This window comes from Podarcis liolepis, assembly GCF_965112155.1.
Source record: "Podarcis liolepis genome assembly, chromosome: 4".
NCBI classification, from domain to species: Eukaryota; Metazoa; Chordata; class Lepidosauria; order Squamata; family Lacertidae; genus Podarcis; species Podarcis liolepis.
In genome coordinates, this window is record NC_139558.1 from 32,246,890 (window position 1) to 32,347,858 (window position 100,969).

The following is a 100,969-nucleotide window of genomic DNA, read 5'->3' on the forward strand; positions in this document are numbered from 1 at the left end:
CAAGAGCAAACGCACATCTAGAATGCTGTGAGGGCAAGGCGGAAAAGTAGTTGGGAGTGTCAACAGCAGCCAATGGGAAAGTAATGGAGCACTCCCTTCTCTGCTCAAACCCCTCCTTTCCCAAAGCTGGATTTCTTTAGAAAAAACATCCAGGTTATAGTTGGTCCCATGTGCCTGGATCTAGTTGCCATGCCACCTGATTAGAAAGCCAACCTTTTACGTGTGTATGTACTGTATATATATAACATTTTATTTTTCAATGCACATCTGAAATTGTGTTTATTTATGCCTGGATACATACAAAAACTCTTTACGCCACTAACACACCGGCTTCTTTGATCTTCTCTTCTGCTTTTCTGCTGAAAAATTCTGCTTTCACTATTACAGGCTGTCTGGGCAGTTTCCTCATGCCAGGACTTGGTAGTAACCCGAGCATACAACATCAATAACTGGAACTAATCCCGCCTGATTTTTTGGCATAGTTGAGCCTCGTCTGCTCACTAACAGGTTTCCAGAGCTTATTCAGATTCACCGTAGGACAGAGGTGCTGGTTTTTCTTCAAGTGCTAATGTCTTATACCAACTTTTTCGAAATAACCAGGATGATATAGTTTGTCAAAATTGATTATGTGGTGGTACATTCCCCCAGCATCACCACAGCCTCCAGGATACTCTGTTTCCTGGTGTGTTGCAGTCAGCTTTGAAAGTGCACATAATGCCTCGGGTCATATGGCAGGAACGGAATCCAGAGTCCATCTTCTGCCCAAATAGGTGATCATTGCTGTCAGACAACTGCCACCTGTTCAGAGGGTGCATATGAGGAAATCTTAGCACGTAACAACAAGGAGAAATTAGCAGATGAAGAAACAAGTAGATTCAAAACTCTTTAACAATTCCGTCTGCAGCATGCAAGTGGATGTGAACTCAACTAGAAAAGGGAATTCAATCAAGTGCAGCCATCTCATTTTTAGAAGCTATTGGAATTTTAACTCAGAGCTTTGAAGTGTGGTGTGTGTGTAAGAAAGAGAAAGCTCTTTATCACAAAAGCTGCAGCAGCAAGGAAGTTAACAGTGCCCGGAAGCATAAAGCCAAAGATCAAGAGAAGCTTTTCAGATTATGAATTTTGCTTTCAAGTGAGATTTAGTTTGATGTCCATACCACACAGATTAGTAAAGCTAATACATGCTTACTAGCTCATATCCTTTAAGGGTGTGTTACGATTTATGGGCCACAGAGGATGCATGTAAGGTATGCATTTGTGCTTTTCAAAACATAAAATGAATGTGATGTGGGTTTCTGATAAATTAGCTGCAGTATTTATCTGTTAATATAGCTTTGCCTTCTGTACTGCTGTGGTGGTGGTGGAGGGGATTCAAAATATTTATCTGTTAATATAGCTTTGCCTTCTGTACTGCTGTGGTGGTGGTGGAGGGGATTCAAAATATTTGGGAACGTGGTTTGCATCAAGCTGAGTCATGTTTCAAGACACCCATATCATGCCAGCCATTGTTTGTCCACATATGCGGAACTATTTCGGAGTGAAGATTGCTTAGCACTGGGTCTAAACCCATAAGAGGCTAAATGGGAAAAGAAAAATTGTAGGACAAAAAATTCCACAGGAGTGTTTCAAAAGGCTCAAACTAGGAGCTAACTTCCTGCTCCCTATGCTATCAGCATACCTTCCAACATTTCTCTGATGAAAATAAGGACGTCCTATTCAATAACAGGGATTAAACCACAGAGCCTAGGACTTGCCGATCAGAAGGTCGGCGGTTCGAATTCCCATGACGGGGTGAGCTCCCGTTGCTTGGTCCCTGCTCCAGCCAACTTAGCAGTTTGAAAACACGTCAAAGTGCAAGTAGATAAATAGGTACCGCTCCTGCGGGAAGGTAAACAGCGTTTCTGTGTGCTGCTCTGGTTCGCCAGAAGCAGCTTAGTCATGCTGGCCACATGACCCGGAAGCTGTACACCAGCTCCCTTGGCCAATAAAGCAAGATGAGCGCCACAACCCCAGAGTCGGCCATGACTGGACCTAATGGTCAGGAGTCCCTTTACCTTTATTCAACAACAAGAGGAATATTTTTACTATTTCTACCCTGCCCATCTGACTGGCTTGCCCCAGCCACTCTAGGCAGCTTCCAACATATATAAAAACATCATAAAACATTAAAAAACCTCCCCATACAGGGCTGCCATCAGATGGCTTGGGAGTTGGTCTGCTGACTAGAGGGAAATTTGAACTAGGATACTAAACTAATACACCATTCTTTAGCCCTACTCTCTTGGGGACTCGTATATAATTATTTGATATAACACTCCAATATCTGATCCTTTTCCTAATCTCTCTGACTGAGCCATTTGTTGGTTGGAGCTACCACCATGTTTTCCTTTTGCATTGCCACACTGCTGGTTTTCGGCCTGCCTCAAGTGTATGCAAAAGTTGTGTAAAAGAAGGAATTTCAGGTAGTAGCTTGCATGACAATCCATGCCCGTCCATTTGCTTGCCTTGTATTTTCCGGGACATCAGTGCAAATTTTGAAACTGAGCTATCATGGCTTCTCCCCAAAAATTCTGGGAATGTCAACCTTGAGAGGGACCTAGTTGTGGGGAGTAGAAGAACATGGCCTAGAAAGGAATGCAGAGATTCATGGACCACTTTTATTGGTGCAGCCCTCCATGCTGAGGTCTGTTATAGTACACCAGCATAAATAATCTCCGAACTGTTTCATGACAGCTATGAATGATCAGGTGAAACATTCAGTGAAACTCCAGCAGACACTAATAAATTTGATGTTGACAGGACTCTCGTGTAGGCACAGACTTTAATAAGCAGGTTGACCTGCTCCTTTCCTGAGTCATTCTCAAACTGGGAATTCACATGTGTGAAAGAAGAGGAACAAGTAGGTGGAAAAGAAACAATGGTTTTCAACACATCCTCCACCTAGAATTGCACAACTGTTTTGTTTGCGTTTCTTCACAATCTGGAATTTATCCAGATGTTTAGGCTGCCATTTTGTAACCTGAGAGTAAGCCCCACTGAACTGAGCAGGTCTTACTTCTGAGAAGATACATCTAGGATTATGCTTTAAAACTGGGGGCACTTCCAGACTGTTGCCTTTTCAGGTGCAGATTCACAATAGCATCCCAGCCGCATTCAGGTTGGCAACTAAAGCTGATTTGAAGGGTGTGCACAACAAACCGGTTCCCTCCCTGCCACTGCCCCCCCCCCATGTGATAAGGACAGAGTTGGGGAAAGGCATTGCAAAATGTGGGATAACACTTGTTTGAAGCAATGTTGCGTAACTCCCCCCATCCACCACCTCTGCAAATTCAGAATGCATGCTCAATAATTGGCTAATGTAATCTAACCTCCCTGCAATCAAACTGGGATGAATGCCCAATAACAGGTTACCTGTTATTACCGGAAGCACTCTAGTTTAAGCATAAGGACTATTGTTGTTGTTGTTACTATTATTAATTAAATTTCTATACCGCCCTTCATCCGACGACCACAGGGCGGTTTACAATATAAAAGCACAAAAATACATAAGGTAAAGGTAAAGGGACCCCTGACCATTTGGTCCAGTCATGGCCTGGAGTTTGCGGCGCTCATCTCGCATTACTGGCCGAGGGAGCCGGCGTACAGCTTCTGGGTCATGTGGCCAGCATGACTAAGCCGCTTCTGGCAAACCAGAGCAGTGCACGGAAATGCCGTTTACCTTCCCGCCAGAGCGATACCTATTTATCTACTTGCACTTTGACATGCTTTTGAACTGCTAGGTTGGCAGGAGCAGGGACCGAGCAACGCGAGCTCACCCCGTCGCGGGGATTCGAACCGCTGACCTTCTGATCGGCAAGTCCTAGGCTCTGTGGTTTAACCCACAGCATCACCCGCGTCCCTAATACATAACATAGTAAGAAGCAAAAACAATGTCCCCCCGCCCTTCATCATTCAAAAGACCACAGACTGTTGAATTAGCCAAAGACCTGGATAATACTGAAACACCTCTTACATTGCCCTGTGGCAGTAGTATCCAACCTGTTGACTCCAGATGCTTTTGGACTACAACTCCCATCAACCTAAGCCATCAAGGTGATGGAAGATCGAACATCTTTTCAAGGGCACCACAATGGGTTCTAGCGGTCTATGAAAATTTAGTACAAGCTTATTTCTCTCTACTGCACTAAACTAAATGCTGTTCATAAAACAGACACATTACAGCTGCCTAAAGAGGCAGAACATAGGAGAAAAACAAGCTAGTCTAGACAGACGGAAGCAGTACGCTATTATTCTTTCTTGTAGGTATGCTAATAGTGAAGTGCTGCGAGAGGTTGGACCTACAGTTTTGGGATGCACTGCAAAAAGCATTTAATCTGGAGAACTCGCATAAATTTCAGCTGGATGGTACAATAGAGAAACTACTCCAGAATATATGGTTTGTGAATGACAGCTTTTATTGCACACAGGCTGCAGCTCCCTAAATCAGATTTGCTAGAGTCATCATCTTATATGATATAGTGAATACAGTGCAACATGCATTCAGCTGCACTTACTCGCAAGAAAGTGTGCCTAGTATGGCAGCCTGAACCAAGCATAGTTCAAGTGAGGGGAAATTAATTCCATTTTCTTATTACTCAGAAATATATTGCTGCGAGCAGCTTTTCAAATCTGCAAAGTTAAGGATGCGGTCCTATGCAAGTTTATTCATGTGTATTATTATTTACTGAATTTATATACCGCCTTATAACCGGAGGTCTCAGGGCGGGTTGCAGAATAAAAGCAAAATATAAAACAACAAAATACATACTCAAAATAAAAACAACAATCTAATAACACCCCTCCCCAATAAACACAATGTGATTTTGATTTATGCCTGCATAATAGGTAATAACCTTCCAAAGCATGTGGGATAAAAGTAGAAACGAACAATAAGTAGAAACTGGTATTAGTTCTACTGAACCTGTTGTGACTTCCTTTGCTGGTATTGCTATATGTTACCCAATCGTTGATGTTGTTCTTACATAAAGAGCAGCAAAGAGTTTAGTATAAATTTGTTATAGTAGGACAGATAACCTGAATCTTTAGGGGATCAGCATAGCAATGCCTCTTTGTACCAAACATTAATAAAACTACTTTATTTCAGCAAAGGTTGTGATAGTGTTAAAAACAAATGGTTTGTATCCATACCTTCTTTTTGAGAATACAATGCTGGTTAATATTTGACGTGGGCATCTGTTTGTGTGTCTCAATGGTTCCCTATTTTTTTTTTATAACAGATAATGGAATTTTGTTGAGAATCATTGCCTTCTGTGAGACAGGATATAGACGTCTTCATTCGCCCTTATATTATTGCCTCTGACACCCATACCTATATCACTCATAACAGAAATGTGTAATATCTCACCTTCACAATAAACTGGTACGGTCTGGTCCATATTTTGAAGACTGCTTAAGTTTACATATGAAGTTAACACATGTAGATCTGCAGGTACAAGTTCTGAAGTGCAGTAACACAACTTTTGAACAAATGGCCTGTAGTCCACTAAAGCTTCACCAACCAGAGTGCCCTCCAGAATTTGTGGACTACAACTCCCATCAGCTCTAGCCAGTACAAGCTACTCCTGGCTGGGATTGATGGGAATTGTAGTCCACATGGAAGGTGCCATGTTAGCAAAGACTGGTTTACGCCATAATAAATTAGTTAATCTTTAAGCTGCCATATAGCATAAACACTTTTCTTTGCTTACAGAAAAACAATCGTTGACCCTGATGATCCACGGTGTGTCAGACTTATTCTTACAGGGCAGATGGTGACGGTGCCTCTGGAAGAAATGGAATTTGCCAAGCAAGCATTGTTTTCTAGGTCTGTATGAATCTAATGTTACTGTGCTAACAGGAGGGGTGGGGGTGAAATAAAATAAGGCATTTGGACCAAGAACTGAAGGAATAATACATGAGCATTGTCTCCCACCCCCAGAACGGAACTTCTCCCAAACGCATCTGCTAGCAAGAGCCAAATGTTAATTGAAAACCTGGGTTCCTCCCAGGCACTTTTTAAGTACTTGTAAATCCTTATGGTCAGTGCTTAACTCTCGTATTTGGAATCCATGGGTTTTAAAGATGCTTTAGCATTGATTGAATAATGTCCAAGGTTAATGTGAGGGAATGCTCGACAGTACACTAGCTGGCACAACATCACAATCCTACTACACATGTCAGGACGCAGAACTAAGTCCTATTGAATTTAGTGGCACTTACTCCCGGGTAAGCGTAGCTAGTATTGCAGCCCAACAGAGCAATCCAAACAACAGAAAGCAAGGGTAATTTGTGTCGTGTGTAATTTACCCCTATGGCATACTCAGTTCAAGAGTGGGGCTACCGCTAGCTTGAGCCGGTCTGAGCCTGTAAGGAAAAACAATAGTTTTAAATAGTTTTAAAGCAGAGTTTTACTTACACCAACCTTTTTTACCACTGTAGTTTCCGTTGGGTTGCTGGGTCCCACGGCTGAACTGAAAGAGTTTGGAACAGGAGTAAGTCTCCTCTTGCCTCCCCATGACCCATAACACCCCTTTTTCAGGACGCATCCTGGCCTTGGTTTAGCTGAGCCAGAATGGAGGACTTACAATGGCGTATCTACAGCTGATTAGGGGCATTAGCTAGAGAGCCACCTCTTCCAAAAGCCACTCATCCTGGCAAACCTTGGGTTTGGATTGCTCCCTTAGTAATACATAGTGCTTCCACCTGTCCTGTGCTTAAAAAGAATGGGTCTGTGAGGTTTTCCCTTGTCCCACTGCTTTCCCCAGGCAAACCCACTGTTTGCCGCTGAATTGGAACAAACGCCAGTCCACAGAAAACCTGATTGACATTTGCTCCAATTCAGCAGTAAACAGCAGGTTTTCCCCAGGGCAAAGCAGCAGGAAGGACAAGCGGAAATGTCGAAGATAAACACACTCCTACGTCTCACAGTTTTCAGCGGGACTACTCTTTAAGTATTACAAAATCTGGATTCATCCTTGAACGTTTTGGGTTTCTTGTTGTTTGTGCCATGCACATATTTGGGCTTAAATATTTGCTGTCCTAAAGGATAGTAATTACTGCTAGTGTTGAAACACATTATTTCCAAAGAATTCTAGGAACCATTGGCTGGAAGAAGCCTTCTGGACCTGCCTTATTCTAACCTGTTTGGCTACCTTTTGTTCTTCCAGGCACCCAGCAATGAGAAAATGGCCTCCCAATTATGAATGGTTCTTTATGAAAATGAACATTGAACATGTCTGGCTTCAGAATTGGTATGGAGGAATTGCCGCCATTGCAGTGGAGGAGTATTTCAAAGCAGTTCCCAGTAAAGCTTGATCAAAATTCCAAATAAGAGGAATCAGTGTTTCATATTTACTTTGGGGGGTGGGTGGGAGGTGCAACTGTTTTATATTCTATGGTACCGACTATTTATTTAACAGTATTTTTGTGCAAAGTACTTAAAATGGCTCCATTTCTCTTAAATGGAGTAGGTTGACACAGTAAGGGCCTCTGAAATGAAAATGAATGTTAAGGCTGGAGACAGATGATACTGAACTCTTCTTTAAGGTGTTTAAATATTCCTGGATTTTTATGAACATGTATACCACAGGATGTGCTCATTATAATTTTTGAAACTGGACAAGAATCTCAACCCAAAATGAAATGGCTGGTATATACAGTGGTGCCCCGCAAGACGAATGCCTCGCAAGACGAAAAACCCGCTAGACGAAAGGGTTTTCCGTTTTTGCGTTGCTTCGCTAGACGAATTTCCCTATGGGCTTGCTTCGCAAGACGAAAAAGTCTTGCGAGTCTTGCCATTTTTTTCCGCTCCCCCCCTTTTCTAAGCCGCTAAGCCGCTAATAGCCTTTTAGCCGCTAAGCCTTTAATAGCCGCTAAACCGCTAATAGCGCTAAGCCGCTAATAGGGTTGCTTTGCAAGACGAAAAAACCGCTAGACGAAGAGACTCGCGGAACGGATTATTTTCGTCTTGCGAGGCACCACTGTATATATGGTGGTTATGTTACTGCACCTAGTTGTTCACATGAAACTCTAAAGAGCTGCTTAAAGTATGTACAGAATTTTAATTAAGTTGGCATTATAGATTCCACCTTTCCTTAGGCACACATTTGTCTTTAATTATCTTACAAAATGCTATACTCTTAAGATGCTTTCAATATGGTTTTGGGACAACTCTGCATCCTAACATGCTTTTCTGGAAGACTAAAGAAGAAGTCAAGTCTTTAACTTTGCTTTAACCATTCAGAATGTGGCTGCATTCACATTTAACTGTTGCCTGGTATTGTGAGCGTTAGTGTTGGGCTCATGGACACCCAACTCTCTTCTCTTTCTGCAGTATGAGATTATTAGAAGCTTTTGCTTTGATTTTCAGTGGACAATGATTTGTTATGTCTGGACCTGGACGTGCTGTGTGCTTAGTGCAGCCATGGTCTATTGAACCAAGCCAACTGCAAACCATGGTTAATGAACTTGGGTTCAGTACATCATAGCTAACGTTAACCATGGCTCATAGTTCAGTGGACAGTGCACTGTTTTATTGTTTGGCAGGGACCAGGCACTGCTGGTCTTCCAGCCTCCAGGTTGCTTGACATAATAGGATTTTCAAAATGTCTTAAGGGCCATCCATGTGTTGGGATAAAGGCAAAATGTACTCGTAATTGTAACTTTTCCCCAATAGTTGAAGGGGGAGGATATAGATTTTGTTCTTCTCAAGGTGCCATAGAAATGTGGTCAAGCAGTTGCCCACAGGAAGTCCACAAGCACAACAGCAGTCTCCTGACTTACGCTTCCCAGCAACTGTCTACATTGTGAAGAAGATGGAGTGAACTAGCTGCAACAGCTGAAGTTTTTGAACATTTTAAGAGGCAGGCCATGCCTAACACATTGCCATAATCTAACCTAGAGATACTCATTTCTAGCATATCCCCCCCTCCCCAATTAAATGTTACGGATACGTCCACACCATACATTTAAAGTACATGACGTCGCCAAGAGTCCTGGAAAACAGAGTTATTGCCTCACAGTTACAATTGCCAGCACCCTTAAAGGACAGTCGCCAGGAATCAAGCGCCACATAACTAAATACAATCTCCCCCACCACACACACAAAGAATAATAATCTTGGGAACTGTAGTTTGGAAAGGTTGTTGGGAGTTGTAGCTCTGATGGATAAACTACAGTTCCCAACATACTGTACTTGGGAAAGGGAAAATTGATTTATTATTTAAACATACATCATGTGTACAGCCCAAGGGACAACTTGATAAGTATTTAATGTTTGATTTTTTTGTTTTTAATACTTTGCTGGGAGCCACCCAGCGTGGCTGGGAAAACCCAGCCAGATGGGTGGGGTATAAATCCTAAATAATAATTCTTCTTCTGGGGACTGCAGTTTTAGGCTGCGAGCCTACACACTTGGGCGCGAGCCGGACTGAATTCATGCACGACTCCTGAGTAGACAGGGCTGGGGTTGCCTGGTCGTGCGCGTGCGCGCGCAGCCCTTTGATTTCTCCCCTGGGGAAGAAAAGGGGCAGGGGGCGGTTCCCGAACGAGCGCGCGCGCCAGGCTGCCTTTATGAGGGAAGGAAAGGGCGGCTTTGCTTGGGCGCAGGAAGGAGGCCTGGCCATCGAGTCCCCGCCTCCTTGCCTTTCTCCTGGCCGGGGCGGGCGTGCGGACGAGCCGGGCCGCCTCCCAGGGAAGGAAGGAAGGGGCGGGAACGCGGAGGTTGCCGCTTGCGCCGGCGCTGCCGCCTTTCGGTGCAGGCGGTCTGGGCGCTCCATTCGCCAAGCGCGCGCGCGTGTGGGGGTTTGCCATGGTGCTGTTGCGCCGCGTGGCGCTGCCTCTGCTGCTGGCGCTGGCGGCGGTGGGGTGCCCGCGGGTGGCCTGGTCGCTGGTGTGGTACACGGCCTGGGTGACCACCATGTACACCGAGCCCGGCACCAACCGCACGGTGCAGGAGAGCACCGAGAGCGGCCGCTACGGCGACGGCTCGCCCAAAGACAACGCGCAAGGCCTGGTGGGCATCCCCCGCGGCGGCGGCGGTGGAACGGGGAGCGGCCGCCACATGGAAGGCTGCGCGCCGGGTATCGACTACGAGATCCCCAGGCCGCCCGGAGCGCAATTCGCGGGGACGCCTCCGTCGTGGATCGCTCTGGTGGCGCACGGGGGCTGCAGCTTGAAGGACAAAATCGCCAACGCCGTGAGGAAGCGGGCGGCTGCCGTGGTGATCTACAACGAGCCCAGGTTCGGCAACTCCACCCTGACCATGTCCTATAATTACGGTGAGTGATGCTGAAAGGGAAGAAGAGTTTGGAAAGTGGCAACTCGGGTAAGCTTGGAGTGGGGGGAGCTTTGGGGTTTGGCGCATCGTGTATTCAAATCAAAAGTGGGGAACAAGGCTGCAGAAAACTTCCCTGAGAGCAAGTGCCGTATGAATTTAGGGCTGGTGTGGTGTGCCATGTGGCAGGCAGTGCCACAGGCTGCGCACAGGTGGCGGATGCTACTTTTGAGTCCTATGTGAGAGCACACACTCCTCTGGCCCAGTCTGCGCTGTTTGTATTGTGCTTTTTTTCAGAGAACATCTTCAAGAAGTTCTCTCCCCCACCTGTCGGGATGGTCTGTTTTACTACCTCCTTTGTGTAGGCAAGGCCTTAGTTTGGACCAAGCATCCCTCACATCTATGGCTGCACATGTGGAGCAGCAGAAGTTGGCTTGAGTAAGAACAAATTAGCCCTGTTGCATCAAACCAAAGGCAGCCCAGCAGCTTGGTTTGTGTTCTATCCTTTTCTATCCTTTTCTTTCCTCCAAGAAGCTCAAGGTGCATTGATTGGCCCCCCTCCCTTTATTTTGTCTTTATCATTTCCCTTTGAAGTAGGTTTTGGTGATACAGTGACTGGCCCAAGATCTACCAGTGAGGTTTAAAGGGTAATGGACCTGGTCCTCTTATTATGCTCCTCACAGTGCCACACAATTGTCAACTGAATGACTCCCAAGAAGTTCACAAATAGAGATGAAGCCTTTGCTGCTTGCTGATCTTAGCAACTGGTTTTCAGTGGCACACTCCTGTGGACGTACTATATCTTTAAAGCACTCTTGAGGCACATCTCCAAAAGAATTCTGGGCACAATAGTTTTTCCTTCATAAAGTTACAATTCCCAGCAAACCTTAACCAACTACAGTGCCCAGAATTCTTTGTGGGAGGAAATGTGCTTCAAATGTGCTTTAAAGGCTGTGCGTACACAGTATTGCCTTTGAATATGGAAGTTCTGTGTAGCCATCATTTCTTACAGCCATTATTCGACTTATACACCAATAATTTGCTTAGCATTCTTTTAAAACCACCTAAACGTGAGTGTTCCTGCCATCCTAGCAGTTTGAAAGCACGTCAAAGTGCAAGTAGATAAATAGGTACTGCTGCAGTGGGAAGGTAAATGGCGTTTCCATGTGCTGCTCCGGTTTGCCAGAAGCGGCTTAGTCATGCTGGCCACATGACCTGGAAGCTGTACACCGGCTCCCTTGGCCAATATAGTGAGATGAGCACTGCAACCCCAAGAGTCGTCCACGACTGGACCTAATGGTCAGGGGTCCCTTTACCCTTTACCTTTAAAAGTGAGTGTAGGCTGTTGCTGCATCTTGTGACAATTAATCCTATAAATTAATTATGCACTGTGTGAAGAAATGCTTCCTTTTGTCTGTCCTAGGTCCTAGTTATTGTGCAAGAATAAAAAATTATTTCTGTATACTGTGCATAATTTTATTTCCCGCCCACCCCCCATTAACTTAGCATGGAAATGGAAGCCTAAAAAGCCTCAAACTAGAAAGTACTTTACTACTGAGCTACATAATCAGGAGTGCATACTGTAAACCGCCCTAGGACCTCCGGGTATAGGATGGTATTGAAGTAGTAATAATAATAATAATAATACTGCTTAGCAGTGAACCAAGAGGAGCAACGGAAGCTGTGCAAAAGTTACGCCAGGTTTATGGGAAGGTAAACTCCTTACTCAGGGATCATTTGCCAAGTCTCTGGAAATAGGAACGGGGCTGAGCTTGTACAGCAGGTTTGTTTGGAGATGTGATTTGGTTTAGCAGGTTTGACACAGAAACAAGAGCAGCTGTGGGGAGGAGCAAGGAAATGAAGATGCTGAACGGGAGGCCTACAAAGTTGTATCGTTCCCTTTTATGAAAATGTGATATAGGACTTTTCAGATGCGGTGGTACCTCGGTTTACGAACTTAATCCGTTCCGGAAGTCAGTTCTTAAACTGAAACCGTTCTTAAACTGTGGCAGTCTTTCCCTAATAAGGCCTCCTGCCGCTAGTGCCATTATACCGTTCGGCTTCCGTTCTTAGACAGAGGTAAAGTTTGCAAACCGGGACATTACTTCCGGTTTTGCAGAGTTCACAAACCAAATCGTTCTTAAAGCGGACTGTTCTTAAACCGAGGTACCACTGTAGCTGAAAGAGAAAATGGTCAGTGCTTCTGTATGAAACACCGAATAAACAGAAAAGCAAGTTGTTTGGATCTAGTTATTTCAAAACACAGTAGCTTCCTGGATCCACATCCTGTATGCCTGCTACCTGTTTGCAAGTTCCTCTAAATATTTTTTTGGCTTTGTAGCTTGTGCAATTATACAAGAGGTGCAGGAAAGAAGCCTCAACAGGCAGATACTATGTGCGCTTTTATAGGACACAGCATTCCATCAGTATTCAGAAATAAATGTGCTGTACTCAAAATGACCTGCATAAAGATGCTGAGCATGATTTTATAACTAACATATTTTTTTGTGTGAGGACAAGTATAAAGCCTCTTCTTGGGTGCATTTTGGTATAATGGAGTGGAAAGCAGCATATGAAGTGATTGCAAGAATCGTTTGGGGAAAACAGCCTCAAGGAGACTGCATATGTATGATTCATCGCAGCAATATTTCAGGTTTCCTAAGTATTTAAAAAACTCTGTGGCTTGTTGAAAGCAAGACATAATGGAGCCAGATTGCATGAGCAGATGGGGGCATCATGTACAATAGAAGCCTGGTAACATACAGGTGCACTTTTGATGCATATTGGGTTGAAGGGAGGACACAGGAAAACCAGCTTGGGTGCCATTCAGAAAAGAAAGAAAACTACACAGCAATAATAGAATAAAAGCACAACATCCAAAGCCAAGGACAGCAGAGTTAAAACATTAAATATAAGATCAAACACCAAGAGAAATAAGAAAATGTTTTCGCTTCCAGTCTATAAAAGTTACAGGGCAGCATAGCATTCCTAGTGGGGATTTCGATGGTAGGCTGACATATAACAGGGCTTTCAAAGATTATCTGCCATGGGCAGATCTCCATGGGAGGAGGTGGTCCTTCAGATTCTGGTAATGTGGCTCTAAGGGACACGGGTGGCGCTGTAGTCTAAACCACTGAGCCTCTTGGGCTTGCCAATCGGAAGGTCGGCGGTTCGAATCCCTGTGACGGGGTGAGCTCCCATTGCTCGGTCCCAGCTCCTGCCAACCTAGCAGTTCGAAAGCACACTGGTGCAAGTAGATAAATAGGTACCTCTGCGGCAGGAAGGTAAACAGAGTTTCAGTGCGCTCTGGCACTCATCATTGTCCTCCATATGCCAGTAGTGGTTTAGTCATGCTGCCCACATGACCCGGAAAACTGTCTGTGGACAAATGCCAGCTCCCTCGTCCTATAGAGCGAGATGAGCGCTGCAACCCCATAGGCGCCTTTGGCTGGACTTAACCATCCAGGTGTCCTTTACCTTTACCAATGTGGCTCTAAGCAGTTTGTGTACTAGTCACCAGCACTTTGAATTGGACCCAGAAGCAAAACTGGAGTCTATGTCTACACACGGATTGTTTCCCATGGCCTTTTTGTGTGGGACCTCTTCTTCTGTCCTGACTTTTGTGGGGTGGGGGAATTGCACGTGGTTGGGTGATGCCTAGCTTGTAGCCCTGAGGCCAGAGTTTCATGAGTAGAGAAGTATTAAGTTCTCTTCCCCAAGCCCCGAATACTACATATATGGAAATTGGAGATGAGGAAGGCTGATAAATGGAGGAACTGGTTGAGGGAAGCGTGGTTGAATCATGAATGGCCTGTTTCTTCTTTGATTAAAAACAAACATGTAGCATCTCTGGATTGCAACATTTGAGCATCCTGATTGACATCCTGATAACTTAAGAGGCCAAGATACGAAACTGCTTCTTAAAAGTAGGTCACTGGAACTGTTTATATGCACTATATATTTTTCTTTTCTCGAACGCAGCCCTTCTCTGTGTTGTGAAATTAGTTATTGCAGTTGCAGTGTCTGCAATCACTTTAGTCAGTGTTGAAGCATTTGCAAAATCAGAATATTGTCAGTTACAAACTTAATGTGGAGGAGGGATGTTTTTCTTATTGGCTTACTTATAGCAAAACAATGCTGTTGATCTTATATTCCGCCTCTTCTGGGTTTTAAGCATACATATAGGAAGCACAGTAAAAGTTGAGCCCAAGTGCATGCTATTTAAAGTTTGGGAACAGGTGGGTGGCAAGTAAACAGTTACATCACAGGTCTATTCACCATCATTCATTGTATTTATATTTTCAAAACGAATCTTAATCTCAAGCTAAATTTATGCATGATACGGCCTCTCATCCTTATGTGTAATCTTGCTTGGGCTGTCGGGTATGGCAATCTCAAGGAGCCAATAATCCAAAAACAACAAGGGTTTAGTAGAGAGGAAAACTCAAATATCAAGACACTCTTACGGTCCACTTGTCTCTTGATTGCAGATTTATAAACCATTTCACAACAAGAATTTACCAAAGTGGCATAGAATGAAATAAGATGAAATACAAAATATTACAAACAGAAGACAGTGCCCTCCCCCCGCCAAAAAAACCAACAACCACAAATTGGCATGTGGGAATCTTGATAACCCTCAAATAGAAGGAGGACATGTCAGGAGATGAACGCCACAGAATGTCTAGAGTGAAAAGATTCCTGGATTCTAAGATTTTATTATAATTTAAGACTTTGTTTTCTCTATTATAAGGGGGAGAGCATGGCAGTTGTAGGACTTATTCTTGCATCATATCCAACAACATGCTGGGTTGAAGGAAAAACTACAGCAAAATTACTTCTTGTGTACTTTATGTAAGGTTGCCTGGATTTCATACAGAGAATAAAAAAGTTGTGCAAGAGCCCACATGACTCCTGTTTTTCTTTCCCTTGACAGGTACTGGCAATGCAGTTGTAATTATGGTTGGGTATCCCAAAGGCATGGAGATCTTGGAACTGGTGCGAAGAGGGATACCAGTGAGGATGTCTATTGGTGTGGGCAAGCAACACATGCAAGAATATATCAGTGGACAGTCCGTTGTATTTGTATCGATTGCATTTATCACCATGATGATCATATCGTTGGCATGGCTTATATTTTTTTATATACAGCGCTTCCTCTATAGCGGATCGCATTTTAGAAACCAGGTAATTACATGGGTGATTTTTCTTCTTCAATTTCTGTAGTGAAAAATGTTTGCTTGTAATTAGGGCTGCGAATCCTGTACTTAGTATAGAGAGAAGCACTGTTGCAATGGTTTTGATGAGTCTTACCTTCATGTGCATCTTGCACGTTTACCAATATCCTGTGCTGTGGTGCTCACACAGGGTCCCCGGACGTTTGACGGTCTATTGATCCCTGTGCCGCCACTGTGATTGCCTCTTCGCTGCCACCAACTCGTTTCCCTCGGGTACACATGGAGTCCAGACAGTTGTTAGCAGTAACTAATAATCAAGTTTATTGTTATAAACATGAACAAGTTTATGGTTTCAGTTAGTTTTTCTTGTCAGTTTCTTAATCTTAATTACTTAACTGTCGTATACATTCCTAACAACTTCAAACTGATTATCCCAACTATCTGACTCCACCTAACAGTTCCTCTCACTCTCTCACAACACAACTCGACCAACCCACAGACTTATCCTCTCTTCCTTCTCCAACTCCCAACTCTCAAATGAACCACACAACTCCGACTCTAGCTCTAACCCCTCCCCTCGGGTTCCCACTGGCCAATCACTTCACACTCATTTAACCCTTTCCTTATGACCCACCTAGGAGGCAAACGCCACATGTGCACATTCCCATTTCATGTGTTAACACTTGGCCAACATAGGAAACAGGATTTCTTTTGTGCCTTTCAGTTAAAGGGAACCCTTAGATCTTGGATAAGTGGAGTTGTTAGATTACTCAGCGTCTCAGGTGGTTTCTCATAGAATCTCATTTAAATATGCACTACTGATTGAATTGGTTGTGTTGTTGTTTTTTAGGGCCATAGAGAAGAAACCATAAAAGCAATTGGCCAGCTTCCACTGCATATTGTAAAGCATGAAGATAAGGTAATGTCAATCAGGCTAATGTAGATGGAAACGTCTTCCATTAGCACAGTTTCTTTAAAATGAAATGAGAGATAGCTTGGTCAGAAGAGCATGAGACTCTTATTCTTAGGGTCATGGGTCTGAGCCCCACATTGGCCAGAATATTCCTGCTTTACAGGGGATTGAACTAAATTGGGCTTAGGGCTCTCGTATTTACGGGACCGCCTCTCCTGGTATGCCCCGCAGAGGACCTTAAGGTCCATGAATAATCACAGTTTAGAGGTCCCAGGCCCTAAGGAAGTCAGATTATCCTCCATCAGGGCCAGGGCGTTCTCAGTGATGGCTCCGACCTGGTGGATGCTCTGTCCCATGAGACCAGGGCCCTGCAGGATTTAACTTCCTTCCGCAGGGCATGTAGGACAGAGCTTTTCCGCCTGGCTTTCAATTTGAACTTAGCCTGATCTTTCCTTCCCCTTCCTTCCCTCCCCCTCCCCTTTTTATGAAGATTACCCGCTCTGGGATCCCACAGCTAATTCTCCCCTGGTCTCCTCGCTGGCCCAAATAGGACTAATTTAGACAGCTAGCCCTGGTGATCATCTAATGTTTATTTGATGGATTTTCCCCCTAAATTGATTTTTGAATTCTGAATTTATTGTTATTCACGTTTTATACTGTATTTTATGCTTTTTTTGTTGCATCAATTAAGTGTTTTAAATTTGTTATTAGCAGCCCTGAGCCCGGTTTTCTGAACCGGGAAGGGCGGGTATAAATAAAAAAAAATATTATTTATTTATTTATTTATTTATTTATTTATTTATTTATTTATTTATTTTATTAAATGACCCTCACAGTCCCTTCCAACTCCTCAGTTCTGTGATTCTGTGAACTTCCTTTGCCTGGTTACATACATAGGTAGGTATATGTAGAATCCATTGGTTGCTCCATGCACCCAAGAGAACATCATCAATAGCAGCTTGTGATGACACATTGTAAGCTGTTTCTGAAACCAATGAGCTTTTTTAAAAAAGTCTGTGATATGGCAAAAACAGAACAATACTAATAGAACAAGCATTCCAGAATGCAAACCCAAGGTCTTAGGCATGCCAAAAGTATCTTTAAAAAAAAACCAACCAAAAAACCACGCTGTTTCTGAGAAAGGGAGTCTCATGTTCTTGTTTTCTCTAAAACCCTAGGTCATGAGTCTATAATTTGTTCAGTGCACCACATAATTGTACAAGAAGACACAAAGTACAAAATTGTACATAATTGTTCTTAGTTATGGGAACTGCTCTGAATTTCTGGCGCTAACACAGTAATATAATAATATCAGTTGGACTTGGCAATAATTTGTGAAGATGATCTAACTGATACCAAATGCTAATATGACTGAGCCACGCCTGGATACTTACAGCAGGGTGTTCATAATTGCCCAAACAGATTTAATAGGTTTCTCTGGGCAGAGCCAATAGCAGCAAAAGTCTTGCTGTTGCTACTTGGCCAAGTTAAGCCATTTTATAGCTATGTATTTTAGCATCAAGTGTCCTGATCATCACGTGAACCGTATAGGAGTGGCTTAAGAGATTGCATAAAATAAATGCAGATATATATAGCTAGGTAGGCCAAATCTGCTGATGCCAAGCAACATATATTGGTTGTGGCTGAACTTTATAGTCCAGCGTCCTGAATAATTTGGTTTACTTGATTTCTGCTCCTGACTTAGAAACTACAAATATTCTAACATAAGTCTCACCCTATTTGAGTATCAATGGGAATTTCAGGTAAGACCTGTATGGAATACCTGTATTCCATACATGTAGCTTGCTGTATTTTCACTTGGCTTGAAATTGATCAGCTCACTATTTTCCAGCCAATTTTTGTAATCTGTTATGGTATTTCAACATTTAGAATTTGAGGTGGCCGCTTTGCAGATACAAAGATACTTGCTGTATATTCTTAACTTGGTATTTCAGATTGAGTTAGTCTTTTTGTATCATTTGTGTGCTCTGTAACGTTGCATTTCTTTAGAAATTTTTGTCCTGGTATCTGAATTGCTTCCCTGCTCATTTTCCCCTGTTTATTTGTTCTTCTACAGGGCTTGAATGTCAATGCTGAAAATTGCGCTGTATGCATTGAAAACTACAAACCAAAGGATATCGTTCGAATCCTGCCTTGCAAGTAAGCTTATTAAAATTTGCTTCAGTGGGGTATCATTACTTGGGAACTATTTAACAAAACTCATTAAAAAAAAATCGAGTCCCCAGTGTTTTTAAGATTGGAGAAAGATAAGTGCACAGTAGCTTTTTGATTTATTTTTCATTCAAGCCTATAAACTCGCAGGTAAAGCATCCTTGTTTTGTACAGTGCTGGCGACAGGGAGGCGTTCGTTCAGTTCTTCCAACTTCTGTGCCCTAAAAACAAGGATGAGGAACTTGTGGCTGCTGGACAGCGTTTCCTGACAAGTTGTCCAGAGTGGGTTCCATGAAGTGGGTGCCATCACATTGAAATGCCCTCTTATGAGTACATTGTCAAAACCAACCTCAGTGGCATGTACTGCCAGCAGAAGGATTTTCCCAGTTTGGGGACTGAATAGGGCACTATGGGAGATGGCAGCTTCTCAAATTACCAGGTCCTAAGTTTTTTAGGGATATATCTCTCTATCAATATCTATCTTGGCTTGCTAGCAAATTAGCAGCCAGGGCAGATCCTTCAAAGGGGGGGCATTATATGATGATGATACGGGGCCTCATTCAGCTGCCGAGCCACAGCATTCTGCACTAGCTGAAATTTCCAGACCATCCCCCAGGCGCAACCCCATTCAGTGGTCCGTGTGCCACTGTTAACTACAGATTTAATTTCTGTGGGAGTTTGAATTGCATAGTTACCCTGGATCTTGTCAAGGTGGGGATTGTTTTCGGCCTGCTCAGCAAACGCTACAATGCTGCCTTATCGAAGTTTTGCTTTAGATAAGCTTTTTTTGTTCCTTTAATTTTGCCAAATTTCATTGCATGAAAGAACAGCCCTTATATTTGATTTCAAAACTATGATGTCTCTTCAGGCACGTCTTTCACAGGCATTGCCTCGATCCCTGGCTGCTGGAACACAGAACGTGTCCAATGTGCAAACTAGATGTCATCAAAGCTCTCGGATATTGGGTAGGTTGGAAATGTGTAACTAAATCTGTGATAAGGCTCTAGGCATCCTGTTTGGGGCCAGGTAATACCTGCGCCAGCCAAGCATCCAGCCAGCCACGGCATATTACTTTCTGCAGGGAGGAGCCCAAGCTGGTTTGATCTAGAGAAGGTGCCTGTTGTTATGGTCAATTCAATTCTGCACAATCAGAAGCCGGAAATCTGACGAAACAATCTGGCAAGAGCAACCAAACCAAGATCAAAACTCAATACTGCTGACTGCAAAGTACCAGCTTGCCTCTCCCTCCCGCCCCATCATATGTTCTCCTTGTGTAGGACCCAAACCTTTTTAGAAAGGCTCAGGCTCCTTGTCCCAGTGGCTCATTTCCTAAATCACTGTAATTGGGCAGACATTCAGCTCCTCAGTGAGAAGACTCATTGAGTTAGGTCCGCTGCGCTACCATCTCTTCCAGCCATCCAGGATGTGAGCCTGAACCAGTACGTTTCTGAGCACAATTCAAAGTGTTTGTCCTGACCTTTAAAGCCCTAAACGGCCTCGGTCCAGTATATCTGAAGGAGCGTCTCCACCCCCATCATTCTACCCAGACACTGAGGTCCAGCGCCAAGGGCCTTCTGGCAGTTCCCTCACTGTGAGAAGCCAAGTTACAGGGAACCAGGCAGAGGGCCTTCTCGGTAGTGGCGCCCTCTCTGTGGAACGCCCTCCCACCAGATGTCAAAGAGAACAACAACTACCAGACTTTTAGAAGACATTTGAAGACAGCCCTATATTAGGAGGTCTTCAGGCTCAGTCCATAGCATCTCATTTAGCAGGCTGGGGAAGTTATTTTCTCCCTGACTGACAACCCTGGGAAGTTTCACCAGTCTGGGTATCTGAGATGGAATGTGTGTGTTGTGATTGCTGAGCTACCACAGGCGGTTGTCTAAAAGCAGCTTGGCTCGGCTCAGTTGCTAATTTCATATATGTCCCCTGAAAACGGATGTGCTTCTATAAATGAGTGGCTGCCACTGTTGAGATGTGTATCAAGCTGCCCCTGCTGGTGCATTTATTTGGCAAAGCAGTTTTGCTGATTTCAGAATTAAGTGTGGGGGCGGTCAAAGCTGCTGTGTGCCAACATGTGGGCTTGGGAAAGCAGTTTGACCTCACCCCCAAAGGCACACGCCCCGATTTTCTCCCGAGACAGGCAAATACCAACCAAAATACCTGTGTTGTGCTCCATCCAGCCTCCTGGCCATGTTACAGTGTGAAAGGAGTTAGGAAATTGGCTTATGAGTTTTGGTTTTAAAGTGTGTGTGTGTGTGTGTGTGTGTGTGTGTGTGTTTTTTCCCGGTACATTAGCTTGACCTCTCTTCCCTTCTCCCCCACCCCTTTTCAATAACAGTCTTGCTCAGGGGTCAGCAAACATTTTCACACTGTCCCTCAGACCTTGTGGGGGGCCAGACTATATTTTTTGGGGGTGGGAGGAATTCCTATGCCCCACAAATAACCCAGAGATGCATTTTGAATAAAAGCACACATTCTACTCACGTAAAAACACCCTGATTCCCAGACCATCCGCGTGCCAGATTTAGAAGGCGATTGGGCCAGATCCGGCCCCCAGGCCTTAGTTTGCCTACCCATGGTCTTGCTGGTTAACACTTCTTCCCCCCCCTTCAACTTCAAAGGGAGGGCCTGCAGATGAACAAGAAGTTGCAGTGCCTGAATCAACAAGTGGCAGCATGTTGGCCGAGAGCTGGAGTATTGCTGTGCCAGAAGAGAACAGAAATGAAACAAGTGACTTATCAGCATCTTCTGCTAACGGATCTGCGTCAAGTAGTAACGGTTTAAAAGAGGATGCAGGTGAAAGAACAGCCTTACTTGGTATGTAACCTTATGCCATGTTTCTTTTTTGTAGGAACTGATATCCTAGAAACTAGATGTCAGATTCAGCATCTCAGTTGAACTGTGGATATACTTTAAAACCTTGATTATCTCACTCAGCTGGACAAATGTTTTTTGTAGATCAGAGCACTAATCCCAAACTCCTTTGCATACTTTATGAAGGTCTTTGCTGTGGTCATGCTGCAGGAAGAGCATAACACAATTGTAAACATGGATCAACAGAAATGATACTAAAGGGGGGATATATGTTTCACTCTTTGAGGATAGAAACTCAAGCTGAACTTAGATGAGGAGAGGCTGACTTGAAAGAACAATATTTTATTCTAGGAAATTGCCCATAACCCTGAATAGCGTTTGTTCATTGTGAGGATAAATGTTTTGTGAATTCAGAATTCATTTGCCTTCAAGACTAAACCATGATGCTTTTGTTAATGCAAATTGTTTTTAGCTTAGATGACTTGGTTCCCAGTTAAATGATGCACTTTAGGCATGTGTTATAATTTCTATACTATACAGTGGAACTCAAAGAGTATTAAACATGTTATGTCTTTTCTAGAAACAGATGGCAGAGATAATCGACTTGAAGAACACCTGTCTAATGGAAACACTGTATGAAAGCTTGACAGCTTGAACTGGGAGCGAAATGTCTATTTTGTTTTGTTTAAATGCTGTGGACTTGTGTCTAGCTTAAATGTGTTACTTTTCTAATTCACGTTTCAAAAGGGCTAATAACTAGAGGCTTTGCTTTGTAAGAAGAGTAATACCTGATACAAAAGGCAATAACTCTAGTATGAGTTCCTTCTTTTGACCAAAAATGAGAGTTGAGAAATGAGACAAATTTATGAGCTTGGGAGGGTTGGTGAGAACCAGAAGGAAAAATATCTGTTGCTACTTAGAAAACTGGCCTATTTTTTTTTGGCACTTGTTGAGATTGCTGCTCTTTTTCCATGGAGATTTCCCTTTGCAACTTCTTTTGTAAGAAACAGGTTCTCTTTCTTTGCTTGGTTTCCTTGTCCCTTGGTTTGTAGGGACACAAATTGAGTTAAGGAAGGGAGCTCCCAAGTGAAAACTCCCCCTGGAAAAAGAGTAAAAAGTTCAGAAGTAATCTCTGTGCCAGAACAGCTATTACAAGATCAATACTAGGAGTACAAATTGCACAGGTTAACAGATAAATGTGGGTGATTTATGATAAATGTACATATAGCACATATGCAACACTGAGGTTTACTTTTTAAAAATTGTGTTTTGAGTGCATAGTTTGGACCTGCAAAGTATTCCAATAGTTGTGAGAATTTCTGCCACGTGCTTGCCGGAAAACCTGATGACTTTTTCATTTGCCTGTTAGGTCAATAACTTTAAGTTGTGCCACACAGTTATTGTAGCTGGCAGGCAATCTATTAGTGCCTTGGGCAATGCAAACGAGCTACGACTGTGAAACACAGTGGTGCAGCAGTTGTTCATGTTGCACATGGAGAGTAATTTAACTTAAACTCTTCTCCACTCTTTCCCTTCACTGTTGTTTTTTTGTATGCTGTTTTTGGATTTTTCTCTACCTTAATTCATTCCTGAGATGTTTGTAAAGTTATTGTTTCTGTTATGCAAAGGATTGTTAGATGCTTCCAAGTAGAGGTTTGCACAATATAGTTACTGGGGTTTTTTTACTGTGCTAGATTAGCAGTATTGTGCCTTAGAGTAGTTGAAAAGCACTAAGCCTGAAGTGTATAAAATAGATACCACTGCACTGTTTAATTTTTACCTCTGCTTCAGGTAAATCTATATACAATAAGCTCTAGAGGAAAATGGTGAATTTGTGTATTTATAGTTCTCTTAAGCGTTGGATGAACATTTTAGAACTCTAATAGTTATAAATGAATGTACAGAATCATACCGCCAAGTCTGTAAGAAACGTTTTGCACCGTGTTTAAACTTAGATATTTGGTAAGGTGCTTTTTTAAATGTCAGAGAAAATATGCAACCTAGTACTTAAATTGGATCAGTATTTAATTTCAGTATTTTCAAGTTTGGGGAAGAGAAATTCAAACATGGGTGGGGGCAGATGCAGGAAGAAACAGGGTGAAGATTCTGATAGAAATCCTACCAAAATATTCTGGGGGGACCTCGCCACCTTCTCTGAGGAGAGTAACCCAGCCACATGTCATGCATTAAAATTGGTCTCTGCAAGACCTGCCTGCATCTTACAGCCAGCACTTAATGGAGTGGACCATGCCATGACTACTCCCTGCGTCTTCAAACAATATGGATGCTGCTTTCAAAAAGGAACTGCCTTTGAACTATTCAGTCACTCATCTTTCCCTACATCCTTAGCACAAAGCGGAAGTGTTACTTGGTTAGTTGTTTTCAGCACATCACAACTCCGGCTTAGCATCACGGAAAAAGCAGGACGTCGTTTTTTGTGTGCCTTGAAAGTCTCCAGATCCTTCCTAACATTTGCAATGTAGCACCTGCCTTGGAGAAAGCAGTACGGTGAGTACCAACTACATTTCCCCCCTGTAAAAAGAGTTGGGTTTATGATTGCATTTCTTCCTGGGCTTATTTCTTAAAGGTCTGGGAAAGCAGCCAATAACAGTCATGTTAAAACTTAACAGAGTATGTGAACCAGAATTTTTGAATACGGAGTCCACATCTAGCTGCTAGACACTAAATGTGCTTTACCTGTCCCTCTCTGAATATAGCATCTTGGAAACTTGGCTGTAGATAGATGTATAGAAACATGCAGGTGGTGTCTGGTGGGAAGGGAAGAGTTTCCCATGGCAACAGGGTATGATTTCTGTGTTATGTGCAATTTAGTTCCTATCCTAGAGCTGTTCTGTAAGCCTTTTTGCTTTCCATGTCTTTATCCATCCCCACCCCAAAGCCCAATATTGGAGGGAAGGAAATAGGCATCTTGGAAGCAGACGCAGTTATGCAAATTATATAGGTAAATTATCTAAAGTAAATTATAAGTAAGCAAATTATATAATCTGAACACGGCATCTGACCTTGGACAATTAGAATTGTTTGTTTTTTCTGAGATGGGCTGCTAATCGTTCGATTTCTGTATGGCTTTGTGTGCTGCTGAGGAGTGATGACAAAAAAGGCCGAATTGCAGTGCTTGCTAACAGTTTTCTCTCTAAAAGGCACGATGACAAAACCTCCTGAAGCGACCTTTTCCTCTGACCTCAGTAACGTCACACAAAGTAAAATGACAGAGCTATGTTAACTTTAAAATTAGACTATATCTAGCCTGCAAATGGTCAAAATCGCCTAAGTACAGTTACAGTGGTGCCTCGCAAGACGAAATTAATTCGTTCTGCAAGTTTTTTCGTCTAGCGAATTTTTTGTCTTGCGAAGCACGGTGTCGGAAAAGTTTTGGAAAAGCTTCAAAAATCACCAAAAACCTCAAAAAAGGCTACCACACCGCGTTCTATGAGTTGCTCCTCGAAGTCAAGTCGCACATGTATTAACGGTGTTAAGAAAAAGGAAACAAACTTGCAAGACGTTTTCGTCTTGCGAAGCAAGCCCATAGGGAAATTCGTCTTGTGAAGCAGCTCAAAAACCGCAAAACCCTTTCGTCTAGCGAGTTTTTCGTCTTGCGAGGCATTCGTCTTGCGGGGCACCACTGTAGATGCTGCATTCAGATGTATCCGCAACTGACCTTGTGCTTCTCATTCCCTCCTTCCCTTTCGCTAAATGGGAGAAGTCTGAAGTCAGCAAGCCAACAATGAAACATGGTTTGGTGGTTTTAGTTTGGGGAAACCCAATAATGGAAACGTACAAACCTTCCCTCCTTGCATGTGGGACGGTGCCATTATGTTTGAGCAGTATCTTTAGGCCCACAACTGATTCAAGCCAAGGATTAGCCTGCCTTGACTAATGTTCTAAAATACCCTTGCCTAGGCACTGTTTGTAGGCATCTCTTCCTAGAGCAATTCCTTCATTGTCGCTGGCCATATACTACTTTAAGACAAGGGTGGCGGGAACCTGTGGCCTTCCAAAAGGTGCTGGATTCCAACTCCCATCAGTCCCTGCTTGCATAGCAGAAGGCCAGAGATTAGAACAGTGGACTTAGCTGTGCTAAATTCCTTTCTTGCAGTGTATTGGGGGGGTGGGCATCCTCGAATAGGATGAGCTTCCAACTTGCTCCTAAAGGCCCGGCTATGCAAACCAGGCTTGCAGCTGCCATCTTGTGTGAGAGAGTCTCCACAGGTTCCTGTCAGAAGCAAGCAGGGCCTGAATGCCATTGATTCCCAGCAAAAAGGGCGTTCAGAGGCACCCTATCTCCATTGGTGGAGTTGTAGTCCTGGAACATTTTGCTGGGCAACAGGTTTCCCTGTCCCCTTCTTCAGGTACCAAATTGAAAAACCTTGTAGCTAGTTCTGTGAATGGAAGAGGTCTGTGATCTAGCAGAGGTTCCTACCTGCAGAAGTTGAGGAAGTGATTTCCCCCCCCCTTCCTTGCAAAATTTTCAGGGAGCTGTGTGGGGGACGGTGAAAATCACTTATTCTCCTTTCTGTGTGTTGAGCACAGCTCCCTGGATCACCGTTCAACCCTGACTGTGGACAAACTATGTGCTTGAACATGTGCTAACTTGTGGTACAGAAATTGTTTCGACAACTCATTTCTTTTCTCATCTAGGTGTTTTCCCCCCCGAACAAACTCTTCTGGAACTTGCCCACACGGACTCGGCGCTTACTGCTGCTACATTCTTAATTTTTATCTGTGAGACACCCCTTCTTTCAACTATTTTAGGGCAGAAAGATTCCGTGTGTTGTCTGAAAAAGATTGACTTGCCTGCAGGTGTTGTCTCATATGACAGACATGGACATTTTGTATATAGGGCACTGGGTTTAATTTAAAACGTGTGTGTGAAAATGCACCTTAAAAAAAGGCTTGAAGAACAGTAGTAGGTAAACTGCCTTAAACCAAAATAAGCCAGTTGGAAATAGCAAAAGTTGACTTTGCTCCTTTTGAATGTCCAGTTTTTTAAGACAGTTGGCAGCAAAACAAACTAAAAGTGTTTCTGACTGGCCTTGTTTCAAGTGGGCCCTTCTGCTATAGTGCTGTCCTGTCAGCTGAAAAGGCCTATGTGTCCATTTATTGGAATGTAGTTTAATATTATTCTGGAACAGAAAGCTACTGATAACAGTTTGACTTGTTGCTGTACAAAACTGAGGTTATTGAGGGTTTTGTGCTTGAGCCTGGTTTTAATTTTACAAGGCCGTTACTGGGGCTCAAGTTTCATGTATAAAACAATCTCTACACACTCTTAAAAGCAAAATTCAAGTTTGCTTTTTAAAAAAGCAAGCTGCCTACATCGTCTCTGCACAAACGGTGTAACTGTTTAGAATACTTCTATTGTGGAGGGTTGCTGTTACAGACTAAAATTGAACATGGCACCCTTCGTTACCAAAAATCTTGCCAGGGTACAATGTGCTTAATCCTTTTTTGAGCTGAACGTTCTAGTGGTGGGGTGAGGGGCACATTGAAGCTTTTGCTTGAGCTGAAATAAAAATGGTAGTTCCTTCAGCTGACGACAAGGGGAGGACAGGAGCAGGACAACTCAGTGAAGGAGACAGCCTCCTTTCTTGTCAGCTGCTACCTGGTAAGCATTCAGTCCATCAGTTCTCCTTGAAATTTCCAATGAACAACTGGTTACCATTGTTTATTACCTCTACCACCCTAGTCAACTTTCTTGTTTTTTGTTTGGTCATGTCTTTTAAGATTGTATGCCTGAGGGCAGGGACTGTCTTCATCGATCTTTAAGCTTTGTGGGGAGCCATTTTTGGCTAAAGAGCAGGATAAAACATTCTATAAATAAATAAAAATGTGGAAAGTACTTAGCTCATTCTGTATTTCTATCATTAGCCTGTTCCCCTTCCTGATTTTTAAGCTTGCATCTAAAAGCCACTTGTAGATCAACATTTGCCTGGTAAGTGAAATGAGAATTATCCCAAACATAGATGTTCAGCATCCTCACTTCTAAATCCTTCCCTTAGCATAATTTCAGCTATTAAGTGTTGCAACTGGATTTTTCTAGATGAGACTGCTCAAGTTTTCCCTATGGTCAGGAAAAATGAACTAGAATGGTAAAGCAGACATAGGAATCCTCTGGCTCATGAATCAAACTAGGCCTTATTTTACCTAAAAGGCTTTTCCCCAAGCTGTGCCTACCTGACACCAGGTGTTAAGATAGATAATGGTGGTGCTGCAAAGGAACACATAAATGTGCTCTCGTTTTGTCCTGGGCCAAGGAGCTTGCATGCTATTATACCTTTAAATTTGACACCCAATGTAAGCCTTGCTGGGATTAGTTAGAGGTGGGAACTGCCAACGCAAATGTAGACTTTGAAGTTGGAAAACTCCTTTCCTTGGGGATCTTGAGTTCAAACTCAAATTTGACAATAGGCAGATGACAGGTGGGGCCCCCTGCCCATCTCTCAAGGCAGTCCATGGATGCTTGTGGGAGTTGAGGGTCTGCTGCGAGCCATCAGTTCAGACGCTGGATGCAACTGTAAAGTCAACTTCTGAATGCTTATAATGTGACTTGTCTTGTTATTTATTAAGGTGAAGGTAATGGGACCTTTCACTTCATTGTGCTTTGGAAATGTTTGCTTCTACGTATAGATTTAAGGAGAACAAGGTACCTGGCTCAGTGGGGCACTTTGTTGCCTTGGTGGGGCTACAACGAAAGTAGCCCTCATGCCCTATTTGAATTTACCAGATCCTGTACCCAACTGCAAAGGTAAATTTTACGCGCTCTCTGCAAAGGGTACCTTTGGACTCAAGGGCTGGGCTGAAACCATTAGAAAAAGAACTTAGGCTTTGGACCCCCACTAAACAGACCATTAATTCACCCAGCCCACTCTTTGTCTCCTGTCTAGAAGTAGCTCTGAATCTGCTGAGCAAGGTCATTCTTGATGGAATGTAGGTGATATATAGGACCTTTTGAATTCAAAGCATTTACAGAGCTACATTTCTCCCCCTCTGCAGAACCCTCAGAGTTGAGCCCTTTTTAACTCTTAAAATGAGCTGAACAGAAATAATTTGGAAGGGTTTCTGTGTAATGCAGTTGAGGAACTTTTAACCTTCAGTTTTTTGGAGGCACGGGATGCTGCAGCCTATGGAAACTGTTGGAGCAGTAAGCCATGGGGAAAGCGGCTCCTTGATAGCAGCCAGTTAGGGAGTGGCCTACCTCAGATATTGTTCTTGGGAAGATGAAGTTAGCAGCATCCCAAAAATATTTCTCACCGTTGCTTCTTAGGTAAAAATCTGCAGCTTTTTCAACATGGTTTGGCCTTGTAAGACAAACAATACCCTTCACTTGTGTTGTGATAGGTTTGATTATTTTTCTTTAACTCCGATAAGCAAGTAAATTAAGATGCTAACACAACACTTGCTTACTGGAATCGAGTATCTTAGCAGTCAAACTGAGCAATACAGTACTTATTATCCCACATGGCTGGCCTGCTATGGAGCAGTGGAATTTTTAAGAAGGTCCATGGAGGCTAGTGAAATCTCTTTGCACCTCTTCTCTGTTCAGAATCCTGGCGTCCAATCAAAGAGGCATCTCTGAGGAGTGCTCAATGTTGAGGCCAAGTCAGTGGAAACAGGAACTAAGTAAGGAGAGCAAACAGTTTCCTGCATTGTGAGTTTGTGACAGATTATTTATTGAAGCCTTTCATGGGTCCCTGCATCAGGGAGCTCTCCAATGAAGACTTCAGGCCACACTAATGGTAGGTTTTGTTCACCATCATCGACTCATCAACATCATTCAAACTTCTCCAGCAGAAAAAGCAATATTTAATACAGCACAAATAGCATCTTAATTGCAAGCAAATAGTGAACTATACAAAAATCATACAGAATCCTAATCCGATATAAAGCATTCTTCCAAATGAAGTATTATTTTGAAGTCTTCGTCTCTGAAGGATTTTCACCAGTGTCAAGTGTCTTCAGCAATCGAAAAAGGCCAGCTGCTTCTCTTATCCGGCTGAATTCAATACAAAAGGCTTGCACTTCTATAAATAAGTCCTGTACATTAATTATTTTGTTCCGAATCAAGGATTGTAGAAAGACGCACACAAGTCGTACTAGCCGGTTCTGAAACATAGATGACACATGGGTTATATCTAATGTTAGTTCTACTCAAAGTAGGCTCACTGAAAGTAATGGAGATGACAAACTTAGGGTAACACTAGATATATTGACTGCTGACCCAACAAAGCAGCAGCTCACAAAGTAGCTTCGGGGAAATAAAATCTCTTTTAAGAAGATCAAAACTGTTCATTTTATAAGCTAGTTAAAATTTACAGGATTCACTTTTTTAATTCTGCAATAAGTATCCTGCTTAAAAATCCCCCAGCCCAGGTGTCAATTTCAATCATCCAATGGTTTTCTTATTACTAAAAGCCACAATTCAGAAACACAGATTGAATTAAGAGTATTTCATTTAAATTGCTTGGAAAATAACCCTAAAGAATAGATTGTGCTCTCCTCCTCCTGTTCTTTTGGTTCCTTTTATATACCTTTAATAAGTGTGGGGACCTTTTGGTCTTCCAGGTGTTGCTCATCCTTGGACCCTGGCCAAGATGGCTGGAGGTCATGCAAACGAGTCTAGCAATATCTGGAAGGCCATAGATTAGCCACCCCTACTTTAAAAGTATGGAATAGTAAGAACTGTAAGACACCAAAATACTGTGTTCCATTTAGAGCAAGGCAAATATTTCAAATTCCCAGGTACAAATTCTGTACAGTTTCATAAGGATTTCCATTCCCCCCGCCGCCCCAAGCCTGGGTGAACCAGTCCCGGGATTTCAATAGTTTCTCATTTTGAAATGCTTCCAAAAACCTACCTGCATATACTTGTCCTTAATTTGCTCACAAGTAGAAATACAGTTGGAAATATAAAGGTGAATAAATTCGGGAGGAAGATCAACTGCTGTGGTAAGGCTGTTGGAAACAGAAAATAATTGATTAACTATGAGCAGATCGCCCATAAATTCTATGCTGGGGGGGGGGGAGTTGACCCCACACCTCCTTAGCAACTACTATTTAGTTACAATGAATTTTAGCAAATGTTCACACAGCCTCCTACATTTATGGTGTGATATTAACATCATGAGTGTGAAAAGGAAATTACAACTGCAGGTGTGAAAAGATCAGGAAGAGAATTATCCTTTCAAAATGTAGGGCTGTTGCTTCATTTGGGCTGCTCTGTGCACAAGTCAGCTTAAAATTTCAACTCCCCCCCCCCCACACCTGGTCTTATGGTTTATTTTTTAATGGTACAGTATGATTATTCATTTCATTTATATCCCTCTTCTACAGTTGCATATATTCTGAGCTGATCTCTCTGCCTGAGTCTTTAGAATGAAGTCAGTGGGAGGGAAAGAATGAGCCGATTTTGAATTAATGGATTTGTCAATTGCCGTGCTACACATTTATAAAACCTTTTATCCTTGTTTGTTTTAAGAAATGTCCATAGTAGCTAACAATGCATCACTAAAGTACATTAAAATAGTACATTGTACTGAAGTTGGGGAGGAATTATTGTTTAAGAGATTATTACCAAGAACTAGTCAATCACAACTAATGGGATAACGACCCTCTTTCACTGTGGATGGTTATACATTTGTTGAACATGAAGTGGCTGTACATGTTTCCTTTCCCACTACACCACCCCAATTTAAAATGCCATCTGTCCCTTCATAGGAATGGACACAGAGGCTCAATAACATTTACAACCAGCCAGCTGTTTGGTATCTACCATCCTGAAAGTGCATAGATGGGTATCTTCCTGAGCTTGCACTGGCTCTTTCCAATGACTGTGGCTGTCAAAGAAGACAAAAAGGAAAAAGAATCCAAGGATATGGAATACTCCTAAAGCTGCTCCCCACTGAACTATCCACAGGTCCACTGTCGTGACATTCTCTCCAATTTCATGAGCTTAATTAAAAACTAGCAAAATTAGGACAGGAATGGGAAGGGGGCTCATGTATATGGAGAGCCCAAATGCTGTAGGGATTCCTGTTTATGTGCACACATGCAATTCATCCACATGCTCTGTACATAGGAACACAATATACCTCCCTGCCCCTATGTAGTCCCTGAATCTGGAGGCCAAAACACTAAATTTGGGAGATGAAGAAAAATTAACGCTGCCAATTCACCCCACTGCAGCCATTCTCTTATACTGGAAAGGAAAAGGGCGGGCTGGAATTAAATCTACCCTTAATGACAGCATTGTAAAGGATTAGGTCCAAATCCTTTGGACCAATCCGGCAATTCTGTTTCTGATTGTATCTCATGTACTTTGTCCGTAGAACTGAGTGCAAAACACTGAACTACACCAACATTCAGATACAGGCACCCAGGATACTGTTCCTTGATGGGACCAAACTGGCTGCATGGATACTAGAAATCAAGCTCATTCAAAAATGCCAACAAAGCAATCTAAAGTAGACAAATAGTTACCGATTGACAACTTCCATTGAATGCAGAGACATGTCCATGTTGACCAAGACTGAAAAATACTCCGTTATCTGACTTGACTGCATAAGTTTAAGCAGCATTTCTATAGCAACCAAAGGATTATTTTCCACTAAATCAGGCAATTTGGCAGGAGTGAGGCCAATGTGGTAAACAAGCTTGGGGTCTTTCTCCAATTCTCCAAGGAGCTGCAGAGGGAAAATAAATAAATGGACACCTTAAGACTTAACAAGGCACAACAAAATATAGGTGACAATACTATATACAACTTTCAAGTTTAAGGATACTTTAAGCTCACATTAGAAAATGCACAGTAATAGAAGTGGGACTATGTACCACCTGACTACTACACACACCTGCGTTTGCTGTGCTGATGACAAAGGACTTTTGAAAGCCTTGGCCATGATTCGTTTGATTTCCACTCCGGCACTGTTTTTCACACACATTGACTTGTCCCACTGAATGGCATGATCTGGCTCTATTGGGTTCAACCAAGCGAGCTCATCCTCACAAATGTGAAGTGGAGGCGGGGGTCGTATAAATTCTGGGCGAAAATGGCCTGGAAAAATAATTTGCATTCATATCAATCTGAAAGCACCTGGTACAGAAAGCCTACTAAATATTATGCTCACTTCTCCCTAAGCATTACATTCTGAACACATAATGAAATACACTATGCATACTGTCAGGCTCCATGAAACAATCGTGATAGTTCAGATATGATAGTGGTACAATGTTTGCAGCTGAGAACTTTCCTAAAACCTCTGATTTCAAAACAGGGTAATAGATAAAACACCATAAAAACCTGTGGGCAATCTGTCGCATGGTGATCCTATGGCGACACTTAGTGCGTGATGAAAAATTACAAATCCATTCAGAAATCTGATAGTATAAACTAGAGTATAAGGCCCCCATCTTCACTATTCATTCAAAGCAGTCTCCTACCACTCTTAAACAGTCTTGGCTTCCCCCAAAGAATTATGGGGACTATAAAGGGGTACTAAGAGTTGTTAAGAGAACCCTATTCCCCTGAAAGAGCAACAGTTCCCAATAGCGTTTTGTCAATCAATTCCTCTTCCCAGGGAACTCTGCCTCTGTGAAGGGAATAAGGGTCTCCTAACAATTCTCAGCACCCTCAACAAACTACAGTTCCCATGATTCTTTGAGGGAAGTTGTGACTTTTTTACAGAGATGATATGGCTTTATGTGCAGTGCAGATGAGTCCTAAGTATATTCTAGTTCTTCGTTCATAGCTAGAATAATGGTAGAATATAGCACAGGACTGAACCATAGTACTACTTATTAGAACTAAGGTTACAAACCTATGTTAGTTTATAGTTAGTGTGGAGAGACTAACCATAAACAAACCTGGATTTGGACAACATACTAAGTCAAACCATAGTTTAGCTCAGTGCAGTGCAGCTGCAAAATGACCAGGGAGGAGCCAAGCAGCCACAATCTTCCTGGGAGCTAAAACATGGTTTTGCTTAGCATGACCTGCAAACCAGGCCAATGTGCAGAAACTATTTTCATTTAGGGTATGTTCGCAATATAACAGGACTCTATGACCCTCAACCTGCAGAAGGTAAAAGCATCAGACCAACTCAGCTATTCTAATAAACTGAAAGTGCAGGAGAAATCAATCTAAACTATTTTGTGGCACATCCTATTGGTCATTGCTTTGGAGAAAAGCATTCATTCTTTCATTTGCAATCAAGCAGGGTTTTTTTTTACAAGTTTTAAAGCTTGCTACAATCAGTACAATCACATACAGAAATGAAGTGGTGGGATTATAACTAATATTATAGCTATCTTATGCTGTAAGTGGGTGCAAGATTATAGAAAGTAATGCATACTTTCAATAGGTGGTTTTGGTCCACTCACTAGAGCTTCAGTGATCTGGGAGGCAACGGAGCTGTCAAAACCAGAATTTGAAGAATCCGGGTCAGGGTCACTGAGAATGCTGGGGAAACTCGCTTTACTCTGTGTCGGCAGTTCAGACTGACGTTCTAGAAGAGAAAATGGTTAACACAATGTTCAGTGCATGTGATCTTGAGTAAAACAAACAGAATTGTCAACAGAGCAACACCATTGGATGAAACCCATACTCAACATAAGTAACCACAAGAATCAGGATTCAGAAGTTTGAACAGACATCATGAACTATAAATCTGATCAGAGGCTGCTTTTACTTTTTTATGCACCCATCTCATAATAAGGTAACAAGGCTTACTGTAATTCAAGGGCACTGTTTGGAAGAGTCTGAGAACTTAAGAGTCTAAGTCTCGAGTCTAAGATTGAGAACTCACAAAAGCATTTGTGAGCTCAACACTGGTTGAGATGAGCTAAGCACAAGTTCTGAGAGAATTATAATTCTTCTCTAGGCATGGAAGAGGCTCTCTCTAATTCTGTAGTGCTTTCCAATTGCTTCCAGAGCTCAGCACAGTATCAAGGATAGGACCACACACAAACACAATATGAGGGCGGAGGCAGGGTTGGTGCTAAGTATGAATCTGTGGTCCCTTGACTGTAATTTTAGGTAGCAATTTGTGTGCACAGCTGTGAACCACAAGCCGTATTTTAATATACTTTTCAGAATTGGAAACTGACACAGCAAAGGCTTTTTGTAAAAAAGAGCTCTGGGTGTATTTTATAGTTCTTACTCAGGCTTCCTCAGCCTCGTCCCTCCAGCTGTTTTTGGCCTACAAGTCCCATGATCCCTAGCTAACAGGACCAGTGGTCAGGGATTCTGGGAATTGTAGTCTCAAAACATCTGGAGGGCCGAGGTTAAGGAAGCCTGTTCTTACTCATGTGCACATACATCAGCTTTTTATATCATATTCTAAACAAGTATGTAAAATAATGCCTGAAAATATTTCTAGAAATAGCAAAATATGACCTCAGAAACATCTTCAAGTTAAGAGGGGAAAGCACTACGCACTATTCAAACTGAAAACAAATTGAGATATTTTAGTGCAGTATTTTCCCCTTGTTCGTCAATTCCAGGAAATCTCCTTTGATTTGAAAGGGAGTGTGCTGGAAAAAATCTGATTTCAATAGAGGTCACTGATCCTTAATCAACTAAGTCTTCCATCAAATAAACAGTTTGTACTTAATACAGTACATTGCCAGAATACTTTTCCTTTTCCAAAGCAACATATGACACGTAATTGGCAAGAAGCTTAGTGACAAAACTAGCTATAAAAAGCACAAAATGAGAATTTATTTGAAAAATTATCCCAGCAGCATGAAGAGCAAAATGCAATCAAGATATACTGTTAGCTCAACTTCTCTCTGTAAAAGTTAGGAAGTTTGTTTTAACATGAACTATCCAAGTGTAAATCAAGTTTGAATCATTTTTTCTGTTTTTCTTTGTTTAGCAACATGGAAGTTCCATTCTGATTCCTGCAGAGTGCCTTGCCTTTTCACCTTAGTAGTGTTCTAGGGGGAACAATTAAATTAACTGTTTTCTCTCCTTGTTCTTTCTGGCAATAGCTTTTCTTGCCCACATCTTAGAGGCAGAACAGCCAGAATACACAACCGCTGACCAGAAAGAATCATTGTTCCACCTTTCAGCATGCCAATAATTGCTTCTTAAAAGCCACACACTGACAAATTCAGTGTGACGAATTCATGTTCAAATTCAGCAAAGTGCTGTAAACTTGTACTATAAAAATACAAACTTTAGCTTGCAAGCACAAGAACACAGCCACTCTCTTACGACTCTTCTACGCACACTTAGCACAAGAACAAAGGTAGTGCAAATGTCATTCATTCTAGAGCAGGATCAGATCTCAGCAAGAACAATAATTTTTTACCTGCCAAAGCCAGCTGAAGGCCGCTGATATCCACAGATTGGCCCATATTTCCTACATCCATTGATGCAATCTGTCTTGGGGTCTTTTTGAAGAGCTCTCTAGGTGGGGCCAACATCAGCTGGGAAAGAAAGAATTTCTCTGGTGGGGTTATAGGAGGCAGAAAACCTGGAAAGGCAACATCATTTCAGGATTTCATGTGCTAAAAATAGTACTTTATACATACTGAAATACAAATATTAACTTGATGTAACAAATGGGTAGAAATGTTTTGCACTCTTCTCTAACAACTGGGTTTACGTGAAATGCAAGTGATTTATGTATAAACATACAACCAAAAACAGAAAGTTTTGTTTGGCTGTAAATTAAACTAGCTAAAACAGCATCTGTTTGTAACTGAATACTCAGAATTAGTACAGTATTTTTAAAATGAATTTTCCTCACCTCAACTTACATATTCTGAAAGACTTTTAAAATAACCTTTTAGACTGGTACTTTTGCTACACTGTCCTCACATTTTACACGTTTCTTTGGCATCAACAAACACATCCTCCTATTTTGCAATTACAATTAGGATCACAAACATTATTCCCCCCAACTTATATATAGGAATTCATACTTTCTTACTCATCTAACCAACTCATGACATGTTTTACAGGTTTCTGTTGTTGTTGCTAATAATAACAGTAACATATTTATTTATATCCCAACCTTTCTTTCAAAGGAGCCCAGAGCAGCAGTGATAAAACAGTTTTTAGAAATTGTTTTTAAAATAACATTCTCAGCTAAGGATCTCAAGGTTATCAGGAACAGTGTCTTTTAGCCATCAAATACCTAAGTAAACATGAATGTTTTAAAATTTGTCCTGAAAGTCAATGAGCCAGGCGCACTTCACTTGGAGGAAGGAGAATTAGGTTATCAATGGCTACTAGTTATGACAGCCACGTACTACTTCCACTTTCAGAAGCAGCAAGTCTCTAACCTACTGAAGAGCACGAGCAGAAGTGGATTACTGTGTGCACATCTTGCATGTGAGCTTCCCACAGACATCTGACTAGCAACTGTGGGAACAGAATGCTGGACTAGATGAATCATTCATCTAATCCAGCAGGGCTCTTATATTTTTAATAAGAGACTTAATTATGACAGAAGGCACTATTGCCAAAGTCAGGCCCTGGCTTCTTAAACACAATTCAAAGTTCTGGCTTCAATAAACCACTGAAACTGGTTGATTTTCATACATATATAATTCTTGTTTACAAAAAAGGATCTATTATTATCACACAAATATCTACAGTGGTACCTTGGTTCTCAAACGCCATGGTACTCTAACAACTTGGAACCCAAACGCTGCAAACCCGGAAGTAAGTGTTCCGGTTTGTGAACCTTTTTCGGAAGCCATACGTGCTCCATTTTGAGTGCCACACTTCCGTTTTGAGTGTTACGCTGAGGTCTGTCTGTTTTTGCTATTTATTTTGCATTTTTGTTTTTGCGGCTCTTTCGTTTTTGTTTATGTGACAGTGTGGAACCCAGTTCAGCTACTGATTGATTGTGTGACTGCAGTACATTGATTATTGCTTTCATTTTATTGCTCAATGGTCTCGTTAGATAGTAAAATTCATGTTAAACTGCTGTTTTAGGGGGTTTTTAAAGTCTGGAATGGATTAATCCACTTTGCATTACTTTCAATGGGAAAGCATGCCTTGGTTTTGGAACACTTTGGTTTTGGAACGGACTTCCGGAACAGATTAAGTTTGAGAACCAAGATACCACTGTATTTTGTTGCATGTGAATTTAGTGAGAAGGCATGACTGGCTATCACTGTCATCATGTGTGAATGCATAGACACTTTTCCTTACAAAGCCATAATATTAAACTAGGTAAAAATATTTATTTAATCCATCTTTACCCTGCCTTTCAAATATTTTTTTCAAGGTAGGTTACATTAATTACATTTTTTAAAAAGTGTTCCTCGTTTCCAATCTGTGTAAGCATCCCAAGTTTTCACCTAAATTTAGATGAGCCTATGCACTGTAACCAGGGAGGGGTCACTTTGCAAGATGGGTACCTATTACCCAATGGGTTCATGATCACCTAACACAAAAGTGTCATACCCCTCTAAAACCCTTCCCTACTCACAGCCAGCATGCTAGAAACATGAACGTTTCATACTATTTCACAAGGACGTTTTCCCCCAGGGGCTCTGGCCTACTTATGTGTGATGATATGTGACTGTCTGAATAGGGAAGTGATGGATGCTGTTTACTTGAGAATAAACAATGATGATTAGGAAGGCAGTATGACAGCCATTAAATGAGGGCCACCCCAAAAAAGCATGTCACACACATCCAAAGGCAATACCAAAGTTAGGACAACAAGAGAGTAAAGCTGCAGTCCTATACAGGTACATTCATGGGAGCAAGTCTGATTGAACTCAGTGGGACATGCTTCTGAATCAACAAGCAGTACCTTAAATGAAAATGCTGTGGGTGGAGGGAACACAGGTAAGAAAGGAGTTCAAAAAAACCACCTTAAAATCCTGACATACTTGTGGTGGTGGGGAGGAAAAATGCATCTATTCCTTTTAAGTCATTGGTGAGGAACCTGTGGCACTCCAGATGTGGGAGCTCTAAGTATTATTATTATTATTATTATTAATCACCGGGGCTAAAGCTGCAATCCTATACTGTACATTCACGGGCTGGGGGGAGCAAGCCTGATTGAACTCAACGGGACATGCTTTTGAATCAACATGCACAGGACAAGTAGTAACTTAAATGAAAATGGTAAGAAAGGAGTTCAAAAAGAGCACCGTAAATCCTGACATACTTGTGGTGGATGGGGGAGAAGGAAACATGCATTTATTCCGCTTTAAGCCAGGGGTGAGGAACCTGCGGCCCTCCAGATGTGGGAGCTAGTAGTAGTAATTAGTATTATGTTATGATGATGATGATGATCACCGGGACTGGAGCCCAGCACCATCCGGACGGCCACGGGTTTCCCCCAACCCCGATTCAAACGTACAACTAAAGTGTCGGAAAGGAAGTGCTGCTGCTGAGGAGAAACCGCTCTTCTCCCCCCACGGGGAGAATCGTTCGGCCGGCGGTACCTGAGAGTGGAGGCCTCTCGCCGTCGTCGCCGCCGCCCCCACCCCCGGCCGGGCCTGTGGCGGCGCTGGCGGCGGCGGCGGCGGCGCTGCTGGCGGTGGTTCTCTCGGGCGGCGCGGGGTTGAGGAGGTGCGCGAAGATGGCGGCGAAAGGGTTGGCGGCGAGCGGCTCGGTGCGGTACATCTCCCACAGCAGGTAGAGGGCGGTGAGGCGCTGCGGCGGCGTGGGCAGCAGGTCGGGCTGCTGCAGGAGCAGCACCAGCACGGAGCCCACGCGGAAGTGCTCGGCCTTGCCGAAGTAGTGGTGGAAGGCGGTGGAGAGGCCTTCGAAGGTGCCGCCGCCGGCCTCCTCCGACACGATGCTCAGCAGGCTCGACAGCTCCTTCGGGGAAAGGCTCATCTCTCCACGAGGCGGCGGAGGAGGAGAGAACTCCGCCTCGGTGCTGCTGTTATTACTATTGCTATTATTATCACTACTATTGTTACTACTACTACAACCCCCACCGGGTATCGAACCCGCGGCCTCCGTAGCGCAACCGGGCTGGGGGACTAACGCTGGCCCCACCCGCCGGCATCCAGCTCCGCCCCCTTCCTTCTGTCTCGCCTCGCCTGCGCGCGCTACCTCGCCCGCCTACCTACCTACCAGCTACTCCTCTCATTATTCATTCCCCCCCCCCCGTGCGCGCGCATGTTTCCCGCAACGTTCTGCCGCCCACGCTCTACCTAGACATCGCGGCTATCGCTCCGCACGAGCGGGCTCTACCGTAAAGTCGCTCGCCGCCGGATAGCGGGCCCCGCTTTCCAACATTGTCGCAAAGCTTATATAGGGGGGAGGAGCGGTGAAACCCGGGCAACCAAAGGGAGGCGGCGCGGGGGGGGGCAGCGGAAGCGAGCGGCGATCCTCCAGTGGTTGGGAACTGAGCTCCGTGGCTCCCCCTCGGCGAAAGGGATTGGGCTCTTCCGAACCCAGATACAGGAATGAGAAGCGGGATTGGCCGCTCGGAGACCTAAAACTTCAAGGGAGAGGAACGGGATTGGCTGTTTCCTCCTTGAGGTGGAGCGCTTTGCCGGGACTGTTGAGTAATGTGTTGCTTCGATGTTTGTAGTCTGATTTCCAAGCAGGATTTTTGTTTTTTTTTTAAGAAGAAAGGTAACTGAACCAATGCAACTTTAATGTACAGAGCTGAGGCCTTGAGAGTGTCTTTGCGCGTGAGAAGTGCAGCCCATTCCGATTTCAGTGGGTTATGCAGTGATTCTTGACTCGCAGCTTTACTCCGAAATAAGGTGCACTGCCGGCTTAAGATGCAGCGAGGTCTTGAGGGATAGCTCGTTGGAGACCCTTAATCTCAAGGTTGTGGGTTTGAGTCCCACTAGATGACCCTGGGGGTCCCTTCCAACTTTGATCCTTCTGTGTTTCAAATCACATTTGCGCCTGCAGTTGGATGTGTTTCCAAGTTGCCCGTTGTCAGTCCACACTGGTGGGTGGAGAGAGGGTGGAGATTCTGGCTTCATATGGCTTATGTTTCAAAGCTGCTTTGGGAGGAAATGCATCAAAACACAGGGTTTAGATGTGGATTGTGACTAGCATCCTATATAGAGGGCTTCACAAAGCAGCCGAGGGAGTGCACATGATATAGAAGACAGGAGTGTGTACGCAAGCCCATGAGGCGAGGTGAAGCAGACATCCACTAACCTCATGGGATATGCAGCCCCTGTGTGTACACAACCTAAGTTCAACAGGTCTTACCCCCCAGATGAGTTTGCTAGAATTTGAGCCTCTCAGTTAATCTTATAGTCAAACTTCAGTTTTCGAACCAAAGGTTTCAGAAGCCGAAGCCGAAACCTGGAAGTGAATGCTTCTGTTTTCGAATGCGCATTGGAAGTCGAACGGCTTCCGAGACAGATTTTCAATTTTCCCCATTGACATTGCTGACAGCCCTTTGATCCTCGGTTTTTGAACGTTTTGGAAGTCAACTGGACTTCCGGAACGGATTGCATTTGAAAACTGAGGTTCCACTATAATGCATACTTCAAAGTGAGTCTCTTCAAGTTCCAGTGGCTTACTCTGGGGTAAATAGTTATAGGATTGCAGCATCAGTTTTGCAGCATGATTATTTTTGATTAAACATGGTTTAGGATCAGGCTGTGGTCATAGCTTCCATGCATGTCAAATCTGAATATGTCACCTACATCTGTCCTCAGTTTAAACCAATTTATTTGTTTTTTATTCTGCATTAAATTACATACAAATAGTTCAATAACAGTTCAGATGGGCCTAAGTCAGAGGTTTTCAACCTTTTTGAGTCCATGGCTCCCTTGACCAACAGCATTCTTTCTGTGGCACCCCTGTGGGGCTCAGGAGCCCAGTTATGTCACCCCTTGCCTGCAGAGCTGGCAGTCCCTCACCCTTTTTTCAAACACCCTCCCTTGTGGACTCTTCCCTCAGCCTCCTCTCCTCTCTCTCCTTGGGAGTCCTCTGGACAGCCACAGCTGCCACCCCTGGTCTCTGAGCTACCACCCCCTACCCCAAAGAGAGATGCCTCCTCACACTGCCTCACAGAGGCCTGGGAAGCACTTTCTGGCCAGCCCCAACAAACAGCTGTGCAAACCTTTGGGAGGCAGAGATACAAGAGGCCATCAGAGGAGGGAGGGAAGGAAAGAGGGACAGAGGCCAGTGTTGCCCACAGCACCCCTGACTGTCATTCAAGGCACCCCAGAGTGCCACGACACCCTGTTTGAAAACCACTGTCCCAAGTTAATCATAAACCATTAAGTTCAATGGATCTACTTTGAGTAAGACTAACATAGGAAACATGCCATATTTCCACAGTCAGTTCTTTGGTGTTTTTGAAGTGTGATGTAGTTTTAGTGTATCTATGCTTTTTCCATCTTACCTTAATGCTGAAAGCCATTACACATATTTGTACGATATATTGCAGTGGTATAATGCATGTAATAGAAAACTATTGATTTTCTTCATCAGCCCGGCTATTTGAACACTGCAGTGAGTGTTCATATTTAAAACAGAGCGGAAAGTTAGTAGAACAAAGTATTTTTACTTGTGGGAAGGGGACTAATTTAAGTGAGCCATTAAAAAGGGTGTGTTTTGGTATCTTCATTATAGCAACATTGACTGTTATTTCTGAGCAGTGAGCAGCCCCTTATAAAAAGCCAATGAAGAAACAGTGGCATGAAGAGTGTGGCAATGGCAAGTGTGGGAAGGGTTCAGCAGCCTTCCTGCCTACTGTTACTTCTCCCAATAAGTGTCCCTCTGTGTCCCCATTATGTCACCAAATATGCGTTTAGGAGGACATGTTGGCCCAAATTATACTTAGCTCTTTCCTCTGTATCAAGTGACCATTCTCAGGTACTGAATGAGTCCTCCTAATAAACAGAAGTCACATTTAGTAGTCCTTACATAAGGGATGTGGGTGGTGCTGTGGTCTAAACCACAGAGCCTAGGGCTTGCCGATTTGGCAGTTCGAATCCCCGTGATGGGGTGAGCTCCCGTTGTTCGGTCCCAGCTCCTGCCCACCTAGCAGTTCGAAAGCATGCCAGTGCAAGTAGATAAATAGGTACCACTCCAGCAGGAAGGTAAATGGCGTTTCCATGCACTGCTCTGGTTTCGCCAGAAGCGGCTTAGTCATGCTGGCCACATGACCCAGAAGCTGTAGGCCGGCTCCCTCGGCCAATAAAGCAAGATGAGCGCCGCAACCCCAGAGTCGTCCACAACTGGACCTAATGGTCAGCGGTCCTTTACGTTTACCTTTACTTTTTTTACTTTTAAAAAGTCAAAATGTAGAAGTGTGATAAGCAAGCAAGGCTAAGAGCTATGTAGATAGCTAATGGTAGATATGGGACCAATTGCAGGCTGATGACTTGAGGAAGGATAATGTTGGAAGGTGTGTATACAGTGGTTACTGCATTTGAATGAAGCCCCCTCCTGGCCTCCTGCGGTCGCTTCCTCCTCCCATCTAGCCAGGACAAGGAGGTAGTAAAAGGTTTTGCTAACTGCTGTTAGTCATCCTGTCTGAATCAATAAACTGCCTAACATTAACTATGGTTAGTTTAAAACAAGCCAACCTAAGTGGCTTATTTTTTATATTTATACTTGCAGTACAATTCTCCCCCCCCCCCCCAACATATAGCTCAAAATAAGAGGAAAGAAGGAAAGGAGAAAGTAACGGGTTGGTATTAGAAAAAATTGCAGATAAATACTTGTTGGTAACAACTATATAAAAAAATAAGAGTGCTTCATAAAAGTCCATTAACAGACTGTCTAAGCATTAATATCATTATCTGCCATCCAAATGCCCCCTTGGAGTCTGAAATCTGTTGTCTGTTAAAAACTGCATGTCCAAATGCAGAAAGTACATTAATGTCCTCTGTCCATTGTACAATTGCAGGTGGGGATTTATCTTTCCAGTGCTGGAGAATACATCTTTTTGTTGCCACGAAAGCCCTTGGGACCTATTTATGTTGTCCATCTGATAGTTCCCGCAGTGCCGGGATGTAATTCAAAACTGAATATATATCAGTGAATTTCAAAGAAGATTCTAAAACTAGATTAATATGTATAAGGATCTCAGTCCGGAAGGAAGTCACCATGGAACAAACCCACATGGTAATAATGCTTTTGGTACAGTGTGACAACACCAGGATCAACAGTCAGAGAGGGTTATCCACTTGGAAATGCTTTTTTATTATTAATTTAAACTACAAATCTAAGAAAACACAACTTACTGAGGCAATGACATCTTTTCATTGGCACTTGTGAAGAAATCCTATCTATTTTAATTGTGTTTTAATGGATATTATGTAATATATTCTGCCATTTGTATTGTAATGTGTTTGATGGGGGAATCCTCCGGTTATGTGGAAGTTGGTTTAACTGTCACTGGGAGATCTCAACTGACAGCAAGGAGGAAATAGAACTCTCAGTATGCAAAAAAAGAATAGAAGACTTGTATATTCAGATTGGTTATTGCAGATTTAGAATTCTTAATCGGTGCAGTTGACTGGTAGTAATGTATATATGAACATGTGGTGGTCAGCAGGAGGGTTAGTTGGTTAGTCCATGCTGATTGGTGCTTGGTGTTCATGGTGTTCAACCAGAAGATGAAGACAGCAGAGGAAGAAGATTGCAGAAGAAAAAAGAACATCTGAAAGGAAGGCAGAGTGTATTGGTGACCGATGACTTGCCTGGGGTAGCTGAATCACTTGGCTCAGACTGAAGAGATGAGAAGAGCACCTGTCTACGGCACTGAGGGAGAAGGGAGGGACACTTTGGAGTGCTAGGCTATAGTGTCTGTCTGGTAGGAAAACCAGAGGAAGATTCCAGGACAGGACAGCAGAAACAGACCTACACTTTACTAGGGGCTGAATCATGGGAATTCAACAAAAGACCTCAGTTATAGTCAGCTGGTGAGGCTTCACTGAAGTGGACCAATGGGAGTCTGGAAAAAGTGTTTGAATAAAGTGTTTTAATATAGTTACTAATGGGTAACTACGTATAGTGTGGTTATTAAAAGGGTAGCTACACTTGCTGTGTAGTAGATGTGCAGAAACTAATGTATAGGGAGTACTTGGTTTTGGTTGAATCCTCTACAGGAAAGATATACTGGTTGCAAGAAAGGAAGGAAATGCAAACGAGATTCCAAGGACTAGAAAATGAGACTGAAGCAAGACATAAAGTGCACTAAAAGGGAGGAGGTGCCCAGTGAGTGATTCCTATAGCTTGGTGTTCAAGCAACTTACTTGTCAAAACTCTGACTTCACTGAAGTCTGGCTAAAAATACTGACATGCAGGAGCTGGCTCATCTAACAGAATTGGTTGCCTGCACATTTTGCTTTTTAACTTTTCTTCTATGATGGCTACATACTTACCTTGTTTTTAAATGAAAGGTCAGTGTCTGGGAGCCCTTGCAGTAAAGGACCCTGGTGCAATTACTCCAATTGCACCATTATAATCCAGCCATGCAGCCATTGTCTGCATATTTTTTCTAATGTTTGTAAACAAAGGAACTAAAAGTGTGTATGTATCTTAATGAATGATGGAAATTTAGGGAAGGAATGTGGTGTTCCTCTGCATCTCTTGGTTATGGGCATTTTCCATTTGGTGATATTCTCATTGGCCAATAATATTAAAGAAAACCAATGGATAAAGTCACTGAGACACACAATGCATCTGGCAAGATAACAGAATATGTTTATTCCATGTTTCTGCCCTGTGCAGCTGCTTTCTACTGTTGCAATTTTGAAATCCCCAGGTGGCATGTTAGAAATGTAATAGGAAATGTATTGGTGTAGCAGGATTGCAGGGCAAGGCATACATTTTCCATATTGCTGTGGTCAGTAATAACATTGATACAAGCCAGATGAATTCTGACATTGTTCAGATTTTGAGCACGGCCTTGAAACTTGATGTGTGCTCTTATTGTGTAAGTGCCGTTTAGAGACTGTTTGCTGCACAGCTGCCCAATAGTCATAATGGGATATAAAGTAAAGAAAATGTGTTATTGTGAGGATACATGAGCACCATATCCATGCCTATTTTTTTCCATCATGCTAAAAAAGAGGAAAGGGAAATCAGCTATATTTCAGTGCAAGAATTATGAAGGATATTGTAGATTAGAACATTCTCACAGATCTGCATGAGAAGATATATAATATATTGAGCAGGGTAACATTGTACCTATTTAATCTCTGAGGCAACAAGTTCCTTTTTAATTTCAAAATCCTGTTGAGTGATCTTAGCCAAATAAGCAACATTTTGGCAGGATAATGGTCTCACAGAAATAATACATGGCCTTAGGAGAAAAATAAGTCAACTAAAACCACTGATGTTATGAAACAGTTCAGTTTGCTTCCCACTTGCGTTAAGATTCAGAGAGCAATAATTTTTCAGCCTGATCCTACAATGGCCCCCACTCTGACTGAGACTCATCACTATTATATGTGGCACCAGCTTAGCAGCATAACACAAATAAAGCAACAGCCACTCATAAATCCTCTTCAAGCATTCACACACGTTAAATAAACAAGTGAGAGGAGGCATGTGGATGAATGTTCTAGCACCACCCCTGGACACCCTCCACAAGTTGGAGGGCGAACTTCTGAACTGGAGAGGCTTTTGCTCATGGAGATTCCTTGCACATTGCTTCCATGAGGAGAGGCTACCCACTTCAAAAGTTCACTCTCCAAGTCATGGAGGGTGACAAGTGGTGGTGAAACTACTGTAGTGTGCTGAAATCCATTACCCCTCCTTTCATGTTTACACAGGAAAATAACACTAGAGGGAAGGATAACAGGACTTTGGCTTCTGCTTGTTCTGTTACTATGGATACCTTTTAGATGTGCAACCTAAGGCTTGCTCCTTGCTCCTTTTGCTAATTAGCTGCCAGAATCAGACTGACTGGTTGGGTTGCAAAGAGAATGCTTCCTTGAAAGAAGGTGCAGTAATCAATCTGTTCAGATGATGCCCTTCTGTCTGTGGCACGTCCATCTCGCAGTAGCCCTCCATGGTAAAGGCCTATTTTGTTGTGGCACTCAGAATAAGTTCCCCTCTACAATAAAAGCCAGTTGTTATGCATTTTTGGTGCTCTCTTAAATACAGCTGTGTGCCCAAGCATTTGCTGTGGCCATTACCAACCTAGCTTATTGTGATTTTTCTGGCAGTTGCTTGTTGTATTTATTGCTTAATGTGCTTAATTGAGTTTGTTCAATACTGTATTGTTGTAAACCGCAATGGGATGTTTAATGAAAGACAGAACAGAAAAGTTTAGATGATGACTATGAGACTTGCTACCTTAAAGGAAGGCATGTATGGCAAGAGCTTTGTCAAATAAGCCTCCTTTAGATCCTGGAGTTCTGGATTGTTACCATGTCATTTCATGTGGTTTCGGGGCAAGATGCTCAAGTGTGTGGTGGTCCAGTGCCAGGTATTTTTGGATAATACTGATTATCTAGATCCATTTTCAACTCAGTTTTAGGACAAAGGCAACCTTGGTCACTCTAGGGTAGGGGGCAAATGTCAGCTTCTTCTGGCTTGTGGGTGCATTGCAGGGGATTGGACAAATGATCCTTGGGGTCTATTCCAACTTCAGAACTCTCTGTGCAAACCTGAGAAATACAATAAATCAAATCACAGACACACTACAACCAAGCAGACACCACATCCAATTTTAATGGTTGCAGTAGAATGCATCTTTCAAACTAGATTTCAGCAGGGGAAGGGGACCCTGTGAGTGCCAGGGAAGTATTCTGTGGGCAAAGTAGTACCACACACCCTGCACTGGCAACCCTTGTCCTGGACAGTTTTGCTTGACTTCTCAACAGCTTTCAAAATGATCAAACTATGAAGTCCTTCTGAGCCACCCGGATGAGATAGGATGGGGGCATATTGCTCTGTTGTGATTCTGGTTCTTCCTAATGAACAAGTCTCAGAAAGAGGTCCTGATGGAACATTGCTGAACCCCATGGGCACTGGACATGTTTCGCACCATGCAGTTCTTCCCTTTCCCATGGTTGTGATGGATCATCACCTTTCTCTTTTCATCAGTGTGGTGGAAGGGTGATATAATGTGCATCTTTGGACATTAAAGTAAAACCATACCGGAGCCTCCCTCTAGCTATTTGGTAATGTTAGAAAACGGAAGAGAGCCATTTAAAACGTCAAATAAACATTCTGGCTGGCAGAAAGAAGCTTTACATTCAGAACAGTTTACATTCACAAAAAGTGCGTTTACAGTAACTTCTCAAAATTCCCTCGACGGATTTGTCGTCTCAGCATTCTCGCAGAAGTCCCATTCCCACGGGCTCTTTTCCAAAGGAAAAAAAAAAGAGAGAGAGAGAGGTGTGCCAAGGTTTGAAAGCCACCTACCCTCTTCTCTCTCTGCCTTGGAAGCAGTGCCCTAGTTACACGCACGCACAACATCACCCACCCAGTAACCGCGCATTTTGCACGTGCTCTTGCCCCGTGGGCGTTTCAACCTCCGCGCCTCTGGGATTTAAGGAGGCAATTAGTCCTATACGCCAGGAACACGTCCCCGCCATCGGCGGCGGCGTTGCCTCCTCCTTCCCTCAGCTACTGCAGGGCGGGCCTGCTCTAGGTCGGCCGGGACGAAGAAGCCAAGGCCGGGCGGTGTGTGGAAACGAGGCAGGGGATTTCCTCTTTCGGCTCCTCCCGCTCCCATTCCCCCCCCCCCCCCGTCCTGGAAAGGCCAGGCCAGGTTTCTTCTCCCTCTCTCGTTTCTGAGGAGAAACTCCTCTGAGGCGGCAGGAGGAGGACGAGGGCGCCCTTCGCTTCAGGCAACCGCAGCAGCAGCAGCCGCTCCCCCGGGAGGAGGAGCAGGCTCTCGGGCCCAGCGGCGAGCTCCTCCCCGCGGGGCGGGCGTTGGCGGAGGGCGCCCCCTTCGCCTTGCCGCCGGCGAGTGGACGGGCGGCGGGGTCCCGCGGCGGCGGCGGAGCGGGCGATGTGACCCCTGGCGGCGGAGGGGCTTGGCCGGCGTCAAGATGTGGCTGAAGCCCGAGGAGGTGCTGCTGAAAAACGCCCTGAAGCTGTGGGTCACGCAGAAGAGCAGCGGCTACTTCGTGCTGCAGCGGCGGCGGGGCCACGGAGGCGGCGGCGGGCGCTTCACCGGTAAACGGCGGGAGAGGGGCTTGGCCGGGGCGACCCCATAATCAGAAGCGGGCCGCCACCCCCCCCCCCCGGGAAAGCTCGTCTACAGGTCGGCAGGCGTGGAAGTGCGAGCCGCCCTTCGCCTTCCCAACCCCTCCGGAGGGAAAGGAGTGGGTCTGTCGTGGCCGCGATATTATTATTAGCCTCGAGGAGGATTCCTCTCCAGACGCGAAACTGGGGACACTCTCTCTCTCTCTCTCTCTCTCTCTCTCTCTCTCTCTTTGTTGCTTTTCTTTTATACTTCTGCCGTCTTTTGACTCCTTGGTCGGGACTGAGGAAGAGGAGGAAGTAACTCCCATAGTGTGAGGAGGCACCCCCTGCCTTGATGGACTGGGTGGAGGGGATTTTGCTGCTGCCCTGCACCCTGAGGTGGGGGAAAGGAAATGGACGCGGGGGGAGAAACCAGGCTCTTTGTTCAGGGACAACCTGAATTCTTACCTCTGCTCCCCCCCCCCCCGGTTGTGCATTGCAAGTAGTCACTTTTCCCCACACCTTATAGTTGGAAAAAGTCACTGTGGAGTAAAGGAAGGAGCTGTAACCTGCGTGCAGATAGAAGCTCCCCTTGCCCATATTTTGTTTTTTTTTTACTAAGTCTCTTGGCGTTTGATAAAAGGTTTCTGTCCTCTGAACAACTCCATTGTTTTCAGAGTGGGATTTAACTCGAGTTTTTTGTTCAGGTGCCTGCAGCAGCTGTTGCTAATGGGGGAGAAAGGAGGAAATCCGACAGAGAGGGAAAACGTGGAAGAGCTTAGCCAGAGCCCATGAGATGCTGGATTTTACCAGTTTGCCAAGATAAGACATGTAGAATAAGAAGGCAATGGAAGGCTATATTTAAGATAGACTGCGGATTGAAACAAAAATATGTGAGATTTTGAAAAGAGCTCTGCATTTAGGACTCTCCATATGGAACAGCATGGGCAGGGCTGTATAGTGTATAAGGTTTTAAAGCAGTGCTTAATTTGGTATTTAGAATGCAATGATGCCCATAAATAAGCTAATAAGCATTGTTTTATTGGAGCTAATTTAATGGTGGCATAATAGAAAAGGCGAATACTGTAGTAAAAACAAAATATGAAGGACATTTTCCCATATGGAACAGATTATTTGGGAAAAGGAGGGGAGGACTTGTAAGTTGGAGTGTGAAATGAGTGCCCCAAAAGTCCTAATTATTGCTTAGAATAAGCACCTTGAGTGTGTAAATCAGGGATGGGGAAGCCATGACCCTCTAGACTCAAGTAGACATTGTGGGTCTACAGCTCCTGTCATACCTGACCTAGGCAGAGTTGCAAGTCCAACAAAATTTGGAGGGCCACAGGTGTTGATAAACAGTAAGGCTGCAGTCCTGCCCATTTTCAAGTGAATAAGTTCCCTTTATCCCAGCGGAACTTACTTCTGAGCAGACAAACATTGGATTGCACTGTAAGACACTCATAAAACTTCTGGTGAATTCATTCAGCGGTACATTTCTGCTGTACAATTATGTAGGCTAATAATATAAACTCTGCTGGCATGTTTAATTATGTTGACGTTTCTGTTAATATATTGGTGCTTTGGAAGATAATGGCCTACTGGCTTTCCTTCTGAAAGTCCCTTAGATTTTCCACTATTGGGTAACCACAGGCACAATTCCAGTACAGAATGCCTGTGTAGCAATCAGGCTAGATAAGTATTTCTAACCTTGAAGTGCAAGTACAACTTTTTCAGGAGACCAAGCAATTACACTTCTGGGACTTTCTTCACATTTGAATACAGTGGTACCTCGGTTTACGAACTTAATCCGTTCCGGAAGTCCGTTCTTAAACCGAAACCGTTCTTAAACCAAGGTGCACTTTCTTTAACGAGACCTCCCACTGCCAGTGCCCTTCCACTGTTCAGATTCAGTTCTTAGACCGAGGTAAAGTTCACAAACCGGGACACTACTTCCAGTTTTGCAGAGTTTGTAAACCAAATAGTTCGTAAACAGGGTTGTTCTTAAACTGAGGTACCACTGTACTTGTAATAATAAGCAGTGCAGATCGTTTTGTTATTTTTTTTAAGCAACAGTTGTTAATAACTTTTATGGCCCTGTGCAGGTCCAGCCTGTAATGCAATTAAATCACACTGAACATGCAGCAGGGTAAGCTAGGGCTTTCAAAATGTGGGAATGCTAGAAGTCCAATCTGTCCTACAACGTCTGGGCCTATATAGCTCAGTGGTAGACTATCTGCTTTGCATGCAGAAAGTTGCAGCTTCAATCCCCAGCATCTGCACGGTAGAATTGGGGAATGAGCCCTATCTGAACCCCAGAGAGCCTCTGCCAGTCAGACTATTGGTGTCCACTTGGTGGGTTAGGGTGCACTACTGGCTTGCAGTCTGATCTCAGATGGGCTGCAATACAGCACTTCCAGCATACAGATACATGGTAAAAAAATTGAGAAATGGGTTCCAAATGCATGTTTGGGTTAAAGGTGAGTGCCACGTCTGAAATATTGAAGACTACTGGCATAGACTAGTGGTTTCCACACTTTTCCAACTCTACAATTCTAGGATTTTATTATTTTCCTCCCAGAGACCTCTTGAAAATTACTGATGGTCTCAGTGGACCACTTGATGATTTTTCTGTCTTTTGCAGCAGTTGTAATGTGCTGCACTAGATGATTTTAAATAGTATTTTTATTGCTGCTTTTATATCTTATATATTGTAATTTATTGCATTGGCATTGGCATTCCATAGAACTCAAATTGTAATGCGATAAAACGCAATATTTAAAAAGAAACAATAAAAATGTAGAAATCAATATGGATATGCTGCAGACCAGTGGTGGTCCACGAATCACAGTCTGGGAGGTAGATAATACCAAAACAGATGCCCCAGTGGTCTGAGTCAGTCTAGAATGTTGAACAAGATGAAGGCAAGTGCCTTACCTAAGGCTACAAAATAGAATAGAACATACTGTCTGGGCCCTAAATGCCTAAATGACCTCACATTTGCTGTTCAGACTAACAAAACAACACACTTACAGAAGGCAAGCAGTCAAGCCTGAGATACAAGCCTTTTAAGCATAAACTGACTACAGAAGATAGGGTGACATTCAACTAATTTTTACTCGGAGTGGACCCATTGAAATAAATGAACCTGACTCAATTAAGTCCATTGATTTCAATATATCTATTCTGAATGAAACTTAGTTAAATACCGCCCATAGTTGGGGTCTGAGTACCAAACCCCTAAACATAATGTTACACTCCCAACCCAACATTTACTGCAGTGCCATGCTCTGAATTGCTCCTGGACCACAATCTGCTCCATCAGATACATGAAATTAAGCTGCACTCCACACATAATTGAACTGATGGAATTCACTGCCTCAGGGTATGGTAATGTCCACAACCTAAGAAGGCTTTACAAAATGAATGCGATGTTATTGGAAAATAAGTTATCAATGCTTATTACCTGTGATAGCTAAATGGAATCTCTCTCCAAAGGCAGTATACATCTGAATACTAGAGACAGTCAAAAGGGAAGTTCCTTTGCCTGCTCTTACTTGTGAGCTTCCAGAGACATCTGGTTGGCCAGATTCCACTCTAAATCTGTTTCCTTCCCAGAGCTAAATACTGTATTTCCTTTTCCAGCAAATCTTCTCATTACTCTTTTCCCCCTCCCCTAAAGAAAAGCCCAAAAGACCATCCCTACCACCACTAACCACTATTTTCTCCCAATGGTGTTATAAGGAGGCAACCTAGGAGCTCCAGATCTCCTACTCCTTTTCCTTGCTTTTTTATACCGTAAAAAAACAACAAGAATAGTGTGCATATTAGGATGGTTGGGTGTACTTAAATTGGGGTTGGGGAAGCTTTAGCCCTTTCAGGTGTTTTTGGGCCCCAGCTTTTATCAGCATCAGCTGGCTTGGCTAATGTTCAGGGATGATGAGAGTCTCCAATCTGTTACTTAGGTGTGGTCTGAACTGTGTTGTGCTTAACAGTTTTTATCTTTGACTCGAGCCCTTAATTTTGAGTTGTTAGAATTTAAGCATCAAAACTGGTTTTCCAGAGGCACTCAACATGATGTGTATGTGTTTCATAATAAAAAGTATACGGCACTCTGGTTTTGATACCATTATATTGGGTTTACTTGCTGTGTTAGAGAAAAAATGAAACGTAGAAACAAAGGAAACGTAATGTGGAAACAAGAAACAACAGTCCACATGCATTGAAATGGGTAAAGCATAACACATTTGTAGAATTTTGAGACACATTTTTGATGAAATGGTGTTTGACATTAGAAGTCTCATAAGGCATGCATGAGTCAGACTTGATGTGGACCTTTTTGACTTGTTGAACTTTACTATTGAACTTTTAACTACCAGTGCTCCCAGTATGTCACTTTCAAAGCTATGCCTTTGCTTAACCTGTCTGGGATGTTTCTACTGGTCTCCGTATTTCACCATGTTCTTTTGCTCTCCCATGGAATATACATGGAATTGGTTGTTTGTTCTCTCTTTTCCATTTGCCCCTTTTAATTGCTGTGTTAAGAGAGATTAATTTTCAGATCTAAAAATAGTCTCTCAGCTGCTAGAGTTAGGCCCGGACCAATGCCTGAAGTATCTTAACAGCTGACAAACATTATGACTGTGCCACTGAGCCTAAGGGTGTGAAGTTGAAAAATAAAGTTGCTTTGGTAGATCATACTTTTGGGGGTTTTTATGGAAGCTACTATATGGTTTGCCTTGGGCAGTCCAAGTGGGTTTTAGCTTTGTCTTATCAAATTGCCCTTTTATTCTCCGTTTGTTTTCTGTCCCAGAAAGAAAACACTCTCAAAATAAGAGTCAAATGAACAAAACAATGGTAGTGTTCTAGAACAAAAATACTTTCCATCTTTGGCGTTCACTGTGGAAAAGAGTACATAATATTAATTTAATGCCATTTTTTTAAATACAGAAGTTTGAGTAATTAGCAGCACAGTTATGTGTATTTACTCAGAAGTACGTCCCACTTGTGCTGCTTAAATCTAAATTTGACTGTGAGGATATAGATAAATAGAACAAAAACAGTATTTTTAATCATCAATACTAGAAATCAATAAAAGGTTAACATGAATCCCAGCTATAAATAAATAATGAAAGTCCCCCCCACTGTTTTAAATTTTGTTTATGAACTCATTAGTTTTGCAGTCTCAGGGGGGATCTTGTCACCTGATCTCTCCATAAGTTGGTGATTTAGTAATTCAGCCCAAATCTTTTGATAGTCTTCTTATACTTCCTTAATGGCTAATGTTTCTAGTTTTGTTTAGGTTTATAAACTTTTCTTGTGCAAAAATGTCTATTTATAGCATGTGCCTTTTATTTCAACTGATCCTTTAGGGAATTTATTTCCTTTTTTATTATCATAGACATGTCCTTAGCAATGGAAACAGTTCCACAGATAACATCTAATACTGATCATATCACAATGTCAAGATTCTCCACACCCAAACTGTTGATTATAAATAGTAATTTAGCCTTATAGACTTCAACTTCTCAGATCCAAGACCCACATTTAATTCCACTTCACTTTTTTACCATATGCCTGGTTTTCACCTCTCTTTAGGGTGACAGTATGTAAAAGAAGATGGGGCTTCTATGGTTTTAATAGTAGCACAACAGGAGGGGTTTTTGCTGGATTAGCCTGCTATGCAGTTGTAAAAAGCCACACCTACCAAAATACCTTCTGCAAAGGTATTAAAGGTCAAAGAACTTTGTCCTTTGCATCTCTCTCTCTCTCTCTCTGTCTGTCTGAAGAAGTATCTGAAGAAGTGTGCATGTACACGAAAACTCATACCAATAACAAACTTAGTTGGTCTCTAAGGTGCTACTGGAACGAATTTTTAAATTTCATTTTAAAGAGAAGAATTTGACAAATGGTCTATAGTCCACTCCCAAACAATTGTTCTGTCTAATTAAATCTCAAGTCTAGATAAGAAGCATAAGAAGTCACCCCCCCCCAGCAGAAATAAGATCCTTAGGGACATTTCTCTGCATCCAGAACAGTTAGGCTGCAATTTTATAATATGATATAAACTCCATTGAACCCAATGGTGCACATTTCCAAGTAGACATGTGTAGGATTGTGCTATTAGAAGCAATATTGCTGCCAGCAAAGGAAATTTATTTTGATACCAAACACATTAAAAGCTGTTGTGAGATGAGAATATGCAAAATTGGAAAATTCCAGACAGAGATACTGCTTTCAGGGGAACCCATGGGAGGAAAGATGAGAAGTTCATAACCATTATGGTGGTATGTACCTTTCTTTCATAAAATGAAATAGGCATAAAAGTATTTTAGGTCTAATTAAAATACTGATTTAAAAATTGGGGTGATGTACCTGTCACAGGGGTTAGGTGTGATGCCAGCTTGGAAAGTAAACTGCACTTCCACTTGCAGCTTACAGTGGAAGAGCAATAATTTGGTAGTGAGTAGAGCTAGGAGCCACCAGTCAAGAAGCAGCCTTGATTCTGTGATGCTGATCAACATGTTAGTTAGTCCATGTGAAGTTAGTGGATATAAATTGACTTAAATCCTAGTTCTTAACTTTCAGGTTTGTGCACCTAGTTATCACAAAAAATAAACAAGCCTCAAATAAGCTGCAGCTAGATAGGAAATGTTATTCTACCAGAATCAACATTATTTTAAAAATCCAATATATTTCAATAAAATCTTCCTTGGGAGTAGAGGTATCTTATATCTTTCCTTCAAAGAAGGTTATTTGGGAGGCATTGCTTTTAGAAAGGATTTTATCCTTATTTTGGAATGTCAGATCTTGTTGCTCCCAGGTAACATTATATTGAAAAGTATTGGGCTTTTTTATTATCTTGCTTTTGATAGCCATTTTGTTCTTCCTTGAGAGTTGCCTTCCATGGTGGTTTCCTTTTCTTAGTGCTTGTGCTTTATTTTTTCCTCTCCTTACCCTTTCCCAAATTATATTCTGTAATTATGTCCTTTCCAAGTTGGTGCTGCAGTGATTTGTAGCTATCAAAAATAAAGTAGCATTATTACAGACTATTGTTCTGTTTTCTTTGTGTTTCAAAATAAAAAAAACTTAGTTACAACTTATTACTATTTTTATGAAGTTATTATACAAGGGAGGACAATGTGATACTATTGGTAGAAATTGATTAAAATATTTCAATATGGTCCTAATTTTCTTATCAATGACCCTTTCCAAAAGCTTTATAATATTTTCCTTTCATCGCAGAAAACTATGCTTACAAATAACTTTGGAGCATTCATGGCTTTTCAAAATGTTAATTCTAAACCTGTCTGTTACTGGAATTCAGAGATGAGAAAAATTTCCTTAATCACTCTTTGATTTGTATCTTTAACTGTAACATCTTAAGAGTTAATACTTACGGTAATAGGATCGCCTGTTTTCCTTCAGACCTCCACCTGAAGTTGATAACTTACAAAGTATAGCTGGGGTGCCAATTATAATACTTTGTCATCAGTCAAGGCAGCAGTAAGAAACACAGATAACGATTCGGAAGGATACCAAAATTTCTCATGTAATTTTTATTGGTTTTAGTTTACATGAAGTGAGACTAGTAGAAAAAGCCTCTACTATATATACTCTACTATACTCTACTATAACTCTACTCTACTATATTATACTCTACTCTATTATACTCTACTGTAAATATTTTCTCAGCAATGCTTCCCATGAACCACCTCCTTTATGGGTTCCTCTTTTTCCCTTTCTCAACCCAGTCACTTCTCTACCACAGGTCTTGCACTGAAGGAAGTATTGGCGAAATGTCTATACTATATTTATTGTACATGGTGAATTACTGAAACTAAATTCAGAAGCAATATAGGCCTGTTTTTAATTTTATTTCCGCCTTATCGTTTCTCTCACACTTTATCTTGACGCTAACAAAATACTTAAATTAAAACTTTGGAAGTTACTAAGTGTTTTGAAAAATCAGGGTAGTTTCCATTGCAGGTTTATCCAACTTGGGAATAGATGATGAGTTGTTGGGAGAGACCAGCAGATTTGGAGTGATGCTTTGCTACTCTAAAGAAATTCTGTAACTATGACTTTGGTTTCAAAGCCAGGGAGATCACCAAGGTAGTGACTCTTATTTCTTTTTTATGAAAGAGGTGCATCTCCCTTGGGAGTGCCTGGTTGTTGTCATGTAGGTGCTCAGAGATGCTTAGTTACACCATAGTGACAACGCTAGTCTTCCTCTGCCTTGGAATGGGGATCTTCTCTACAGTTGTGCTGGGCTCTCAGGTTGCCTTGCATAGCTTCTTCCACGGAATACATTGAACAAGCAATTTGTGGCTCACCTAATTTGGACCTAAGTTGTTTTCTAAATGTGGAAGTCTTACCCTAATGCTTCTTATCATATACACTTGTAAAAAGCTAACATGCCTAAAAAGTGAGGTATGCTTTGAAAAAAAAATCCTGGCATTTGGGTTCTTTTCACTCCCTCCCTCCTTTTCTCCACGGAAAGGCCTTCTCGGTAGTGGAGCCCGCCTACCCTCCCATCAGATGTCAAGGAAATAAACAACTATCTGACTTTTAGAAGACATCTAAAGGCAGCCCTGTTTAGGGAAGTTTTTAATGTTTGATGTTTTTTCTGTTTTTAGTCCTGTTGGGAGCCACCCAGAGTGGCTGGGGAAACCCAGCCAGATGGGTGGGATAAGAATACAATATTATTATTATTATTATTATTATTATTATTAGCTGTGATTCTCTACATATGAGCCCTTTTTCACATTTAGCCTGGAAATATTGGGGCTATAACTTCTGTCTTCAGCTTTTTACCTTAGGAGGTCCAAGTATGACAGCATAAACTTAAATTGAAAACAGTGCTATTATTGGTTCTTAGAAAAAGTGTTGTGAGGACTTAAAAAATATCTGTAAGTCCTAGATCCTATTAAAACTTTTGTCATAGTTGCTCCCCACCCCCCAACACACACCCCTTGGTCCAGGCTGTTCAGGGTATTGTCTTTTGTAAGGTAAAGACTAAGGAAACTGGTTAAACAGGTTTTCTGAATTCACTGTGTGGCATTGGAAAGATGGGGCCCCGAAGACTGCAAGATTTTGTAACCCTGAAACCTCTTTAGTTGCTCTCATTTTTCTCTCTCAGTTATGACTTTCATATAGTTGCTTATCTTTAATATCATTTAAAAAATGAACTTGCTTTCAAAATGCATGGATATGCCAAGGTAAGGGGAGTAAGGCACAAATACAGTTATTACGAAACCAATAGCAGGATATTGGTTTAGCCTGGAAAAGAGGAGACCGATAGGAGATATGATAGCCATCTTCAAATATCTCAAGGGCTGTCATATGGGAGAGGGAACAAGCTTGTTTTCTCTTGGTCTGGAGGGTAGGATTCGGAACAATGACTTCAAGTTACAAGAAAAGGAGATTCTGACTAAACATCAGGAAGAGTTTTCTGACAGTAAAAGCTGTTTGATAGTGGAATGGAGGGTTTTAAGTAGAGGTTGGATGGCCATCTGTCATGGATGCTTTAGCCAAAATTCCTGCATTGCAGGGGGTGACTAGATGACCCCTGAGGTCCCTTCCAACTCTACAGTTCTTTGATTTTGTGATATCTTTTGTGTAAACTATTCAGATGTCTTCTAGTTGAAACTGAGATCAGAGTTGGACTGCCTTTCATGTTACTTATTTTAATTATTTTTTGCATTTATATCCTCCCCTTTTCTCCATGGAGCTCAAGGTGTTTTCACTGTTCCCTCACTCCTCATTTAATCTTCACAACAGTCCTGTGAGGTAGGTTCGCCTGAGAGGCAATGACTGGCCCAAGTTCACCCAGTGAGCTTCATGGCCGAGTGGGGAATTGAACGCTGGTCTCCCAAGTCCTAATCTGACACTGTTAACTACAGTACCACCACTGGTTTTCACCACTGCTTGGGGTGAGACTGCTTGCTATTGGATTGAACATGCAATTTGCTTATGGTGAGCAATAATATAATCAGGGGAAAGGACCAATTCAGATGCTGAAGGAAATTAGACAGAGGCTAACAACAACGTGGGAATAGAAGGGAAGGATAGAAGAAAGAAAGCTGTTATGGTGGAGTAAAGGGACCCCTGATAATTAAGTCCAGTCATGAATGATTCTGGGGTTGCGGCACTCATCTCGCTTTACAGGCCGAGGGAGCTGGCGTTTGTCCACTTCCGCAGACAGTTTTTCCGGGTCATGTGGTCAGCATGACTAAGCCGCTTCTGGCGAAACCAGAGCAGTTCACGGAAACGCCATTTACCTTCCCACCAGAGTGGTACCTATTTATCTACTTGCACTGCGTGCTTTTGAACTGCTGGGTTGGCAGGAGCTGGGACCGAACAACAGGAGCTCACCCCGTTGCGGGGATTTGAACCGCCAACCTTTCGATTGGCAAGCCCAAGCGACACAGTGGTTTAACCCACAGCGCCACCCGTGTCCCCTGCCACAAAAGTTACTATCCTCCAAAAGAAATTTGATAGCATGCTAAGAGGCTCTCAGCCCATTTCCATACTGGCTGCAGAGGAGGAAAAGTCCTCTTAGCCGCAGCTGATTGGTGGGCTGATTTTTTTCCCCCATTGCCTTTTCCCAAGAGGACTGGGATGAGAGATCCATTCTCCTCCACCAGCTCACTGCATTTCTGTGTTGGTTACAAAGGGAAAGGGCTTTTCTTCCTCTGCCATTTCCAAAGAAGCCAACTGAACTGGCAGATGAAATGAAGTGATCTGTTTCTCTTTCACCAGCTCACCCATTTACCTGCATTGGATTCTTGATCCCCTTTGGCTAACAGGTGGGTGTTTAATTTGTTGTCTTTAACTGCTATTTTCAAAAGGCTATTGGGTGGATGTTTTAGTTTTTAACCACTGCGAGCCAGAGGGAGGTTTGTGAGATTTATTAACGATTCCCCTAACTTGCCCCCTATAATCCAAGCACTAAATTGTTCTTTTTCAAAACAACAAGTACCTTGCTAAAGTGAGTTGAATGCCAATGTTGAAATACCTCTCTGCTACTCAAGATAAAATATCCCCATGACTGCTTTATCATGAATATGTTGAAACCCTGGCTAAAGTGAGCACCATGTCAAAATTTAAGAATATGTGAGTGGTGCAGCTACCTTGACCATGGTTCAAAGGTAGGTAGTTGTTGTCCGCAGCGGAAGAAAGAAAGTTTGTTAATGATCTCCTGTATATAGAGAAATCACACAATTTGAGCTGCTTTTCCTTTGAAATAATTCTGGCATTAAAATAGTAAAGCATACTTGATACTGCCTATGGAGAATTTGACAAAGTAAGGTTTTGTGGATTAAATGTGGTTAGCTAATATGAGGTGGGGTAGCTGTTTGAAGAGGACAATTTAATTACTGGAGGACTGGAAGCTTCGTTTGGGTTTGGGAACTTTAAAATCTCAAGTATATTTTATACTGATGCTCATGTATGCAATTATACAAAAATGTGTGATTGTCATATTTATGAATATAATGGTCTTATGATACTTTCTAACTACATAGGATAATATGAGTAAAGATACTTTTCAGACTGCAGAATCTAGTATTTTGAAAGCTGAATAAAAAAAACAACGACATCTTTTCCAACTAATACGATTATCACAATCTGTATCCCTTCACTGGAGTGCGTGTTTATGTAACTGAATGTAAAGTAGTTAATGTTGCAGGCTGGGAAGTTTTTTGTTATTTGAAATAGACAAATAACAAAATAATAAAATAATTCTGGCATTAAAATAGTAAAGCATACTTGATACTGCCTATGGAGAATTTGACAAAGTAAGGTTTTGTGGATTAAATGTGGTTAGCTAATATGAGGTGGGGTAGTTGTTTGAAGAGGCCAATTTAATTACTGGAGGACTGGAAGCTGCCAGAATTTTTTCAAATAAAATGTCAAGTGTTCTCATCGCTTTTTTTCCTCGGAAGAGATATGTTAAAGCCATATTTTCCACCAGAACTTTAATGGCTGAATTCTTAGAAGATCGTGTTTATGGGAATAAGTGCACATGGTATTTCAATGTCTTTGAAGTCCCTGCTGCTTCACATAGCTGAAGAATCATGTTACTAAAACAGACACACATAAGACCTTTGCCTGTTCAGCAGAGTGTGTGGCTGAAGTAGAAATAATAATAATAAAGCTTGGCAATTTGGTTATTTGAAAACTACATTATCTATCTGCAACCCTTGCCTTGCAATAACCCTGGAAGTCTAATAAGTATTATTATCCCCCATAAGGCAAATGGGGGGCAGAGGGTGTGAGAGACTAACCTGCCCAATGCCACCTAAGGAAACAGAAGCATAAATTGAACTTGGGACTTCCTTATTGGTAGCTCAGTCTCTTTATTGCATCAGCTCAAACTTCAAAGATTTCTTCAGCTGTTCTTTAGTCTCTTAAAACAAAAAAGCAAAAAATTAAAGATTTTCTTGGTTTACAAAAGTACACGCATTGTCTCCTTTTTCCAGGTTGTAAAGTCTTTTCTGTAGTCCCTTTGGCTTCATGTCTGCTCCCCACCCTCTGCTTTCAGCCACAGCTTCCTAGCACAGAAGCTATAAAAAAATGTAAGCAGACCTAATCAGGCAGTTATGTAGCATATCAGATTACATGCAGCTCCTTGTAAAGCAGGGACTGTCTGTGCGGTTGAAGGTCTGTAAATAGCCTTCTCTTGCCTGCAGGTTTATGTATAGATACTTAATGTGCACACACAGTATGGTTTGCAGGATTTTGATAATGCAAAATGTGTACCAATGTTGCTGCTTCAAATATTAGTTTTTTTAATGTTTGGAAATACAGGATATCTAAGGAGAAAAACTTGTGTCAGTCTTGCTTTAGAGGTTTTCTTGTATTTTCAATTGCCATTAATATTCCAGATGTAAATGAGGACAATGAAGTAGATCAAGTCTTTTCAACAGGTGCATGTGAAGTCCCAGAACTGGAGCTGCTGAGTAACTGGAAAGACATTACTGGAATTGTGCGGATGGAGTAACCAAATAGATATTTCCCAACATTGTTACTAAGGTGTCCAAATCCTTGGTGGTTTGGCAATACTTTAAACATCACAATACATCGACCAGGTGTCTTGTGTAAAATGGTGTGAGACTGAGATTTCTAGATTTTCTGTTGCCTTTAGACTCCAAGCCAGTACGAACTTTAAAGTTCAGTTTAATGAAACAAGACAAATCCTATGTGCAGTTAGTTGTGAATATGTCTCATTGTACTTGAGGTCTCCTGAGTAAGCTTTAGCAGGCGTGGGAAAAGGGGAGAGGTCCTCTTGTGGATTAGTAACTGGTTAAGCAAAAAGAAAACGTGGGTGGCTCTGTGGGTTAAACCAGAGAGCTTAGGGCTTGCCGATCAGAAGGGGTGAGCTCCCGTTGCTCGGTCCCAGCTCCTGCCAATGTAGCAGTTTGAAAGCACGCAGTGCAAGTAGATAAATAGGTACCACTCCAGCGGGAAGGTAAACAGTGTTTCTGTGCACTGCTCTGGTTTGCCAGAAGCAGCTTAGTCATGCTGGTCACATGCCCCAGAAACGCCGGCTCCCTCAGCCAATAAGGCGAGATGAGTGCCGCAACCCCAGAGTCGTCCGCGACTGGACCTAATGTTCAGCGGTCCCTTTACTTTTAAGAAAAAAGGAAGCAGAGAGCCAGAATAAATGGCCAGTTCTCCAAATGGAGGAATGTTGAAGGTGGAGTCCCCAAGGATAGGTATTGGGACCTTTGCTTTTTAACTTGTTCCTAAATGGTTTAGACTGTAAAGGGGTGAGCAGTGAGGTAGCCAAGTTTGCTGATGTGATCAAAATGTTATGGGTGATTTTTAAAAAGGGACTGTGAATGGGCATTAAAATGGCAAATGCAACTCAGTGTAAACAAGTATAAAATATTGCAGTTGGGGGGCAAAAATATATATCTAAATTTCGCATATATGCTCATGCTCATATATGAACTGGTGGTGACTGACCAGGAACAAGACTTTAACACAGCACACAGTTTAAGTATGTAATTCTCTTACACAAGAAGTAGTGATGGCCACCAACTTAGATGGCTTTAAAAAAAAGGATTAGACAAATTCATGAAGTAGAAGGCTGGGGTGGTGCCAATAACAAAATGGTGGTGGATGGAAGCTGAGTTTTTCCTGATCAGCTGGTAATTGCTGGCATCACTGATATCTAATCTCTCCTTAACAATTGCGATTTCCTTGTGGCAAGGGGATAGAATTTCATAGTTCAGTTTTCTTCAGGCAAGGCACAGACATTGGTTGTGTAGGTATCATGATTCAACCTCTCCATTTTAGGCAGAATTTGAAAATCCAGAGACTTTAAGTGAAAAAGGCGTTTAATTTTATATTTTCCCTCTGCCCACATGCCTCTTAAAGTAGTTTTACTTCTTCTCCCCTTAACCTTTCATACTTAATTTGTTTCATATACGTACCTCAAAACAAAATCATTCTTTTTACAGTCTCTTACTCCACCATAGGGACATGGGTGGCGCTGCGGGTTAAACCACAGAGCCTAGGACTTGCCGATCAGAAGGTCGGCGGTTCGAATCCCCATGACGGGATGAGCTCCCGTTGCTCGGTCCCTGCTCCTGCCAACCTAGCAGTTTGAAAGCACATCAAAGTGCAAGTAGATAAATAGGTACCGCTCTGGTGGGAAGGTAAATGGTGTTTCCGTGCGCTGCTCTGGTTCACCAGAAGCGGCTTAGTCATGCTGGCCATATGACCCGGAAGTTGTACGCCGGCTCCCTCGGGCAACCCCACAACTGGACCTAATGGTCAGGGGTCCCTTTACCTTTACTCCACCATAACAGCTTTCTTTCTTCTGTCCTTCCTTTCTATTCCCACATTGTTGTTGTTAGCCTCTATCTAATTTCCTTCAGCATCTGATTTGGCTCTTTTCCCTCCAACCGAGCTTCTCTTGTCTTTCGGCCACTTTTATTCAGCATGTGGGCAGTCAATCCAACCAGAAGACTATGGCATGGCCAGCAAATGGGGTGAGGAAATGAGCAGGCAGTGGGTGGTTTGTGGCACTGGTGCCCGCCTGAAAGTGGCCCACTGCTGGTCCCAAGCCCAGTCTTTGAGAAACACTCCCGTAGGGCTTCTAAGTAAATGTGTATTGTGTAGGATTGGTCTGTAAATGTATGAAGTGCATTATCCATTGTAGTGCCTCTGCAGTGATGATCGTGCAAGGGAAATTATCCAGCCCTTCTTTCTGTCTCACTTTACAGGCCCCTTCTGAGGGCTACAGTAGGGAGGAAGTTGTCCTTCTGTGAATGCTTCATTAGTTGCAACCATAAGACTGCAATCGTGCGCATACATATTTGGGAGTATGCCTCACTGGACTCTGACTTACCTCTGAGTACACATGTATATGATTGTGCTGCATGTCCTACAAAAACAAGCACAATTTTTTGGGTAAAGGGACAATTGAAAAATATTTTTTTCTGACATCATCATCATCATCATTATTATTATTATTATACCCTGCCCATCTCTGGGCAGCTTCCAGCAAAATATATTATTACTGTCCTGTCCACACGATTCTTTACACCTTAGATTTAATGTGGTGGAAGGTTTTGGGGAAGTGCCACCATGTCAAAATCATTCTCAATTTGTACAATGGGAAATGGAAAAAATAAAACAAGTATGCAGAAACACAGATTCTGTTGACTGTAGAATTCATTTTACACAGAAGGTTTCATGTGTTTTAACCAGAGATGGAAAGGTTAGTTTGAAGTAAAATAAAACGAGGAACTGGTTGCTGAGTCCAGTCATTCAGTAGGAGGAAGAGGAATTAAATGCAATAAAAAAAGAGAAGTGTAGGTAGATGTGTGACTTTCCATGATGAATTCAGTTTTGATACTTGCCAAGCCTGCATCCTTGTGTCTGAGTTTTAAGATCATGTAGGATGAGGTACTGATACAACTTGTGCCTGTGCTGCATGTCGATTGACAGTGGCTGCCTGCCTGGCATTTGAATTCCAACAACAGGATGCTATAATGCTTTGAGGGGTGCAAAGAATACTACTTTTGACAATTAAGTGGTTTCTAATTATTGTAATAAAAAAATAAAACCACAGTTCATCCTTTTAGCTGAGTTTAAGTATACAGTGGTACCTCGGGTTACATACGCTTCAGGTTACAGACTCCCCTAACCCAGAAATATTACCTCAGGTAATATTTGCTTTGCTTCAGGATGAGAACAGAAATCGTGCTGCGGCGGCAGCAGCAGGAGGCCCCATTAGCTAAAGTGGTGCTTCAGGTTAAGAACAGTTTCAGGTTAAGAACAGACCTCCAGAATAAATTAGGTTCTTAACCCGAGGTACCACTCTGTGCGCATTCTGCAGTGAGGTAGGTTTTAGTTCCCCATCCCATGCTAGTACAGGTGTTTTGATATGATTTGTCATTTTTGTCCCATCTCTGGTTGTAGTCTTCCAGACATTTGCTTGAAAGTAATTCCCACTGAAAGACCTGTCTGGTGGTTTACTATCAAACCAGAAGCATAAGGCATAGTCTCAGTGGGTGGACTAGGGGGCAGAGGCAACATGTCACATGAGAGTTTGAAACATTCCTCTGTTCTGCTCATGATGAGATACTTTGGTTTGCTGTGTGAGCCAGTGGGGATCAGTACAATGGCTTGTATTGACTAGCACGTCTGAATCCCAACAAAAATACCTAGTGTGCGCATATGGCAATGAGACTCAGTCCTGGACATATAGAGAGAATTGGAGTTTCGGACTTGACAGTAGTAGTGATGTCTTGGAACTAATGCATCTCAAGAGCCAATTGTTATCTTCAATGAGAACTTTAAAAAAAATAATAATCAAGGTTTAAGTGTTCTGACTAAGAGTACTGTGAATTTCAGAATTTATCAAACTTTGATCAAATTTTTAAATCAGATGTTAGCTTGTAAACTTAGTACACCTGGTTTTTGTTTGTTTGTTTGTTTTGCTTTCTTTTATTACTCTTTCTGCCCATATTTCTCTTAGGTCAGTCAATTTTGAAGGAGCAGTATGCAATTTTCATTTTAAAAGGTTAGACTGATAATGAATATTCTGTTTTTAAAACATGTTTTCCTCTCCTCTGTGTATTTGTTTAGGTCGTCTGGTAGGTGCTTTGGATGCTGTGCTTGATTCTAATGCCCGTGTCGCTCCATTTCGAATTTTGCTTCAAGTTCCAGGATCACCTATTTACTCTGCCATAGCTTGTGGTGAGTTATTGAATGGATCAGAAGTTTACTGGGCCATAGCCATTGGTGAGTTGCATACCAGACAAAAACTAAAGTCTGAGCATGCTGTGGTTTGCATGTCAAAGAAGCTGAAGGTAACTCAAATTAATAACACAGCAGTGTGCATAAGTGCTTATTTAACAACCAACATATAATTTGTAACTTCCATGTACAGGTAATATAAATGCTTGTTGACACAACATTAGAAGTGCCCAAAGCTTTCAGTTGTAGGAAGCGGTGTGGCTTTTCATACTGGAGCACACACATTTCTGTATCCTGGGAACTGCTGAAACAGTTAAAGGGGTGGGGGGAAGCTTTATAATCTTCTCCCTGATATGGTAAGTTTCTGTACATGGGCAGGGAATAGTTTATGTTGATAGTATTTAAACATTCAGACCCTCCCTACAATCTGAAATGGTACAGCCTAGCAACAGATGCATTACATGGGGCTTCTATAGTAAATTGGCTGCTTTAGTGTATCGTGCTTTATATATTTTCTGAATGAGTGTTATTATTGTAAAATAGATTATCTCTGGCCTTGAAAGTATTCTGGAAATCCCTTTATGTCCATAAGTCATTGGTACTTCTTGAAGGCTAATCAGATCCAAGCAGAAAGGGCTACATCAGGCATAGGCAAACTCAGCCCTCCAGGTGTTTTGGGACTACAACTCCCATGATCCCTAGCTAACAGGACTAGTGGTCAGGGATGATAGGAATTGTAGTCCCAAAAGATCTGGAGGGCAAATTTTGCCTAAGCCTGGGCTACATATTGGATTTTGGTAGAACCCACATCACCTTTCACACAGAGCCTATTCTTAGGATTCTTTTGGAAGTGGTGCAAATGTTCTTGGTTTTCAGAGTAGCAGTTTTAAGTTTGACATAAGTAACATACGCTCAGAAGGCATTGGGTTGCATCTTACACTGCACACATGGAGTTAGTTCCATTTGCACCACAGGACTTCCTCTCCCTATTCTTTCCCTATGCACCCACAGAAGCTACTCTGTAGGGTCCCCCAACGCTCTGGAGCAGATTTTGAGGGTGTGTAGGGGGCTGCAGGGGAAAGTTCATTGTACAAATGAAAATCTGTCGTGCAAGTGAATCAACAGTATGGAATACAACCCATTCTTGTTATTTGTTATTACAGTGGTACCTCTGGATGCGAACGGGATCCGTTCTGGAGCCCGTTCACATCCTGAAGCGAACGCACCCCACATCTGCACGTGCGTGGGTCGCAAAGTGTGTAGCTTCCTATGCTGCACCCTCTTTGAATCGGTCTCCTGTCCTTTCTTTCTCTTCACTAGAGCTTGAAAATCAAGGCCTTTTCACTGCAGAAGATTATGATAAGTTAATTTATATAGCTAGTGGGATACCAATTTATAGTTATAGGATCAATGTTGTATCGATCATAAGTGTGCAGCTGAAGCAATTTTATGGCCACATAGAGGTTCGTGAGATAGTGTGGAGTTGGATCATAAATTATTTAAATTTGCTTGCCATTGCATGCTGCCACCAGCAGCATCGAAACGGCGTTTCTAGGCTTGACAATAGCAGTCAGGAAAACAACAGGTGGACTCTTTCTCTCTCAGCCAGGAGGATCGATTTTTGCATACTGCTTCTTTGACCTTCTTGCAGAAAGTGAAGGGCAAAAGCACCGAGATTGTCTCTTGCGTTCACTGCAAGTGACTAGATTTTTGTGTGCTTGGTTTAGATATGTCACTGTGTTGGTAATGAAGGGTACACATGTGCAGAAAGCGCTTTTCCTTTAAAATATAAGTGGTAAGCCAGAAATAATCCATGCCTCTTATTTCAAGTATTTTTAAGGGTTACATGATGAGTTAGTTACACGTGATGTTTTTATACCTGACATAATACATGTGTATCTTGCATTCTGGTATCTTTGCTTTACTTTTGAATGTACTGTAAGAGGCAAGATGAGGTCAGCCCTGTAAATAATTATGTAGATGTCAGTTGCCCCCCACCCCCTGCTTACTTGTACTTCTCCTTCATCCTTTCCTCCTCCTTGGACCAATGTAATGATGCTAGATACAGTTATGTATCTTCCTTTTTTGCCCTCTCATAGTTCTTGTTTCTAACAACGCTGCTATTGTTAGTGTAATGAGATTTGCCACACAACTTTAGATACAGCCGAAATAGAAAAGTCTGAATTTTGTACATCCTGGAACTGTTTAATGATTCTCAACCTCTGTTTCTGCAAACCTACTCTGTGGAATGCCACAATGATTGTAATGCCAAAATAATTGCAATTTCCAGCTTGTGATCTTGAATGCTATGTTGCAGGTAGAAATGAATCTTTTTCCCCCTCTCCTTATCTTGTATAGTGAGATAGGAGGGTGGGGGAATCCAAAATGATTAATTCAGCTGTTTGATTTAATAACTACATATGGAATTGAAAGAGGAACAGAGTGAAAATCTGGACAAAGAGAAGTGGTTGAAATTTAGCTCATAATGAAAGCGAAAAGAGACTTGACTCTGGCAGTGGTAGCATGCAGATGTTGTTTATTTATAAAATTAATGTCCCTCCTTTCATCATAAATCAATCTTGGGGCAAGTTACAACATACAGAAACATGAAACCAACAAACGAAACAATTCCAAACCAATTGGTTGTAAAATTAAGCATATAACAATAATCTATCAGTCAATTTACACAACTTAGCCCATATGTTACTATTGTTTGCTCGAAAGTCACTTAAAGCAGATTGCAGTCATAAAGCAAAAGATCAACAGAATTTAGAGCTGCTAGTAATACAAAACATATTAGTTGCTAAAATATCAACCATCCATTAGCATTAAACATTTGCCCTGCTGTGTATTGAGTTTAAGGATGATCAAGAAACAAACCCTTCTTGCCTGTTCCCCATTTTGTATAAGGGCCTTACTACCTTCCCCTTATTCTTCCCCATACTAAGGAATAAAAGCATAATCAATACATGTATAAATACTTCTGTGGGAAAGCTTTCTGCTTCCATCTCTTCTCTTTCATATAAAGGTGTTGTAAGAGGCAGCAGTTCTGTTTGTTTTGTTACTGAGTTCAACATTGGTCAGATATAGCTCCACAGCTTCTAACAATGCGATGCAAGCTTTTGTAAAAAACAAACAGAAAAAATCAAGCTATCAAATGCCATTTTTAATACTAATGTTTTTGTGTGTGTGTGCATGTGTTTGAGCAGGAGTTATCTTGATTAATAGTGTTTATCAAGAGCCATCACGAGGTCTTCCTGTTGAGGAAGTTAACTCTTGGAAAGTTTCCCTTGCAATTGGCATTCTCTGTGGGAAACCTACCAGAGGAAAGTGGAAAAATATTTAACTATATTTATCATCTCTGCTATGTGCGGCAACGTGCAGTATCTTTAATGGTTGCAGTACTTGGGTCTGATTATGTTTACCTGTCCCCCTACCATCCTCAGATGTTCTCTTTTTCCTCTGTCACTTGGGGTAATGGTCTGGAAAGGGTGACTGTTACTTCCTCTTCTTCCTGTAATCCAGCTAATTCACAACACAGTACTTTAGGTGTTTGTATTTAGTGGGATCTATTGCCATGTCTACAGGATTGTAGCCTTACTTATTCTCTGCAAGTAGGTGGATGGTTGTTTGCTTTGTAGCAATCTTGCTCTTGCATTCATTTTCTATTGCTCCCTGTCTCTGTCTGGGTCACTTCATGTTGTGCTCATCTTTTACTTGCCGTATTGAGTAGGAAGGCTTTCCTACCCATATAGCAGAATGTGGTGGTAGAGTGGACTGTACCATTGCAGAATGCTCCCCTACGTGAAAATATCCTTGCAAGTAGAAAATGAGCACAACACAAAGTGACCCAGGCTATAACATTGCTTCCTAACGTGTTAGTTTTGTTTACTTGTGGGGAGGCTTCATGTGGCGTTCCAGTTATCATGTGGCAAGCACTCAAAATGGTATTCAGTGCCCGTTCCTTTTTGCAGCATAATATTATATGTCTGTTCTTCCCTTTAGTCTGCCATAGCCAGAGACCAGACTTCAGTAAATAAGAGTCTGGAGTCAACTCAGAAGATAGTGCCCCAGCAATACCTCAAGTGTTTTGCTCTGACGGTTGCTGGGGAGCAGCACCAGGAAAGGGCTGTTGCCTTCATGTCTTGCTTGTGAGATTCCCAGAGGCATCTGGCTGGACACAGTGGGGAACAGGATGCTGGAGTAGGATAGGCCTTTGGTCTGATTTGGCAGGTGTCAGATAACCCAAGTTGCTTCATCTTCAAAATGTGCTTATGAGGAAGCCATCCCTTAATTATGTCTACCTGATGGATTGGGTAGTCAGGTAAATATTTCAGTGCTTTAATATTGCTGCTTAAAAAATACCGCAGTAATGAAAGGTCACAATAACCGAAGAAATCCCACAGTAATTCACCATAACAGAGACTACCTTCAAAAGTGAAATAACAGGTTCTGCTGCCCCAATTGCATTAAATAGTGGTATGCATCTACAAAGGGCTATTGAAGCAGGCATTAAACTAGAGATACTAAAACAGAGAAAGTCATGGCCAGTTTGTTACTGAAGTTTGTATGTTACTGCAGATTCTTGGATTGGTCTGAATTTATTTGTACAACACTCACTTTTAATATACTTTTGTGTTATTTTTTCTCTTCAATTTGAAAACTTTCCTCGCCACATTTGGTGTCTTGCTCAGTTCTCCCCTCTCTTCCTTTCTTATGTCAGGTGCCACAACTGAGGAAATAAATCATCACTGGGAGTGGCTGGAACAAAACCTACTCCACACCTTGTCTGTATTTGATAATAAAGAAGATATTGTTAGCTTTGTCAGAGGTAAAATAAAGGTAGGCCTTCATTCTTTCCACTTGTTTTATAAGGGGCAAAACAGTATTGAGGAGCAGAGACATCTATTCCCATAGGGCAGGGGTTGGCAAGGTTTACTTTGCCTGGGCTGGTTCACTCCAGCAGAGATCCCTCCTTGGGACGGATCATGAGTGCACGTGGCCACGATTTCCAGCATCTGCACCTGCAATTTTCAGCATCTGAGCATGCACAGATGTGATTTCCGACACCGCGGAAGCAAGTCCCTGTGCCACACTGCACTGGTTTAGTTGCGGCTCGTGGGCTGGTTAAATTACCCCCGTGGGCTGCTTGTGGCCCATGGGCCTTAGGCTGTCTACCCCTGCCCTAGGGTATTTCTTGGAGCAGAAGCATATTAGCCATTTGGTATATGATCAGACTCTACGCTTAAGGAATTGTGGCTTTGCAGTCTTGATTATTATGATAATAATACCAACTTAATTTCAGGATGGTTGAAATTGCACCTTGAAAGTTTCCCAAACAGGGTTTCCCAAACTTGGGTCTCCAGCTGTTTTGGTACTACAATTCCCATCATCCCTGACCATTGGTACTAGTAGATGGGGGTGATGAGAGTTGTAGTCCCAAAACAGCTGGAGACCCAAGTTTGGGAAACCCTCTTCTAAAGGATGGGGAACTTGTCATTGCATGTTGTTGTACTCCTTCTCCCATCATGCCCAGCCAGTACTCAGGGATGATGGGAGTTGAAGTCCACCAACAGTGGGGTGGCCAAAAATTAACCACCCCTGCTTTAAAGCACTATACAAATACCAAGTTTTAATTTATTAGTTGCTATTAAATATGTAATGTAAGCTATTAAGTTGAACAGCAAATCTTGTAAATCATTTGGTTGCTTGTAAGTATTAAGTTGCATGTGGTCACTTCATTTTCTCCTCTAATGCATTAATTTGCCATTGACTTAGGCATTAATAGCAGAAGAAACCAGCAGTAAGCTAGCTGAGCAGGAAGAGGAGCCTGAGAAGTTCAGAGAAGCACTAGTGAAATTTGAGACCAGATTTAACTTCCCCGAGGCAGAGAAACTGATAACCTTTTACTCATGCTGCTGCTGGAAGGGCAAAGTTCCTCGGCAGGGATGGCTTTATCTCAGCATCAATCACCTCTGTTTCTATTCCTTCTTTCTTGGCAAGGAACGTAAGTATGAGCCTGCAATAACGTATCTCACTGATTTGTACGCTTGCTTTTCAAACTGCCGAATTGGTTTCCCTAAGGAAGAAGTTAAAAGTGTAGTTATTTCATCCTTTGGCTAAATCAGAGATGACCGGCTTTATTTTAAGTAGGCACATTTTCATAAGAGACCATATATTTGGATTTGTAACCTGCTCTAACTTTGGGAGTTCAGGACAAGAATATAACAGTCGCTGTGCAGGATCAGACCAAAGGCCCATCCAGTCCAGCATTGTGTTCTCACGCTGGTTAACCAGATGCTTATGGGAACCCACATAACCCACTCGCAATTCCTAGCAACTGGTATTCAAAAGTATACTGCCTCTGACAGTGAAGATAGAAAATATCTGTCACGGCTAGTAGCCTCCATGCATTTTTCTGATCCTGTTTTTAGAAATGTCAAGCAAACATATTTGTAAAGTCATTATAACATGATTAAAGCAAAAAAGAATGCTTGTGAATCAAAGAGGAGCATTTCTTTGTACTGGGATGTACACACACTTGGGCACGTGTTTCTGTCTACATGCACTCATGTATACACACACAGCAAACCACCAGGGAACTTTCTGCTCATCCTTGTAAATTAAGGCTCAGGTTGCATGTATCACTAGACCAAACTATGGCTTCTCATGAAGACACGAGTTGTGGGTTCCTGGGAAGGAAATTGTGGCTGTTTTGCTCTTCTGGTCCTGCTGCTACACTGCTGTGAGCCAGGGCTTAGTGTGTTGTCTGAATATGGGTTTGTGGTTTGTTTGAATCCAGACAAACCACAAGCTGTGTAAACCAAGAAGAAACCTTGGTTACAGTTCATGGTTAGAAACATTCTATTCTTAATTTCCAGTTGTTGTTGTTTTGTAGACTTTAAAGTCTTTAAAGACTTAAAGGGGGTAAACTAAAAATATGTGAATACATTTTGTATCTGTTACCAGTGCTTTTTTCTAAAAAATATATTTAGGGATATTCTCATTTTCCTACTCATATTGAAATACTGCCCCTCAATGAGGCCAAACTTAAATGTTATGGCGTATGTGTGCCCCTGTGTGTCCCCCCCCCCCCGAAAAAAGCAGTGTCTGTTATTATCAAAATAAATTAAAAGAATTACCCCAGAAGTCAATATTATATATGATCAGCTGTAATTTCTCCTCCTCAAGAAAGTATAGATAAGGGGGGAAACTCACTCTAAATTTGGTGTCTAAAATCAGTATGTTGATTTTAGGACAAGGAGTAGGACTGGTGGTAAGGGGATGGGATCATCTTCCAAGCCTGAGACATAGAATTTCTGGGTTTATATGAGGTGACCTGGGGCTTGCTCATTCTTTTCTAGTTCAAAGCTGTTTGTAAAACTCATTTAACTGCATCTCCTAAGTTTTAAGGTAAGAAACATTACTGCATACATTAAAAAAGCTGATGGTGATTGTAGCCAAATTTGTATGATAGACGTCCCTTGTTTTATCTTACGGCAGCTTTGCCCAGACTTGCCACAAAGCATTCATTCTCCTTATTAGGCTGAAGAATATAACTTTGTATCATACGGAAGCCTTGTGTCTATAAGGAGTCATGCAATTTGCATTACTGCTCATTAAATCTCCTGAAAGATAAATCAGTGCATTCATGGTTTTTGACAGAAGTACAGTTATTCCTTGCAGATGTTTATGTTATTTTATCATTTCTCCTCATTTACCAAAGCAGCCTTTCATATTCTAAGCCTACTCTTAACATGGGTTCACCAGAAACAGAATGGATTTTTGTGCATTGCAACATCCTTCTGTCCGCACCCATGGCCCATTTTAGCTTTTTAACTACATTGTATAAAGTTACCTAAAATTCTGCCTACAGGGGCTGCAGATTTAATTGCCATGGAGCAGGGCTAGCTCAGGACATCTTGCCGCTTGAAGCAAAAGCCCCTGGTGCGTTGTCAGCAGCTTCATCAGCTCCCCACCACCTGCGGCCTCCTCCTTTTCCACTGTTGCTGCTTGGAGGCAGCCCAGGGAAGCCCTGGCATGGTGGAGTGGCACACAGTGGTTGGGGGAGATTGTGGCACGGCTGCAGAGCGGCATACTAGTCAGGCCTTGATCTGGTGCCTGAGGTGACTGCCACATCGTAAGTGTGCCAGTCCTCGCATGGAGTTATCTGCATATGGCCTGCTTGGGTTAATACTGTTTTACTGACTGTTTAGAATAAAAGAAAGTGAGGAGAAAATACCCAACATGAATTTTTACTTCCTTTAGGTTTAGGGATGTTTTTAAGGATTGATGTTTTTATTATGTTTTTAGATATGTTGTAAGCCACCCAGAGTGGCTGGGGAAACCCAGCCAGATGGCCAGGGTATGAATAATAAAATTCTTGTTATTATTGCTGCAATCGTATATATACTTACTTGGAACGAAGTATCACTGAATCTAGCATGAATTTACTTCAAAGAAGATTTGTGGAGAAACTGTGTGTGTATATGTATGTGTGGGAGACATAGATTGCTGGATTCTGATGTTTACTTCAATAGATATTTTTGTGTTTCCATGGTGGCAGTAAAACTTATCATTCCCTGGGTTGATGTCCAGAAGTTGGAAAGAACCTCCAATATCTTGATGACTGACATTATCCGCATCACCACTCAAAGTAAAGAACGCGATTTCTCTATGTTCCTTAATATTGATGAAGCATTCAGGATAATGGAACAGTTGGCAGATGTAACTCTCCGCAGGCTACTGGATAATGAGGTCTTTGAACTGGATCCAGGTTTGCAAGATCCTACTCTGATCACCAAGAGGTAAATAGTGACATCGTTTTGTTGAAGGGGTCTCATATTTTAAGTAATATCCCGCCCCTGCCCCCCCCCCACTACTACCTTTGTGTCATGAAGTCTAAATAAAGAGCTAATCTATCTGGGAAAGGGCGGGGAACAAAATACAAAAATAGCTTCAATCAAGTAAGTCCTGTGACCCTTGTGGTATTATTCAGAACCAGTCACATCTTTAGCATTTCTCTGTAATGCAGGAAGACACACAAGCTTTTTCAGCCCAATGGTCACATTCTGTTGTGGGCAATCTCCTGGAGGCCACATGCCAGCATTATTGGATTAAAAGGGAGTCTTAATTTGTACAAGATCTGCGCTGAATAATGCCTTGTTGTACAACTTCACACTGCATTTTTTTAAACAATAATAATAGTAATAATTTTTTTATATTCTGCCCATCTCACTGGGTTGCCCCAGGCACTCTGGGCAGTTTCCAACACATTAAAACACAGCAAAACATCAACCATTAAAAAAAGTTCTGTACAGGGCTGCCTTCAGATGTCTTCTAAAAGTCAGATAGTTTTTTAATTCCTTGATATCTGATGGGAGGGCGTTCCACAGGGCAGATGCCACTACCGAGAAGGCCTTCTGCCTGGTTCCCTGTAACCTCACTTCTCGCAGTGAGGGAACCAGCAGAAGACCCTCGGAGCTGGACCTCAGTGTCTGGGATGAATGATGGGAGTGGAGACGCTCCTTCAGGTATGCAGGACCAAAGCTGTTAAGGGCTTTAAGGGTCACCCACACTTTGAATTGTGCTTGTAAATGTTCTGGGAGCCAGTGTAGATCCTTTAGGCCTTGTGTTATATGGTCCCTGCAGCCACTCCCAGCTGTATTCTGCATTAGTTGTATTTTCCGAGTCACCTTCCGCCAAAGCAAACACATTTTCCCCATTATGTAGTATAATATCTTGCCTTGCCGGTACATTTTCCTTTAAAAAGAAAGAAAGCAATATATTGAGTTGAATCCAGGCTTGATTTGGCAGAACTCTGCTGATTCCATGCACCCTGGGACAGAAGAGTGGGGAGACAATTTTCAGCAGCTCTTCCTTCCCCCAACCCCAGATGCCTCCCCAGATCTGCTTTGGATGGTTGGAAGACCCTTCAGAACAAAGTGGATAAATGGCACATGGATTTGGAGGGGAAAGGAGGGTGCTAGAAAATGCCTCCTCCCACTTCCATCTGCAACAACCTCCACTGAATCAGGGTCCCATCCACGAATGGAAACAGCGGTTCCATTTGCAGTGGGATATGTCTGGATCTATTCCAGTTGTGTTTTTCCCTGTAGTTCATCATTTGGGAAGAGATGGGATTTCCAGCCAACTTTCGCTAAAGCAGAGATGGAGAACCTGCAACCCTCCAGAGATCGCTGAACTCCAAATGCCCATCACCTGCAGCCAGCATGACCAATGGGCCACAGGTTCCCCACCCCTAGGTTAATAAAGGATAATGCTCAGGCAGTGAATTACAGAAGAATTAACCAGCATTTGCTCCCAAAAGCAAAGAGAGATTGAAGTATTACATAACCACAAAAGCTCTTTATTTTAAATGCCCCGAAATGCTTTCAGCGGTACCCAGACATAAGATCTTCTTAATATGAGTGTTTTAAAACCTCCTCTTATTAATGGACTCTGTGTGACTGTTTGCCAAGAATGTGGAAAGCACAAAAACGTTGTGTATTATATTTTGCTACATACGTGATATTGCTTGTGCATTTTATTTTGCTACATTATGTGATATTGCAACTTATAATGAACATTTTCTGGTTTGAATAGCATGATTGAGCAGCTGCTTTCTTATAATCTTGCCTGGATTTTCTTAGTGTGTATAATTAGTGCAGTAGGCAACCACACTCTAAGGAGTCCTGTATTAAAAGCAGCAGTTTGGGGGCACAGTTGGACTTTCTCCAAGGTCTACCTTTCCCCTTTGAAATTCTGTGTTCAGAATAAGTTGGAATTGTTTTGCAAATCTGCAGCATGAATTCCTTTGTTTATATGGTATGAAACAAAGTGCCATCTTAAACTTCAGAATTCTTTATATGTTACGCTATTTATGTCACATACCTGTGGTTCTTAAATATTTTAGTACTGAGGATTATTATTCTGTTTTGTTTGCTCTTTGCAGTCCAACACATTTTCTTTCTTTATAGCTATTGTGTGGGACCATACTTAAAGCTTTCAAATTGATTTTTTGCTTAGAAGGAAATTTCAAGCAAAGGTTTACAGAGTGGACGAAGAATTATGGAATTAAGTAAAGTTGCTATAAAGGATTACTTCATTTCCAGCTGCTGCAGCTTTTTCAAAGAGTACAAAAATAAGCACATCCCTTATAATAGAGCAGGTCTCTCTCATACTGAACCACGTGAAGTCTTTTTAAAAGGAATGCCTTAAATACAGAGATGTTCACTCCTTGTGTGTGTTGAAGGCACTTCCGCTTATGCAAGAAGAAGTCTGATTTTTGCTGATTTCCCCTTCCCACCAAAGCCCCTTACACCTCATTCCAAGGCGCACTGCAATTTCCATCACCATCGTTTGACTTGAAGAGCAAGAGAGAGAGAATCACTGCAGCCATGCTGCACTTCAGAAGTGCTATGCACACCTACACAGCTCAGCGCAAATGGAGGGATGGCCCTCCCAACAGATGTAGGGCCCCTGTGTTTCTGAAATACTGAGAGCCCTTTGGAAATGCCGCCCCAGTGCAAGGCTCTAGTTTGTGTTGTGCTACACTTTAGTTTGTGCTACACTTTAGAAACTCAGCAGTCAATGGTATTAAATGTTTTAGTCAACTATTCTCTGTATTTCCCCTTTATTCAATGCGTACTGCTAATGCTGTATTTCAATGCACGGAATAGAATTTAAAAAATGGGAAGTCATCACAACTCTCCCATAAAGTGTAACAAAATCTCTTCATTTACACTGAGCATGAGTGGTATCTAACAGCTCAACTCTGCTAAAAAGCCCTAAATTTAAGAAATACTATATAGGTGTATTTTATACACATATTTAAAGCTTAATATATGCAGTGATTGTACAAAGTATACTGTGATATCTGTTGTCTTTCCAAGAACAAGCGTTTTAGAAACTATTTTCGTGGGAGAGTAGTTCACCCACCCTTCATATAGATACTGGCAAAGAGGCTTCTACAAAATGAACTGGAGATGTTGTCACTGATTCAACTCTGTTTTGGTCAGAATGGAAAAATATTTTTGTGCTGAGCCAATGCAACACTTAGTCATACTAGCAGATTGTTAGTTGACTTTGTCAGGTGATTATTATTTTTTCTTGTGAGGAAACTTTGACTGTAAACACAATCTTTTCTTCCTTTGAGTACAGTTTTCTGTTGTTTGTCTTTAAACAAAATAAAAACTTTCTGACGTGCTTCAGAAGCCCAGCTAGTCTGTTCTAGGGTTGCCATACATCCAAATTTTCCCAGACATATCTGGAATACCGCAGTTGGCAGCAGTGTCCAGGCAGAAATTGGGGAAATGTCTGGGAAAATCCGGACATACCGCAGCCCATGTCGGCAGTGCCGTTTTTGCTGTTTTTCCATAAAGGTAGCTAAAAACAGCATTTTTTTTTTTTTTTGCTTTTGCCCCCAAAACTAAACAACTTTGGCAAATCAATTAATCAATCAATCTGTGGATTTTCACTGTTTAAAATATGGCAACCCTATCTGTTCTGGATTTTGAAATGGTTGCAAAACTGTCCTCTGTACTAAGCAAAATGGCCCTCCAAGCTGTTTTATTACACTGCTGTAACAAATGAAAAAGGCATTCTAAATTCTTAAAACTACTTGAGCAGGGGGAGTTGATGGATTTCTGTTGTCAAATGAAGCACAGATGCCAGAAGGCACTCCTTAGATTCTTTAGCCCACACTTTGCATTCTTTTACTGAAACAGAGAGGGAAACTATTTCTTCCTTAAAGCGAACTGTTTTGAGGGGGAAAGTAATGTGCTATGAAGAGAACTGTAGAACTTAAGTGATAAACTGGTATATTCATAGGCACCCATACCATACTTGTGTTGCTTATATAGGGTAAGGGGTTTGTGTGCATACGCATATGTGCCTGCTTAATCACTTGGGAACCCTTGAGGCAGATTTTGCAGGTGCATGGGGAGAGGAGGTGAAGGGGAACTCTAGTTTCGTGAGTGGAACGCCCCACTTGCAGCGTTGAATACAACCTGAGGTTATTCAAATCCTGGCTAATCGAAATGGATCTCATTTGCCACTGCAGTAAATATGCCAGTGAGAATCTTCCAAAGGCGGGCAAAATGCCATTAGCCTGCTGAAGCTGGAGCTTAATGGAAACGATTTTTTAAAAAACGCTTTTACTCAGGACCTAAGACTCAACAAACAACAGCTTGCAGTGAATGAGCAAGTGTGCTAATACATGCTGCTGAAAGTGTGCTTCATCTCTCCTCCCAGAACACTAGGGTGGTGTTAAGTGCCAGCCAGTGCTCTTGGTTTATCTCTCGCCAAACCAACCACGAAAGGAAGCAAAGATTCATTCTTTGGTAGGAACAAACCATGAGTGCTGGTTCATATGTAGCGTTAAGCCTCTGGTTTGCTTCCTCTGGGTACATCGCGGGGAGAAGGGCGGGGGGAGTGAGATTTGAGCCATGGTTACCGGCCTGCTTTCTTGCTCATGGTGAGGAATCTGTTGTTGAGCCTATGGCTTACCATGACATGTGAATTGGCCTACTGCAGTTTTATTTTGTTAAATAAGAAAGCAAATCAAGTTGCTTTAAGTTTCAGCCTTTGAAAAACCTTTTGTTCTGTTGCTTCTTTCAAAAGAGATCTTGAGTTCAGAGCACGGAATGAGTACTTCAGAGCTTTCTTCCGGTTACCAAAGAAGGAAAAGCTGCACGAAGTTGCAGATTGTTCCCTGTGGACTCCCTTTAGCCGCTGTCACACAGTTGGAAAGATGTTTGCCTCCGATAGCTATATCTGTTTTGCTAGCAAAGAAGATGGCTGCTGTAATGTTCTAATTCCACTTGTAGAGGTTAGTCTTTTGCCACTTTGAAAATCCATAATTCTTCTAATGAACCACCTTTCTGCTTAAAAAGATACTTAAATGTGAGAACAGTTCTATCTATTTGTTTATCCTAAGCTGTATAACAACTCATTGCCCGTATGCTTCAGGTAATGTTGAGCAGTTATGTGGTACTTAACAATCAGTCCAGGGTTTCCAATTAAAAAGTAATTGGCTTCTCTCCACTGAGCAATATTAATCATGGATGTGCAGCTCTATAAAATGTGTTCACAAGAAACTTTGCCACCAGCTAATGTGAAAACGCTGTAGAAATTCTTAATTCAAACCAGTTACACTCTAACAATCTTTAGCCAGTCTGCTATGCTCACAATGAATTTTCCCTACCCTTTCCATGCATGCTTATGTGTTGAAGTGGGATTTCTAAAATCTGCTTGCGGGGATGAAGGTAGGGAGTTCTTCTGGTTTGCACCTTTGGAGTCTGGTAGGCGATCTTGCTTAGATCCTGACACACATAAAGAGCTATTTCAGGCACTCCTGAGTACTTAGGCAAGTGGGTTCTTTCGACCTTTGAGAGGCAGAGCCTCATGCAGAATCAAATTATTTTTCATACTTTTCTGGGTTTTAAAAAAAGGGTTTGCTGTTATGTCTAAAGATCTCTTGGGCAATGGAACCAGTATGATGGTCCTTTGGATGCAGACCTTGGTGTTCCCCATCATAAAGTTTATCACAAACTACCTGAAGAAAAGGGACGCGGGTGGCGCTGTGGGTAAAACCTCAGCGCCTAGGACTTGCCGATCACATGGTCGGCGGTTCGAATCCCTGCGGCGGGGTGAGCTCCCGTCGTTCGGTCCCAGCTCCTGCCCACCTAGCAGTTCGAAAGCACCCTTAAGTGCAAGTAGATAAATAGGTACCGCTGTATAGCGGGAAGGTAAACGGCGTTTCCGTGTGCTGCTCTGGTGCCGGTTCGCTGGAGCAGCTTCATCACGCTGGCCACGTGACCCGGAAGTGTCTGCGGACAGCGCTGGCTCCCGGCCTCTAGAGTGAGATGAGCGCACAACCCTAGAGTCTGTCAAGACTGGCCCGTACGGGCAGGGGTACCTTTACCTTTACCTGAAGAAAAGCATAGATGTTCAAGCGTGTACATTATTTGTTTATTCTATTTATATCCCACCTTTTCTCCAAAGAGCCCAAGGTGGTGTATACAACTTTCCCCCACTCTCCATTTTATCCTCACAACAACCCTGTGAGGTAAAGCAACTGTGACTGGCCCAAGGTTGACCCAGTGAACCTTATGACCGAGTGATGATACAAACCCTGGTCTCCCGTGGCCTAGGCCTAGTAACTCTAGCCACTACGCCACACTGACTCTTGCACTGGTGATGTTAAAGGCAACCAGATCTTGTCTGGTTTACTTCAAAAATAAAAAGCATATTGAGTTAGAGGGGTTCTTGACATGGGAAGAATGTACAGTACAGGATTTTCAAAATAAAAAAATAGTTACCTCAGACAGGTTTTTCTTGTTTCCACCCCTACATTCCCCGGCCCATTAACAAAGAGCAGAGACTTATTTGCTGTTTCTTCTGTACCTTATACTAGGTTTTCTATTTTATTGGCATTGGGGCAGATCTCTGATGTGAATATATATATTGTGTTCATTTTTTTTTAATAGGTAGCTAGTATTGAGAAGATGGAGGACACTAGCCTTCTTCCCAATCCCATCATTATTAGCATAAAAAGCAAGACGGCCTTTCAGTTCATTGAGCTGAAGGACAGAGATACCCTGGTGGAGAATCTGCTTCTAAGATTAAAGAAAGTGAAGGCTAGCAACGCATCGTTCCATAGAAATTTGAAAAGCAAAGAGATGGTATTAAATGTCTAACCTCTTTCAGCTGTATGCTCAGTATATTTTGCTAGTACCTTTAAAACTAGAAGAATACTACTGGTATTATAAATGGGTTCATTTTTTAAAGATAAGATGTGACAAACAATAATTTAAACATGCTCTCTTTCCTGATGTGGCTGCAGAGATAAGAAATGCAGGTCTAGTAGGGAAGTAGCTGGAGGATCACCCCAATTTGTAACCCACTTCTAGCTAGAGGAAAGAGGATGATATATTTTGAAGATATAGGGAAGAAGAGTTGGTGGTTGAGCTCATGACATCTGCTCAGTCCTGTGTGTGCACTTACTCACTATAGTGCTGTGTAAATTTATAGCTGTAACACTCCTTAGTTTATATTTTCATCATCTACATAATTAGTTTCACATCTAATTTGCCAAATAGTGTAGAAGAGCAAAAAAGTGTAGTGAGCATAGTTGAAATATATATCTAAAGAGATGGCATGACAGGCTTGCGTATACTAGAGAATTACATTCCTTTTACTTGCTATGGATTTTGTGTATGGATTAGAGGCAGTTCATGGGATTTTTTATTAATGTGCTTTCAGCTGGCTTCAGGTGCTTCTTATTCCAAAGCAGAGAAAATAAAGTCAGTCGATAAACAAGTTTAGTAGATGTTTAGTTGTTGTTATTGGATCTACACAATAAAGCTTTGAAACGGATTCTGTTTGTTTCCCCTCCCCCTTTACTTGTGCAGCAAAATTCTCATTCAACACATGCCGATTATGAAATTGGGAACTTGGGGATAGTAGCTTCACAAAGCAATAACGGGAGTGAAAATGACAGCAGCAGTAGACATCTGCTGAATGCAGAGGCCCTGAGTTCAGCATTTCATCCTTCTGGAATAGATGGTCTGGATTTTAGAATGGTATGTAAAGCCACAATTTTAGTTATTGGGGACTTTTGAAAAGCTTGTTCACAGTCTCTCCTTGCATTATCTGACATGCTATTAATATTACATGTATTTTAGGTACCGGGCAAAAACCTTCCTCTTCCCCCAAGCCTTTGGCTAATTAAACAATCCATGGCCTTTTAAATGGGGTGGGTGGGTTATTGCTTCTGTTTGCTACTATGTTATATTTTTGTGGGTTCATATTGTGATTCTCAGATGAAGGGCAGTATAGAAATCTAATTGTTGTTGTTGTTGTTGTTGTTAATAATGATGATGAACCTTGCATTTTAATGATTTTGGGGGGGAGGTGGCATTCTGAAATTCTTCAGAGAGAAACATCTGTCTAAACTATAGGACTGAGGCCTTCCTTCCTTTGTTTACATTAATGACTTCTTTCCTTTCCTTCTGCAATCTATTCTCCTTAGCCCATTCCTTTGTTTGTAGCATATATAGTATATACCGTATTTTTCGCTCTATAACATGCACCCGACCATAACACGCATGTAGTTTTTAGAGGAGGAAAATCCGTAGGCATGCCACCCGTAGGCATTCCCTCCATAACACGCACAGACATTTCCCCTTACTTTTTAGGAGGAAAAAAGTGAGTGTTATGGTGCAAAAAATACGGTACTTCCTATAGTACATAGGAAATGCTATAGGTTGGAGCAAATACCGTCTGTATCTGAGCAAGGACCATTTCTTCATTTTGAAATCGAAGTTGTAGAAACGGTTTTGCAAGTTGTGCCATAGGAATGATTTAATACTTCCTCAAAACAGATGCAGGTTATGTTGAGAATATGATAATGAGTTGTTACAAAAGCTTCTCATTATAGCGTCTTAAAAATGTAATGTAGGAAATAGTCCCAAGAGACTGTGTAATGCTCTGACTTTTCTTCTGGTGCATTTCATCATCATTGTCTATGATGATTTGTGATTGCATATAAACTGTTTCACAGTCGAAAGCTGCTAAAGTGGTGTATAATAAGATAAAAATAAGATATAATGCAAATGACTCAGTGAGCTTAAAAAGCAATAAAACAATATCTACAATTGTACAATTCTTATTGGATTACATGAGATGTTTAGTTAGTTAAATATTGATATGTTACTGCTGTGTTTTATATAAATTGTTCTTAAGTGTTATATGTTAACTGTATTTTGTATTTGTAATATTCTGCAGCCTTTTAAATGTGTTTGTGGGAGGGGTGGTTATTGTTTTTTGTTTTACTTGTGCTTTGTAAGGCAGTTTTACCTTGTATTTGTATCCTGTGAACTGCCCTGAAATCTTGTGATGAAGGGCGGGATAATAATAATAATAATAATAATAATAATACCCCACCCATCTGGCTGGATTTCCCCAGCCACTCTGGGTGGCTCCCAACTGAATATCAAAAACACAATACAGCATTAAACATTAAAAACTTCCCTAAACAGGGCTGCCTCCAGATGTCTTTTAAAAGTAAGATAGTTGCTTATTTCCTTGACATCTGATGGGAGGGCGTTCCACAGGGCAGGCACCACTACCGAGAAGGCCCTCTGCCTGGCTATTGATAATAATAATAAATAATAGTAATAGTAATAGTAATATGTTAGTTTGTCATTGTGAATCTGGTATGGCTGGGATGGAGAACTTGTGGTCCTCCAGTTGTGGTTGGACTTCATGAGCATCTGCATATTCACTTTCCCTGTGCTATTGTACTGAACTGTTTTTTATTGTTTAGAATGATAGCTCGGTCAGTAGAGCATGAGACTCTTAATCTCAGGGTCATGAGTTCAAGCCCCATTTTGGGCAAAAGATTCCCACATTGCAGGGGGTCAGAATATAGATGAGCCTTGTGAACTCTTCCAACTCTACAATTCTAGGATTTGCCTATATTGATTGTAATTTTGATATTTAAAATTGATGATTTAGCACTTTTTGCCAGCTGTTCTAGACTTCTTGCTAGAAGGAAAAAGCAGGATATAAGTATTAAAGGAAATTAGACATTTCCTAATTTTCTGCTTTCCCTGTTGCATAACTGGCTAATGGCTTGCCTACAGGCTTTCCAGATAATATTCATATTTGTAGCTGTCTTCCTGCTGCTTTGGAGCTGCATAAATATTGACCAATATACAGGACTGTAACAGCATTCTGTAGTCTATTTTTTGTTGCATTGTCCATCACTACAAACAAATAGCTTTCTCTGAACGAAAGGCTATTCCATTGCATCATGGCTTGTATAAATATGATGGATTTAATATTCCTCTCTTGGCTTTCAGTCTAGGGAGCAAATCAAAGAGAGCCTGTGGAATGATCACTTTGATGAGTATGGCAGAACTGTCTGTATGTTCCGAACAGAAAAAATCAGGAAACTGGTTGCTATGGGAATTCCAGAATCTTTACGAGGCAAACTGTGGCTCTTTTTCTCAGGTGAGAATTCTGCGGTGTGACTTTTCCAAGAAACCTGACCAGGTATTTCACCATGGAAAGAAGCAAGCGAGAAAGGGAAATGAAGATTTATGGCCCCATTTAATTTTCTAGTAATGGAAAAGGACCAGGTGATTTGGGTACAGCCCATAGAGAGAGAAATGTTTCGCTGCTAGCTGCTTAGGGCTATAGGTAATTAAATTATACCCATTTGTTTCATACAAATGGTAAGTAATAAGGTCTTTATACCAAAATAATAGCCTTTATATCAGCAGACATTGCTGAGATGTTATACTTGGCACAAAAAACTGAAATGAGAAGCTTAAGACTTCCTCTGCCATTTCCTTTGCTACAAGCTAAAAGCAGGACTGTTGGAATAAGATAACAATCTCTGATACAGTGTTTGTGATTCAGATATGCAACACTTGCACGATTAAATCCTTCTATTTGAAATGGGATTTAAGACAGAGGATCCTATACTGCTGGCCCCATATTTATGTAAATTAGCAAGTTTTACCATATATAGCAAGTTAGGTTATTGAAGTATTTTCAAACTCACATTCCTTCTTCTGCACAGTGTTTCATATTACAAAAATGTAGTTGTGTGTTCTGGAATAATTTTGATTTAGGAATATGTTAGATATTCAGAATCTAGTTTCACATAGTTGTTCCTTTGACAAATAGCATATATTTATATTTGGATTCATAACTAATCTTCAGTTCTTGCTTTTCCTTTTCTTCAGATGCTGCAACAGATTTGTATACCCACCCTGGTTACTATGAAAACTTAGTGGAGGTGTCCATGGGCATGTGTTGCATAGCAACAGAGGAAATAGAACGTGACTTGCATCGCTCGTTACCTGAGCACCCTGCCTTCCAGAGTGAAACAGGCATAGCTGCATTGAGGAGAGTTTTGACAGCTTACGCACACAGAAACCCCAAAATTGGGTACTGCCAGGTAAAGAAAGATCCGTTACGCCACCAATTTGCAGATGAACTCCTTCGAAAATGACAGGCTTCAGCATGTTAAGGGAGATGCACTAAGGCAGGGGGGTGGTCAGTAGAAAAGGCGACAGCTTCTGTCTCGCCCTTTCCCTAGTATCACATTCTATGTGAAGTGTGAAGTGCAGTTGGCCAGCTTACTCTCTGTGCAAGTTAAGATGGTTCCACTGTGCTGTGCTTCATTTATTTCTTCTCTTCATTAGCAGTGTGGCTATTAGGGAAACTACCTGTGAAATGCCTCTCAGCTTCTGTGAGCTCTGTTTGTAGGTGACTTTGAGCAAAGGTTTTTCTCAGCTCTGTGTCCTGAGATCAGTTAAATGGAGATGCTAGAAAGCAGCTGTGGCTGCTGCTGAACTAAGACCCCTCGCCTTGAGGAGATATTTTGTCTTGGGTTACAGTTGGGGAGACCCACACCATATTTTTGTCACTTTCAGAAGCTTATAGTGAAAGAGTGAGAACTCAGTTCTGGAGCAAGCTTTTGTTGTCTATTTCATTACGCCCACATTGTTATCCAAACGCTAAATTAACAGAAGTCTCTCGCTATGTGGGTTGAAAGCTATATCCAAAAGTTTTGTGCTTCTAGCGGTGCAGCAATAAAGCTGCTAGCACCTTTCCAAAGCTAACCAGGGTCCGTATGGTTTCAAATTGAATGGGGAAATGTCTGTACATAACCTTTACATGGGTTATTTAACCTCAGCTCTGATTATTTATTTTTTAAACTCATTACATGTTTTAAAAAGGTGTCGCGGCAACTAAAATTGTCTTCTTTGACTTTCTAACAGTCCATGAATATCTTAGCCTCTGTTTTGTTGCTGTATGCCAAAGAGGAAGAAGCATTTTGGTTGCTCGTCGCTGTGTGCGAGAGGATGCTTCCAGATTACTTTAATCACCGGGTGATAGGTGAGAGTCTCCTGTTCGCTTCTTACTCTCTTTACTGATTCCTAGGGAAATAAAACAGTCAACACGCTGTATATCGGGGCTTGGGAAACGTTGGTTCTCTAGGTGTTGTTGGACTCCAGTCCCCATAGCCAGTGCTTAGGGATAATTGGCGATTTTGTCCAGCAACAAAACCTGGACAGGTTCCCCACCCCTCCTGTCGATTTTCTATTAATTCAATTTGGTGACATAAACTCTGCTCTATATTAAACGCTTTCCTCTCTTGAAGTTTTTATATGGGCATTGGATTCCTTATATTGAACAGTATAAAAAAACCGCTCCATGGCTTATTTTTCATAGTTGAGATTAGGTTGCGTATTGTATGTGTAGCGGAGGGAAATATTGTGCTCTATTTTAATTGCATCAGTCCCCTGTTGCCACTTTCTTTTGACAGTCATTTCAGGTAGTACTTACATTTTCTTGCACTTTTTATACTGAAGTGTTAAGTTCTGCCATGTTATTATTTCATAGATGCTCCCCAAAGGGTGTTACAGATGCTTTCCCCACCCTCCCTTTTAAAAAGCTTTGAAACCATTCAATAACTCAGTATTGTGATCTGTTAAGAGGAGGAATGAGGCTTGAATCCATAAAATAATTGTATTAAATTATAAAGCTAAAAGAATTATTTATTTCAACCTTGGCTGACGTTATCTGCCGTGATTTCCAGGTGCTCAGGTGGATCAGTCTATATTCGAAGAGCTGATCAAGGAGCGGCTGCCTGAACTGGCTGAACATATGAAAGACCTTTCCACACTGGCTTCCGTTTCCCTGTCGTGGTTCCTCACTCTCTTTCTCAGTATCATGCCCCTAGAAAGTGCTGTTAATGTTGTCGACTGTTTCTTCTTTGATGGGATCAAAGCCATTTTCCAGTTTGGCTTGGCTATCCTTGAAGCCAATGCTGTAGAACTGTGCAACAGCAAAGATGATGGTCATGCCTTGATGATTCTGAGCAGGTATTGTTCTGACTACTATGTTTCAGAGCTGCAACACTAACACTGCTGCCTTTTTTTAAAATAAAAATAAATGTTTATTTAACAGTAATAAAATGATACAGAGAAACTTGTTCCGAACATTTAATGACAACGCTTGCCTCCCCACTATGCTTTTTAGTAGCTGTTTTCAAAGAAAAGAACCACATATTCCAGAAACTTGATAAGTCGTTGCTACTTTTAATTTCTTCCCTAAAGCAAAAAAAAAAATGCAGTTCTTGGCTTCATAAAGGCATATGATCACCTGGGAACAGCTTCTAGGCAGAGAACAAGCCTGATCTGGTTCAATAAGGTGCTTATTTAAAAAATGAGAAGTGAAATCTAGGACTGCTTTACACTGAGTGTAATAGAGTGCATTAACAAAAAGTGGATTTAAATGTTTTTTCTTTATTTATTTCAGGTTCTTAGATCATGTTAAGAATGAGGAAAGCCCTTTGCCCCTGATTGGCAACCAGCATGCCTTTTTCAGTGATGATATAGAGCCCTGTCCTACAACAGAAATAGCAGACCTAATTCGGGATTCTTATGAGGTAACAGTGAAATGGTAGTTGGAAGTTCTGGTTGGAAACTCACTAAGTGTTTAAATATCAGTTTTATGTTAACTTGAGTCAAAATACAGATAGCACAACTGTGGTGAATATGGTACATGTTCCGGTTTAAACATACTGACTATATTATATATTTAAAAATGTACACTGAGATGCAGGCTGAAGCAAAAATCTATTCTTGCATTTTAGAAATTTGGAGACCATTCTGTGGAGCAGATTGAGCACATGCGCTACAAACACAGGATCCGTGTTCTGCAAAGCCACGAAGAAACCACTAAACAGAACGTGGTGAGAATGCTCAAAAGTTAGAATGTTTCATTTATTTTAAAATTATATGTTTCATAGATTCATATGTTTCATAGATTGAAACATATGAAAATCTACCTAACGATTAATTTTGATTTTTAAAAGGAACAAAATGTGACACCAAAAAATACAGAGCTCTTCAGTATTGTGAATGGCACAATCCATATGAAATGTCTCTGCTTTAAAGCTGTGGAAGGAGAGGAGTTAAGCCACTTGAGATTTGTTATTTCTGTTTCTTGTCCAAATGGGAAAGTGCTTCTCTGCCTCACAAATAGGGCAAGGGGACAAAATCTTGGCAGGTGAACGTGGTAGCTCTGGTTGTGGGCAAATTAGTCCAGCAAGCGGCAGACACCTTGCCATAAACTGAAAGGGCCAGGGATCTTGGCACTGGAGTACAGCAATAGATTGTCTCTCATTCCCTGTTTTTCTGCCATGTAGGAGAAAGTTGTTGATACTTAGTGTTGGGTGGGCAAGAGATAGACAGGAGATGACTTGATAAAACAGGTGTCAGGGTTACGATTCTAAAACAATACAAGAAGGTAACACACAAGAAAGGTGGAATACCTAAGCGTTCCAGATTTTAACTATACTAAGTTGCTGTGAGAAGTGATATTGCCAGCAGCTATGCCAGGTTACCACTAGGCTCACTCCTGTTTCCTCTTAAGCTTAGAGTTGTCATCCCGGATGTCTCCATCGCTCCTGAAGACTTGGAAGAACTGTATGGCTTGTTTAAGGTATGCAAAACACTGAAAAAATGCATGTAATCCCAGAAAAGAAAGGTTATATCCTGTGTTAGCCATATTCAGGTCTATCTATAGGTCTATATCTAAGCTTATGGACAGAAATCTTAGAAATCAACCAGACAATCCTGTCTTGCTTACTATTAGTTTTGCTATTTCCTTTTTATCCTTGGTAGCTTTTTCAAGGATGTAAAAAGTGTGTGTGTGTGTGTGTGTGTGTGTGTGTGTGTGTAGATCCTGCATGCTTTCAGATGTTGTTGGACCCCAAACCCCCATGGTCAATTGTCAGGGATGATAGTTCAACAGCAACTGGTGGGTCAGATTCCCTGCTCCTGTTCTAAACTGCTCCTTTTCCCTGTCAATGTCTTTTTTTAAAAAAAGGTATAGGGTAAGTTGGATGGAGAACACAGGACCAGAGTGCCATATGCAGCCCTCCTCTGCCCAGCTTTAGCGACTTTCAGCAGGCCATAGCCTGCTCTGCCCCCTTCTTGGCTGCTTTTGTGTGGATGGAATGTGTTCTAGGGTGGTGAAAATGTCTCCTGCTTGGCTGGATTGCGAGGGGTGCATGTAGAAAACATACTGGAATGTAGTTACTGTGCAAAGGCAAGAGCCATATTCAGGAGTGCCTGCAGGTTCATTGCTTCACGTCTAGATTTTATAATTGTATCTGGGTCTTTCCCCCTCCAATGTTTCATTATTTTTTTTAAATTCTCCTTAGAAAGAACATCTAATGAGCTGCTACTGGGAATGGAATAGTGCAGTTGTAATTCAGCGCCATAATCCAAGCAGACCTTATGCAGAGCAATACAGAATTGACTCTCGGCAGTTCACTAACCTGTATAAACTTGTTTCACCCTGGACATGTGGTGAGCATACTGAAGTTCTAGCAGAAAGGACATTCCGGCTTTTGGATGAAAACATGGACCATCTCATTGAATTCAAAGCTTTCGCTGGCTGCTTAGGTAAATACATCTCTAAAGATGCAACAGCCATTGGGAACTTATCAGAAGAGGGTGTGCAGGTGTACACCAGTCAGGATGACAGAGTATAATGTGGTGTGCGTGTTCCTGGTAATTTGTCTCTTTTTAGGATTCTTCCAGGTCACAAAACCTTTTGTGACACCCTTGCAATGGGTCCTGAGATTTTATGCTGTTGTGAACAAAGAAACAGTGGAAGCTTCAAATATGCTTTTCCACAAGACTTACATTAATTTAACAGTCCCTTTTTAATCCCTTAGTGCTCGTGGAACCATTAAAATCTTAGCCTGGCCAAAGGATAGGAAATAGCTTCCCTTACAGGTGGCTTAGATTCATTTTTAAAATCTGCAAGTGTTTTGTTTTTCAGCATGAGGCCTTATTTCTATCTGAAAGTCTTGGGGACAATAGGCATTCTTAATCAAGTGCCTTCCAGCCCACAGTTCAGTTATATGACTTTTGATATTTACACAAGGGTCAAGCGTGTAGATTAGGTTCTAAACCAAATTGTCTGCAGATACTATGATGGTTTCTCACATAGTTTTATTCCTTCGTGCTTCAAGTGTGAAGGTCAAGCCTCTGATACACTTTCTTCCTCACACAGATATTATGTACAATGGAGAAATGAATGAAAAGATAAAACTGTTGTACAAGCTGCACATTCCTCCTGGTAAGAATCTTACAGGATCCCCCTCCCTTTTCGTACTGCTTGGATCATCCTTTTTTTGTTATATTATGGAAATCCAGTGTGTTTAAAGTGCAGTTGTATACGTAGTGACTCAGCTTTGATATCCTGCAGTTTCTTCCTGAAGCACCACTTGCCCTCCCTTTATATGAGCCAGTAACATTCCTCCTCTAACAGGCCGTTCATGGTGGGTCCAAAATGTTTGTATGAAGTTGGCATGAGCACTGAGGCCTTTGAGCCTCTCCCTCAGACCTAGGGGCCACAAGTGAAAACAAGGGAAAATGTAGGAACCCACAAGGAACTGTTAGGCCTAAAATTAACATTTTGTGATCATCAATGGTCTTTTTTGTAGCCCTCACAAAAAAAGACAGGGACAGCCAATCACCACTGAAGAATCCTTTGTTGTCAACTTCAAGGCCGCTAGTACTTGGAAAATCAAATGGTAAGTGATCTGGTTTGCAAATGGGTATCTGCTTCCCCCTACCCTGCCCCAACTTAGCATATGCAATTCATCGCCTGTGTTAATGACCACCACCTTGGATGATTTTTTAAAGCACTTAAAACAAAAGCAAACTGTCAGTGACCGATGGCTATATCCTACACATATCTGCAGGTTCAGAGGCAGTAAGCCACTGAGCTTGCTCCTAGAGAACCTATTTCCCCCACGTCCTGTATTTGAGCTTTACAAGAGGAATCTGGCTGGCCACTGTAGGAAACAGGATGTTAGACTAGACTTTGGTCTGATTCACCAGAGCTCCTAAATTCATTTTATTTACATTTTCCTTCCTCCTTTGTTGAAATGAATTGTAATGCCATTTATATCCTGCTTTCCAGGTGACACCATAGATTATCAGAAACAATTGAAGCAGATGCTGAAGGACTTAGCCAAAGAAAAAGATGCCAAGGCTGAAAAAGAGCTACCAAAAATGTGCCAGGTAAGACATGAGATGTTAAGATGCAGTTCTTAGGGTTCTGACAACGTAAGCATCTATCGGTCTGCCTAAGCCACTTCTGCATTTGGTCACCTATCTTTGTGTGTGGAGTAAACAGCTTCTTGCAACTCATGAAAATGCTCAATGCTCAAGGGAAGTTGGCTTATTTGGACAAAATCTATGTTCAGGGATGGGAAACCTGTTGACAAACATCTGGCAGTGGGGTGTGTGTGTGTGTGTGTGGAGACAGTGGTTCTTCTCTCCCACTGGCCAGTTAAAACTAGATGTCACCATATCAAAACTGGAACCAACTGCAGTAATGCAGGCCGCTCCCTGACCCAACACAGAGCGAGAATGGATGTCTGAAGAGAAGCCTTTCCTTGGAGGCTTGCACACTCTGGTCCTAGTGCAGTCCAATTTGATTCCACAGAAACCTACGCACCTAGGCTTCCCTTCTTCCACTGTCCCATGTTCAATTTCAGCAGATACACAATGTCACACACACACACCCCAGCTGTATAGCCCTCCTTCGCTTTAACATATTAAGTGGGCTAACGAAGTATCTTTTTGGGGCTGCGGATAAATTAAATCACTTCTGTTGCCTTACCATTTTATGTATGTCCAATTGATACGCAGGTCCTTTTGGACCTAGAATAGGGCAGAATGGGAGCAGGGCACACCAGGAATGGAACCCCACACAAAATGGTTGCTGCCCGTATAAGAAATGTCTTAGCTAGACTTGTGAGGATTCCTGAAAAGTGCCAATCATTGTGTTTGCCATGTATCTTGGAGCACTCTGCATAGCATTAGCAATGGAGTTTACTCTGGGAGTTACCACTGTGTGCCTGTTTCAACAGTTACTCCCAGAAACATTAAACAGGGATTTCCGAGGAAGTGACATTCTAGTACTTGCTCCATCTTGGTTCCCAACAAACTGCTAGGGAACTGATTAACAGTTAAACTGCCTGTTTGTGAACCATATAAGCAAAGTTTGTGTAATTGCTTTTGAGGATTATAAATGTGCATGTTAATTCCTTTCCCTTGCAGGTAGGTAGTATTAGTTATCTATTATAGTCTTTCCATTTTTAAGGCTGCAGGCAACAAACAAAAAATTGCATGTCATGTTTTTCAGCGAGAGTTCATCCAGTTCTGCAAGACCTTGTACAGCATGTTTCATGAAGACCCAGAGGAGAACGAGTTGTATCAAGCCATTGCCACAGTGACTACTTTGTTACTCCAGATTGGAGAAGTGGGTCAGAGAAGCAGCAGTTCAGGCTCAGACGACTTTACTGAGGACTTCCAGACTGAGGCATCTACCTCTGAGCAAGATGCGGTTTTTACTGACACTGTGAAGACCCAAAAGAATGCAGAGTCTTTACCAATAACTGATGGGGATTGGATTGTTTCATTTGAACACATCTTGGCTTCACTATTAACTGAACAGTCACTCGTCAACTTCTTTGAAAAATCCTTGGACCTCAAATTAAAACTGGAGAATGCAAGGGTAGCTCAATATACCTTCAAAACAAATGGCACCAGCCAATCATCACGAGGTGAGACCGAACCTTTAAGTGTACCATAGCAAATCTCCCAGGCAGTTCATGTTACACCAAAGCGCATCTTGCAACATTAAGTTTTTGGGACTATTTTGATACATTTTCAGTTGAAGAGCTTTAAAACCAAAACACATTTAATGTGGTTTTGACATTTGTTTTCTTGAATGTAATTTAGGAAGAAAAGGCCATCTTCCCTTTGAATACTGCTGCAGATGTGTTAATATTTCAAAGACAAAAAGCTGAACTCCTTGTTTGAAAGTGTCGTCTGACTACCGACTGCAGGTTTTATGTACAGTTGCCTTTTTTGCACTAATACCGAATACTTGTTTCAATGCTGGTAATTGAAACCATTAATATATATTAATATATACAAATCAAGACATCAAGATTTGTATGTCTTGCTGAATGTTCAGTGTACATGGACTGTGCTTTTCATGTCTCTGTGTGTGCACATTTCAATAAAAATGCCTTTGTAACTTTTGCTTTTCAAATAGCACCTTCACCTTCAAAATGAATCTGCAGTCATTCACTCTTCCACATTTCCATATTGCTGTCTTAAAATGGATCTGTTGCTCCTGGACCATCAAAGGAATATCAGTGCTGGCTGCGGCTGACAGGAGTTGCAGTCAACAGAAGACCAAAGATTTAATTTCAAGAAATATTTAGCCAGCCAGTTTGGGAGCCAAAGCAACCTGAATCGCCTCATAACTAGACTTTAAAAAAGACTTGTTGAGTAAAGTAATGTCATAACATTTTTATTGTAATGAAAGATTAGTTTTCATCCACATTAACAGTCTGTAGGCCTGTAAAAAAGGAGGAAGTTGCGTTAAAGTTGAATACACAATCCATATTCAGCATGCATTAATTTTAGATTATAGTGTGGAATGGGGAAGGAAGGCAATTTCCCTTCCTGCAGGTTCCCAAAAGTCCAGAGGTCCCTAACTCTCTGGAGATTTTGAGAGAGGAAATGCTACAAATTGCCTCCCCTCCCTGTTCCGCAGATAGATACTGTTCACCAGGGTAGGGACAACAAATGGCGACCAGCCACACACAAAATATCTCTGACATTGTGAGAAATACAGTCCAGGGCAGCAACCCTCCTCGTTATTCTACAATGGGGGGGACGGGACTTACTTTTGAAAGTGGTAACTGGCACATATGTGACCAGTGTATACAGTTTATTAGGCGAATCCTCATCTTCATTGCGTTTTCTGGATAAACGCACACGGATACGGTAAGGAACATTCCTATAAAAAGGGTGAAAGTATGATTGCGATACAATGAAATCATGGGTGGGTGTGTTTGCATATTTCAACACCAACATTTACGGAAGTTCCACTCCACTTATTTCCAGTTCTGCAATCCTAACATTTAATAATTTTCCCTTCAAGGCTGTTCTTCATGTCCAAGGGGCAAGGAAAGCCATTTTTTATTTTTATAAGTTAACACGATTTATAAGCATCATGAAAAAGATCTTGACTATTGGTCATGCTGGCTGAAGATGCTAGCTGGACTGCAGCAGCATCTGGAAGGCACCACTGTGGCTACCCCTGGATCAGACCTACTCTTCTAACACATCCTGTTAGCCCAGAAGCAGTGTATTCTAAAAGCAGCATTAGTTCCATAATCCATTTAAGAATGAAGATTGCTCCAGTGTGAAGCAATTCTCCAGGAAAATACAGAATGCTCAGCCCAGATAACATACTTAGAACTACAGTTCAAATACTAGCTGTTTCTTCAAGGGATTTGAGAACCATAACATTATTCCCATTAATTATAGTACTATGATACCAGCCTTTTATTTAAGCTTTGGCCTGGTACCAATAGATGGATAGAAACCCCATGCATGGCAGAGAAAGGTAATAATTCTCTCTTCTGTACTCAGCATAGAAATGCAGCTGCCAATCCCCCCAGTAACTTCTGTCATACATCACAATGCCAAAGTGGATATTAAATAGAAATAGAAGCAGTGCCTAGATGTATCTGAACCACCACTAAAATGACTGGCAAATGGTACGTTTTTGAAATATTGCACCAATATACAGTGTAATGTCTTAACACCATATCCTAAGCACATGTGTACTAGTGCAGTAACATTAGAGTGTCCCTCTGTACTAAAAAAAAGTTTGTCACGATACCTTACTCCTTTTGCCCAGACAGCCTTGTTCAAGCGGGTGTCAATGCGTACATCAGGAGTCCCCATCTCCTTCATTGCAAATTTACGGATCTCCTTGAGAGCACGAGGAGCCCGCTTCTTGAAGCCCCTGAGAATACAGAAAATATCCAGTAGGCGAAATGAAAAAACAAACAAACACTACTCCTAAACCTCAGGAACCCCTGTTTGTGCCTAGACTTCAGCATCTGAATAGCATACCCTAGGGATGAGGAGCCTCAGGAACAGGGGCCAAATGTGGCCATCCAAGCCTCTCTATGGACTCAGGACTCTCCTCAAGCCATACTCCCCTATCTTTCTTGCTCCTCAGGTGCTTTCGCCTGACTAGAAATGAGTCTTAACCCTGTGGGAGGAGTAGGGTGGATGTGTGCACATATACAACAGCCTGGGTTTTGTGTGGCTGGAATGTTCCCTGCCCTTCAAAGGCAAGTTGCATCTCTTGCTCTGCCCACTTCTGACTTTGGTCTCGCCACTATCAGCATGCAGCTCCTAGAAGGGAACGGGGTCCCTTGTGAAGAAAATTCCTCACCCGCACCTCCAGTATATAAAACCTGCATAAAGCCACTAGTTACCAAGATGGGCTGGTGGAGAAAGCTAGGCTTTTTTCTTTTTTATGCTATTTATTACTTTTTAGGAAAAGGCCTAGAAGTAATTTGAGGAGGTTCAGCTATGATAATTGGGCTTACAAAGGCAAAATTTTAGTTTCTGATGAATCATAAATTTTAGAATCTCCTTATTTGCCTTCTAATACCCAGCTCATTCTGTTGGCTATTTGCAGTATAGTAGCGCTGCAGAGAGCTTGCTGGGGAGACCATGCATTAAAAAGGGACTCAAAAATAACTTGAAGGTTTTAATAAGAAAAACAAAAACTCCATTTACACTAAATACATCAACAAACCAGACCCAACCACCAACCCATCCCCCAGGGTAATGGGAGAGCTAGGTGCTGCTCCTTATATACTCTACCCAATTCCTGACACAGTTTAATCAGTACAACTCAGCAGCACCTGCTATGTTTCACAGCTGTAAAGCTGGGTCTCGTTAGTTTGCTCTGGCCCTTGCTCCGGCCCCTTAAAGACATACACATGGAGTGGAACAATAATGAACCTTTACATTTAAAGAAACCATTCAACACATTCTGGGCCTGCTGTAGGGAAGATTTTTCAGAAAAGTCAAAGCTAAGAACTGACTTCTGCAAAAATTTTGCTTTTCCACACTCCATTAACTATACTTCAAACACAAAGTAAGCCAGCTCAGCCAGAGATGAGATGAAAGCACAGAAAGATTCAATCAGCTTCACCACAACTCATGGATGTACAGAAATTAAGCTACTGTTTTTTCCTGTTCAGATTTGTGACTAGAGCATGAACTCCGAATACCTCCCATTATAAACAGGAAGAACGCTAAACCTGTTCCATTGTACATCAACAGTACACCCAAGAGACTATTTCCCCCCTCAATCATAGTGCCAACATTACACAAGTTACCCAATGTCTCTTGAATTTAACAGTGACCTTGCATCCTAAACCCAAAGCCAGGATACCAGTGAGTTTAATTACAATAGCAGTGTCAACATATTTATGTTATTTAGCCAAGCATTTGCAACGCCTCATTATAAGCATTTACTAATTGGTTCAAGCTGTTTTCTACCAGGCTTTTTACTTGTCTGCCCGTCCCCAATCACACATCTTGGAACACTGAAGGGAGGCCCAAACCACTCACCCACAGAGTGGTACCTCTAGTTACAAACTTAATTCATTCCGGAGGTCCGTTCTTAACCTGAAACTGTTCTTAACTAGAGGCATGCTTTCGCTAATGGGGCCTCTTGCTGCTGCTGTGCAGTTAGCACACGATTTCCGTTCTCATCCTGGGGCAAAGTTCTCAACTCGAGGTAACTTTTCAAGGTTAGCAGAGTTTGTAACCTGAGGTACCAGTGTGTGTGTGTGTGTGTAGGTTTTGCCGTTTTTCAGCAAATAAGTATTCATATTTATTTTCACAATCAAATGCTTTCTTTAAAACCTGTGAACACAATTCCTGTAAACTATAATATTAGGTAACTATTTCTAACGCAAATCAGTACACTTTTGGTTTTTTAACTTAAAATCTGGTACAGCTAAATTTTCCTTTGCACATGAATATAAAAGGGCCTTAAGGACCACCTGTAACCCTTTTGGCTTACAACAGAACTTGAGATATTCTGTAGTACAACTGATTCTTTACAAGGCAACAATCAGTATGGTATTTCTAAGCTTTTAACAAAGTTTTTAACTCAAAAGTAATGTTTGATGATACAGTCGCTTGGACCAATTTCTGCACTGAGTAACAGTGTAACACATTTTCAAAAAATGAAAGAACAAAAAATAAGGACTGCCACTTACACGCCATGGATCCGTTTGTGAATGTTTATAGTATATTCCCGAGTAACCACCTCATTGATGGCTGATCGTCCTTTCTTCTTTTCACCACCTTTCTTTGCAGGAGCCATCTGCACATGTCAAAACACAAAAAGCCTTGTTTTACACAGCACAATATGACATACTATCATCATCATTGTTTCTTAAATAGTAGCTCCACAAAGCAATGATAAGAGCAAAAATGACAGAAACAGACATCTGCCAAATGCAGAGGCTGAGTTCAGCATTTCCTCCTACTGGAATAGATGGCCTAGATTTTAGGCCATCCAGTATGTAAAGCCACAATTTTAGTTGTTGACTAAAATTCTTAAAAGACTTTGAAAAGCCTGGTCGCAGTCTCTCCTTGTGTTCTCTGACATGCTATTAATATTTAGACACCAGGCAAATACATTATTATTCTTCCAGGCCTCTGGCTAATTGAATACTCCATGGCCTTTAAAACTGTTGGGGAATTATTGTTTTCAATTGTTACTGTTATATATTTTTATGTTTCTATATTGTTAACCGCCCTGTGATCCTAATCATCTAAAGGAGTCCCTCTCATCCACGACTCTTGTCTCTGACCATTCATGTGCAAGAACACAGTACCTGCACAGGTAACAAATACCTCACAGAAGTGAAACCAGCTCTTCTAATACCTACCATTTATCCGCAATGCTTGTAGCATGTCAAAGCACTTCACACATCCTATCCCATTAATGCTAACATAAACTTTGTGACCCAGGTGCATATTATCATATTTCAACTGTGGGAGGATTCAGAAATAGTGGCTTACTTTAGACCAACATCAGCCTGGCTCACACTCTTCACCATTACTGCGCAAATCCCCTAAAGCTTCCAGTTTATTAATGCCAGTGTCTAACTTTCTACCAGCCTCCTGTCATGTTGAGAGTCCACAGTTGCTAAAATTACTTTACTACACAACAAGCAGCTGACTCTGCTGAATCTCAAAAATGTTTTTTTTAACAGGAGAACAGCCCTATCAGATCATGCCAATAGCCCATCTAGTACAATATCCTGTTCTGACTAGATGCCTGTGGAAAATCTGCAATCAGGATCTCAGCATCTAATGTGGACATTAAGAAAAAAACAGAAAAAGGCAGATATACTTTCAAATTTGTGCCACAATCTGAAAGTACGCTTGCAACTCCAGCATTGTGAATGGAAAGATTCTTCCTTTGTGCGATCTACTCCCTGCCTTTGCTCTCCTCTATATGCTCTAGTTCCACTAACAGAAGGAAAGTGCCAACAAGATTAGAGTTGCAATGGTGTGATTTAGGGACAAAATCACCCCTCCAAAAAAAGAGGGAAAAGCACAACCAGTAATCCAAGAACGCTGAGTGTCAGCTAGAATGCCAAGATGAGCTCTGCTGGATCAGGCCAAAGGCCCATATAGATCAACATGCTGCTCTCATAGTGGCCAAGCAGGTGGTTTATGTGAAGAAAGACCACAAACAGAACCAGAGTGTAATAGCTGTTGCAGCTGTAGCACTTTGGGGGGGACGGGACATAAAACTGGGGTGGGTGTGTATATATATATATATATATATATATATATATATATATATATATGCAGGTTTTGGTGTCTACGGGTGTCTTCCCGTGTAAGAGTTGGGGTGTCTAGGCATATGTGTGTGTGTGTGTGTGTGTGTGTGTGTGTGTACATACATACATACATAGAGACACACAGAGACAGAGAATTTATAGCACAGCAGCAACTTTAAGTTATCTTATACCACACAACAGTCTTTGAGTAGAAAGCCCGGTTTGAGCTCCTTACACCTTGAGTTTCGTGAAGGGAGGCCCGGCTCAAACTCTGCCAGAAGATACAAACTAATATTCTGTTGAAGACCCCCCCCCTTTGTAAGAATATAGTACTGCAAGTTGTAAAAATACAGCACATGATTCAGCGACATACGCACAACGTGCAAACGGTACCAAACTATTGCTTCCTCACACAAAATGTTAATTAACACTAAAGACGAAAACTCCTGTCCCCAATTTTCACTAATATGAATGGAATTGCCGAATTTTGTTTCAGTTGGCTTTTGAGGCTGCAAACACACGTCCCCATGTCCTTTACGACACGCGTGCTCAAAGAACAGTCCTTCTAGACAGCTTCACTTCCCTCCAAGTCCTGTGTCTTTAGTCCTCACTGCCTTTTCAGGTAATATCAGGCCTAGGCCAGGCTGGAACCACGGCGGCATCGGCGGGGGGGGGGCGGAATCTCAATCCCGCCAGGCGAGACTTCAAGGCCAGGCCCAGAAATACCCGTCCCCCGATACTCCTCCTCGCCCCAGCCAGCCACCCAACCCGGGCTCTCGCCATTGCGAGGCCCACAGAAGCGGATGGCTTCGGATAACAAGAACCGCTCCGAAAGCAGCTACTTACCCTGCTCAGGACCAGACCAGAAAGGAAGGCGCGGGGGCTTATGGGAGGAAACCAAGGAACCCGGAACAGCCATAGAGACGGCGAAGGGAAATACGAGGAGCGCTTCCGGGTCAGGAATCACCAGTTGCTAAGCGGCGCTCCCAGAGGGGAATAGCGGCGGGAGGTTGGGCCGTCTCTATGGCGGGCACGTTGGAGGAGGAGCTAGTGACGCTTTAAAAAGTGGTTTCCCCTCCCCGCCCGCGCACCTTTTCCTTAGAGGTGGCAGCTGCTTAATGGAGACTTAATGGTTTGGTAGCGGCGGTGATGCAAAATCATAAAGGATCTCTGCTGCCTGTGATAAATGTGATTTTAAAAACTACGGCGGTTTTTTTTGTTTTGCGTGATTACTGTGGTTATCATGAACACCCCCAAATTGCAAACTAGGGCAGAGAGCTACTCAAGCCAACTTTGCAGTGTATGCAATTGCAGTCGGCTGCCGTTATACCCACACTGCGGTCCAATATTTTGGGGTGTGTGCATTTTTGTGGTGCAATCAGGTACCTATGGGAATCCCATACCAAGATATGAGCGGAACAGTCCCCCAACTCCTGTTTTTATACTGTAAAGCCCAATCACT

At 42.0% G+C, this 100,969-nt stretch overlaps 4 protein-coding genes and 1 long non-coding RNA gene across 9 annotated transcripts; 3 read left to right on the forward strand and 2 right to left on the reverse strand.

Moving 5' to 3' along the window:
• Window positions 1-9,568: 9,568 nt before the first annotated feature.
• RNF149 (ring finger protein 149) lies at window positions 9,569-27,251 on the forward strand. 2 transcript variants are annotated; one of them, XM_083501563.1, is made up of 9 exons: window positions 9,604-10,316; window positions 15,249-15,499; window positions 16,340-16,408; window positions 18,480-18,562; window positions 19,443-19,539; window positions 21,199-21,394; window positions 21,972-22,158; window positions 22,192-24,697; window positions 25,041-27,251. In XM_083501563.1, the coding sequence occupies exons 1-7, from the start codon at window positions 9,848-9,850 to the stop codon at window positions 22,028-22,030; spliced, it is 1,224 nt and encodes a 407-aa protein (XP_083357689.1). In that variant the 5' UTR covers window positions 9,604-9,847; the 3' UTR covers window positions 22,031-22,158; window positions 22,192-24,697; window positions 25,041-27,251. The 2 variants fall into 2 exon arrangements, with proteins under 2 accessions (XP_083357688.1, XP_083357689.1); XM_083501562.1 differs by having other exon boundaries at window positions 9,569-10,316; window positions 21,972-23,899; window positions 26,051-27,251.
• CNOT11 (CCR4-NOT transcription complex subunit 11) lies at window positions 26,714-44,528 on the reverse strand. Its single transcript, XM_083501519.1, is given in 9 exon segments — window positions 26,714-29,515; window positions 30,268-30,364; window positions 31,889-32,091; window positions 32,260-32,462; window positions 33,760-33,912; window positions 35,722-35,886; window positions 38,828-39,377; window positions 39,379-41,207; window positions 41,422-44,528. Coding segments are annotated over 8 exon segments (1,590 nt in total). The 5' UTR covers window positions 39,400-41,207; window positions 41,422-44,528; the 3' UTR covers window positions 26,714-29,317.
• Window positions 35,894-44,330, forward strand: LOC310706216. The gene is made up of 2 exons (XR_014525761.1): window positions 35,894-38,504; window positions 43,231-44,330. It is a non-coding gene; the product is annotated as an uncharacterized lncRNA (long non-coding RNA).
• A 3,258-nt stretch (window positions 44,529-47,786) lies between the features above and the next one.
• On the forward strand, window positions 47,787-93,851 carry TBC1D8 (TBC1 domain family member 8). Of its 4 annotated transcripts, none has more exons than XM_083501450.1 (20): window positions 47,787-48,464; window positions 65,580-65,735; window positions 70,414-70,532; window positions 71,469-71,697; window positions 74,257-74,497; window positions 79,314-79,521; window positions 81,182-81,376; window positions 82,106-82,276; window positions 84,560-84,710; window positions 85,451-85,665; window positions 86,492-86,609; window positions 87,313-87,598; window positions 88,035-88,164; window positions 88,372-88,470; window positions 89,154-89,222; window positions 89,947-90,190; window positions 90,807-90,872; window positions 91,240-91,329; window positions 91,722-91,822; window positions 92,952-93,851. In XM_083501450.1, the coding sequence occupies exons 1-20, from the start codon at window positions 48,338-48,340 to the stop codon at window positions 93,399-93,401; spliced, it is 3,465 nt and encodes a 1,154-aa protein (XP_083357576.1). In that variant the 5' UTR covers window positions 47,787-48,337; the 3' UTR covers window positions 93,402-93,851. The 4 variants fall into 4 exon arrangements, with proteins under 4 accessions (XP_083357576.1, XP_083357577.1, XP_083357579.1 ...); XM_083501451.1 differs by having other exon boundaries at window positions 47,790-48,464; window positions 65,580-65,690; XM_083501453.1 differs by lacking the exon at window positions 47,787-48,464 and adding an exon at window positions 61,366-61,508.
• Window positions 93,852-94,109: 258 nt separating this feature from the next.
• Window positions 94,110-100,486, reverse strand: RPL31 (ribosomal protein L31). Its single transcript, XM_083501624.1, has 5 exons — window positions 100,354-100,486; window positions 97,927-98,033; window positions 95,514-95,639; window positions 94,510-94,622; window positions 94,110-94,178 (listed from the first exon to the last, which is right to left on the reverse strand). The coding sequence occupies exons 2-5, from the start codon at window positions 98,031-98,033 to the stop codon at window positions 94,147-94,149; spliced, it is 378 nt and encodes a 125-aa protein (XP_083357750.1). The 5' UTR covers window positions 100,354-100,486; the 3' UTR covers window positions 94,110-94,146.
• Between the last annotated feature and the right edge of the window lie 483 nt (window positions 100,487-100,969).

Excerpts from the sequence above, each read along its gene's own strand:
- RNF149 (XM_083501562.1), top strand. The coding sequence starts at position 9,848 with ATGGTGCTGTTGCGCCGCGTGGCGCTGCCTCTGCTGCTGGCGCTGGCG. Across the intron at positions 10,317-15,248 it reads GACCATGTCCTATAATTACG|GTACTGGCAATGCAGTTGTA; the intron begins GTGAGTGATGCT and ends TTCCCTTGACAG. Across the intron at positions 19,540-21,198 it reads TCAAAGCTCTCGGATATTGG|GGAGGGCCTGCAGATGAACA; the intron begins GTAGGTTGGAAA and ends TCAACTTCAAAG.
- TBC1D8 (XM_083501450.1), top strand. The coding sequence starts at position 48,338 with ATGTGGCTGAAGCCCGAGGAGGTGCTGCTGAAAAACGCCCTGAAGCTG. Across the intron at positions 70,533-71,468 it reads TTGTCAGAGGTAAAATAAAG|GCATTAATAGCAGAAGAAAC; the intron begins GTAGGCCTTCAT and ends CCATTGACTTAG. Across the intron at positions 91,823-92,951 it reads AGCTACCAAAAATGTGCCAG|CGAGAGTTCATCCAGTTCTG; the intron begins GTAAGACATGAG and ends CATGTTTTTCAG.
- RPL31 (XM_083501624.1), bottom strand. The coding sequence starts at position 98,033 with ATGGCTCCTGCAAAGAAAGGTGGTGAAAAGAAGAAAGGACGATCAGCC. Across the intron at positions 95,640-97,926 it reads CACAAACGGATCCATGGCGT|GGGCTTCAAGAAGCGGGCTC; the intron begins GTAAGTGGCAGT and ends CTGTATTCTCAG. Across the intron at positions 94,179-94,509 it reads GCCAGTTACCACTTTCAAAA|GCCTACAGACTGTTAATGTG; the intron begins GTAAGTCCCGTC and ends CCTTTTTTACAG.